Source organism: Loxodonta africana, chromosome 15 (assembly GCF_030014295.1).
Source record: "Loxodonta africana isolate mLoxAfr1 chromosome 15, mLoxAfr1.hap2, whole genome shotgun sequence".
NCBI classification, from domain to species: domain Eukaryota; kingdom Metazoa; phylum Chordata; class Mammalia; order Proboscidea; family Elephantidae; genus Loxodonta; species Loxodonta africana.
Genome location: NC_087356.1, coordinates 31,140,478 through 31,284,656, shown reverse-complemented (window position 1 = coordinate 31,284,656; position 144,179 = coordinate 31,140,478).

Here is a 144,179-nt window from a genome sequence, read left to right as displayed (position 1 = left end):
AGGAGCTGGTACTCTATGGAGAAATGACAGATTCTAGCACTGGGACCGGAAATATACAAGATTGGCCTGGAGCATCTTCTACTTCCAGGAAGTAAGAAGATGCTCAATTAACACACACATACACAGAGAGAGAGAGAGCAAAAGCTCATTTTCCCAAAGCTCAAACAGCCTATGCTACTCCTTGTTTTTTTGGAAACTCTACCCAAGGCCTGAGGCAAAGGACTACTGCTTTCCTCAGGAATGGTAATCTCAACTCTTGGTGCTAGTCCCAAAGGCTGCAGAGTTGGAAGTCCAACAGGTACAAGGTTCAAGGAGAGAAGTATATGGACACAAAGTTGCAATGAGAGCTGTTAGAGTTTGTCGGGTCGTCCTGAACCCAGGGTCCTGGACTCAGGACCCTGGAAGGGACCCTGTCTGCTTGCCCCTGTTTCCTGGGAAACAGAAATCTGGGACATGTTTCTTTCGAAGATCTCATTCACTTCTACATTCTCCATTTCTCTGCTGAACTTGATGGCTGGTGTTCCAAGTTAGACATACACACATACACAGACACACACACACACAATGATGGGCATACATCAAAGGGACACAGAAGTCAACTGAAATATCTCTCAATGGCCAAAGCTAGAACTATTTGAGGAGCAAATAAATAAAGTCATATTGGATTATAACGCAAACTATAAAATAAATATCCACAAGGCCGTACTGATGCAAATAAATGATTAAATAAATAAATGGGGAAGAACAGACAAATCTCCTGCATAGAAGAATTCCAAATTTTTTATGTATATCTTTCTCAGGAGAAGAAACACAACTCGCTACTCCCAAGTGACTTCTTTCCAAAGGGTACAGTATGAAAAGAAGGTGGAAAACTTTATAGTAGAAAAACCTGAAAAAAACTACCTCAGCCGGGTGATCAAGAGTGACATCAACAGTGATAAGTCATGGCAATAGCATATACTCTTCATGCAATGTGATGAAAATGGCACTTTACCTCCATAGCCTTCCTCCCAAAAACCCAAAACCCTAATCATGAAAAAAATCAGTCAAATTCCAACTGAGGGGCATTCTACAAATACCTGATCAGTACTACTCAATATTATCAAGCTCATCAAAACCAAGGAAAAGACTAAACTAGTATCACAGTCAGAGAAGTCTAAAGAGACATGATAACTAAATGTAATGTGTTTTCCTGTATGTGTTCCTAGAACAGAAAAAGGATATTACATAAAAACAAAGGCACACTCAATAAAATAAGGACTCTAGTAAATAATAAGGTAGCAATAAGGGGGTCATTAATTTTTTTTTTTAATTTTTATTTTGCTTTAAGTGAAAATTTACAAATCAAGTCAGTCTCTCATACAAAAATTTATATACACCTTGCTATATACTCCTAATTGCTCTCCCCATAATGAGACAGCACACTTCTCCCCTCCACTTTCTATTTTCATGTCCATTTGGCCAACTTCTAACCGCCTCTGCCCTCTCATCTCCCCTCTAGACAGGGGCTGCCCACATGGTCTCATGTGTCTACTTGATCCAAGAAGCTCACTCTTCACCAGTATCATTTTCTATCCCATAGTGCAGTCCAATCCATGTCTGAAGAGTTGGCTTTGGGAATGGTTCCCGTCTTGGGCTAACAGAAGGTTTGGGCACTAGGACCCCAGGGGTCCTTCTAGTCTTAGTCAGACCACTAAGTCTGGTCTTTTACTAGAATTTGAGTCTGCTCTCCTTCTCCCTCAGAGGTTCTCTGTTGTGTTCCCCGTCAGGGCAGTCATTGGTTGTAGCCGGACACCATCAGGGGGTCATTAATTTTAACGAGTACCGTACTAATGTAAGATATTAATAATGGAAACCAGATATGGGAAATTTCTGTGTTATCTCTGCAATTTTATGTAAATTTAAAACTGTTATAAAAAATAAACTGGATTAAAAAAAAAAAAATCATAACAGACCTGTTCTAGCAGAAGTAGAACTTAACGCCAGGATTTTGGGCAGTGCCTGAGAGTGGAAGGGTATCATAATATAAACCAAAAAACCCACTGCCATCAAGGCAATTCCGACTCATAGCAACCCTATAGGACAGAGTAGAACTGCCCTGTAGAGCTTCCAAGGAGCACCTGGCAGATTTGAACTGCCAACCGCTTGGATAACAGCCATAGCACTTAAACACTACGCCACCAGGGTTTCCATCATACTATAGGTTTGTCCTAAAAAGAAGGAAAGCCTTAAAACTCTCTGGAAAGGCGGAGCCAAGATGGCAGAATAGACAGATGCTTCCTGTGAGCCCTCTTTACAACAAAGACCTGAAAAAAACACAAGTATATTTATGACAAACTAGGACCCCTGAACATCAAAGGCAAGTTTAGAAAAAGAACTGAGAAGCAGGAGGAGGAAGAGACAGTTCAGAAGGGAAGAGGAGTTACCAGACCCGGATTGCGGGGAGCCCTCAGGCACCTCTTACAGAGCTGCAGCAGCAGGCTGATACTAGCGTTTGGACGTAGTTTCCTCAGGGGGATGTAGCCAGCCGCACAGCCTACTCACACCTCTGGAACCAGAGAAGAATGGCACTCTTGACAAAAGCTAAGTACTTGCATATATTTTACCTCGCTCCCCACCCCCAAGTCGGCTTCAGCGGCTGAATTCCCTGGGCCTAAAATAGGCACTGTTGAGCGCCTAGTCACATCCTCCCAGCCTTGGAGAAGGAAAAAATTTGCATTGGGGGAATAAATAATATGCTAGCTCCACTAACCGGGGGAACTCAGGACAGAAGTGGTGCCTGTTCAGGCATAAACAGGCTGTGGACTTTGAGTACCTTTCCCCTCTGCATGGACCTCTGTGGGCCTATTTCAGGAGAATAGGCCCTTGTTGGCAGACTCCAGCCATTTCAACTGTGTGGCAGAGAGTTGGGTGTTTGACATTGCTTTGTCTATTAAACAGGGTCCTCACCTACCCACATCTGGGGCCTAAGGACTGGTAGCTCCAATCAGGTCACCAAGCCACCCATGACAGGGGTCCAAGGATAACTGATACCTCCCAGTCCTCACAACCAAAAACACCAATTACCCCTGCCCATCTAAGACTGTAGGGCAGAGCTTATACCACACACTTGATGATGAACTACCTGGACACCTGAGCTGAATTCATACAAGAAAAGTGAATGGACTCCTAGATTGATATACCTGATAACAGCTCTAGTCATCTGGGGACAGGATGTCAGAGCTCCAAAGATGAAAATAATCAAGCTAGCTCACTCAAGCAACCCATTTGGGCATATCAAAACAAAACAAAGCAAGAAGCTATGACACAGTAAGCAAACATAGAATTAACTAATACAATAACCTATAGATGGCTCAGGGACAACATTCAATATGAAGTCACATAAAGAAACACCATGATCACCTCAACAAGCTCTCAAAACAAAGAATCAAGAGATCTTCTAGATGAAAGTGCATTCATGGAACTACCAGAGCCAGCATACAAAAGATTAATATAAAGAACCCTTCAACACATCAGGAAGGAAATGAGGCAATATGGAGAACAAGCCAAGGAACACACAGATAAAGCAATTGAAGAAATTAAAAAGATTATTCAGGAATATAATGAAAAATTCAATAGGCTGGAAAAATCCATAGACGGACAGCAATCAGAAATTCAGAAGATTAACAATAAAATTACAGAACTAGACAACTCAATAGAAAGTCAGAGGAGCAGAATTGAGCAAGTGGAAGGCAGAATTTCTGAACTTGAAGATAAATCACTTGGCACTAATATATTTGAAGAAAAATCAGGTAAAAGAATTTAAAAAACTGAAGAAACCTTAAGAATTATGTGGTACTCTATCAAAAGAAATAACCTATGAGTGATTGGAGTACCAGAACAGGGAGGGATAACAGAAAATACAGAGAAAATTGTTGCAGATTTGATGGCAGAAAGCTTCCCTGATATCGTGAAAGATGAGAAGATCTCTATCCAAGATGATCATCAGACTCCACATAAGGTAGATGTTAAAAGAAAGTCACAAAGACATATTATAATCAAACTTGCCAAAACCAAAGATAAAGAGAGAATTTTAAGAGCAGCTACGAAAAGTCACCTACAAAGGAGAACCAATAAAAATAAGCTCGGACTGCTCGGCAGAAACCATGCAGGCAAGAAGGCAATGGGATGACTTATTTAAAAAATTGAAGGAAAAAAAAAAAAACAGCCAGCCAAGAATCGTATATCCAGCAAAACAGTGTCTTAAATATGAAGATGAAATTAGGACATTTCCAGATAAACAGAAGTTTAGGGAATTCATAAAAACCAAACCAAAACTACAAGCAATACTAAAGGGAGTTCTCTGGTTAGAAAATCAATAATATCAGGTATCAAGCCAAGACTAGAACACTGGGCAGAGCAATCAGAAGTCAACCCAGACAGGGAAATAAAAAAAAAAAAAAGCAAGATAGAAAAAAAACAAGCTCAAAACAGGGTAACAACGATGTTATTATATAAAAGAAGACAACATTAAAACAATAAAGAGGGACTAAGAAATGTAGTCATAGATCTTCCATATGGAGAGGAAGATAAGGTGATACAGAGAAATAAAAGGTAGGTTTAAATTTAGAAACATAAGGGTAAGTAATAAGGTAACCACAAAGGAGACAAACAATCCTACTCATCAAAATAAAATACAAGGGAAAAATACAGACTCAACAGAAACAAAATCAATAACGAATATGAGGAAAGGACAATATATAAAGACAATCTACTCTGCATATAAAATTAAGTGGGAAAAAGAAACTGTCAACAACACACAAAAAAAGACAGTAAAATGATAGCACTAAATTTATACCTATCCATAATTATGCTGAATGTAAACGGACTAAATGCACCAATAAAGAGACAGAGAGTGGCAGAATGGGTTAAAAAAAAAACACGATCTGTCTATATAATGCCTAAAAGAGACACACCTTAGAGACACAAACTAAAACTTGAAGGATGGAAAAAATATATCAAGCAAACAACATTCAAAAAAGAGCAGGAGTAGCAATACTAATTTCTGCCAAAATAGACTTTAAAGTTAAATCCATCATAAAGGATAAGGAAGGACACTATATAATGATTAAAGGGACAATATACCAAGAAGATACTACCATATTAAATATTTATGCACTCAATGACAGGGCTGCAGGATACATAAAACAAACTCTATCAGCATTGAAAAATGAGATAGACAGCTCCACAATAATAGTAGAAGGCTTCAACACACAACTTTTGGTGAAGGACAGGACATCCAGAAAGAAGCTCAATAAAGACACACAAGATCTCAAAGTCACAATCAAACAACTTGACCTCATAGACATATACAGAACACTCCACCCAACAGCAACCAAGTATACTTTCTTTTCTAGTGCACATGGAACATTCTCTAGAATAGACTACATATCAGGTCATAAAGCAAGCCTTACCAGAATCCAAAACATTGAAATATTACAAAGCATCTTCTCTGATCATAAGGCCATAAAAGCGGAAATCAATAACAAAAAAGCAGGGAAAAGAAATCATACACTTGGAAACTACACAATACCCTGCTCAAAAAAGACTGGATTATAGAAGACATTAAGGATGGAATAAAGAAATTCATAGAATCCAATGAGAATGAAAACACTTCCTATCAGAACCTTTGGGACACAGCGAAAGCAGTGCTCAGAGGTCAATTTACATCAATAAATGCACACATCCAAAAAGAAGAAAGGGCCAAAATCAAAGAATTATCCCTACAACTTGAGCAAATAGAAACAGAGGAACAAAAGAAACCCTCAGGCCCTAGAAGAAAACAAATAATAAAAATTAGAACAGGGCTAAATGAAATAGAAAACAGAAAACAATTGAAAGAATTAACAAGACCAAAAGCTGGTTCTTTGAAAAAATCAACAAAATTGATAAGCCATTGGCCAAACTGACAAAAGAAAAACAGGAGAGGAAGCAAATAAACCAAATAAGAAATGAGATGGGCGATATTACAACAGACCCAACTGAAACTAAAAGAATCATATCAGATTACTATGAAAAATTGTGTTCTAACAAATTTGAAAACCTAGAAGAAATGGATGAATTCCTAGAAACACACTACCTTCCTAAGGTAACACAAACAGAGGTAGAACAATTAAAAAGACCCATAACAAAAGAAGAGATCGGAAAGATAATCAAAAAGCTCCCAACAAAAAAAAAGCCCTGGCCTGGACCGCTTCACCGCAGAGTTCTACCAAACTTTCAGAGAAGAGTTAACACCACTATTACTAAAGGTATTTCAGAGCATGGAAAAGGACGGAATACTCCCAAACTCATTCTATGAAGCCACCATAACCCTGATACCAACACCAGGTAAAGACTGCACTAAAAAAGGAAATTACAGACCTATATCCCTCATGAACTTAGGTGCAAAAATCCTCAACAAAATTCTAGCCAAGAGAATTCAACAACATATCAAAAAAATAATTCACCATGACCAAGTGAGATTTATACCAGGTTCAAATCATATGCATGTGAAAGCTGGACAATGAATAAGGAAGACCAAAGAAAAATTGACACCTTTGAATTGTGGTGTTGGTGAAGAATTTTGAATACACCATGGACTGCCAAAAGAAGGAACAAAGCTATCTTGGAAGAAGTACAACCAGTGTGCACCTTAGAAGCAAGGATGGCGAGATTGTCTTACATACTTTGGACATGTTGTCAGGAGGGATCAGTCCCTGGAGAAGGACATCATGCTTGGCAGAGTACAGAGCAGCGGAAAAGAGGGAGACCCTTAACGAGGTGGATTGACACTGTGGCTGCAAAAATGAGCTCAAGCATAACAGTGTTTCGTTCTGTTCTGCACAGGGTTGCTATGAGTCGGAACTGACTCAACGGTACCTAACAACAACAATGCAGGGATGGTTCAACATTAGAAAAACAATTAATGTAATCCATCATATAAATAAAAAAATAGACAAGAATCACATGATTTTATCAATTAATGCAGAACAGGCATTTGACAAAGTTCAACACCCATTCATGATAAAAACTCTCAGTAAAATAGGAATAGAAGGAAAATTCCTCAACATAATAAAGGGCATTTGTACAAAGCCAATAGCCAACATCATCCTAAATGGAAAGAGCCTGAAAGTATTCCCCTTGAGATCGGGAACCCTTTATCACCACTTTTATTCAACACCGAGCTAGAGGTCCTAGCCAGAGCAATTAGGCTGGATGAAGAAATAAAGGGCATCCAGATTGGCAAGGAAGGAGTGAAATTACCTATGTTTGCAGATTACATGACCTTGTACACAGAAAACCCTAAGGAATCCTCACAAAAACTACTGAAACTAATAGAAGAGTTCAGCAGAGTACCAGGATACAAGATAAACATACAAAAATCAGTTGAATTCCTCTACATCAACAAAAAGAACATCGAAGAGGAAATCACCAAATCAAGACCATTTACAGTAGCCCCCAAAAAGGTAAAATACTTAGGGATAAATCTTACCAGAGATGTAAAAGACTTGTACAAAGAAAACTACAAAACACTTCTGCAAGAAACCAAAAGAGACCTGCATAACCGGAAAAACATACATTGCTTATGGATTGGAAGACTGACCATTATAAAAATGTCTATTCTACCAAAAGTGATCTATAGTTTTAATGCAATTCCCATCCAAATTCCAACGACATTCTTTAATGAGATGGAGAAACAAATCACCAACTTCATATGGAAGGGAAAGAGGCCCCAGATAAGTGAAAAAAAAAAAAAAAGCATTACTGAAAAGAAGAACAAAGTGGGAGGTCTTACTCTACCTGATTTTAGAACTGATTATACCGCCACAGTAGTCAAAACAGCCTGGTACTGGTACAATAGATACATAGAACAATGGAACAGAATTGAGAATCCAGACATAAATCCATCTCCATATGAGCAATTGGTATTTGACAAAGGCCCCAAAACAGTTAAATGGGGAAAAGACAATCTTTTTAACAAATGGTGCTGGCATAACTGAATACCCATCTGCAAAAAAATGAAACAAGACCCATACCTCACTCCATGCACAAAAACTAACTCAAAATGAATCAAAGACCTCAATATAAAATCTAAAACCATAAAGATCATGGAAGAAAAAATAGGGACAATGTTAGGAGCCCCAATACATGGCATAAACAGTATACAAAACATCATTAAGATTGCAGAAGAAAAACTAGATAACTGGGAGCTCCTAAAATCAAACACCTATGCTCATCCAAAGACTTCACCAAAAGAGTAAAAAGATTACCTACAGACTGGGAAGAAGCTATTAGCTATGAGATTTCTGATCAGTGCCTGATCTCTATAATCTATATGATACTGCAAAAACTCAACTACAAAAAGGCAAATAACCCAATTAAAAAATGTGCAAAAGATATGAACAGACACTTCACTAAAGGAGACATTCAGGTAGCTAAGGATACTTGAGGAAATGCTCATGATCATTAGCCATTAGAGAAATGCAAATCAAAACTACAATGAGATTTCATCTCGCTCCAACAAGCCTGGCATTAATCCAAAAAACACAAGACAATAAATCTTGGGGAGGCTGTAGAGAGATGGAACACTTATACACTGCTGGTGGGAATATCAAATGGTACGACCACTTTGGAATTTGATTTGGCGCTTCCTTAAAAAGCTAGAAGTAGAACTACCATACGATCTAGCAATCCCACTCCTTGGAATATATCCTAGAGAAATAAGAGCCTTTACACAAACGGATATATGCACACCCATGTTCACTGGAGCACTGTTTACAAGCAAAAAGATGGAAGCAACCAAGGTGCCCATCAATGGATGAATGGATACATAACTTATGGTATATTCACACAATGGAAGACTACGCATCGATAAAGAACAGTGATGAATCTGTGAAACATTTCATAACATGGAGGAATCTGGAAGGCATTATGCTGAGTGAAACTAGTCAGATGAAAAAGACAAATATTGTACAAGACCACTAAAAATAGTTTAAACAGAGAAGAAAATATTCTTTGATGGTTTCCAGGTTGGGGGAGGGAGGGTGGGAGAAGGGCATTCACTAATTTGATAGTAGATAAGAACTACTTTAGGCGACGGGAAGACAACACACAACTCAGGCGAGGTCAGCACAACTGGACTAAACCAAAAGCAAAGAAGTTTTCTGAATAAACTGAATGCTTCAAAGGCCAGCATAGCAGGAGCAGAGTTTGGGGACCATGTCAATTGGCATAATAAAATCTATCAAGAAAACATTCTGTATCCCACTTTGTAGAGCGGCATCTGGGGTCTTAAACGCTAGCAAGCTGCCATCTGAGATGCATCAATTGGTCTCAACCCACCTGGATCAAAGGAGAATGAGGAACACCAAGGACACAAGGCAATTGCAAGCCCAAGAGACAGAAAGGGCCACATAAACCAGAGACTGCATCCTGAGACCAGAAGAACTAGATAGTGCCCAGCTACAACCGATGATTCCCCTGACAGGGAACACAACAGAGAACCCCTGAGGGAGCAGGAGAGCAGTGGGATGCAAACCCCCAATTCTCATAAAAAGATCAGACTTAATGGTCTGACTGAGTCTAAAAGGTCCCCGGTGGTCATGGACCCCAGACCTTCTGTTGGCCCAGGACAGGAACCATTCCCAAAGCCAACTCTTCAGACAGGGATTGGACTGGACAATGGGTTGGAGAGGGATGCTGGTGAGGAGTGAGCTTCTTAGATCAGGTGGACACTTGAGACTGTTGTCATCTCCTCCCTGGAGGGGAGATGAGAGGCTAGAGGGGGTTAGAAGCTAGCGAAATGGACAGAGAAGAGAAAGTGGAGGGAGGCAGCAGGCTCTCTCACTAGGGAGAGAGCAACTGGCAGTATGTAGCAAGGTGTATATAAGTTTTTGTGCGAGAGACTGACTTGATTTGTAAACTTTCACCTAAAGCATAATAAAAAAAAAAAAAAACTCTCTGGAGTGTCCTTTATTTGAGATGGAAACAGGCATCTAATCTGCCTCTTTACTCTTGTTTTGACCCCAGATCTTTCTAATGAAGAAAAGTGGGAGCAATGAGTCAGGGGAAAGAATGACTGTAGCTTAGCTGAGCCAGAAGGATTTAATATGTTTCTCTCTGCATCTTTTCTTTACCCCTCCATCTTAGAACTCTTTATGCTGCCTTTTTGTATGAATCCTACAAAAGAATGAAGTATGAAGTCAAGAGAGGCCATGTTCTTTACGTAAAGACTCTGCTTTTCAGTGTAGAAACTAGGCCTGAACAGCATCTGAACAAAGTAGCGCCATCTTGAAAGAGTATTTGGAGACCTGAAATGGTCACATTTGACAAAGATAGCTCCTATTCAATAATCTTTCCCTTTTTCTTCCTTTCTACAGAACCACTATTCCATTGAGGGTGGTCATGTGCCTAATTTAAAACAATTTCCCAGCCTGCCTGGCTGCTATTGTTGTTCTTAACTGCCATCAAGCCAGCCCCTGACTCATGGTGACCCTATGCACAGTAGAACAAAACACTGCTCAGCCCTGCACAATCCTCATGGTTGGTTACAGATTGAAACATTGTGATTCTTAGGGTTTTCATTGGTTGATTTTCAGAAGTAGATTGCCAGGCCTTTCTTCCTAGTCCATCTTAGTCTGGAAGCTCTGCTGAAACCTGTTCAGCATCAAAGCAGCACACACAAGGAAGGCTCCACTGCCAGACAGGCGGTGGCTGCATGAGGTGCACTGGCCAGTAATCAAACTTGGATCTCTCACATAGAAGTGGAGAACTCTACCTCTGAATCACCAACTGTGGGTTGTCGTCGGACACAGTTCTATCCAATGGGATGTAAACAACAGAAAAGTACTTTGAAAGGAGGTCTGACTGAGCTGGCATGGGCCATTTGTCCCTCATCCTTTCTCCTTTCTCCTGCCTAGAACATGCTTATGGAGCCTGAGGGCAGAAAGGCAAGAGTAGAAAAACGAGGATGTCTTGTGACTCTGAAGCAATAACTGCACGTACCATGGCTGAAGAGAAATAAAAGAAGTCTGAGTCCCTAACGACTCTGTGGAGCCACACACCAGGCCAGGACTGCTATTTCGGACTTCTCGCTACCTAGGAAAATAGAACTTTAAGTCTCCATTTTTAAGTCGCACTTATTCACAGCTGAATACAATTCCTAATGGATACACTGAGCAAGGTCTTTTGTTTGTTGTTTTTCCCCATGGTAGGTGGAAGTTTTGAACCTAGTGGTGTCTCCTGAATTAGTGTCCTAGGGCTAACGTAACAAATTACCACAGAATGAATGGGTGGCTTCAAACAACAGCATTTGTTCTCTCAGAGTTCATGTCAGCAGGGCCAGGCTCCCTTCTGGAGGAAGCTCCACCTTTTGCCTCTTTCAGCGTCTGCTAGTAGCCTCAAGCATTTCCTGGCTTGTGGCACCAGAACTCCAGTCTTGGCCTCCTTCCTCACGTGGCTGTTTTCCTGCTCTGTCCGTGTCTATGTTTTTTTTCTCTTATAGAGACACAGTCATGTTAGACTTAGCGGCCACCCTAAAAAAAAAGTTGCTGTCAGTTCATTTCTGACTCACCTTAAAAATCCAAACCCAACCCACTGACTTCAAGCCAATTCCGGCTCACAGCAGCCCTATAAAATAAGACAGAGTAAAACTGCCCCATTCAATTTCTAAGGAGCAGCCTGGTGGATTCGAACTGCTGATATTCTGGGTTGTAGCCATAGCACTTAACCATTACGCCACCAGAGTATCCAGAACAACTTGTTTCCTTAGCACTTAAGACCTCTTAATTTGATTACATCTGCAAAGATCCTATTTCCAAATAGATTGCATTCACAGGTGCCAGGGTTTAGGGCTTCAACATAACTTTTGGGAAAACACAGATCAACTCATCGCAGGTCCTCTGCTCTGTTTCTCTGCATGTGGTTAACACACCGTTCCTGGTGACTTTCAGCAAATCCACAGGGCACCGCCACGCATTTAGTGATGCTTTGGAGATGGGGTTTTGTTTTCCTTTAATCCACTTTCTTTCTGAATTGCTGGCAGAATGGGGGTGAATATCAATTACTGAGATAGTGCTAATGGCATCCTTTCTCCTCGGAATCAACCTTGCCAGATAGATAATCAGGCCTCTTTTCTTAATGAGCTTTCTAAGCTGCACCAATTTTTCCTCTTCTTGACTTCACCTCTCTTTATTTTGAGAAAAGAATATCTCATATAAGAACATCATAAACGCACACGTATTAGCCCTCAAGATTACACAAATTGACTAACAACAACCTTGTAGACAGGTTTTGGGTTTATCTCCCTCCCACACACACCAAATACCTGAGAGTGGTTTACCGTAATAGGTCTTGAGTATCCTAATTAATGATAAAATGAGCTAAAGAATTGAAAGTCACTCTTCCACCTTAGCTCTGACTTCCCCACTCTCTGATTTTCCACAATTGAATATCAAATCTGTGTTGTTTGAAAAGAAACAAAGTACTGCTGAAAGTGTGGGCAAAGAGGTGTTACAAGACTATAAAACCGCTTGCTGTCTAGATAACTCCAACACATGGTGATCTCATGTGTATCAGAGTATAACTGTACTCCACAGGATTCTCAAAGTCTGATGTTTTAGATCACCAGACCTTTCTTCCAAGGCGTCTTGAACCCCCGACTTTTCTATTAATAGCTGAGAACATTAACCTTTTGACCACCCAAGGACTCCCTATAGGAGTATAGGTTAGTGCTTATATTAAGGATCAACAAAGAGAGAAATGAGTATTAATGTATTCCACTGTGATTTTACCTATTGCAAGTTCAAGATAATGTAAATAATGTACTTATATAATCCCTAAAATATTAGAAAGATAAACTCTGGTTTGTTTATCATCTATTAAGATAGATAGCTAATATTACTAAAGTCTGACAAAATCTAAGAAGCTATGAGCCGTTCTGGTATTCACTCCACTCCTTTTCCCCCAAGGAAATGTTGTAGAATCTCATTCTTAAATGCTGGGATCAAGTTATATCTAGAGTCATATATTATGCAGTTCACTGCATCCACAAAGGGTATGATTTGACCCTTTGTATTACAGTATCTGAGGCATACAGGTTTTCCTGAATAATAACCACAATCCCTAGAACTTTCCTGTAATGCCTCTTTTTTTCAGAGCTATAAAAATGTTTCAAATTCATTATTCTGTTCTCTCAAAACAGTTAATACATTCTGAGCATTTTATTTTTCTATTTAGTTGACAGAGAATCAAAAGAGTAGACGAGCTAGATGGCCGACTGGAGGCTTTCAACGGTGTAAATGGGCCTTTAGTCTTCTTGTTACTCTGTTCGGTGATGAAGCTCATGAACTGACCTTTGCCTTTTGTTTTCATTTTATCATTACGTATATTGTCTGCTCTTCTGTCAGTTAGCATGACTTTGGCTATATTTCCGACTGATGACTTATGAATCTAGATCTTCTGTCATGATCTTGCATTCAAGTTACAATCCATTATTTCCAGCGTCTCATTAGACAACACTGGAATTAATCCGTCACCTCAAAATTGATATGTAAAAGACTGAGCTCCCCTAAACTGGCTTTTCTCTCCATTACCTCATGTATGCCAATGACGCCACAATTTTCTGAGTCACCCAGACTTGAAAACTCCAAGTTGCCTTGGAAGTAGATAGAGTGTGTCTTCCTTCCTTCAAACACTATACCCTATAAATCACAACGCATTTTGTGGGGGAGGGTGAGGGGTGGTTTGCAACTATTCTTCGCAATATCAATAGTTTTCCTCTTCAACCCCCCTGTCATCTCTTTTCTGTAAAGGGCCATATGAAAATACATTGATCTTTGCAGGCTATATGGTCTCTGTTACAACTGCTCAGTTCTGCATCGTAGCCCACAGCAGTCATAGACAATACGTAAACCAATGGACATGGCTGTGGTCCAGTAAAACATTATTCACAAAACAGGTGGCAGACAGGATTTAGCCCATGGTCATAGTTTGCTGACCCTAGATCCTTGTCACCACACATCTGGATCACTGGACGTCTTCTCATTGCCCTGCCTGACAAAATATCCACGTGCAAATCTGTCTACCAACAGCTACTTGATCGATATCATTTAAAGGCTATTTCTATTATGTCAGTCCTTTAGTAATTATTTCCCAGTGGTCCTCAAACACAGGCCTGCAGAACTCTGGGACAAGGAGGAGGAGTGGACATAATAATGTACCCAAGAAAGAATAATGCATGCTCCCGGAGAGATATAATTATTCATGGATTTGGAGAAAATTAATATTCTTACAACAAAAGAAGCACGAATATATCATGAGTTAGAATGTGAATAGGACATACAATTTTGAGGTAAAATAAATCCTGGGCTTACCATTATCCCTTCAGGTTATGTCCTGGGACTGCAGAAGCATTAGGAATGCATCATGGTTATAGTTGGAGAAACACTGTCAAGCACATTAAATACAAACATTTCAGGCCTTCCATTTCCTGTGATGGCCCCATCTCACCAATCAATCAATCAATCCCACTGCTGTCGAGTAGATTCCGACTCATAGCGACCCTATAGGACAGAGTAGAACTGCCCCATAGAGCTTCCAAGGAGCGCCTGGAGGATTTGAACTGCCAACATCTTGGTTAGCAGCTGTAGCACTTAACCACTATGCCACTAGGGTTTCCTACCCTATCTCACCGGCCACCACTATAAATACTTCTTATATCTGGGCACCCTCAGTGTTTCATCATCCTATGAAAGTATCACTGTTTTTTTTTTTTACACACTCACAATTCTGCACCTCTTTTAGAATGCTTTCTCTTTTATCTCCCCTGTTCCACCCCATTTTCTGCCGAGTTCAGTGCCCGTTTCATCCATGAACACATCTCACTTGGGTCCAATTTACAGAGAAAAAGACTTTTGTGTTGATGGTGGCCTGATAAATTACCTACTCTAAATCTCAAACTTGAAAAATGAGGAAACTGAGCAACACTGTCAAATTCATTTATGCTTTGGTTTGACAAACATTAGACTGATCATTAACTTTGTGCTAATTGCTGCACTATGGTTACGAAGAAAAACAAAAACAGAGTGATTCTGGCCCTAAAGTTCAGTGACTTGCCCAAGTATAAATATGAGCTTAGTGACAAAGTTAAAGGTCAATTTAAGGCTTCAAATCTACTTCCTGTCTTTCATGCCAATATTCTTTCAACTACAATGCATTGCCTAATCTACTTTTCCTTTAAATCTTCTAACTTTATGCTCTGTATTATAGATGATCATGTATGGCTATGCATATGTGTGCGAATACTTAATGTTCCAATCTATTTTCCTATATATTCATAAACATATCAGTTATTGTTTCATGGATTCATTATTTTTTTTATGTACATTAGTTGTCTCTCTAAATACACTGTATATTTTTCCTATACTATAAGGAACTAAATCATATACTTTCCTCTGAGAAGTAAGGCTGTCTAAATACACGTTGCTTAACTATTGGGACTTAGAACTGAGACCACCTGTGTCAACGTGACTTTTTTATTTATTCCAAGAGATTCCCACCTGGAAAAATAAGACTTTAAAATAACAAGTAATTTCACAGTTAGCGTCAGGAAATTCCTGAAGACCAATTTGTCAAAGTAAATGGTTTTCTTATCTAGGCTAACAGCCCTCTTCTTAAGACTATAGGTTGCTCACCTGGGCAATCAACTGGCTTACAAAGCAACAGTTAACTTATCAAGATTGGTTTCAAGATCCTTATCTCTCTGATCCCCCCAATATTAAACTATTATGTCATGACCTTTATCCAATCTCAATCAGTCCCTGCATTGATAGACTCGCCCTAAACCGTGTTTTGAATTGAATTATGCCCCCCCCAAAAAAAATTTGCTTTGAATTCCTGGCCCTGATACCTGTGTATGTAATCCCGTTTAGAAATAGAGGTTTCCTTTTGTTATGTTAATAAGGTCATTTATTCCAGCATAGGGTGGATTCTAAACCTAATCACTTCTGACTTGTAAAAATACCAGAATAGACACAGAGACACACACACACATAGGGCAAGACAGATGCCATATGAGGATTGTCTACAAGCCAATGAACACCAAGGAATCAAGGAATGCCCAGGCTACCAACTAGGAGGGAATCGAGACCCTGATTTAGCCTCCAGAACTGTGATAAATAACAAATGCTTCTTCTTTAAAGCCACCCACTTATTGTATTTGTGTTATAGCAGCACTAGGTAACTAAGACAAACCACATGAGCCCAGACCCCAATAACTGATGTTCTCTCCTGAATCTTCCATCTTATCTGAGACACTACTAACACTCTGTCAGTGGGGTGTGTTCTCCCTTACTTCAGTAGGTTTAATAAACTTGGCTTTGTTAGACCAACAGACTATTCCAATGGTTTTTTTTTAAAAATAAATAATAATAATATTTTATTGTGTATTAGGTGAAAGTTTAGGTTCCCCTTTAACAATTTTTATACAAATTGTTCCCTGCCATCCAAGTTTTCTGTGATTTGGCAGTCAACACCTCTCTCCTCCATCATGTGACCTAAAGCTGGAGACTCAGTTGATTGATGGTAGGTTGTACTGTCTCTCGGTTTCTTTATTCTCTATTCTCTCCTACAGGTGCAAATGTTTCCTCTGTAGAATATGCATACCCTGAATTTCTAAGCCACTTGATTCCTAATTAGCTTAACACAGGGTGCAAACCATTCACTACAAACCTAATTCTTTAGACAGTCTCCTCTTATTAGGTTTAGGATACTGTTAAGAGGTTCCATAAATTTAGAAATTTAAAACACAAGTAGCAAAACAATAACAATGTATTCCCCAAACCTGTAAATAAAGAAGGGGAGAGAAGACAAGCCTACCACGTACTGGGCTCTGTGCCAGGCATTTTCATCTGCATTATTGATTTAGCCCTAACTACAACCCAGAGACCCAGAGAATAGCTGTCTTCATAGCCAACATACAAGGAGCCCTGGTGACGCAATAGTTAAGTGCTTGGCTGTTGACCAGAGGGTTGGTACTTTGCACCCACCGGTGGCTCACAGGAGGAAAGACCTTGTCATATGCTCCCATAAAGATTACACCCTAGGAAACCGTATGGGGAAGTTCTACTCTGTCACATAAAGTTGCCGTAAGTTGAAATCGACTCAAGGGCACGCAACAGAAACAAAAACAACCTCCAAATGAGGATGATGGTCTCAGAAAAGAGTTTGTGGCTTCTTATTAGTCTGAACAAGTTTTAACTTGTCTGAGGAACCTTCATAACCCTTTCCTTTTATTTAAGTCCTGTTCTGTGCCACACTATGATCAGCACTTTACACAACAGTGCAAGATAGACGTCATTACCTTCCATTTACCGTGGAGGAAATAACTTGCCAGGTAGGTAAAGTGGGGGTTGAATGACAATCCAATGGATTCTAAAGCCTTTGCTTGGTCTGCTCCCCCTGCCATACCTGGAGTAACATTTAAAATCTCTCCTTTCAATCTCATGCTGACTGAATGGAAAAAGCAAAGCTTTGCATAGTGTATGAAAGTCTTCATTCCAAGCGCTCAGAAAATTGTTTCCCCAGCAGCCATTTTCCAAGTACAACTCAAAAGTTCTTTTTTGTTTTGGGTGAAAACCTTGCTTTTGCATTTATCCATTAAAGACCTAAATCTGTTTTTCTTTTCCAACGTTTAATTTCAAGCCCAAGCTCTATTTGTGCTTCAATTTCCCCATGTACCAAATGCGAAGTAATGATGATGCATTAACTTAGTAACACAGACAAATGATCTTACGTTTTCAAAGCTTAGTGTATTTTGGAATAACACATCTTGCTTATTAAGAGTAGCAACAATTAAGAGCAAAAAAGATACAAAACGAAAGCAAGTGACATCCGTTGCTTCACTGCCTTTAGTCACTGGTCATCTAAAACTCACCTTCATCTCTGATCATAATATAAGAAGAACACTGAATTGGCGACACCATCAGTAATTAAAATTCACCCATGTGTGATGATAATGCTTTCAGAAGATTTGGGAGTTCTTGTACAAATGTTGGATATGTTCCCATTAAAATGTGACTAATACTTACAAAGGAATGAGGTCATTTTTCAATACTGAGCAAGAAACATTGTTCAGGCAAAGGGGCCCATTTCCACACTTAGGGAACAATAAATACAAAAACATAAATCAATAAAACACACTGACATCTTCACATTAAAGAAAGGATAACATTTTCAGAAGCTTTCACATCAGAGAGCAGCTTCTCATTTTTAAACTAAGCATTGTTGATAAGTGACCCCTGTTGCTTCATGGCTACCACATACTGATAATTTTATAAATCCATTCAACTTGATTCATGAGGATGAGGCTCGAGATCACTTAATACATTTTAATTGAGCTTTTCCCAGACAATTCAGACCCCAGTAAACTTGTCCCTTCTCTAAACCTGTAGCTTTACTATCTGCGTGATTGATTTGGCTATCAACTATGCACTGGGATGTCTAGTGCCTCATTATCTTGTCTTTTTTTAATTTTCAAGGTGATTATTCTCTCACCTGTCGATGTGAAATTTTTGGTTTCCTTGAGGATAATTCAAGCACAGGAAAAAAAAAAAATTTGGCTTAAAAAAAATACTGAAATTCAATGCCATACAATAATCAATTTAAAAAGCATATGTTTTCCCATAACCTTTGAGGTACATCTTAAAAATATTATTATTCTTTTTATAAATCTACTAAATTTTGAAAATCACTTTTCAGAGGGCTTTTAAGTGTAGTTAAATAAACTCCTTTAAACATTTTACATTACATTAATTAATGTAATATATTCAGGCTTTTTTAGGTACTTTAGTTGTCTACCTACCAGAAAATCTCCTCGCAATACTTAAGCGGTTTTTGTAAATCTATACATTAAGTTTATAAATATACTTATTTGCTTCCCCTTAGCATTTTAACATTATTTACAAACTTAGTAAAAGTGTCTTATGTATTTCAATTTAAAATCACCAGTCTAAGTCAACTACTCAAGTATGTACTTTAAGATGGTGCCACAAAATTAGCCTGTTTAATATACCAAAAATTTCTCAATCATTACATTCTAGTCACTGAATATATTCTATATATATATATTTTAGCTAAAGTTAACAGAAAATATTAATACTGAGCCTTTTTATTATCTTCATCATTTTTGTCCTTGATGATAATGATCTCAAGATTAAAAAGCATTTACTCACAAATTCATCATACCCAGTAAGTTGAGGGGACTTTCTTGATGCTCGAAGGCAGCAGACCTCAAGGGCAATTTTTCCTGAGCTTCAGAGGGGACATATCAGCGCTTTACGTAGTTGTTTTGACCACAAAGACCCCAGGAAGCTCCACTTACTCATAGATGTCTGAAATTCCCACTAAGATTAAAAAAAAAATTGCAGCTAACTTATTTCAGTGCTTTAGTTTCATTTTACTTGTATTTTGTTTTCTTAAGAGATTTAATTGTCTTCCCCTCTGACTTCAAGTCCTTGAAATCAAACTCTAGAGATTACTCTGTGCCATTATGTAATTGTTTGGTAACACATTTGAACTTAATGAATCTTACAATAGTTTTTATATTCTTTTTTTTTTTTTTTGTCTGACAAAGATAATTATTACTCCAGTAAAAATCCAATTAACTTTTGCTTATCTCTCAAGTCCTTGTCACACTCTGGAATAACAACCCTGATGTCCAGTTAATGGCAACTCAGAGGAGATGGGAAGTCCATTGCAGGCAGGGTGCATAGGTTTGCTTCTTTGCTTTCCAGAGTGCTTTTTATGTAGAAAGCCCTCAGTAAGACTATGTTGATTAGACTAATAATTGTATTTTAGTACAAGGTTAGTGAAGTGTGATTAGGCTTAAATATTGCCAAACATCATTAGTCCAGGTGAATTGGTAAAAACATAATGGATCAAAAACAAATTGGGATGGTGGAGCCAATAGTGATATACACAGAGGCACCATGCCGTCCCTCTGAAGCAGAGACTGGAAAAAATAAGTAAAACAGGTACAAACAACAATCCTGGAAGCCTAAGTAACAAATGAAGGAATAAGGAAATTGATCAAGCACTGAATGGAGTAAGAAACTGACGGAGAGCAGAGAACGAAGAGAGCTACAGAGTGGAGGTCCCCTACCAGCTAACACAGTACAGATTCGCCATTTTGGACCTCAGCCACCAAGGGTCATGAACAAGGAGTAGGGGAAGTCAACTTCACAGAACTCCCAACAGGAGGCAGAGCACCCAGTAACCAGGGGTACATGCTTTCCCACACCCCACCCTTTCTTACTTCTACACAGCCTCTGCTGCTTTCCAACAGGCCAGTGATCACTCAGCCAGAGAGACATCAGCTCGCTGCTGCCAGGGTCCACCCCACTCCTATAGGCAAGCCCCTTCTGGGCCATTTTTTTTTTGTGGGGGGAGGGCTTGTTTGTTTTTTGTTATTTTGTTTTATTTTTTGTTTTTTTTTTTGTTGTTGCTTCTCTCTCTTTCCCTCCCTTTCTTTCTCCTGTCCACATGGCCCTGTGTGCCATCCTTGCGCCTTCTTAACAGGCCTTGTTGCACCACTTGGCTGGAAGGACACCAGTGCACGACCTCCCTGCGTCTGCACTGCATCCAGCAATCTGTCTCAGAGCCTGTTTTTTTGGTTTGTTTGCTTTGTTCTTTTTTTTTTTTTTTTCTGTTTCTTCTTTGTCTCCTTTCCTTCCTTTCTTCCACCCACCTAGCCCTGTGCACCACTCACACCCCTTCTCAAGGGGACATACTGTACCACTTGGCTGGAGAGTCACTGGTGCAAGGCCTCCCCAGGTCTGCACCACCTTTGGTAACCAGCCCCCTCAGTGCCATTTTACTTATTTATTTTTTGTCTGTTTTTGTTTTGCTTTTTTTGGCTGCTGTTTCTTCTCTCTATCTCACTTCCTTCCTTTACTTTTTCCCAACCACCTAGCCCCATGTGCTAACCCCGCCCCCTAGTGCGTTATTCTGTACTGCTCAGCTGGAGAGCCTCTGGTACACAGCATCACCAGCTCTGCACCACCTCCACAGGCTGGCTCTCTCAGCACTGTATTTTTTTATTTTTGTTTGTATTTCCCCTTCTCCCTTTTCATTCTCCATTCCGTCTAGACCCTGTGCTGCCTCTGCTCCTTCCTGATGGGGTGTACCATGCCACCTGGTGAGAGAGACATCAGCTTGCTGCCATCCCAATTCAACCCCTCTCCCAATGGCCAGCACCCCCACCACCATATTTATTTATTTTTGTTGTTGCTATTGTTTTTGTTTATTTAGTTTTGGGTGGTTTCTTCTCTCTCTTTCCCCTCTTTTCTTTCCTTTCTCCTACCCAAGTAGTCCTGTGTGATGGCCAGGTCCCTTCTCCACAGTCCAAGCCACACAGCTTGTCTAAAGAACCACAAGAACATGGCCTTGCTGGGTCTTCCGTGCCCCTGCCTGATGAATCCTACTACACCACCATTTTATTTACTTTTTTTCTTCACTTTTTCTTTTCCTGCTTTTATTTTTCTCTCTTCTTTCACTCACCCACTTAGCCCCACACACAACATCCACTCCCTTCCCTCCTGCCTATCTGCACCATGTGCTGAGGACTGTGTCCCCCTAGTGGAATTGATGAGGTCTGCACTGCCTTTGACCCCACTCCATCACCCCCAGTTTGTGCTGCAAATTACCCAAACACACCCCTCCACCTTCAATGGACCAGTCCTACTGCATCATAGCTGAGTGACAGGCCTTGCCCATGTAGACAAGGTGGTGAGAAGTATTAAGCCTGCAGGTGGGCAAGCAACAAAACACATCCAGTCTGCCTGCCCAGACATAACCAGATAAAACAAAAAGGCAGGATGAAACAAATAAATCTACAAGCAATAAGCAAAGAAAATAATTTCTGAATGTCATAGAGACAGCAAACAACATCAAAACACACACAAAAAAGCACAGGATACCTCCAGAAAATGACCAAAATAAAACACCAGATGACCTTCTGGTTAAGAAAAGGCATTGGAACTACTTGTTAGGGAATGCAAAACTGTCATATTCAGGGTTCTTTAAGAGATGAAGGAAAATGCAGAGAAATATAAGGAAAAATAGAGAAAATCATGGAAAATACAGACAATTCAGTGAAAAGTCAGAAAAAGCAAGGCAAGAATATGGGAAAATAATACAGGAACAAAATTTCAAAATAAATAAGCAATTAGAAATCATACAAAAGCAGCAATTAGAAATCCAAAAGATAAATAACAAGATTTCAGAAATGAACAGTGCAATAGAAGGTTTTAGGAGCAAATTTAAAACAGTGGAAGACAGTATTAGAGAAATTGAAGACAAATCCTTGGATACTGATTTGCTGAAGGAAAAATCAGGGAAAAGAATGAAAAAAAAATGAAGAAAATCTGAGAACGACATGGGATACAATCAAAAGCAAAAATCTATGTGTGCTTAGAGTTCCAAAACAGAAGGAGAAAATAGAAAACACAGAGAAGATTGTTGATGATTTGCTGACAGAAAACTTCACTAATTTCATGAAAGATGAAAAGCTGATCATCCAAGAAGCAAAATGATCCCCATACAGGATAGATCGCAAAATAAATTCACCAAGACATATCATAATTACACTCGCTAATAACAATGACAAAGAAAGAATCCTGAAAGCAGCTCAACAGAAATAAAAAGTCACAAAGGGGAAACAATAAGACTAAGGAAACCATGCAGGCAAGAAGGCAATGGATGACATATGTGAAACCTTGAAAGAAAAAAAAAAAAAACTACCAACCAAGAATAATATATCTTTTATTATATATTAAGATATATTAAATCCCAAATAAGAAATGAAATGAGGGACATTACAATGGACCCAACTGAAGTAAAAAGGATCATAGCAGAGTACTAGGAAAAACTAAACACCAACAAATTTGGAAACCTAGAGGAAATGGGTTACTTACCAAAACAAACAAAAACTGAGGTAAAAAATATGAACAGAACAATAACAAAAGAAGAGATTGAAAAGGAAATAAAAAAAAAGCTCCCAACAAAAAAAAACCCTGGTCTAGTTGGATTCACTGGAAAGTTCTACCACACATTCAGAGAAGAGCTTGCACCAGTACTGCTCAAACTATTTCAGAACATAGAAAAAAAAAGGAAGTGATATTTCCAAATTCATTCTATGAAGCCAGCCTAACCCTGATACCAAAACCAGGTAAAAGCACCACAAAAAAGAAAATTACAGACCAATATCTTTCATGAATATAGATGCAAAAATTCCCAACAAAATTCCAGCCAATGGAATTCAGCATCATATCAAAAAAATAATACACCATGACCCAGCAGGATTCATATCAAGTGTGCAAGAATGATTCAATACCAGAAATCAATCAACGTAATCCACCACATAAATAAAACAAAGGGAAAGAATCACATGGTCACTTCAATCAATTCAGAAAAGGCATTTGATAAAATTTGACACCCACTCCTGATAAAAACTCTCAATTGAATAGGAATATAGGGAAATTCCTCAAATAATAAAAGGCATCCATACATAACCAGCAGCCGAAATCATTTTCAGTGGAAAGAGGCTGAAAATATTCCCCCTGAGAACAGGGAAAAGATGAGGATGCCCTATATCACCACTTCTATTTAACATTGTGCTGGAAGATTTGGCTAGAGCAATAAGGCAAGAAAAAGAAATGAAGGGCACCCCAATTCTTAAGGAAGAAGTAAAACTGTCCCTATTTGTGGATTGTATGATATTATGAATAGACAACTCCCAGAACTCCACAAGAAAACTACTGAAACTAATAGAAAGATTCAGCAAAGTGGCAGGATACAAGGCAAACATACAAAAATCAGTTGGATTCCTACACACCAACAAAGAGAACAATGAAAAGGAAATTAGGAAAACAACACCATTTACAATAGCCCCTAAAACAATAAAATAATTACAAGTAAATCTAACCAGGGACGTAAAAGACCTATATATAAAAAGCTACAAAACCCTACTGCAAGAAACCAAACAAGATCCACGTAAATGGAAAAACATACCATGCTCATGGATAGGTACAATCAACATTGTGAAAATGTCTGTCCAAAGCAATCTACAAATACAATGCAATCCTGACCCAAATACCAACAGCATTCTTTAATGAGATGGAAAAACTAATCATTAACTTTATACAGAAAGGAAAGAGGTACAGGATAAGTAAAGCAGTATCGAAAAAGAATAAAGTAGAAGAACTCTCACTACCTGACCTCAGAACCTCCTATACAACTATCGTAGTCAAAACAGCCTGGTACTAGCACAATGACAGAGACATTAACCAATGGAATAGAATTGAGAACCCAGATGTAAATCCATCCACTATGGTCGCCTGATCTTCAACAAAGGCCCTAAGTCCATTAAATGGGGAAAAGGCAGTCTTTTAAACAAATGGTGCTGGGAAAACTGGATGTTCATCTGTAAAAAATTAAAAAGAACCCATACCGCATGCCATACACAAAAACTAATTCAAAATGGATCAAAGACCTAAATATAAAACCAAAAACCATAAAGATTATGGAAAAAAAAAATAGGATCAACACTTGGGACCCTCATACAGGGCATAAACAGGGTATAAACCATAAGTAAAAATACTCAAACACCAGAAGATAGGCTAGATAACTGGGATCTTCTAAAAATTAAACACTTGTGCTTATCAAAAGACTTCACCAAAAGAGTAAAAAGAGTGCCTACAGACTGGGAAAAAAAAATTGGCTATGACAAATCTGACAAAAGTCTACTCTCTACAATCTACAGGAAAATCCAACATCTCTACAACATGAAGACAAATAATCCAATTAAAAAATGGCAAAGGATATGAACAGACACTTTACCAAGATGGCTTTCAGGCAACTAACACACACATGAGAAAATGCTCGCAATCACTAGCCATTAGAGAAATACAAATAAAATATACAATGAGATACCATCTCACCCCAACATTACTGGCACAAATAAAAAAAAAAAAACAACAGAAAATAACAAATGTTGCAGAGGCTGCAGGAGATTGGAACTCTTAGGCACTGCTGGAGGGAATGTGAAACGATGCAACCATTTTGGAAAACAATATGGTGCTTCCTTAAAAAGCTAGAAATAGAAATACCGTACAATCCAGCAATCCCACTCCTAGGAATATACCTGAGAGAAATAAGAGCAGTCAAAAATAGACATACGCATACCCATGTTCATTGCAGCACTATTGACAATAGAAAAAACTTGGAAATAGCTTATGTGCCCATCAACAGAGGAATGGATAAACAAACTATGGTACATACACACAATGGAATACTATGCAACAAAAAAGAACAATAATGAGTCTATGAAATACCTCACAACAGGGATGGATCTGGAGGGCATTATGCTGAGTGAAATAAGTCAATCGCAAAAGGAGAAATTCTGTATGAGACCACTAGTATAAAAACTCATGAAAAAGTTTACAGACAGAAAGAAACAATCTTTGATGTTCACTGGGAAGGGAAGAGGTGAGGAGGGAAAAACACCAGTTAGACAATAGTTTAGCGATAACTTTGTTGAAAGGTAAAACAGTACACAATACTGGGAACTCGGTACAAGTTGACCAAGGCAAGGTCATGGAAGCTTCATAGACAAATCCAAACTCCCTGAGGGACCAAATTACTGAGCTTAGGGGGGGAGGCAGGACCATGGTCTAGGAGGATGTCTAACCCAATTAACATAGCATAGTTTATAAAGAAAATGTTCTACATCCTATTTTGGTGAGTAGCCTCTGGGGCCTTAAAAGCTGTGAGGGGCCATCTAACATATCCCACTGGTCTCACCCCATCTGTCGCAAGGGAGAGTGAAGAAAACCAAAGACACAAGGGAAAGATTAATCTAAAGGACTGATGGATCACATGTACCACAGCCTCCACCAGACTGAGTCCAGTATAACTAGACAGTGCCTGGCTACCACCACTGACTGCTCTGACAGGAATAACAATAGAGGGTTCTGGACAGAGTTGGAGAAAAATGTAGAAAAAAATTTTAACCCACAAAAAAGACCAGACTTACTAGTCTGACAGAGACTGGAGAAACCCCAAGAATGTGGCCCCTAGACACCATTTAAACTCAGGTTTACACTTCAGCCACAGAAAAGACAGGCCCATAAAACAAAATGAGATTTAATGGGCACACCAGCCCAGGGGCAAGGATGAGAAGGTAGGAAGGGAACAAGAAAACTGGTTACGGGGAACCCAAGGTCCAGAAGGGAGAGTATTGGCATGTTGTGGGGTTAGCTACCAATGTCACAAAAGAATATGTATATTGATTGTTTAATGGGAGAGTACTTTGCTCTGTAAACCTTCATCTAAAATACAATTTAAAAAAAATTGAGTTGAATGGCAGGCATACAGCTTCTATGTATTTAAAATGCTTTTTATCTGTTTGTCAAGAATTTGGTGGTGGAGTTGGAAACACATTCTCTCTTTTTTTTTTTTTTTCCTTTGGGTGATTTTGCAGATATTTTAGGAATTAAAGTTTTTTTTTTTTAATAGATTTTCTTAAGTATTTATTTCAAGAGGAGATAATTTTTATGAACCCTGATGACAGCATACTTTCGAAGCCTTTTGGCATTGCTGTTTATTTTTCAGAATTTTATTTTGATTTATTTTTAGCCAAATGGGCCTGCTCTGACTGTTTAACCATGTTTATGATTACAAAATATATACAACAATTTCTATGACTTGATGCAATTTTTCTGAGAGTACACAGACCAAAACTGAGTATTCCAAACCATTAACTTTTTATTGATAACATTTTTGGCAGCCTAGGTTGAGTTCTCAACTTACTAGATGCATCTTAAAGCAATTCTTCTCAACAAATTATTTTCCTTAGGAAAAAAAAATAATTTATTTTATTCTAGCGATATTTACTGTACTTTTACAAGGATAGAAATTAAAGTCCCAAAGTAAATGCTAAATGTTCCACTCCCCAGCTTCTTTAATGCTGCCTAACCGCTATGAGTCGGAATCAACTCAACGGCACTGGGTTAACAGCGGGTAGAAAGGGCCCCCTCAGTGGTCTACTTGGTAGTAACTTCCTTTTGAGGTTATCCCCTACCAGGAATATTTTTATTTCTTCAGAATTTCCAAAATTAAAATAGCTCAATTCAAATCTCTCTTGTGTGTCCTATTTTCAAAATTTCCAGGTCAACTGGACAAATGAGCATATCATAGCATCTTTCCTACATTTATAAAATCTTGGGGAAACACGATCATTTCCCAATATCAGAATGGAATGTCTGTCTCATCACTGGAAATGATTCTGCCTTTGCCTCTACCAATCCCTTGGTCACTTCACAAGAGGTGTTTCCAGCTAGACTTGTAGCTTCCTTTGTAACTTGAAGTTCTGGGTAAACTTGTCCTGGCCCTACAAATAAACCTGGACCCCCCATTAATATAGAATTCCATCTGATTCCAGCTGCTATAGCCGTAAGCACAACTTGGAAGTCTTGCCACCTCGCAGGATTTTGGAGCATATAAGCCAGATAAGAGGTTGCTGAGTGAGTTGGCTCTGTCTGCAGAAAGAAAAATCTAATTCCATTAATGCTCGTGGTTCCAAGCAGGACCTAGTTTAGCAGTCCTGCAGTTTCTCTTGCAGTTGTAAAAGAGCAAAACAAACAAACAAAACTCTAATGGCTTGTCCCACACTCTGAGCTCTACTCTCCTCATCATATATGTATATATATATATATATATATATACCCAAAAAGAAATATTGATGCATCTGAATCGTGGTGTTGGCAGAGAATATTGAATACGTTGTATGTAGACTACCAGAAGAATGAACAAGTTAGTCTTAGAAGAAATACAACCAGAAGGGTCCTTAGACGCGAGGATGGAAAGACTTCTACTTTAAACACATCATCAGGAAAGACCAATTTCTAGAAAAGGACATCATATTTGGTAAAATAGAGGGTCAGCAAAAACAAGCCAAGTTCTTAATTACAACAATGTATTCAAACATACCAACAATTATGAAAATGATTATGAAGATGGTGTGGGACTGAACTTTTAAAAAAAATTTTGCTGTAAGTCAAAGCTGACACTTTAGCACCTAACAAAACAACATATGCATATATATATGTACTTTATGTTTGTCTTTCCACTCGGGAAAAAGACAAATTCTGATGTATTTGGAGTGCCAAGATTTGTAGATACATCAAAATTTGTCTTTTTCTTAAGTGGAAGGAGATTGACACATGGCTGGAACCCAAGATCTCTAACACTTAAACCCCATTCTGCCACACCCATCCTTTTCCAGACTCTGAAGTTTATTCCAAGAAGGTATGTACAAGAGGACAGGGTTGACTAACGAACACTTCATTACAGCTCCCAATGCTAATATAACCTCCCAGTCAGGGTGATCATATATTTGTTTGTCTGGGGTTGCCCTATCCTGGTAAATTAAGAAATGTATGTCCCCTTTAGCACTCAGAAGTGTCCAGGTTTGGGTGACATATTACAAGGTCCCCCTACTTTTAGTAGGTTACATTGGTCCACGTTGAGATACAGCATCAACTTTGCCTGGGTACAGAAACTTATGTCTCAGAGCTAAATACTTTGAGCCTCACCAAGGTCACGTTCTCTCTAGGTCACACCCAAGTCCTTCTAAAGATGAGCAAAGATGATCCCAAAGAAAAGTGCTTCCTCTTTGGTAATTTAGTGATGGGTAAGGAAATTTGATGCTAAACTGAGGAGGTCTGGCCAAGATAAAATAGCAGTGAGGACTATCAAGGTATAGTAGTAACCGCCTTACTTAATATTTTATCAGCACATCAGCTAGTCAATCCACCAGATTTGTCAGGATAATTGGCAAAAAATGAGAGAATGAACAAACTCTTCATATAAAGGAGGTTTCTGGGTGGCACAGTTTGCACTTGACAACTAAAGGTTCACAGTTTGCACACAACCATGGTGCCATGGAAGAAAGACCTGGCAATCTGCTTCCATAAAGATTACAGCCAAGAAAAACCTATGGAGCAGTTAGTTCTACTCTGTAGCATATGGGGTTGCCGTGAGTCAAAATTGACTCGATGGCAAGGAGTTTGGGGTTTTCTTTGGTTTTGATTCATGTACAAATTTCCCTTCTAAAGTACTTTCTAACCTGTGACAACTTTTGTCTTTCTCCTAAGGTGATCACAATAGGACTTTTCTTAGAATAAATAACACTCTAAATAAAGGTATGCTGTTCTGCTGGTTTGTGCATATCCCATGGGATGTATGCATCATCCTGCCATTTCATACTTTCCTTATAACTAATGTCGTGGCTTGCTTAGGCAGCTATTGCCCTTTCCTGACAAGCAAGCTGTGTGTTTGATGGGTGAGCACTTGGCTTTGGCCCGAGGATTCTGTTGCCATTCCTCCCTTGACATCAAATGGAATGGCATCCAAAGTTCTGTAGATGAAAATGCTTATAAATCAGGACTAAATTCCAGACTAACCCTTTGGTAATGCCATATCACAGGTGCCAGCACTCAATTAGCAGCCAATCCCCCACCATCTAGCAAATCATTTGTATTTTTCTGTAATAAATACTCAATATGATTATTATATTTCACCTTGATTTAAGATGACAACTTTTGGATTCCCTAAATATTAATTAGGGTTGGATTTTCCTCTTCTCTGAGAGAGCAAATAGGTAATTAGATGACCAGTTTTAGCTTCCTGCCACTTATCTCATTGGAGACATTTAAAACAATTAGCTCATCTATTTGTTCCTTGTAAGGAATACCAAGCACGGATCCCTGGGTCTGTTTGGAGGAATTACCACTGAAAGTGCCAAATGTGGGAAATAAAGTGCAGTGTAGCACGTAATGGGGTACAATTCACAGCCAACAAAATGTTAGATTTCAGGGAATCCCCCAACTGGTTCCAAACGCTTCTGTCCAAAATTCCCCTCGCAGGTGCACAATTCAGGGAGACTGAGAAGATAAAGAATTATATCAAAAAAGTATTTATTAGTATTTTGCCACTGGATGGTCTTTATGTAGTACTTCAGGCTACTTTTTTTTTTTTCTTTTCTTTTTTGCTATAATGACTTGGCAAGATAATGAAACACATGAAAATGTCATTTTTTTTAATTACAAGATCTACCCCCATCCTAACCATATTTATTCCAAAAAAAAAAAAGAATTTGTAGATAATCCAGCCTTCCAGAAAGAAACCACTGATTAGGAGAAAAAATATCCTAGATGTAGATTTATATAATTTTGATTTTTGTTGTCACATCTTTATATAAACTGGACTGTGTGCAAAGATTTTAAGACTTGGTGATACAGCTGGAGAACAAATAACTTCCGTTTTAAAATTGGCTTTCTCTGACCATCCTTTAATTGCTATGGGACTGTCATAGATTGAATAGTGTCTCCCAAACACACGTGTTGTAAATTCTAACCTCTATGCATGTGGTTATAACCCCATTTAGGAATGGTTGTTGTGTAAACGAGGCAGGATGAGTGCAGGGTGTATTTTGAGTCAATTTCTTTTGAGATATTGTCTTAGGGTTCTCTAGAGAAGCAAAACGAGTAAAATGTATGAATATAAATATAGAAAGAGATTTATATCAAGGACACGAATGACTCACACAATTGTAGAGGCTGGAACATCTCAAGTCCATGGATCTGGATAGAGGCTTGTCCCAATTCTCATAGCCACAGGGGATGGCAAACCCAAGATTGGCAGGTCAGAGGGCAGGGTTTCTGCTCACAGGCTATGAAGATTGATGAATCCCAAGATAGGCAGATAAGCTGATAGTTCAAGCCTAAGAAGCAGAGGCCCGGCAAACAGAAGGTAACTGCAGAATCCAGAGCCAACAAAAAGCCAGAATGTCTGCTTATATTTGGATGCAGACCACACCCTCAAGGAAACTCCCCTTCAGCTGACTGGCTACTCACAGCAGATCCCGTCATGGAACTGATCACTAATAAACCCTGAGAACCATGGCCCAGCCAAGTAGACGCACAATCTTAACCATCACAGTTATAAAAGAGATTAAACAAGAAAGTGAGAGAAGCAGAGATGAGGGAAGAGAGATGCCAAGCCACATGAAGATAGCCCAAGATCAGAAACTAAAAGAGACAAGGACTTTCCCCCAGAACCTACAGAGAGAGAAGACCTTCCCCTAAAGCCAGCACCCTGAATTTGGACCTCTAGCCTCCTAAATTGTGAGAAAATAAGTTTCTGTTTGTTAAAGCCATCCACTCATGGCATTTCTGTTATAGCAGCACTAGATAACTAAGACAGAATTTGGTACCTGAAGGGCGTGATGGTGCTCTAACGGACACCTAAAATGTGGAAGTGGTTTTGGAATTGGGTAATTGGTAGAGGCTGGAAGAGTTTTAAGGTACACAATCATAAAAGCCTAGATTGCCTTGAAGAGACTGTTGGTAGAATTATGGATATCAAAGGCAATTCTGTTGAGGGCTCAGAAGGAAGTGAGGAGAGCTATAGAGACAGTCTCTATCATCTTAGAGAATATATATGGCACAAGCAACAGAATGTTGCTAAAAATGTAGATTTTAAATGTGCTTCTGGTGAGGCATTAAAAGGCAATGATGAATGTGTGACTGGACAATGGAGGGAGGGCAATGCTTTTTATGCAGTTGCAAAGAACTTGTCTGAATTATGTTCAAATATTTGGTGGAAGGTAGAACTTATAAGTGATAAACTCGGATATCTGGTTGAGGGGATTTCTAAGCAAGGTCTTAAAGAAGCTGCATGGTTTCTCCTTATCACTTATAGTAAAATGCAAGAGGAAAGAGATGGACTTAAAAATGAACTGTGCAAAACAAAACCAGAACTCAAAGATTTGGAAAATTCTGTTGCACAAACTGTCGTGAATTGAATTGTGTCCCCAAAAATGTGTGTACCAATTTGGCTGGGCCATGATTTCTGGTAGCGTGTGACCATTTTGTCATCCGATGTTATTTTCCTATGTGTTGTAAATCCTGCCTGTATGATATTAATGAGGGGGGATGGGTGGCAGTTGTGTTGATGAGGCAGAGCTCAATCTACAGGATTGGATTATGTCTTGAGATAGTTTCTTTTGGGATATAAAAGGAGAAGTGAGCAGAGAGAGGGGGGTATCTCATACCACAAAGAAAGCTGCGCCAGGAGCAGAGCCTGTCCTTTCAACCCAGGGTTTCTGCACAGAGTCATCTAGTCCAGGGGAAGATTGATGGAGAATAAACTTCTGTTTGTTAAAGCCATCCATTTGTGGTATTTCTGTTATAGCAGCACTAGATAGCTAAGACACAAACTAAGGACATGTGCCCTAAAATATTCACCAAGGACTTGTAACTGATGGATCTAACCAACTGCCACAGCAGAAAGCCCCTCAGCTTAGACTGGACTCCTTCAAGAACAGGAAAAAAGGAAAGAAATTGTTTCCCTCTTGGAATTCTACAGGCAGGAAATAGGCCAAAGGAGCTTTATCTGTTGTCCTTCAAGAAAAGAAAAGGAACGTCCTTGGAGCATCTTGGAGATCAGCAGCACTGTTGGAAGGAGCACGTGAAGCAGGGCCATCTCAGTTTCAAAGGGTGGGATCATAGTCTCCTAGATCACAAAGGGTGGGGCCACAGCCTGTTAGGTTTGACAAAGTCAGAACGAAAATTCATGTCTTTGCCATTAAGGTGTGCTAGGGGGATGAGGCCTGTCTTAGTTATTTAGTGCTGCTATAACAGAAATACCACAAGTGGGTGGCTTTAACAAAGGAAATTTCTTCTCTCACAGTCTAGGAGGCTAAAAGTCTGAATGCAGGGTGCTAGTTCAAGGGGAAGAATTTCTCTCTGTGTCAGCTCTGGGGGAAGATCCTTCTCATCACTCTTCCCCGGTCTAGGAGCTTCTCAGATGAGGGACCCTGGGGTCCAAAGGATGCTCTGTTCTCCTGGCTCTGATTTCTTGGCAGAAATTAACTTAAAACAAAACCTAATCTTGTAGATTGAGCCCTGCCTCATTAACGTAACTGTCCCTAATCCTACCTCATTAACATCATAGAGGTAGGATTTACAACACATAGGAATCATATCAAATGGCAAAATGGTGGACAAACACACAATACTGGGAATCATGGCCTAGCCAAAATGACACATATTCTTGGGGGACAAAATTCAATCCATGACAGGGCCATCTCCCAAAGCTGAGGGGGTGGGGCTGCCATGCCCAACAGGCAGAAGGACGGGCCATCACCAAGAGGGTGGGGTCTCCATTCTGACGGACTAGGAGAATGGGGCCACACAGAGTCAAGGGAGCAGAGTTGCTATTCCAGTGGGCCTGGAGAGCAGAGCTGAAGCCTCGGGCTAAGAGGTCTCCACCCAGAATTCAGAGAGCTGGCCAGCACCCAGGGTCTGGAGGGCAGAGTCGTTGCCCAGATGGTCTTAGAGAACAGAGGATTATTTTCAAGCCTTGAGAGCTAACGAAATGTGTTCTCCTGGGTTTTGGACTTGGTTGGTTCCCGGTGTCCCTTTTCTTCCTCCAATTTCTCCTGTTTTGAAAATGTCTAACTTGTACCTGTTTCACAATTGTACTTTGGAAACAGACAACTCGTAATCTAGATTTTACAGGTTCACAAATGAAAAGGAATTTTGCACTGGGATGAAATACATCTAAAGTCTCATCCATATAGGATTTAGATGATTCAGAAGATGAGAATTTGGACTTGGAGTTGATTTAAAATTTTGGAACAAAGTGGTGGAGTGAATGTGCTTTGCATATGGCAAAGACATGAATTTTGGGGGGCCAAAGGGTGAAATGTTATGGGTTGAATTGTCCCCCGAAAAGATGTGTTGTAAATCCTAACTTCTATACCTGTGGTTATAATCCCCTTTGGGAAAGGGTTGCCTTTGTTATGTTAAGGAGGCAGATCAGTGTAGGGTGTATCTTGAGTCAATCTTTTTGGAGGTACACCCAAAAAAACCAAACCCAGTGCCCTTGAGTTGATTCTGACTCATAGCGACCCTATAGGACAGAGCAGAACTGCCCCATAGAGTTTCCAAGGAGTGCCTGGCGGATTCGAACTGCCAATCCTTTGGTTAGCAGCCATAGCACTTGACCACTACGCCACCAGAGGTATAAAGCAGATTAAAGAAGCAAGGAGAATAGCAGAGATGAGGGAAGAGAAATGCCAAGCCACATGAAGATTACCCAGGAGCAGAAACTAAAAGAGACAAGGACCTTCCTTTAGAGCCGACATAGAGAGAAAGCCTTCCCCTAGAACCAGCACCCTGAATTTGGACTTCTGACATCCTAAACGGTAAGAAAATAGGTGTTGGTTTGTTAAAGCCATCCACTTGTATTTCCATTATAGCTGCACTAGATAACTAAGTCAGGGGCCTATATATAGAAACTGTCCTGCTCAAAAACCTTTTGTTTTCCTTCTTTCATTGATGTAGAAGTTAAAAGCTTCTGCCTCCTCTCCTGGGTTAGTACATCCACTGGAAATACTTTTAAAGAGGACATAAAACCAAACCAAACCAAAAACCAAACCCAGTGCCATCGAGTCGATTCCGACTCATAGCGACCCTATAGGACAGGATAGAACTGCCCCGTAGAGTTTCCAAGGAGCACCTGATAGATTCAAACTGCTGACTGTTTGGTTAGCAGCGGTAGCACTTAACCACTACGCCACCAGGGTTTCCAAAGAGGACACAGGCACACAGAAATTCATTTTTTTAATTTCTGTGAAGAGAATGCTCTCTGGGAAAAACACAGGCTTACAGTTTTCATAAGGTTTTCAAGGGCGGGAAAAAAGATGCCTTGCGCCCAGCCTAAGCACCAGGTCAGTGTTGAGTTTACTCTGCCAGTGACTTCCATGGTGGAGTGTAAGGAGTTCTGGGGAGATCCACCCTCCCGCAAAATACTATTTCCAAGAAGGCCGGATGGGCCTTTACTCTCAGGCTTCTCTTTTGGAGTTTGAGTGGTTTAGAACTTCAGAAATCTTGTAAAGTAAAACATATTCGGTGACTAACAATGCCCAAATTGTTGATTACTTTCTGGTTTGGCAGCTAATCAAGAGTGCAAGTCCCCTTGGGGGACCAGAAGTTTAGGATTGGAATGAGGAAATAAAACCCTGGGGAGGGAAATTAAGAACCTAAAATAAACCAGGGTCACTTCACCGTCTTGCTTTAGGCTTCTAAAGACAAGAACGCTTAAGCCCATCAAAGTACAAATTTGATTTGTTTCAGTCTTTCCCCATGTATTTATTCTTTCTACCTACTACTCTTACCAAGGGGCCCTGGTGGTGCAGTGGCTAAGCACTGGTTGCTAACCGAAAGTTCAGCAGTGTGAACCCACCAGTCACTCCCCATGAGGATGATGTGACAGTGTGCTTCCATAAAGATCACAGCCTTGGAAACCCTATGTGGCAGTTCTACTCTGTCCTCTAGGGTTGCTATGAGTTGGAATCTACTTGATGGCAATGGGTTTTGGGTTTGGGAGTTGTTTTACACATGTCGACCAGTTTTTCAGTAAGCAAATAAGTCCCTATAGTCATAAAATAAAAATCTTGAAATTCCCTAGAACCATAAACTCCAAGTTTGGAAGACAATATGCAAAAGTTTCTAAGAATGTTTTGAGAACTGGTGTTCAAATCAACTCTTCTAAGAAACCCATAGTCAATGTGACTATATTTATGATTTTGATTCTGAGCTAAATGAAGAATTTAAGTACTTAAATTAATTCCAGATAATCCTCACTGGAGTCTCACTAAGAACAATGTCGAATTAGTCATTTGGAGATTGGTCTTATTTTGAGCAGAAAAAAAGCAGAAGTGAGTTGGATAGAGCTGAGTCATTAGCCAGAGCTTGGAACTGTCAGCCCACGTCCACTTTCAACCATGACTAAACACAGAGTGTGACTGAAAGAAGGGCCATTTCTTTAATTACGCTTCAAATAGGAGATTCTCTAACCTGAGCTCTAAAACAACTCATTCTATTTTATCGGTTTCAATATTAAATTCGCAAAGTGCCCTTAAGAAACAGACTTGCAAGTATCATATCATTTCAGTTTCATCTTCTATAGGACAATCTCCTTCTAGGCAAACTCAGTTTGAAATAACTAATTTTAAAATGTACGCTTTTATTGTAGAATCATACTCTTGGGAAGATCCTTGGATTTTATCTATTTAGCCCCCTTATTTTTCACAAGAAGGCAAAGAGTCTTGAAGAGCATAAGCGATATTTTTTCACAGTCATAAATCTAATTAATGATGGATTTGTGGCTAGAAACCTGGCTTTCTGACCACATATGCAACGCAGACTCTATATCCCCCTCATGTCTCAAAATGGAAATGCCTGCCTTTCTTCTGCTATTATTTTAAATGGTCTCTGTTGACACTGGATGGACCACTAACTAGTTATTTAAAAGGAATATTTCAAAATGTTGTAGATTTCAGTTCTTACAGTTTTGTCATAAATGTTGACACTGAATATATTTAAATTATCGTTTTCCATGCGTGATTCAGAGTCCCTGGATGATATAAATGAGCTCAGTGGAAGGTTGGAAGTTCAAGCCCATCCAGAGGCACCTCAGACGAAAGGCCAGGCTATTTAACTTCAAAAAATCAGCCACTGAAAACCCGCTGGAGTACAGTTCTACTCTGACACACGTGATGTTGCCATGAGTTGGAGTCGACTTGCCAGCAACTGGTATTGGATGCAGGATTTAGGTACGTCATGCAGTACTAAGCTCTGACCTCTCTAGAGACAGCACAAATGTTTTTTCTGCAGCACTATGTGTTTTTTTTTTTTTTTATGTGTGTATTTTTGCCAGTGATTTCCAACCAGTGATTGGAACATTCGAAAGCTCAGGAAACAGTGCTATTCTTTTTATTTGGCTAATTACAACTCCACTCTCCCTTGGCTTCTCATCATCATATACATAATGAGGTACCACTTACACCAGTCTGAGTGTAATATACTGATGCCAGTCAAGCTGCTTGGAAACACGCTGGGATGCTGCTCCCTCATCACCCATTACAGTACATCTTTCCAGAACTCCTTTGAAGCTCAAGTATTTCCATAGTCATAAAGAAATGGTCTTAATAAGAGTGAAACATTTCAATAAGTGCCTGTCCACCAAGTCCCAACTCAGAGATTAAATTGTTTAGACATCTTCCATTTCGGCAACTTATTTTTAGAAGTGTACTTTTTCAATGTGTTATTGGCCACAAGTCTGAGAACAGCAGGGTTAATACAGCACATGGTAGAGTTAGCCCATCTGTTCAGGTTTCCATCCAACCATGTCATTTTATGAGCTCTCTCTAGGAGATTTTTGGTTATCCAATTTGTAGTACTCTCTAATATAAACAGCCTCGTATCACTTGAGAAGCTCAGTGAGCCAAGCCAAATGATGTGAAATTGCTAGCAGCAAGTGAAGTTAAATTAGAAATGCTTTAAAATTATCTGCATTAAATATAATTTTCTCTTTTACATTTTCGACAACAGGTAATGCATGTTTATTATAGAAAAATTTGGAAATACAAATAAACAGAAAGAAGAAAAGTTTAAAAATCACCCACAATGTCATCCCCCCAGAGAAAAGCATTTCCACTTGTTGGTATTTATTGTCCCAGTTCCCTATCAATTCATACGCAGGAATGTATAAAAATGGGCTCACAAAAATACTCTCCATATACTTTTAAAGCTGTTTTTATTTCCTTTTTTTTTTTTTATTTTATACCCAGATGATATTTTTTTTTAATTGTTAAACATTTAAATTCCTGGGTACTGTAATTAATTTGTGCAGGCTACTGCCACCCATTTTAGATGATTTTCAGTCTAAAAACAATAAAATATAAATGGCTTGAAAATTTTTAAATATAAAAAGCTCCTAAATCCTCTGTAACAGGAGGACTAAAGTACGTTGGGATCTGTGATCCCACCTGAATTTAAAGATGTATGAATGGATTGATCTCTCAATGGCTTGGCATGGTTGGTTAGAGCAGTAATTCCACACCTTTCTTAACATCAAATGTCTTGGCACACTGTAGAGAGTGCAAACGTACCTATCATGACAGTAGTACGTTTTGAGTATGGGAATGCTGAAAGGAGCCCATGTTGAATAAAACAGATTGTGTGGGGGAGGTGAAAACACACGAGTCATGGTGGATTGATTATAAGTACATAAGACAGGTTCTGTCCTTTAAATTAAGTTTTATTAAAGTCAAGGCCTCTTTACTTACAGTAACAAGATCCTAACTAAAAGAGCAACGTGACCTCACAGAATCATATTTCGTACTTGTTCTCCAGCACACCTCTTATGTTCAGGCCACACAGTCATGAAATTAGTTTTAAAAAGTAATAAAAGCTTTCTGCTCTGACAAGAAACATTTAATCAGAGCAGCAGAGACAAAATGCCTCCAGCAATCCTAACTCTAATCTCAGCAGTGGTTCCAATTTTTTTATGGAAAATTTGTGCTGATTTCATGGTGACTTTCTGAAAAAAAATTGACATACTTCATGGTCATTTCACAGACTGGAAAAAATGCTCCCAACAGTGATTTAATTGTTATTTCGTAATAAAATATCAGTTTCCAAAAATCTATCCCTGTGTGTCAAGACTGAGGTAGCAGCATTTGTTATATCACTGTAATTTCCATTTCCAGCAAACAGTCTCCATTACAAATGCTGAAAATTGCTGTCATTCACTCTTCAGAGATACCACACACCAAATTCAAAAGACTTAGAGACAATTCTGGGGACAACCATGGTGGAGGAATAGGTACGGTATATGTTACTTTTCTATGCTACGCGCTGCCATTCAGTTGATTCTGACTCTTGGCGACTTCATATGTTACAGAGCAGTACTGCTCCTTAAGACTCTCTTGGCTATAATTTTTACTGAAGCAGATCAGCCTGCAGCATTTCTGGGTGTGTTCAAAATGCCAACCTTTAAGTAAGTAGCCAAGGGACAACTGTACCACCCAGGGACCCAAGTTAACCTAAACCCAAACCCCTCAAAAAAAGCACAGTGTAAAAGAAGAAAAAAGGAAAAGTCTGGAGGTAGAAAGTCCTGAGCCCTGAAACAAGGTCCCAGACTCAAACCTCACACAGAGGGACTGCTGTCATGCGTAGTACAAATGGGCTGAAATTGAAGGAAGTTGCTACATACCAAATCTTACTTCTCTCCTTTTGGAGAAAGTAGTACCATGTTTCAGAAAGAAAAAAAAAAAAAATTAAAGGAAGCCTATTTTACCCTGACCAAGTCCTCATATTGAGGCTGACTCCAAAGATAGCCTATCGGAGAGACAGTACCAGTCCACCTGGAGTAGTTTGCCTGCTGTAGGTTAAAAGAATTTGTGAATTCTTCTGCCAGGGCTGGGAATCCAAGAACAGGGATACCCAAAGGAAAGTCTGCAAGTAGCAGGAGTATTCCATGTCCCAGTGTCTCTCTAACACATTCGCCTGAAATGTTGACTTGAAATGCTGACCAGAAGTATGTTGCACAAACATTAAGGGACGTTCCTCTAATGAGGCAGGACACTTTTCTTCCATAGCAGGCAGGAATGTCAGGGAAGAAATCAGGGTAGAACATTAATGTCAGAGTAAAGCCTAGGTCAAACAACAAACCAGATATGGAAAAATTAGATATGTTTTAAAAGTATTTTTTCTTCAAAGGTGGAAGAAAAGAACAAAACTAAAAAGACGACAGTCAAAAATAAATACATAAAGAGAATTTTTAGCACAGAAAGACAGTAAATCCAACATACAAATAATTGGCCAAAAGAAACAATATTTAAAGCTATAATCAAAGCAAATTTCCTAGCATTTACCGGTGATGAAGAAAGATCTGAATCTACAGATCTGAATCTACCGATCAAAAACCTGTGCCATGTACAAAGCAAACTATGTGAAATTGCTGGTAGTCAACAATTTTGGACCCATAAAATGTGAACTTCGTTGAGTCTAACCTAAAAAAAAAAAAAAGAAAAAAGATCAACACGTAGGCGTAGCCTAGAAAGCTTTGAATTCTTAAGATTAAAAACCTCCATATGCACCAATTTAAAAACTCACTTATTACAGAAGAAAATCAGGACACCCTTGTAATTCTCCTTGTAACACTGGTTAGAATAAAAAAAGAAAAATGTCAAAAGAATGATTGGAAAAAATGCATCTTAAAGATTCTGTATAACAGAAAATTGCCATTTATGTATAAAACAAAAGAAATGCATCCCTGTGCATTTTATACCCTCAAAACTTAGTAGTCAAAGATATTTCTGTAACTTGAAGATATTCACCAGTAAACTGAGAAGGAAATCAAATGAAAGAATTAATTCATGTAAAAGGTATAGTATAAAAGAACTATGAGGATGATGGACACCATTTAAATTTACAAGTAAATCCAAATAGCTGTTGCATATCCAGATACAAAGAGAATACAAATGTCAGAAATGATATTTTACTAAAAAGATCCATAACGTACTTGATAAATAATAAACTGTAACAAATGCCCTACATCATATGCGCAAATGGGAAATAAGCAGAAGGGAAGTAACGAGGGTGCACAGTTTTCTGCACCTTTTGCAGAGGATCTTCAAGAGTTGCCTTTTCTTCCTTGTTCTTGATGAGTAGAGATATACAGATAAAAGCATTTGTTAAAAAGTACGTCAAACTCTAGCAAATGGCCATCTAAGATGCATCAGTGGGTCTCAACCCATCTGGAGCAAAGGAGAATGAAGAACACCAAAGACACAGGTAATTATGAGCCCAAGAAACAGAAAGGGCCACATGAACCAGAAACTACATCAGCCTAAGACCAGAACTAGATGGTGCCCAGCTACACCCGATGACTGCCCTGATGGAGCAACAGAGAACCCTGATGGAGCAGGAGAGCAGTGAGATGCAGACCTCAAATTCTCATAAAAAGACCAGACTTAATGGTCTGACTGAGACTAGAAGGACCCCAGAGGTCATGGTCCCCAGACCTTCTGTTAGCCCAAGAGAGGAACCATTTCCAAAGCCAGCTCTTCAGACAGGGATTGGATTGGACAATGGGATAGAAAATGATACTGGTGAAGAGTGAGCTTCTTGGATCAAGTAGACACATGAGGCTATGTTGGCGTCTCCTATCTGGAGGGGAGCTGAGAGGGCAGAGGGGGTCAGAAGCTGGGGGAATGGACATGAAAAGAGAGTCTGGAGGGAGGGGATGTGCTGTCTCATTAGGGGGAGAGCAGTTAGGGGTGTATAGAGGGGTGTATATAAGTTTTTGTATGAGAGACTGGCTTGGTTTGTGAACTTTCACTTAAGGCACAATAAATAAATAAGTTAAAGAAATCACCTTTGAATTTAAAGCAGACTGTATAATGAGTCTGAATCGACTGGACAGCAGTGGGTTTAGTTTTGGTTTGGTATACGGTTCAAATTAGAGGGAAAATATTTAAGAGCCAATCCATATTGCCAACGACAGAAAGCATGTTTAAGAAATCAGGCAAGCAAAAGAGCTGCGACTATGTTTGTTTGGCTAAAAAAAGTCAATGGCATAAGCTCTTTCAAAAAAAAAAAAAAGACTCTAAAAGGACATTGATTAATGCGTGTGAATAAAGTACAGCACAGTGCCTAAAGAGCTCAGCTGCTAACCAGAAGGTCAGAAGTTTGAATCCACCAGCCACTCCTTGGAAGCCCTATGGGGCAGTTCTACTCTGTAGAACTTTTAGGGTCGTTAAGAGTTGAAATTGACTCAACGGCAAGAGGTTTGGGTTATTTTTGGTTTGATTTTCTAAAGTGATTCAGAAACGTTAAAATCAAAAAAAGAGCAAAGATATGCCAAAAGGAAAAAAAAATGAATATAATAGTAAAATCAAATTATGAAAATCCAAAATGAAATGCATGCTATGAGCAAAAGCAAGTTGTCGCATTGATGCCATACCAGATGATATGGCATCAAAATATCTAAAGTAAAAATAGTTAAAAACATAACAAGAAATTGAGCAGAAGATGTTAAAACATCTTTGTGGAGCTGTCCCAAGAGTAACGGTGCTTTATTTCAAGACAGCAACTGACACAAGCGAAGGAACGAAGCTTCTGTAATGCCAGTGTAGGATGCAGGAAACCTTTATGTACAAAGATAGACACTGTACAGACTGAGCGACTTACTAACAAATCCTTGGGAGTCATTCTTCTCCAGTTATATTCCCAGGGCAGGACTGTCCTGTGTACTCCGAAAGAAGCTCACTGCTACACTGATTCTGGAGTCTCTGAGTGGTGCAGACGGTTAAGAACTAGATTACTAATTGAAAAGTTGGCCGCGCAAACCCACTCAGAGTCACTTCAGAATTAAGGCCTGGAAACCTGTTTCCAAAAGGTCACATAGACTTGAGAACCCCATGGAGCGTTTCTACTCTGCACACACAGAGTTACCATGAGTTGGAATTGACTCGAAGGCAGCTAACATCAACAACACTGTTTCTGATAAAATTTGTACACGTCATAAAGATAATGGATATATGAAATTTGGAATATTTATAGGGAGGACATTTTATATCAGGTAAAATAGATAAATTCATTCTATATAGATCCAACTGGTTGGAACTTAAAAGCATAATGTTGAGTAAAAAAAGGTAAAACAGTATATAATGTATAATACCGATTTATGATCATTTTAAAATAAAATGCACAATAATATATATTACTGATGGATATTTATATGAATGTTAAAATAAAAAAGTAAACAGACAAGAAAAATGCACATCACATTTATGGTAATATTTATTTTGGGGAAAGGACATTGGCCTGCAGGGCTGGCCAAAGGGGACAATCAAAAAACGAAACCAAGCTAGTTACCATCAAGCTGATTCTGACTCATGGTGACCTCATATGCGTTAGAGTAGAACTGTGCTCCCTAGGGTTTGCAATGGCTGCGATCCTTTGGAAGCAGATTTCCAGGCTTTTCTTCCTAGGTGCCTCTGGCTGGATTTAAACTACCAACCTTTTGGCTAGTAGCCAAGCGCTTAACCGTTTGTGCCACCAGGACTCCTTTGGCAGTGCTACGTCATCTTTTCCCATTGTCTATTTTTCTGCTTTCTCAATCTTGAATAAAATCCTAGGTTTCATGAATGAGTTATAATATTTTAATGTTTTAATAAGCAACCCCTCAATATATATTATCAGGACTCCCTGAGTGCTATAATGAAATTTTTTTCATAAAATGACATAAGTTTCTAAAGGCAAAAACTTTGTATAGCTAAAATAGTGTCAAGAAATGTCCTAGAAAATGAGCTAGTATTATCTTTTAGTAAATCCAGTGTGGGCAGATTTTCTTCCAGGGATGGGAATGTTTATTTCTCTAGGTGAGTACGATTTCTAAGCCATGTTGTAGGACATATGTTTGTTGGATGAGTAGAATCACCTGCACTAATTTTATTCTCCCTCATTTTGTCTTTCCTTGTTTTCCTGAAGCAATTATAACTGAATCTGTGTAAATGAAATGGATGTAGTGTAATTCTCCTTTAACATATTATAAAAACCAAAGAAAAGCCATTGCCATTGAGTCAATTTCAACTTGTAGCATTCCTAGAGGACAGAGTTGAACTGCCCCATAGGGTTTCCAAGGAGCAGCTGGTGAATTCAAACTGCCAAACTTTTGGTTAGCAGCGAAACTCTCAACCAGTGTGCCACCAAGGCTCCTTATACATTATAGAGGTACTTATACGTTTATTTTGAAATCAACAAAATTAAGGTGGGGTTTTGGTTAAACATAGAGGATTGAACACTGGCATTTATCTGTTCATATACAAAAAAAAAAAAAAACTCACAAATGGCATAAAATAATAATAATAAAATAAAAATGTTAAAGCCTAAATGTACAAGGACAAAGACAATGGGAGAGATGAGAGTAGATGAATCAATGAAATTTGAAAGCACATGCAAAAATGCGAGACTGACTCCATAGGGAGTTGAAAACAAAAGCTCAGCATTGTGGAGGACCAACAACAACAACAAAAAAAACCCACTGCCATCAAGTCAATTCTGACTCATAGGGACCCTATAGGACAGAGTAGAACTGCCCCATAGGAGCACCTGGGGGATTCAAACTGCCAACCTTTTGGTTAGCAGCCGTAGCTCTTAACAACTATGCCACCAGGGTTTCCTCGTGGTGGACAGGGGCTGGCAAAACAACAGGGAGCCATCTGAGAAACAGCAAATAAAATAGTAGAGAATTTGGCAGAGGACCGAAAATAGGAGGGCTATTGGAAAACTTACATAAGGAGCAGTTACAACTTCAGGTCCCTTATCCCTTGCAACCTAGTGACTTTATTTACTTTTCCACCTACCTGTCACAGAAGGTGGTGGGGATGGGTGTACTTACTGGAGCATATTGCCATACTGAGGAGGCACACAAGAAAACACACCACTCAACAAGCCCTACGTGTGCACACAACCTGAGCAGGCTTTTAAGTTGCCTCAGTTATCTACGTGAATGGATAGCCAACAATCACCAGACGCTTACAGAAATCTTCTACCACGAAAGACAGAGATTAAAAAACATTAAAAAAAAAAAAAAGATGCCCTAGAAAAAAGAGACAGTGATGAAACCAGAAGAAAATCTGTAATTAACGCAATATGCTTACCTTATTATAAAACTTACAATTAATAACTTCAAAGAGAAGAAAGAAAATAAATAAAAGGTGCCATAAAGAAGAAAGCTATGGCAAAAAGAAAAAAAAAATGAGATCAACGGAAGCGCTGAAAGAAAAAGAAGAGGAAATCTCACAAAAAGTAGAAAATTAGAACAAAGAGATGAAAAGCAATAGAACATCTATCCAGGAGATCCAATATCAAAATAATAAGAGTTACAGAAAGTGAGACAATAAGAAAAATTGAGGAAAAAATGTTTTAAAGCTAAAGTAAGTTTTTCCTGTTGTTAACAATTAGGAGTCTCCAAACTGAAAGAGTCCACTGAATACCCAGAGAAACGAATTAAAATAACAATAATAATAACTGTGCAATCTGAAAACTCACGGGATAAACAATTGATCCTAAAAGGATTCTGAATCCTAATGCCATAAAATGTCTCCAGAACAACAACAGATGTTGGAAAACAATAGAGCAACGACTTCAAAATTCTGAGTACAAATTTCATCCAATCTAAAATTCTACGTCCCGTCAAATCATCACTCAGTTGTGATGATGAAATAAAGTTATTTTCAGATAAACAAATTCTCCCAAATAAAATCTATTCCTCATGCATCCATTCTCAGGAAGCTACTAGAAGCATGTGCTCCAATAGCAATATAAACGCGAGGGTAGAGATACGTAGTTAAATCCGAGGAGACATCTGATAAATTAAAAGTACTTATGTCTCAGTGTTGTATGTCTAAGGAGATGAACTTGAAGATGAGAAAGCATTAGGCAGGAGAGTACTGTCACTATAATATTTGCTCTTTTTTATTTTTATGCTGTACTTATGTATTGTCATAATAAAAAAATTAAAATTAAAAAGTAAGAATTAATCTGATTTTTTTTAGTTGTAACCAGCTGTTCTCTTTACCCCAGGAGAGTTTGCATGTAGTGAATAGTTAATCTTGAGATAATCAGGATTAGGATACCAGAAGAAGGAGCTCAGTTAAATGAGCTGATCCCAAACCCTTCATTAGACCTAATCCTGAGGTGGCAAAATCAGGCCCGCTGAGTCACCTAGCAAAAGCTACTGAAGCATACCAAGGCAAGAGTCAATCATATTTTCCCTCTTCTCTTTTCTGTCTCCTTTCTGTAACCCTATGACCTACCCCACCACCCTCATGCCGCCTCTACCCTTTTCTCTTGAAGGCACATACCCTTGTGTCTCTGCCTGCATTTTGAGACAATCCTTTTCCTGGACTCATTTTCAGCGCCATTCATGTTGGCATCGCTTAGGATCTTCCCTGATCTTCTTGTCCTGCACTAGCTAATTCAAAATATCTCTTTTCTTATTCTCTATAATCAAAATAACCCTCTTATTTTCAATTTTTTTATTTCCCTTTTTCCTTAGCAGCTAAGTTTATCTGTCTGTCATAGTCACATTCTTGAGCTGCAAACACTTTTCTAAGAAAGACCAACCTTGAAATCTAGTTTGAATTCACTGCATAGAGCTAAGGTCCCATCCTCAGTTCTATGTGTGTAATCTCCGCATCAAACAATGGAAACACTGCTTAAAGAGAAGGTTGAGGTTGAGTCAATTCCTGAATCAATCATGGTGGGATAGCATGAGCAGAAAAGGTAAGAAATAACATGAAAAAGTGATGATTACGGTGTAATTCATCACTGGGGTCCCTGAGTGACACAACGGATAAGGCACTCCACTGCTAACCAGAAGGCTAGAGGTTTGTCTCCATTCAAAGGTGCCTTGGAAGAAAGGCCTAACAATCTCTGTCCAGAAAAATCAGCCATTGAAAACCCTAAGGACCACAGCTCTGACCATGAGTCAGAATCAGTTTGGCAGCAAACAATCATTCATATATATATGAGTTGCTATTAACAACTGTTTTTTTTTTTTTAATTTTGTACATTACTACTTTAATTTTTAACATTTTTAAAAACTACAAAATAAAAAGTAGTATATAACCAGGTCTGATATTCAGTTAGTATTGCCATTTTGTTTTATTTTGTTTTGTATTTCTAAACAACAAACATGCATTCTGATTAGTTACTGTCCCTAATATACTGGTTGTTCAATGATTTGAGTATCATCCTTCATATTTCTATAAATGTCCCAGTACTAAGCACCATACAGATTAAGCTAGAAAAGCTGAAGACTTTGAAAACCAAGATCAACTTATTAAAGTCTTCTTTAACTATTCTCAGTGAACTCTATTTTTCAAAGAGAGTTCACCCTACACTAGAGTTTCTTGGCCTTGGCTATCCAGTACATGGGAGGATGTTTACCAGCACCCCTGCCTTCTGTCCAACAGACACCAGTAGCACCTCCCAGCTGTGACAAACAAAAATGTCTCCAAATATTGCCAGATGTCCCCTGGGGAGCAAAATCATTCTGGGTTGGGAACTATTGCTCTACAGGTATACATTGGTGCCAAGCAAGAGACACCTGTCACTGCCTCCAAGAAAGGAGTCTCATCATATGCAAGGTAGTAACCCATTCTATAATTTGCAGGTGTCAGGGTCACCAAGGAAAGACACAACTCACACACAGGCATTGGCTGGAACAATGCTTTACTTACATAGAGAAGAGAGGAGAGCAAGGTCAGCTCCAATAGCGGGTGTCAGTTCCCCATGGCCAGCAGGTTTGTCTCTGCAGCTGATGCAGGGAGATGATCAGCATACACCTCTCTTTTGCTGCAGGATGAGGACCTTGTTCCTTCCCTGCCAGGGGCAGATATAGCAGTAGAGTTGAACAGGTGCCATCTAACAGTTCCTGGGGATGTCGATATGTATTAAGGCAAGGCGGGAGGGACATGCCGCTGATAGACCACCAGCTGCCCTGGGATGCCCTGGGAAAAGGAATCAACCCACACTCTGATCCTGTCCAAGAAGCCAGGCTGACACATCTGGTCCTAAGCATAAGCTTCATGTGTGGGTCACAGAAAAGGCAGCAGGCTCACTTGGACTGCTCCTTCCACAGTTGGCCTCAAAGCTTTCAGCTAAATATTACTGTAGTTGACCCCTTCCTTCAGAAGCAGATCTTTTGAAGTCTTCGATTCAATCATTTTACATATATTTACTAAGCACCTACTATTATGTTAAAAATCATTGCCTTTGAGTAAACGCCAACTCATAGGAGTCCTGATGGGGCAGTGGTTAAGAGACTGGCTGCTAACCAAAAGCTCAACAGTTTGAATCCACCAGTCGATCCTTGGAAGCCTTATGGGGCAGTTCTACTCTGTCCTTTAGGGTTGCTATGAGTTTGAATCAACTCCACGGCAATGGGTTTGGGCTTCTTTTTTTTTTTTTTTTTTTTTTTGGCTTACTATTATGTTATAGGCATTTCTGGGCTCCAGAGATACAATGATGGACAAACAGAAATGTTCTGTCTTCTCATGGAGCTTACAATCTCATAGCAGAGAGAGGCAATAATCAAATATATAAATACATAAATATATATTTACAAACTGTGGTAGGTGTTATAGGAAAAAATGTTTTGAAGGAACACAAGCAGAGCATCCTAGAGTCTGGGGATCAAGGAAAGGTTTAAATGGCATTTAGACTGATAAGCGAAGAACGTGAGACAGAGCGGGAAGGAAGGAAAGGCATAGCAAGAAAAGGAAATGGGTGTGCCAAGGTCCTGAGACTGAAGGAAACAGGGTAGGTTTGGGAAAGTTCTATGTAACTGAAATGAAGAATGCAAGGATGAACATGAAGACAGAGGAAGCTGAAGAGATCACCAGCATCAAGTCACTCACAACCTTACAGGCAACATTAAAGATCATTTTCTTTCTTTTAAGGGCAGCGAGATATCATTAAAGTGCTTTAATTAAGCAGATGGATGACACAATCAGACTTACACTTTTAAAATATCACTTTAGCTTCAGGAAAGGAGCCCTGGTGGTGCAATGGTTAAAGTCCTCGGCTGCTAATTGAAAGGTAGCTCCATGGGAGAAATATGTGGCAGTCTGCTTCCGTAAAGATTTACAGCCTTGGAAACCCTATGGGGCAGTTCTAGTTCGTCCTATAGGGTCACTAGGAGTCAGAATCGACTCAATGGCAATTTTTTCCTTTTTTTTCTTAGCTTCAGGATTGCAAACCTATTCGAGAGGGCAAAAGTGTATTCAGAATGAATTATAAGACCCAGTGCAGTGATATAGGCAAGAGAAAGTGGTAGCTTAAATGCATGCTACTGGGAAGATGGAGGGAGAGCGTCAAAAAATGTTTAGGCAGTAAAAGTGACAAAATTATTAATAATAACACCTAATGCTGTGTGCTGCTGAGCTACGCACATTCAGTTCCAATGTGATGTGCTCAGTGAAGCAAGCCCGTTACTCTATTATCCCAGGCACAACTATACCCGAGGGGCGACCCAACGTTGGCTCGAATTTCTGCAGAGAATAACACCGATGCTTTTTATGATTTAACAGGAACGTGCAGCAGTGAAAATCAGGACAATAATTAAGTTCATGTCAATTGGTTGTTATGTTTTGTCTTGTTTTCAAAATGACTACTGATCGTCTTAGAGATGTTCATAAAATGTATGCTTTAGCAAGTGAAATCCCTGAAAGTGCTCACAAAACAGTACCAGGAGCACCACCGGGGAGGGAGAAAATGATACACTTCCTGCATACTAGTGGCAATTTGATCATATGTATCAAAAATTTACAATTTTTATATCTTTGAGCCATTAAACTGCCCTCTATGTGTTTAATTTAACAAATGCCAGTAAGTGTGTCTTTCAGATTATAAATAATAGCAAATTTGTGGAAGTTATCACTGTGAGTAAGGGCTGGTCCCAGGCTGCATCAACAATCCTCAGGTTCTGGAAACCTCAGGCCTTTCTCCCTGGAACCAGGAGTAAATTGGACCTTCTCTCGGTGGCCTATCTATCTTTCTGATCTCCATTTTTAAATTAAATAGCTTTTAAGGTGCTTGGAAGTGATTTAACCAAAATCTACCAAAATGTTTAACCCATAAATAAACGGCAATATCAGAAATAGGAGTTCTTTCTAACATCTCAAATATTGTTCCAACTTTGTGTGTGTGTGTGTGTGAAGAAAACCCCAACTGGTTTTTCCAATTTCTCACTCCATTGGCAATGTTTCCAATCTTGGGCAGAATTTCACAGCCTTTCATTTGTACACAGAGGCTGTCAGAAACCCATAACTATTGTTGTTCAAAAATAGAAGAGTACATAGGTTTTATCTTTGATCTCCGGTATCTTTGTTTTTAACTCTTTCCTTCGCAATCTCCAGTGCTTCAGGATCTCTCCTTCCACCCTTATCAACTGAAAGCAGTAAAATACCTCAAACATTTTTACTTACACTATAATATTTATAATATATCAATTTTCCCAATATGTATATTCATATTTTTACAAGGATCAAAGCCATAAGTTTAAGTGCTTAAAATAAAATTTTAAACATCAGTGAACTTGTAGTTGGGAAAAGATTGTTACTGGGATTATTATGACCCAGAGTGACTGCCTGTTAGAAATAACAACCAATTTTTATCTAATGCTTATTTTATATAGCTTCGTGCATCAATTCCTTTTTCTCAATGGCCTTGCACTGTTCTTGAGGTGGAATTTAAGGTAAATGTGGAAGACAGTAACATTTTATTGGATGCCTGACAATATTCAAAATTGGAATTCAACAAGTTAGGATGAAACCCTCCATATTCATTTTCCCATAGCAGTACTTCTGTTGCCCACTTACATCCAAAAAAAACCCAAAAAACAAAAAACAAACCTGTGGCTGTCGAGTAGATTCTGACTCATAGCTACCCTATAGGACAGAGTAGAGCTGCCCCATTGAATTTCCAAGGAAAGCCTGGTGGATTTGAACTGTCTGCTTTTGGTTAGCAACCATAGCACTTAACTCTTATATCCAAAAAAACCTACATAAATTTATTTATTTATCTTGTCCTCATGTAAGCTTCACAAAAGTTGAGGTTTAGGAAACAACTTTAGACATATTAGAATATCAGATAAATATATATTCCTATTTTCACCTTTCCTTGGGGATTATTATTAATAAAGGGAATAATCAAAGGTAATTTGAAAATCCTATTTTTAGATAACCATCTAAATAACCTTATTGATGAGTCATAGGTAAAACACTGTGTTTGACTATAGAACGGCATCGACATGAAAGCATGTCTTTGAATTTCCAAGGAAGATCTGGACAGACTAAAAATTAATTGGCAAGAAGAAATATCATACATGTTATGGAAACATGGTGCCTACAGTACAGTCAGATTTTTGAAAACTAAATAATGTATAAAAGCAAGAACAAGTGAACTTTTTAAACAGCTAACACAGGCATCATAAAGTTCATTCACTTTATCCTGTAAGAAATGTTAGAAAGTGTTTGATGTCAAGTGGCAGAAAACCTGATTCAGATCTGCTTAGATAATAACCATGGCAACATGTAAATTTGTACGACTATACAGCTATCATTTTGGTTCTATCTCTTTGGCATTCTTTAGAACATCCCCTACTTCACTGAGGTTCCAGGCTCCGGATCTACTCCCTACCACCATGACATCTGGAGGAAAAGAAGTTTGACTCCAAATGTCACTCCAAATGTCCTTTAGTTTTCTCTTAAGATGAAGAAAATTTCTATCTCAAAAGCTCTCAGCAAGCCTTCCCTTGTATATCTCTGACCTCAAATGAATCAGAAATAAAAGTAATGAAAAAAATGAAGTTTTAGTGTATGGATAAAGAGCCTTGCCCTTCTTCCATAATCATGAGGGCCTTGTCATTGTTAGTTGATGTTGAGTCGGCTCCCACTCATAGGAACTGTATGTATAACAGAATGAAATGCCACCTGGTCTTTATGAGTGCCTTACATCATTAAAATATTTAAATTTTATAACAAAGAACTGCAATCATGAAGAAAATATTGAAGCCTATAAAATATACTCAAAGACAGGGTAACGTGAATTAAGCTTTGGAAATGTTTCCCACAAAATTACCAAACAATTGAAATTTAAAGGGAAAGTTTTGTGTATTTGGAAAATTCATCACATGGAACACTTCAGTTTCTAATCATGACAATAAATAATGCAATAGAGATTAAAATAAGTATAAATATTACATTAAAAATGTATAAATATTACATACATTCTCCAAAATGAATGGCTATGGAAAATCTCAAATTACTGTTAGTTCTAATCACATTGGCAAAAATGTATTAGTAAAATATTTCACAAATGAGATTAAGATGGAGGCTTTTTTAATTAAGAAATGACAGACTAGAGAGTTAACTACAAATTACTGTTTTTGTAGAAAGAGTGAAAACCAGACAAAAATCAAGGACCCTTTGATAGTAGGTGAACTGGTCCAGGCTGAGGGAGAACCTTGATGTGTTTGATGCTTTGCTTTCTTGAGTTTATTTGGAACCTCCTCAAAACTGACAGAAATGATGTTTGTATGAGAAAGGAAAAAGAGAGACAGAGAGAGAGAAAAGTGAACCTGGCAAATGAGGTATTTGTAGGAGAAAGGAATGATAATGAACCCAAAATAAGAGATAGGAAAGGTTTTATCTGAGAAGTATAGACATGGCAGGAAGGAGTGGTAAAACACTTACTAACCACATCTTTTAGATAAAATACTATAGCTGCCGTTTGTTATTGTGTGCTGTTGAGTCAATTTTGACTCATAGCTATAGTTTACTAAGTCCTAAATATGTGCCTGGAGTAGTGCTCAATATTTTTTTTTTTTTAATTTACTTGTGACAGGTTTATTTATTATTTTTTTTTATTAACTTTTATTAAGCTTCAAGTGAACGTTTACAAATCCAATCAGTCTGTCACATATAAGTTTACATACGTCTTTCTCCGTACTCCCACTTGCTCTTCCCCTCTTGAGTCAGCCCTTTCAGTCTCTCCTTTCTTGACAATTTTGCCAGCTTCTCTCTCTCTCTATTCTCCCATCCCCCCTCCAGACAAGAGTTGCCAACACACTCTCAAGTGTCCACCTGATATAATTAGCTCACTCTTCATCAGCATCTCTCTCCCACCCGCTGACCAGTCCCTTTCATGTCTGATGAGTTATCTTCGGGGATGGTTCCTGTCCTGTGCCGACAGAAGGTCTGGGGAGGATGGCCACCGGGATTCCTCTAGTCTCAATCAGACCATTAAGTATGGTCTTTTTATGAGAATTTGGGGTCTGCATCCCACTGATCTCCTGTTCCCTCAGGAGTTCTCTGTTGTGCTCCCTGTCAGGGCAGTCATCGATTGTGGCCGGGCACCAACTAGTTCTTCTGGTCTCAGGATGATGTAGGTCTCTGGTTCATGTGGCCCTTTCTGTCTCTTGGGCTCTTAGTTGTCGTGTGACCTTGGTGTTCTTCATTCTCCTTTGCTCCAGGTGGGTTGAGACCAATTGATGCATCTTAGATGGCCACTGGTTAGCATTTAAGACCCCAGACGCCACATTTCAAAGTGGGATGCAGAACGTTTTCATAATAGAATTATTTTGCCAATTGACTTAGAAGTCCCCTCAAACCATGTTCCCCAGACCCCCGCCCCTGCTCCGCTGACCTTTGAAGCATTCATTTTATCCCGGAAACTTCTTTGCTTTTGGTCCAGTCCAATTGAGCTGACCTTCCATGTATTGAGTGTTGTCTTTCCCTTCACCCAAAGCAGTTCTTATCTACTGATTAATCAGTAAAAAACCCTCTCCCTCCCTCCCTCCCTCCCCCCTTCGTAACCACAAAAGTATGTGTTCTTCTCAGTTTTTACTATTTCTCAAGATCTTATAATAGTGGTCTTATACAATATTTGTCCTTTTGCCTCTGACTAATTTCACTCAGCATAATACCTTCCAGGTTCCTCCATGTTATGAAATGTTTCACAGATTCCTCACTGTTCTTTATTGATGCGTAGTATTCCATTGTGTGAATACACCACAATTTATTTACCCATTCATCCATCGATGGACACCTTGGTTGCTTCCAGCTTTTTGCTATTGTAAACGGAGCTGCAATAAACATGGGTGTGCATATATCTGTTTGTGTGAAGGCTCTTGTATCTCTAGGGTATATTCCTAGGAGTGGGATTTCTGGATTGTATGGTAGTTCTATTTCTAACTTTTTAAGAAAACGCCAGATAGATTTCCAAAGTGGGTGTACCATTTTACGTTCCCACCAGCAGTGTATAAGAGTTCCAATCTCTCCGCAGCCTCTCCAACATTTATTATTTTGTGTTTTTTGGATTAATGCCAGCCTTGTTGGTGTGAGATGGAATCTCATCGTAGTTTTAATTTGCATTTCTCTAATGGCTAATGATCGAGAGCATTTTCTCATGTATCTGTTGGCTGCCTGAATATCTTCTTTAGTGAAGTGTGTGTTCATACCCTTTGCCCACTTCTTGATTGGGTTGTTTGTCTTTTTGTGGTTGGTGCTTAATATTTTTAAACGCGTTATCTCTTTTAATTCTTACAATTATTCTAGCCTGTGGTATTGCCATTTTCCCATTTTACAGATAAATCTACAGTCCAAACAAGTTAATGAATGTAGCAATTTTGCAAAGCTAACAAGCCAGGAGAGCATCAAGAGCGGCCTTACTCCACGGCCTGTTCTCATTTGCCTTGTTACACTACAGGAGCATTCCCAAGAAGTGGTTTTAGGATGAACACTTACTTTCTTAGTGTTGTTTGGAGTCCTGGGTGGTGTGAATGTTTAATGTGCTTGGCTGCTAACTGAAAGGTTGGAGGTTTAAGTCCAGCCAGAGGCGCCTTGGAAGAAAAGGCTGGTGATCCACTTGTGAAAAATCAGCCATTGAAAACCTTACGGAGCTCAGTTCTACTCTGCCATACGTGGGGAGGCCATGAGTCAGAGCTAACTAGACAGCAGTTGTGTGGCTGGTTTCATCAGTAATGCCCCTAAGGTCTCAGTCATATAGAAAGTTGATTGAGTTATCACAGCAGAGAAGTGTCATAGGTAGAAAATCCCTAACAATATCTAGTCTTTAGGACAAATATGTCATTCAAAATATAGAAACTTAAAGAATTTACCATACAGAGGTCTCTTGGCTCTCCTGAAAGAAGATCTGGAGATAATCCTTTTCCTGATTATAGAGTGAGCACAGACAGTCATGTCCTCACCCTGCAGAAACTGTGCCTGGACAATGTAGTTAAATTCCACATCGTCCCAGAATTTATTCATGTGGGCACGCTGATTTTCATTTATATGATTCTTGTGAGAAGCAGAAGAGTCTCTGAGTGATGTAAACAATTAACAGACTCGGCTGGGAGATTTGAGTCCACCCAGAGGTGCCACAGGGTCACCATGAATTGGAGTTGATTCAGTGGTAACTGTTTTTTTTTTTTTTTTTGCTTTTTACTAAGTGAAAAGCAGAACTGTCATTTATTCCTTATAAAGGGGTCATCTACATAAAACTATCACTGCTAATTAAAAGAAAAAATATATATTCTATGATAAAACTCAGAACCTGGTACCCATTGCCATTGATTTCAACTCAAAGGAACCCTGTAGGATAAAGCAGAACTACCCCATAGGGTTTCCAAAGCTGTAAGTCTTTATGGAAGCAGACTGCCACATCTTTATCCTGCAGAGCCAATGGCAGATGTAAACCACCGAACATTCGGTTAGCAGCTGAACCCTTAACTACTACACCAGCATGGGTCCTTAAAACTCAGAAAGGAGCTTCTAAGTAAAATGGTTACTTGAGTGGAAATGTCTAAAGCCCCCAGATCTTCATTCCCTTGTGAAGGCTCTAGGGAAGAATCCTTTTCCTTGTCTTTCCCATCTTCTAGAGGCTGCCTGCCTTCCTTAGCTCATGATCCCCTTCCTTCACCTTCACAGACAGCAATAACAGAGTGAATCCTTCTCATATACCATCACTCTTCTGCCCCCTTTTCCATTGTAATAACATTGGGTTCATCTGGAAAGTTCAGGATAATCTCCGTATTTTAAAGTCAACTGATAAGCAACTTTAATTCCACTGCAACCTTAATTCCCCCTTCTGCCATGTAACCTAACATATTCACAGGTATCAGGGATTAGCACATGCACATATCTGAGGAGCCTTTATTCTGCCTACCATAGGGGAGAAATCAAAATAAAGAAGTTACAAAAACATTAAATACTCATATTGTGACTGCCTGTAGCCATAGATTCTACCAACACCTCCAAATGAATAATGGAAATTACATCTAATATTAATTGCTGCTGTTGCTAGTTGTCAGTGAGTTGGCTCTTACTCATGGCGACTCCATACACAACAGAACAAAAGATAGCCCAGTCCTGTGTCATCTTCACCATTGCCGGTATGCTCAAGTTCATTGTTGTGGCCACTATGCATTTGGAGTGCCTTCCAACCTAGCAGGTTCATCTTCTAGCACTGTATCAGACAATATTCAGTTGTGATCCACAGGGTTTTTACTGGCTAATTTTCAGAAATAGACTGCCAGACTTTCTTCCTAGTTTGCCTTCATCTGAATCTCTGCAGAAACCTGTCTACCATGAGTGACCCTGCTGGTATTTGAAATACTGACGGCATAGCTTCTAGCATTACGGCAACGTGCAAGCCACTGGAGTAACACAAACTGAAAGACAGTTGGCTGTAAATCTAACAGTAAATCTAATGTAACCTGCTTAAAACTGAAGAGAAGAAATCTAGCTGTAACTAGGTGGATAATGAAAAGATTCCAGGAAAATACCCATCACCCATTATATTGAGTAAAAATTAGACCAAGAGAGATGAGAAGCAGATAAAAATCAAAATTATGGCTCTGAAAAAATTAAGGAGTTATGTATATAGAATAAAGAACAGTTCTGGAGGGAAGTGGGGAGACATTTCCTACAGAAAACAAAGGAAAATTTTAAACAGGGCTTGGTTTTGCTTTTTCTCTTGTCCTTAACAAAATTTAAAGTAGAAAATAAGAGATAATAGATATGACACCAAACTGAGATAAAAGGGAGCTTGGTGTAATGCCCTCATTGCCATCAAGTCGATTCTGACTCATAGCGACCCTATAGCACAGGCTAGAACTGTTCCATAGGGTTTCCAAAGAGCAGCTGGTGGATTTGAACTGCTGACCTTTTGGTTAAGAGCCTGAGCTCTTAACCACTGTGCCACCAGGGCTCCAGGTGTAATGTAGACAGAAATAAATAAATAGAAATAAGATGGTTACGCCATAAAATGTTTTAAATAAAAACATTACCTTAACATTGTAAACAGTCCTAGAAACAGTACTGAAATACATTTCTGCTTTTTGCAAGATGCTAGAACTTCTTCTATAATGCAGAAGAGTAGGATGAAATACCCATTTTAGAGTCTAATGAAAAGCATAAACCCAAGAAAGACCACAAGCACTTAAAATTTTGCATAAAATTTCTAAATTCATGGACTTCCCCCCTCCTCCGCGCAAAATCTTATTTATAGACCTCAATGAAGAGTCTCTAATGGAAGAAAATAAGCCACCATTCAGGTCCTAAATTAGAGAGGGTCTCCTTGTACTAAAAATATTTTATGAAGAAAGAATAAAAATATTTAGATATATCTTAATAAAGTTTTGAATTTTGCTGTTAAAGAAGGAATCTTATAAGCAAGCTTTCAGGGGTTGGGGGGGAGTTATTTCCAATAGAACAAAGATCAGCCTGGCTTCTGATATTCTGTCTGCAATATTGGAACCTAGTGGGAAAATAAGAAAGAAGGGCCATACCAGTTTGACCACTGAGGGCCAGTAATTAAGCTAAGCTTCAGCCCTTCCTCAGCGTGACCACACTCTCCAAAGAGTTTCATTAGACTTCCACTGGGTTTGAACCAGGTCAGCCTGAGTAGCTGCCTTGTGAAGTAAGGTGTCCCTCAGCCTATCTGACCCACCACAATATGGAGAGAAGTGATTTGGTTTCATCCCTGTCTCTCCAAGTCTTTTTATTTATACTGTTTACCATTTGCCCATCATCATGACTCTGGCTCATGGCAATCCCATGTGTGTCAGAGCAGAACTGTGCTTCATAGGGTTTTCAATGGCTGATTTTTGGGAAGTAGATCTCCAGGCCTTTCTTCTAAAACACCTCTGGGTGAACTTGAACCTCCAATCTTTTGAGTGCATTAGCTGTTTGCACCACTACCAGTCCTAAAAAAGCAGGGTTACCTACTCCCCCTCTTCCTTTACTCAAATTAAAATTCTATCTTCTAACTTATTGGAAACTAAGAAAACAAAAGAAAAATCAAATCTGATGTGATCAGGTCAATTCCGACTCATGGTGACCCTAAAGGACAGAGTAGAACTGCCCCATACGGTTTCCAAGAGTGGCTGGTGGATTTGTACTGCCAATCTTTTGGGTAGCAGCCAAGCTCTTAACCACTATGCCACCAGGGCTCCACTGGGAACAAAAAGCACTTACAAAATCTTGGTGGTGATTAGATTTTAAGACTACTATCTTCTTGTAGACACACGTATCCAATTTGATAGAGCTGAGCCAGAACCGTTTTTGTGAGTAGGTATACTCCACTCCCCTGAAAGACTGAAACCCAATGCTTCAATGGAAATACACTTGGAAAGATTTCAGATATATCAAACTCATTATACTATACTTGAATCTGCATATTAAAGCGACAGACCAAAAATATTTAATGAAAAAAAAATTGCTAATGCGATATCTCCTGGTGAAACTTTTTCATTTGGCTGATAAAGAGAGAATTTTACAAGCATCTAAGCAAAATATATAAGGGTATACAAATATAAAATAATATTATTCATCTTTAAAAAAAGATAAATCTGGTCTCAACATCTTCTCTATAAAATTAGAAGTTGTAGTACAACGGAAAAATATGTTTAGTGCTTCAAATCAGTGTATTACACTTAAACTCATTCTTGGCAGCCTGTAACTGGTCAAGTAGCCAAAAATTATTAAAGATGTTGGCCATGTGAATAATATGCTTATAAATGTTAATATGTATCATATATAATAGAAGCATCAAACTCTGTCATTGAAAACAGAGAATACATATTTTTTGCAAGTATTCATGGAACTTTTATAAAAATGAACATTTATAGGTCCACAAATAAAATGCAATATATTACCAAAAGTAAAGGTAGTATAGACCATATTCTCTAATTATAACCTGAGAAAAGTGATAAAAAGAAACAAAAAAGCCTGAAAATTCCAAAAATAAAAAAACTCTATGGTTGGTGTTGTTAGTTGACCTTGAGTCAGCTCTGAGTCATGCCCCCATGTACAACAGAATGTTATGTTGCACGGTACTGTACCATCTTCACAACCACTAGTATACTCAAGTCCCTTGTTTCAGCCACTGTATACTTTGAGTGCCTTCACCTTCCAACCTAGGAGACTCACTGGACAATTAACATTGTAATCTACAGGGTTTTCTTGGATAATTTTTGGAAGTAAATGGCCAGCCCTTTTTTCCTACTCTGTCTTAATCTGGAAGCTCTTCTGAAACCTGTCCACCATGAGTGATTCTGCTGATATATGAAATACTAGCGGCATAACTTCCAGCATCGTAGCAATGCTCAAGCCACCACAGTATGACAAACTGACGGAGAGGTGGTGATAAAAGTTCTAAACCCAAACCCATTGCAGTCCTGTTGATTCTGACTTATAGCCTCCCTATAGGACAGAGTAGAACTGCCCCATATTGTTTCCAATGAACCTAGTGGATTTGAACTGCCAACCTTTTGATTAGCAGCGATAGTTCTTAACCACTACACCACCAAGGGTTTCCGATAAAAGCTCTACTACAGTCAAAATTTAAAATATCTAGAAAATATTGATAACAAAACACCCCATATGAAAAAATTGTGGTATAAACACTTCTCAGATGAAAATTCTCAACTTAAACACTTGTATACCTAAACAAAAAACAATAAAAATCAGCAAAGAAACCCAGGGTACCACCTCAGAATAGATGACTCCAACCTCAGGAGATACATGCTGGGAAAAGGGAATTGGTCTAGAGAGTGAGACTGCCCGAAGGGATTCCCCAAGAGGTGTTGGTTGGGATTTTGAAGAAAAATATGTTTGTGATAGAAGTAAACCCAAGGGCAAGCGAAGTGAGATGGGGAACTACTGGAAAGCACCAGGGCTTCCTTCTTGAAAGGCATCAGCCCTTAGGAGCTTTCCTTCTGGGACTTGGGAAATTCTACAGTTATTAATGACTTTAACTGTCCTACTTATTTTCATTTTTTTAATTGTCCTGTTTCTTAATAAAGAAACTATGTGTCTCTGTGTCTGTCTGAACACACACACATGGCCTGGCAAAGCACCAGGAGACAGAATGAACAAATAGGGTACCAAAATGCAAGGAAAGGCTTACTTCATCCAGATTCCATTCTCGCTAGTTCCAGGGATGAAGAAACATCATTTTCTTAGGTGTATTTGGCCTGAATACCCCTAAAATTCAGAAGCTGAATTTGACCTGCCACATGGCTCAAAGGAGCAACAGGGAGAAAACTTGAGTGAGGCAGAATATATAAAAGTAGATGTTAAGACAGAGTTTTGCAACCATGATATGTTGGGTTTGAGGAGATAGACATGTATTTACTCCCTCCTGTTGCTTAACACCTAATTAACTGTAAGCTAAAAAAAAAAAAAAACCCACTGCCATTGAGTCGATTCCGACTCATAGCGACCCTATAGGACAGAGTAGAACTAACTACCCCATTAGGGTTTCCAAGGAGAGGCTGATGGATTTGAACTGCTGACTTTTTCATTAACAGTCATAGCTCTTAACCACTGTACCACCAGGGCTTCAACTGTAAGCTAAAGAAGTAAGAAATTATGTCCATCTTGTCCTTTGTTGAATCCCCAGGACTCAACACAAAGCATAGATCATAACCCATTGCCATTGAGTAGATTTTAACTCATAGTAACCCTATAGGACAGAGTAGAACTGCCCCACAGGGTTTCCAAGGAGCAGCTGGTGGATTCGAACTGCTGACCTTTTGGTTAGCAGCAGAACACTTAACCACAAGGGCTCCTAAATATAATCCAGAAGGGGTGGGAGTTCCTTCCCCCTCTGGTGACAAAATCAGGGATTGTTTTCATCTCTGTGCAAGACAGAAATTTTCAACCCTTGTCTGAGAAGTCAAAATAGAACCTTAAGTGTGAAGCCAGAGCTAGCTAATTGAGCTACTCCTATGATACATCCAGAAAAATTCGGAAGAAAATTGAGACCTGATTCTACTCCCTAGTCTCTCTTGAAATGAATGACGGAGCTAAAGGGGACTGAGTGTGGCCAGGCAGTAGTAGAGAGGACCAGCTCCCAGCATGCCCACCACTGCAGCGTCCAAGCCTTTGTGATCCAGGGCTAGAAAAAGGAAGACAGTACCGCTTTGAGCACAGGCCACCAGTGACGAGGCTTCTTCTTGAATAGCCTGTGCAGGAAAAACAAAACAAAAAACTGAATTCAATCAACTCACCTGGGAAAGGGAGCACAAGTTATATGCTGGCTCTTAATCCCTTGGGAGCCTTAACTTGAGTTGAAAACAGAGTACACACTTCCTAGTTTGCTTGGGACAGTCTTAGTTTACAATTGTTTCACTGTAATTATCAATTGAGCCTCCTTTGACTCTCAAAAGTGCCTCAATTTAGAAAATAAATCATATGGCCACCTTATCTAGAAAACTCCAAGAAAGTCAAAACTGCAAAGCTACAATGCAAGGGAGCTTAGAGGTATCCAGAGGCCCCTGTATTTGTTTTTCAGGCTGTATTCACTGCCTGCATTTAAAATTGGGATAAAGAAAGATTTCCTTCTGAGTTAGGGAAGCATAGTGGCTGTCTTCCTTAAGAGCTGTTCTGCTATTTATTTCTGCATTAATTATCTTGCCCCTAAAACAAGGATCTCCTCTGTGTGTTCTCTAGTTAAGTACCCCAAAGTCATCTGAAGCAGGAGTGAAATTGCCTTAATCTCTTTATCCCTCTATCCTTTGGAATTATTTTCTGGTCGATGCTCTCTCAGGTAATAACGGTGAGATAGCAAAGTAGGGGAATTACTCCCATCACAGAAATCAACAGCTTTGGACCTAAGCAGGATTTGATTCTAGGTGAAGCTTAGTATAGTGGATATTTGTTGTCAGTGTCCATCCAGGAGCTCTGTTTACTTTTGAAGACCTGAGTCCCTCCCCTTTTTTTATGTTGTTCTTGGTGTAACTGCCAATCATAGTGACTTTCTCTATCCTAGTCTCAGGGATTGACATGTAACCTCAGTCGGACCAACCATAACACACACTAGGAATGAAATTGATTCAAAAGTAGTCGGGTGACTGAGACCGGTTGACCAGAGTCCTATGTATCTTTGAATATGTTGGAGACAGAAGTTCATTTTCCTGATAGTGCAAAGGTGGAAAAACACGAATCTTAGGCAGATACCATACATATTGCTATATGGAGAGTGTATGCTTACAAATATATCCAAGGAAATATAAAGGAAGCCAGAAAATAGAGAAATTCCTAATGTTACTGGAGCCCCTTGATATAGTATGCCTAAATAAAAATCCACCACTTGAATTGCTGCTCATGTAGGCCAATCCTTTCTTTTTCGTATGTTACTCTAAGTCGGTTCCTGTCACAAATAATTAAGTCTTGCCTTATATAGCTGGGTAGATTGTTCTTAATTCAGTTCAATTCATTATGCAGGTAATAAAAATTCCTCTCAGATTCTATATTTAGTTTGGCTGTTGGCTTCAGTGTTCTTTTGGCTATTTGTATTTGTTTTCTTTTCTGTCTTCCCAACTATGCTAGTGGAAACCCTGGTGGCGTAGTAGTTAAGAGCTATGCTGCTAACCAAAAGGTCGGCAGTTCAAATCCACCAGGCTCTCCTTGGAAACCCTATGGGGCAGTTCTATTCTGTCCTACAGGGTTGCTATGAGTCAGAATTGACTCGAGGGCAACCATTTTTAATTATGCTAGTAGGTGACCAGCAGAAATTGAAAGGGAGAGGGCACTGGCCTGGTGACTTTTTGAACTGGAAATACTCTATTTCCTATAGCATTTTCTGTGTCTTTACAGGCATTTGCAGCCCTGGTGGTACAGTGGTTAAGTGCTTGGCTGTTAGCCTCTTTGTGGGAGAAGGATGTGGCAGTATGCTTCCATAAAGATTTACAGCCTTGGAAACCCTACAGGCAATTCTACTTGCCCTATAGGGTTGTTGTGAGTCAGAATTGACTTACAGCAATGGATTTGGTTTTTTACTCTGTTCTTTTGTTTGTTGTGGTGCAGTGCAGCATGAAGCGTGTATTACTGATGAGATAGTTTTGACCTAAATATCTAAGTGAATTTAACCAAGCTTCTGTAACTTCCAGTGGAATTTAAACCTCACAGAGAAAAAGAAATCAGACAAACCCTGTACACTGCACATTCTACAAGGCAACTGGCCTGCACTTATCAAAAAGTCAACATCAAAAATAAATTAATTAAAAAAAGGAAGAAGAGGCGAGTTACTGATAGGTCCAGGGATAGTACCAGATGCATCTCCTGGCTTCCATTATATCTGGCAGCAAAGCCTTGGTTACCTGGCTAAGCAGTTCAAACTTGACCTGGTAAGAAATGAAATGCCAACTGATATTTTAAGCAAGTGAGAGACATTTTATAATTGGCTATTTATATGACTTGGCTTTACCAGTGACTGTTACCCTCCTGGAGGCTCAGGGTCTTCAGCCATCAACAAGAAACAGCCTACACTTGTCAGTTATTGACAGGAGCAAACACATAACTCACAGAAGTTCCAAAGACAGTGTCTGACACTTGGCAAGAGCTTTCCTTCTTTCTGGATTGCTACAACACACGGAGTTGCCAACATAAAATTCGGAGCTATTTCCTAGTTCCTTCATGCAGATAAACCTTATCTTCCTAACAAGGCAATAACATGGATCATGCATTTTTGGCGATAGCACTAAACAAGTAGTTAATGACCATTTATTGACTAGCTTCTATCACTAGTAGTTTTTAATCATCTATTTTATTCTGATCAACTCTGTTCCTGTCATATAAGGCATCTTACCCTGATTTTCCAGCTTATTGGTGGGTTTCCTCCATATCTATTTACTCAAAAAGTACAGACGAGGCAAATGATAATATCTTGTAAAAAATAATGCATCAACTTTGTGTTCATCTTATTAGAGCTCAACACGATCTTCTTCTATTTCTTTTCTCATAGTCTCGTTAATGCAAAGTCACCGAACAATATTCCCCAAATCTTTGTGTTCCCTCAATCAACTGCTGAATGAATAATTTCACATGAGCCTTCTTGATTCCCTTCCAGTTTGTCCTACCTTCCAACAATTCCCCCGTTCAGATCTAAGCAGAAAGTGAGTATGTTCTGAGAGTCCAGTCTGAGTTATTCTGTGTTATTAAAGGTTGCCACCTATGTCCCCAAAGGAATATCTTCTCTTCCTACTTTGCACAGCTTTTTCTCAACCTACCTTCTTAAGAAAGCAATTAGTTCAATTTGACAAACATGTATTATAAACTTAAGTATAATCCTCAATTCAGGAAGTCCAGGGATAAAGATCAAGTCTCTTCGCTCAAGATCAGACAGTCTAAGAGTAGACTCCATGACACAGATAATTCTAAAACACTACAATAAGGACTAAAATAGAGGTACGTCTAAGTTAACCCAAAGGAGGTCAGCTCTGCTCAGGAAAGGCAGGTGGTAGAGGGACTTCAATGTGCTTAAGAAAATAAGAAGTTTGGAGATGGATTCCAAGGTTGTGTGGACGCCTTATGCAAATGGTGAGGTTGGAATACAAAAAAATGGTTCAGGAAGGAGCAATGGGTAGACTTGGAGGGAATGTGTATATGTGGAGAGGTGAAATGGCAAAGGGTGGAAGGTCATAGGACTGTGATTTCCACATATACATGCCTCATAGAGTGATTATGAGGATCAGCATCAAAACATTGCTATATCAATGCCTAGTACTTGGTAAACAAGCAATAAATGTTAACAACAACAACAACAATGAAAAAAAACCTGCTACCATCAAGTCAATTCCAACTCATAGCAACCATAGGGTTTCCAAGGAGCAGCTGATAGATTCAAACCGTCAACCTTTTGGTTAGGAGCTGAGCTCTTGACTACTGTGCCACCTAAGTATAAAATATTTCATTATCAGTTCATTCTTAAAACCTCAAGCAGTCAAATAATGACATTCCATTACCATATTTAGTTAGTGGCATTAAAATTATCTTTTCTTTAACAACAGCATGATATGCCAAAAAAAAAAGACAGATATTTCTTAATATTTGCCTATGTACGTGACCTGTAAGCAACAAATAGTAATTTGTTTCACATATTTTGACTATATATATATATACCCAGTGCCATCGAGTTGATTTTGACTCATAGCGACCCTATGGGACAGTGTGGAGCTGCCCCATAGAGTTTCCAAGAAGTGCATGGTGGATATACATATAAATATATAATATATACACATAATATACTATATAGAGAGTTAATTACTGGTGATCAGAATGTGAAAGTTGGAGACAAAGAAGGAAGAGTAGTTGGAAAATATGGCCTTGGTGATAGAAACGATGCAGAGATCACCTGATATAATTTTGCAAGACCCACAATTTCTTCATTGTAAATATCTTTTTTCAACAACATAAACATTGACTATACATGTGGCCCTCACCAGGTGAAATACACAGGCATCAAATTTGTATAAAGAGGCGGTGGAAAAACTCAATATCATCAGCCAGAACAAGGCCAGGGACCGACTTCAGAACAGGCCATCAGTTGTTCATATGCAAGTTCGAACTGAAGCTGAAGGAAATTAGAACAAGTTGAAGAGAGCCAAAGTATGGCCTTCCAAGTATCCCACCTGAATTTAAAGACAATCTCAAGAATATATTGAACACTAATGACCAAAGATCAGATGAGTTGTGGAATGACATCAAGGGCATCATACATGAAGAAACCAAGAGGTCATTAAAAAGACAGGAAAGAAAGAAAAGACCAAAATAGATGTCAAAAGAGATTCTGAAACTTGCTCTTGAACATATAGTAGCTAAAGCAAATGGAAGAAATGATGAAGTAAAAGAGCTGAACAGGAGATTTCAAAAGGCAGCTCCAGAAGACAAAGTATTATAATGACATGTGTGAAGACCTCGAGTTAGAAAACCAAAAGGGAAGAACACGCTCAGCATTTCTCAAGCTGAAAGAACTGAAGAAAAATTTCAAGCCTCAAGTTGCAATATTGAAGGATTCTACAGGGAAAATAGTAAACAACACAAGAAGCATCAAAAGGAGATTGAAGAAATACACAGTCACTGTACCAAAAAGAATTAGTCAACAGTCAACCATTTCAGGGAGTAGCATATGATCAAGAACCAATGGTATTGAAGGCAAAAGTCCAAGCTGAGCCGAAGGCACTGGTAAAAAAACAAGGTTCCAGGAATTGATGGATACCAGTTAAGATGTTTCAATAAACAGATGCAGTGCTGGAAGTGCTTACTTGTCTATGCAAAGAAATTTGGAAGACAGCTACCTTGTCAACTGACTGGAAGAGATTCATAATTGTGCCCATTCAAAGAAAAGTGATCCAACAGAATGTGGAAATTATTGTACAATATAATTAATATAACACATAAGTAAAATTTTGCTGAAGGTAATTCAAAAAAGATTGCAGCAGTGCATCAAAAAACAAGGAACTGCCAGAAATTCAAGCAGAATTCAAATGTGAAATGAGGAATATTGCTGTTGATGACAGACGGATCTTGACCAAAAGCAAAAAGTACAAGAAAGATGTCTACCTGTGTATTGACTATGCAAAGCATTTGACTGTGTGAATCATAATAAATTATGGATAACATTGCAGAGAACAGAAATTCCAGAGCACTTAATTGTGCTCATGAGGAACCTGTAATAGATCAAGAGGCAGTTGTTCAAGCAGAATGAGGGGATACAGCATGGTTTAAAGTCAGGAAATGCGTGTGTCAGGCTTGGGCCCTTTCACCATTCTTAATCTATATGCTGAGCAAATAATCTGAGAAGCTGGACTATATGAAGAAGAACAGGGCATCAGAATTGGAAGAAGATTCATTAACAATCTGTGATATGACTATGACACAACCTTGCTTGGTGAAAGTGAGGAGGACTTGAAGCACTTACTGATGAAGACCAAAGACTACAGCCTTCAGTATAGATTGCACCTCAACATAAAGAAAACGAAAAATTCTCACAACTGGACCAATAAGCAACATCATGATAAATAAAGAAAATACTGAAGTTGTCAAGGATTTCATTTTACTTGGATCCACAATCAACATCTATGGAAGCAGCAGTCAAGAAATCAAATGATGCATTGCATTGGGCAAATCTGCTGCAAAAGACCTTTTCAAAGTATTAAAAAGTGAAGATGTGACTTTTAGAACTAAGGTGCTTCTGACCCAAGCTGTGGTGTTTTCAATTGTTCCATATGCATGAAAAAGCTGGACAATGAATAAGGAAGGCTGAAGAATATTGACGTCTTTGAGTTATGGTGTTGTCAAAGGATTTTGAATATACCATAGAATTCCGGAAGAACAAACAAATCTGTCTTGGAAGAAGTACAGTGAGAATGATCCTTAGAAGCAAGGATGGGGAGACTCTGTCTCACATATTTTGGACGTGTTATCAGGTGGGACCAGTCCCTGGAGAAGGACATCATTCTTGGTAAAGTAGACAGAGAAAAAGAGGGAAATCCTCAAGGAGATGGACTGACACAGTGATTGTAGTGATGGGCTCAAGCATAACAATTGTGAGGATGGCACAGGACTGGGCAATTTTTCATTCTGTTGTACATAGGGTCACTATTAGTAGAAACCAACTCAACGACACAGAACAACCACAACAACTGATATATATATTATAATGTATGGCAGTCCTACTCTAGCCTACAGGGTCACTACGAGTCAGACTAGACTTGATGGTGCACAACAACAATAGCTAGATGGATAGAATGTATTTGTATAAACCACCACCTGTCTGTCTGTTTGCCATACTGTGGTAATTTGCACAGAAAAAAAAAAAAAAAATTATTTATTTATTTATTTTTTTTTTTTAATGATGCTGGAAGCTACATCATCAGTATTTCAAATACCATCAGGGTCATCCATGGTAGACAGGTTTCAGAGGAGCTTCCAGGCTAAGAAAGAATAGAAAGGTCTGGTAAACTACTTCTGAAAATTAGCTAATGAAAACCTTACAGATCACAGCAGAACACTGTTTGACATACTTACTTTGGACACACCACCAGCAGGGATCAACCTATTTTCAAGGACATTGTGTTTGGTGAAATAGAGCGCTAGAGAGGATGAGGGAAACCGTTGGTGAGAAGAATTGGCATGATAGCCACCACAATGGGCTTTAACATGCCAGCAATTGTGAGAATGACTCAGGATTCAGCAATGTTTTGTTCTGTTGTAAATAAGGTCACCAGGAGTCAGAGTTGACTCAATGACAGTTGTCTATCTGTTGGTGTAAAATATGCATATGTAATGTATATGTATAACGTATAACGTCTTAATGAATATTTTATTGTATAATATATGGTATGATGTTATATATATAATATTTATTTTATATATTATAGTAGGAGGCTATACATATATGATATCAGACCGTATTCTTCTGCAAGTTGATATTTTTTGAATTCAACATTTTGTTTTTAAGATTCCTTCTTGTAGATATATATCCTCTAACTCATTTACTTAAATGATGTTTACTATTCCACTATATAGGGATACCTCATAGGGGCTCCCACTAAATTGTTAATGTTTTTTCTTATCATACTGTGCAGTGTGTACACAGGTATTAATTGTATTATTCACTATACCTTTGTTTAAGTGGCAAATATTTCCTAATAAAGCTAAAAGAAAAAAAAAATATTGGTTATCCAACATTTGATTTCATTCTGTCTTCCAGGGAGACAAAATCATATACTGTGCAACATTTTATTAGAGTCCACCTCGGCCCACTCTGGTGTATGTCGGGAAATGTTCCTTTAAAACACTGCCATATGCTGCTGACATCCTTAGAGCTGAGTCAATAGCGTGGCACTTGATCTCAGACAGAAGAGGCAGGGAAGAGGGAGGCAAAGTAAACAAAGCTGCAAATAAAGCAGGTACATTGAATCATACAATAAAACATTTTTTCCTCAAACTGATTAGAGTCTATTTTTCCTTTTTCGATTGAGGTGACCTTTTGGTTCACATAAGGAAGATGTTTAATTTTCTTAATTTGACATTTATTAGCGATTTCTTGAAAAATCTCTAAAGAAGAAAACAAAGGCAGTACTGTAATACCGAAATTTAAGCATGTTCATAAGATTACAAAGCACCACTTGTGTATAGAAAGACTGTTTGTAAGATTAGACTCATCAGATCCAATAAATACATTCACGGTTTTTCAAGCCAAATAATTTTAATAACAGGATAGAGGGAAAGAAACGGGGGTGATAAAGATGAGTGAGAGAGGATTTAGCAACGTTCCCAGGGAATTTGGCTCTGTCTCGCTGATGTATTTATCTGTTTATCTCCTGTTGAGGATATAATACAGTGCATATAATTTTACTCATTATTTGCCCTATTATTGCTTTCTTTTGCTTTGCTTTCCCAATTTGTTCCAAAATTAAACAGTTGCCATCTCAATTTCATTGACATAGAGATCTGTATCTTTCTGGAAGATTCCTGATCCTTATCTTTTGCTTTCACCTATGTTTGCTGCTAGTGGCATATCAAAAAACCTTCTTCCACCAAGAGGAACAATTTTCCCTCTTGCCCCGGATGCCTAGGCAAAACTAATTTCCAAGAGGAGGAAAGGAGTAATTCTTCTCTTTGGATTCCATCTTAATAGAATTTCATATCAGAGTTACATCTTGGTGTGATGAAATTTTCTATAAACTCTTACAGGCCACATTTTCAAAATGCCCCTCTGAGAATGTTTTATGGGTATTGAACTGCACCTACAAGCCAAATGGCTCCCTGTGCATGTCTGTGTGTGTATCTCTGTGTGTGTGTGTAAGAGCTAAATATTTATGTTTATGCTTTTAACATAAGTCCCTGTGTGTCACAGAATTAACTCCTAAAAATTATAAGAAATTTATTTTAGTAGTTGTGAGAAACAACCTCCTCCTCTCCTCCAGTGGTGACTGAGTGCATTCCATGGAGCACTAACAATTTCCCAGCTTATCTGCAGCCTTGCTTACGTCCCAAGCTAATGTACACAGCAGTGCGGATGTCTTTTCCTTATAGGATTTAATAATTTACTCATCATGTTTAATCAAAACTAGACACTACCTCAATGGGATATCATCACAAACTATGCCGGTCTTCCCATTAACTTTGACAAGCATTTCTTTAATGGCCAGAGGAAATAGATGCAGTAGAGAAAATTTGAGAAACACCATCTTAAATCATGGTGTTTTGTCCAAAATTACAAGTCAGGAAATGATAAACACACAAAGATGGGAAGCCTGATTTTTGGCAATACCCATCAAAAAGTCTTAAATGATGCATATCCTTTCACCTAGCAATTCCACTCCTAGAAATTTATTCTAAGGCTATAATCCAAGATATACAGAAATACAACTATGAGGATGTTCATTATAGCCCTTTTCAGAGAAGTGAAGAATTTGAAACAAACTAATGCCCAAAATAAGGGCCTTAGTAAAATGACAGCGTTCATATAATGGCATAATATACCCCCCCAAAAAATGAGATTGTATAAAAATAGTTAAGGGTAAATGGAAAAAGACATAAAGACGGCTAATTCTCAGTATCCAGGATCCTTTATTCTCCTGTAATAGAATCTTGATTTTATTGGGATGGAAAAAAGACTACCTAAAAACTAAAAGGGCTTACCAAGGAAATGTAAGTAAACATTGGTTGGTAAGCTTCCAGGAGAGGTTTTTTTAAAGAAAACTCATCAAATGAAGTTTGTTTCAATCCTTGCTTATCCTCTAATTTGGGCCTGGAAAGCAGACATCATGGCAGCAGTTGCAGCAGCTCTCTTGCGATCTAAAGAACAGAGACCAGAGAGTGAACAAAAAGACAGGGGATGCCTGGGTCCCTGAGAGTCTGTGGAGCTGTCATTCAAGGCACGAATTATCCATTTCTGGAATTCTTAATGAGAGAGAAAACTTCTCTTAATGTAAGAGACTATTACTACGTCTCTGTTAATAGCAGTTCAATGCAAGTATGCTGATACAATAGACTACCACCCCCCCGCCAAAAAAGAATACACACACACACACACACACACACGCCTCAACTAAATATCCTGCTAGATATGGGGTAGGATTTTTATGAAAATGTTCACAGTGGTTAATGAGACTGCACATAGTTTTTATTTTATAGTTTTTGAATATTTGGAAAACACCCTGAATGGAAAGCTATTATATTTATGATGGTAAAAAAAATATGACTATAAATTTAAAACAAAAGAACTTCTTCACAAGCTCTTGTTTAGATTACCAAAGAAGTCAGGAAAAAAAAAAATAGGAGAAAACTTTATCACTACCGGTGATTCAAAAGTCTGATTAGCTTGCATTGGCATGGATGTAAATCTTTGCCTTAAGATTAATATAAAACCCCAGAAGAGCTCTCAACATCACACTCCATGACTCAGAGAAACAAAAAACTGAAATAGAGAATCTGCACCAGGTAGACTGTGGGTAGGAGCTCTGGTGGGCAATGGTTTAAGCAAACGGCTGCTAACTAAAAGTTCTGCAGTCCAAACCCACCAGCCACTCCACTGGAGAAAAGATTTGGCGATCTGCTTCCATAAAGACTTCAGCCTAGGAAACATTATGGGGCAGTTCTATTCGGTCATATAGGGTCACTATGAGTCAGAATCAGCTCAAGGGCACCTAGCAACAACAGGCTGTGAGTTGGACAGCAGACCATGATCCTGCTAACTTCTGTGGTAAGTACTCAGGCTATGTGAGACACTATGGAACAAGGGTCCTTGGGTCCTTGGGCAGCACTGGTGACTGTATTTGATGTGAGTAATGGGTTAAGTGACCTTCTCAAAACAGCTCCACAGAACATTCCAACCGTGAAGGGTCACTGTCATGGCTGACTTGGCACTGACAACAAAAAATGAAGAAAAACATTTTGGTAGGCTAAAAAATGTTTCCCTGTGAGGCGGCCTCCCCTTTCAGCTCTTTCAGCTGCTGAACACTACTGAATTTAAGTGTCTATAATCAAACTTTGCAACTTCTCACTTTCTTGGTGTGAATGATTTAAACAAGGGCACCACATGATCTGACTGAAGCCCTATCTACTACTAAAAATATGCTAATATAGACTTACTTTTATTTATAAGTAAAAGAAAAATGTAAAACATACTGTACATATGAAATACTTGTAAGTTTCAAAAGTAGAGACCCAGTCTAAAAAATAAGACAACTCCTTCTCCTTTTAAGAGTCCCTGAATGAGATAACAGGATTATTTTATCTAATATTCTCAATAACAATTATAAAATAATATCAGAAAACAATATAAATTGGGTAGATTTTTTCCATAGTTTCCACCCAGTCCATAAGCCCGGAAAAAGAAATATAATGAGATCTGTAAACTTTGGATGTAGAGCCTAAACCAAAAAAAAAAACCATTGCCTTCGGGTCAATTCTGACTCATAGTGACCCTATAGCCTAGGTGGCACAATTACTTTACACCCCACTGGTAAGCTAAAGGTTGGCAGTTCAAACCCAACTAGTGGTACTTTAGAAAAGCCTGGTAAACTGCTTCCATAAAGATTACAGCCAAGAAAACCCTGTAGAGCAGTTCTACTCTATAACAACACGTGTAGTCACCGTGAGTCAGAATTGACTCAACATCAATTGATTTTTTTTTTTTAAATACTGGAAAGAAAAGTATGATTTCAAATAATTTACAGAACACATGATCGTCTACTAGGAGATGCAATAAAATTAACTTATAAAGCTTATAGAAGATTTCAATAAAACATCCAGTTATGCAATCAATATATAGACAAAAGTCATTTGTTTTTCCACAAACCAAATATATTGAAATAGGAAAGAATGAGGGGAAATATTCCATTTATAATAGCCACACAATATAAAATAATGAAGCATGAACATAAATCAAACAAGACTTCTATGATGAAAACTATGAATCTTCACTCTCATCTTCTTTACATAAAATTTAAAAAAAACAGGTAAATTAAAAAGCTTACTTGACCTTGGAAAGTAGACTCAATAATAAAATATGTCAATATTGGTTAGGAGCTATGGCTGCTAACCAAAAGGTCAGCAGTTTGAATCCACCAGGCACTCCTTGGAAACCCTATGGGGCAGTTCTACTCTGTCCTCTAGGATTGCTATGAGTTCGAATCGACACAAGGACAACATTTTTTTTTTCTTTAGTGCATAAGTATAATGTAACTCCAATCAAAATCATAAGAATATTTCTTGGATATTGAAAAACAATTTAAGATTTCATATGTAAAAAGAATGAGAGAAGCCAAGAAGTTTTTTAAAAAGCTGATTAAAGAAAGGGAACCTATCCTGCCAGCTAGTAAAACATATCATAATATTAAAATGCAGCACTACATATGTCATAATAAATCGACACGTTCCCACTAATTATAAAAATTTCAGGAACAGGCCCAAGCAAATGTCATTATTTAACACACAAATTTTTTGTGTTTTTTTAAAGATGGCTTATTAAATCTACAAAAAATTAATTGATTCCTTGTTAAATTGTGCTTGGGAAAAGCAAAGTTAGATGCCTATCATCCTCTTTACATGAAAAGAGTTTCAGGCAAATTAAATATTTAAATGAAAACTTAAATTATGGTCAACTTAAAAATATAGGTAAATATTTTCCACTGGAATAGAGGAAGCCATTTTGTTGACACTAAAGCAGAAATGACAAATGATATGAGCAATACATTTTCTGCATGGAATTGTATAAACAATGTAAATATGTATTGGCACCCTGGTGGTGAAGTGGTTAAGAGCTACAGCTGGTAACCAAAAGGTCAGCAGTTCAAATCCACCAGTTGGTCCTTGGAAACCCTATGGGGCAGTTCTACTCTATCCTATAGGGTCACAATGAGTCGAAATTGACTCAATGGCAACAAGTTTATTTACTTTGTATTTTGGGGTTTTTTTTATAAGCAATGTTAAAATATAGATAAATGGGGGAAAGAATTGCAACTCATATGAGGTTTAAAAAATTTAAAACTCAGTACATAAAATAAATTAAAATTTCATTCAAAAATCGGCAAAAGTCAGGAACAGGTAAGAAATGACTAATAAAAGGGAAATAAATGGAAGAAAAATGTTCAGCCTCACTATTAATCAAAGAAATCCATATTAAATTAAAAGAAATACATCTCATTTCAAATTATGAAAATTAAGGAGAACGATAATTGTTGAAGTTAGTGAAGAAACTGAAGACTAGATACTTGCCAACACTGGGAGTGGAGGTTTAAATTAACACAGGCATTATAGAGGACAATTTGGCATTAATGACAAAAACCACAATAGAATACAAGTCCTTTAACCCAGCAATCCCAATATCATTTCTTATATACTTTCTTATATACTACCCTAAAGAAATACTTTCATATAATTTCTGGCATTTTGCTATGGGGTTAAAATGTATATTTAAATTCTAAAGTAATTTTAGTATGTCAGAAATTGAAAACCACCTAAAATACAATAGCAAGTTAACTTTAAAATGAATACTATGTGATGATTTTAAGTGACTATATAAAAAAAAAAATTTAAGAAGCTAGAAAAATACCTGAGTTATAAAGCAGTATATCATATTTCAATCCCATTTAGAATTTTAAAATAATTCAAATAGCTAACCATGGTTATCTGGGATGGCGAGATTATAAATGATTTTAATTTTCTTTTGGTTCTCTGGTTTTCAATATTTTATCATTAAAATACATTGCCCTGACAGTAACTTCTAAATAAAATAATATAGCAAAGAAAAGAAATCTTAAGTAGAAACCAAAAGATTGCATCTTATTTCCCCACTTGTTTATGGCAGTTAATAGTGTAATTTCCCAAGTCGACATTAATGAATTTGCACTAAAAGTTACTGTGATTTTTTTCCTTCAATTTTGATGGATGTCACCTTTTATCCCCAGTAATAAAAACAACAAACAATCAACAGTTATGTTGCCAAGCTGCTGGTATAATAACCAGAGAGATATGTATCTACTTTACTTTGAAAAATTTCGCTTCACTCCTTTGAGTCCTCAGGTATAAATCAGTGCTTTTCTCAAGTATAACTCAAAGGGAAAGAGATCATCTCTTGGTGGAATATAATTTTACCCAGATACAGACTCGATTTTAGTCCTCATCTTTGCTTCATTTCATTGCAAACTGTGTGCAGATTTTTTTTCATGTATGTCATTACAGAGACATATAGGTTCCTTTCACCTTCCATAATTTGGCTAGCATTTTAATTACCCGTTGCCATCTGCCCACATGTTCAGAACTGGTTTAAGACTAGAATGTATTGAAAGAGGAGCTAAGTATAAGTCATATTTCCTCCATGCCTTTCCTCTCACTTTTGACAAATCTATGAAGTTCTGTAGATATTGTGGTTTGCTTACTTTTGACTGATTTACACACATGAAACCAGGCATTTTACTTGATCATGCTCTAAAAGCGTCTTCTATTCAAAAGGGAGGTGATGCTGCAAACTTGCCCTTAAAGCGGTGCACAGCTGAGTAATCCAGCCTGCATTTCAATGTCTTGAAGATAATGAATTCTCGTTTTATTCATCAGTTCAAGGGATGTGATATAGCATCTTAGCAGGGGGCAGCTTTTCTAACACTCCCAAGCTACGTTCACCAAATGATGGGGGAAAATATATTGTAGACAGCCAGGCACCATTGCAGGGATTTGGGGTCAGGGGTAGGTATTGGCACAGAGAAAAGAAAGGATCCGAGAAGTCAAGCAACATTTTCCAAATATAGATGACATATCCACGTCTCTGTTTCTCATTCATTTATCTTCCTTGCTCCCATCCCTCCAAGGAAAACATGTTAAGATCCTCTAACCTATAAATCTCTTAATAACTTGCCCAGGAAGCTGCCAAATTAGAGTTTGTTTGCAATGATTAGTGGTTCTCTCCATAAACTCTAGAGGGAATGAATTGGACAATGAAGGTAATGTCTTTTTATTTCTTCTGATCTAAGCCAGAGGTGGCTGTCCCAGGACCACACTGGATGTGTTTGTTTTACCCACACTGTGTTTTATCTAATATTTAAATATTTCCTAAAATATAAACGTTTGAGCATTCACATAGCTATTGACATTTCTGGCTGTGTTAAACTATTGAAAAACCCAGACATATGGGCATGGCAACAATGGGCAGGGTTTGATTGGCAGCTGTCACCTTTCAAAAGGACAGTTTACCACGATCTCCACCAGGCTCCTGTCATTTCTCTGCTATCTCTCTGGTTGCATTATGTACTGGACTTTGCAACCCCTGATATAGGTCTTCAGATATTCTCTGAAAATGGTGCCCTGAACATGATTATAATGATGTAATTGGCCTGGCTGCTTACCTGCAGAAGAGTCACTTGATCTGTTCAAAAAATTTTAGTACTGGTTGAAAAAAAAAGGAGACAGAAGAATAGAAAACATGTGGCTAGGCACATTGCCCAAATCGTTGTTGTTTTTAGCTGCCATTGCATCAGCCCCTAACTCATGGCCACCCCAAGCACAATGGGGCCAGAATGTTGTAATCCATAGGGTTTTCATTGGCTGATTTTTTTAGAAGCCGATCACCAGGCCTTTCTTCTGAGTCTCTCTTAGTCTGGAAGCACCACTGAAACCTACCTGTTCAGAATCATAACCACACACAAGGTTCCACTGACGGATGAATAGAGACTTCACATGAGGTGCGTTGGCCTGGAATCGAACCTGGGGTCTTTTGCATTGTACATTTATGCTCAAATTATACCACAGAAAATATTTTATGACTTTCAAAACCCTGACAGAACTATCATAAAATCGTTAATGCAGTTGAGATATAAAAGGACAAAGTTCTATAAAAATAGGAGAATTTTTTTCAACATAAATAATAAAAATAACAAAAAGTCATGCATGATTTCTTAGAAGTGAATTGATGATAACATCTTATTAATGCTTTTCCTTGGCAGCTGATTTTCTTCTTGTCTACTGTAAAAAAAGTTCTTCCTTCTCATGACCACTCTCACATAGAGTATTTGATGTGCACATTTCTCTACTTCTTTCTTGGTACCAGAATTACTTGAAAACCAAATTAGAGCAAAAATCTCTTAATTTCTCCAGCCAGTAGTTCATATAGTCTCTCTCCCTTCCTACTTCTTATTTTCCCTCCTTCCCTCTCTTATTTCCTTATTTAATTCAGAATTCCTGAGAGAGCATGAAGAACCATCTATGCCCCTAGGAAACTGGGCCCCCAACAGTGTGTGGCCAGTGACATTTTCAGCATTGCCTGTTAAAAAACACATCTCTAGGCTCCAGAATCAGAATCTCTGAGCACAGGATTGGGAACTGCCTGCAATGACTCTGATGCTCATTACCAATTCTGGTGCCCAAAGCCCTGGAGCACAATGATGATTACAGACCATGGTCAGAGGTATGTGCCTTTCCCCCAAATAATTCAGTCACTACATCAACGATAGGGTGTGTTTCTGGTAACCATAAACGGCAGGAGTCAGAACACGAAAAGGATTCGGGTAAAGGCACTTGACCCTACTTCTCAAATTATGTATTTATCCTCCTTTCCAATGCTTTGTCCACACAAGCTGATAACCATATAGTACAACAAATTACATGAATTCTGTGTATTTTTCAGGTTAGCCTCAGGCACACAGATGATCTCAAGGTTTCAATTTATTTTTCTCCTTTATATACACTGGAATTCTTCTGATTATAAAAGAGGCAAGCTTGCATGAAAATTTGAAAACTCAGAAAAATGAAGAGGTAATTAAAAGTCATCCTTAATCATGTTTTTTAAAAATATATATATAATGTATTTCATCAGTCTTTTATTTATTTTTTTAATCCATAGAAAGAGGACTTTTTCTGTTTGTTATTGTTGCTGTTTTTGACCCAACAGAATGGGATAATTATACAGGCAATTTCATAACATGATTTTCTCAATATATCATTGATTCATTTCTTGTCAATAAAAATAAATATATAAAATCAACACATGAATGTTTCAAAATCCATTTTAACAATTACTAATCTTTTATACAAATTTTCAAATTTCTTTATTGTAAATATTGCTACAGTTAACATTATTTACAAATATATTTTTGTTTATTTATTTGGCTGTTTCCTAAAATTCAAAATATGGAATTGTTGAGGTTATGTTTTTTAATTGTGCTACATGTTTCCAAGTTGCCTTCTGGAGTTATAATAACCTTCCCTCTCAAAGACTTATTTCCATGTTTCCCCTTCTTCACCAACACTGAATGTATTAATATTTTAGAATCTTTCCTAATATATGAAAATAACTCATTATTTAAATTTGCTATCTTCTTACTTCCAATGATTTTAAACATTTTTCTATGCTGTTTATATTTTAATTTCTTTATTTTGAATTAAATTCTTATGTCCTTTGCCCTTTTTTGCCTATTGTAGTATGTTTTTCCTGCTGATTTTTTAAATTTTATAAATTAATTCTTTACTAGGATCACCCATTATATGTTTAACATAATTTGGTTTCTGAACATTTTTTTGAAATACAGAATTTTTATTTGTACAAAAGTCTAATCAATCTTGTTCTTTATGGCTTCTGTTTAGCATCAGAATAGATCTTCTCAAATGTTACGGATCTGTTAATAATTTCATCACTTCTGGAGTCATTTTGGGCAACATGTTTTTTTCTAAGAAATAATTTATTTCATCCAGTGGTAGGGTTTCAGGGAAACATGATTTGGGACTCAATTGACATATACTACCAGTAGGCTCCCAGATAAGTATTGAGCTATAAGATTTTTCTTGGGTATCTAGGCATAGTTTGATGACACAATGAGCTTTCTAAATAATTCACTAGATTTAAAATTAATGTCGGTGTTCAGAATAGGCAATCTGTGAAGACAGAAAGTAGATTAGTGTTTGCCTAGGGCTGGGAGCAATGGGGGAATTGGTGGGTGATAGCCAAAGGGCATGAATTTCTTTTTGGTTTGATGAAAATATTCTAAAATTAGATAGAGGTGTCTGTTGTCCAACATGTGACTATACTAAAAACTGCTAAAATGTACATTTTAAAAAGGATGGATTTTATGGTGTATGGATTACACCTCAGTAAATCTGTTATTTAAAAAATTAATTTTTCTGCCCTAGGCATAGCTGAAAGAGGTAGAACATGTACTACTAGAATGAAGACTGCCCAGAAAACACCCTCTCTGTAAGCAGGTTGAAGGAAAACAGAGAATAATCTCGGGGTGGGGGTTGCTGAGAGCAGCATGTGTACTTCTTTCTCCAAAGCTCCCAATCAAAAAAGGCATTCCCAGGGGCAGAGCCAACATAGTGCCCTAGATAGACACATCAACCATGACGTCCCTCTGCAGCAAAGACACAAAAAAATAAGTAAAACAGATACGAAGGTCAATCCTGAGAAACCTGAGCATCAAATGAAGGGATAAAGAACTGGATCAAACACCAAATGGAAGAAGAAACTAACAGAAAACAGAATTAGAAGGAATACGGAATGGAGGTTCCCTGCCAGCTAACAGTGCAGCATGGCCATCTTGAAACACACCCAGAAATGACCCCAGACAGGAGTATAGGAAGGCAACTTCATGGAGCTCCTAACAGGAGACAGAGTGCCCAGTAACTAGAGAAACACACTTACCCAACCCTCACTATTCTGGTGAGAAGAAACAAGAAGCCCTCCCATCACAACACCCCCACCAGCAGGGACCACGATATGAGCCTCGCCTAGGCCCACCCCACCCCTTTTCCTGACTCTTTTTTCTTTTTCTTTCTTCCTTCCCCCTAGCCCCACATGCCACCTCACCCCCACCTACAAGATCCTGCCACAACACCTTTTTTTTTTTCTTTTTTTGCCTTCTTTTTCCCACATAGCCTTGTACACCACCTACCCCACTTCCTGCTAGCCTCTGGATCTGCTCCACATCCACCCAATAGCTCCTACCATGCTGCCTTTTTTTCCCTTCTCTCTCTTTTCTTTTCTTTCTCCCTCCCACCCAGCTCTGTATACCACCTTTCCCCTTCCAAAGGGTACCCTCAGTGTCACTGCAGCTAGAGCACCCCCAGTGCTTAGACCCGCTGCTGCACTGAGCCAGCACTGGCCTTCCCCTCCCACCACTCAACTAGCTGCTGGATAGTGGGAAGTAAGCCCATATCACTTCCCATTTGGCAAGGGGTATGAATCTGGCAATGGGTGTGAATGCTCCTGCACCACTAGACCAACATCAGGAAGCAGACAACAGCCACTGTGTGCTATCTCTCCAAATCAATGTACAGTGAAGTGAGCTCACCTTGCCTGCTGCTACCTTGCCCACTGGGAAAAGTTGGTGAGAGCTATTGTGTCCAGAGACTAGCAAACATCAAAGCACACCTGGTCTACCCATCCTATCAAAAGAAAACAAAAAAGTAGGACAAAACAAATGAACATACAATTAACAAAGAAAATAATACCTTAATGTCTCAGAGACAGCAGATAATATCAAAACATAAAAAAGCAGAACAACATGGCTCCAGCAAAAGAACAAAATAAACAATCAGATGACCTTCTGGTAGAAGAAAAGAAAGTGGAACTACCTGATATGAAATTCAAAAGACAAACATTTAGGGCTTCCCAAAAGATTGGGAAAGAGATCTAGGACAATGCTGGCAAAACCAAGATAAAATCATGAAAAACACAATGCAATAGAAGAATTCAGGAAGACAATACCAGAACAAAACATCAAAATTAACAATTAGAAATCATACAAAAGCAGCAACTAGAAATCCAAAAGATAAACAATAAAATTTCAGAAATGGACAAGTCAATAGAAGGTTTTAGGAGCAAATTTGAAAAATGAAAGGCAGAATCAGCAAGATTCAAAACAAATCCATGGATGCTACTTTGTTTGAGGAAAATCAGAGCAAAGAATGAAGAAAACCTAAGAATTATGTGTGACACAATCAAGAGCAAAACTTTGCATATGATTGGAGTCCCAGAACAGACAGAGAAAACAGAAAACACAGAAGATTGTTGAAGTTTGTCAGCAGAAAACTTCCCAAATATCAAGAAAGGCAAAGGCTGACAATCCAAGAAGCTCAACAAACACCATATAGGATAGACCCCCAGATAAAGTCACTAAGACATATCATAATCACTCTTGCCAAAACCAAAGATAAAGAAAGAACCCTGAGAGCAGCTTAAGAAAAATAAAAAGTCACTTACAAAGGGAAAACAATGAGACTAAGCTCTCTAATTACTCAGCAGAAACTATGCAGGCAAGAAGGTAATGGGATGACACATAGAAAACTTGAAAGAAAAAAAAAAACTGCCAGCTGACAATAACATATACTGCTAAACTGTCTCTCAAATACGATGGCAAAATTAGAACATTTCCAGATAAACAGAAATTAAGACAATTTTTAAAAACCAAACCAAACATACAAGAAATATTATAGGGAGTCTTCAGTTAGAGAATCAACAACATGAGACAACGACCGAGGTCTAGAACACATCAGTCAGATACCAGCTAGGTAAAGAATTCTCAATAATAAAACAAAGCTAAAAAACTTAAAACAAGGAACCAGAGATGTCACTCTGTAAATGACGACAACATCAAAACAATAAAAGGGGAAATAAACAGTGCAGGTTTAGAACTTTCAGATGGAGAGGAAGTCAGATGATATCAAGTAATAAAAAAACTCGTTCAGACTTAGTAAGATAAGTATGAATTTCAAGGTAACCACAAAGAATGTTAACAAATTTATCAGAATACAAAAAGAATAAAGACATAAAGACCCAGTAAACACAAAATCTGTAACGAAAGAAATGAAAAGAAAATCCACAAACAAAAAGAACTCTGCAAAGGAAAATAAGAGGAACAAAGAAAACATCAGCAGTACAAAAATAAACACAAAAATATGACAGCAATAAACTCATGCCTATTGATAGTCACACTGAATGAAATTGCTTAAAAGTACCCATAAAGAGACAGAAACTAGCAAAATGGATTTAAAAAAAAAAAAAACATCGATATGCTGTCTATAAGAGATTCTCCCTAGATACAAAAACATAAATACATTAAAAATCAAAGGATGGAAAAAATATACCAAGCAAACTAACCAAAAAAGATCAGGAGTGGCAATGCTAATCTTATACAAAATAGACTTTAAAGTAAAATCAACCATTAAAAAAAAAAAAAAAGGAAAGACATAATAAAATGATTAAAGGGAAAATCCCTCAATAAGATATAACCTTAATAAATATCTACACACCCAGGGCCAGGGCTCCAAAATACATAAAACAAACTCTAACAGCACTGAAAAGAGAAATAGACGGTTCCACAGTAACAGTAGGAGACTTCAGCGCATGGCTCTCAGTAGAGGACAGAACATCTAGAAAGAAACTCAGCGAAGATACAGGAGATCTAAAGGCCCCAATCAACCAACTTGGTAGCACTGACATATACAGAACACTCTACCCAACAGCAGCAAACTATACATTCTTTTCCAATGAACAGGGAACTTTCTCCAGATTGGATCATATTTTAGGCCACAGTGCAAACCTCAATAAAATCCAAAATATCAAAATAATGCAAATTATTCGCTCTGATCACAATGCCATAAAAGTAGAAATCAGTAACAGGAAAAAAGGAAAAAAAAAAAAATACATGAAAACTGAGTAACGCTCTTGCTTAAAAAATAATGTGGTAATAGTAGAAATCAAAGAGGGAATAAAAAAATTCCTATAATCAAATAAGAATGAAAACACCTCATACCAAAGCCTTTGGGACACAAAAAAGGCAGCACTCAGAGGTCAATTAATAGCAATAACCACCATTAAAAAGGGGAGAGGGGCAAAATCAAAACATTAGCCCTACAATTAGAATAAATAGAAAGAGAACAGCAAAAGAAGTCCATGAGCACCAGAATGGGGACATAATAGAGATTAGAGCAGAAATACATACAACAAAAAAAACAATAGAAGAGTCAACAAAACCAAAAGCTGTTTCTTTGAAAAGATCAACAAAATCGACAAAGCACTGACCAAACTGACAAAAGAAAACAAGAGAGGAAATTACCCAAATAAGAAATGAGATGAGGAACACTTCAACAGAGCAAAAGAAAAGGATCACATGTTCACCTCAATGGATGCAGAAAAGGCATTTGATAAAGTCTAACACCCATTCTCGGTAAAAAAAACTTTCAATAAAATAGGAATAGAAGGGAAATTCCTTAACATAATAAAGGGCATGTTGTTTATACAAAACCGGGAAACCCTGGTGGCATAGTGGTTAAGAGCTACAGCTGCTAACCAAAAGGTCAGCAGTTTGAATCCACTAGGCATTCCTTGTATACCCTATGGGGCAGTTCTACCCTGTTCTTTAGGGTGGCTGTGAGTCGGCATTGACTCTACAGAAAGAGATGTTTTTGTTTGTGTGTTTTTTAAAATACAAAACCAACATCATTCTCAACAGAGAGGCTGAAAGCATTCACCCTGAGAACAGAAACAAGACAAGGATGCCCTTTATCACCACTCTTATTTAACATTGAGCTGGAAGTCCTAGCTAGAGCAATGAGGCAAGAAAACGAAATAAAGGCCATCCAAATTGGAAAGGAAGAAGTAAAACTATTCCTATTCACAGATGATATGATCCTACAACTAAAGAACCCCAAAGATTCCACAAGAAAACTACTGGAGCTAATAAAAAGTTTCAGCATAGTAACAGAATACAAGATCAACATAAAAAGATCAGTTAGATTTCTATATGCCAATTAGGAGAACTTTGAAAGGAAATCAGGAAAACGTATCATTATAATAGCCCCTAAAAAAGATAAAATACTTAGGAATAAATCTAACCAGGGATGTAAAAGACCTATACAAAGAAAACTACAAAACACTATGGCAAGAAACCAAAACAGACTATCATGCTCATTGATAGGAAGACTCAATATTGTGAAAATGTCAATCTTACCTAATCCATCTACAGATACAATGCAATCCTGATCCAAATACCAACAGCATTCTTTAATGATATTGAAAAACTAATCATCAACTTTATATGGAAAGGAAAGAGACCCTGGATAAGAAAACCATTACTGAAGAAAAAGAGCAAAGTAGGAGGCTTCACATTACCTGATCTCGGAACCTACTCTATAGCCACAGTAGTCAAAACAGCCTGGTACTTGTTCAACGACAGACACATAGACCGGTAGAACAGAATTGAGAACCCAGACGTAAATCCATCCACCTCTGTTAAGCTGATCTTTGACAAAAGACCAAAGCCCATTAAAAAAAAAATTTGAAAAAACAGTCTTTTTAACAAATGGTGCTAGCAAAACTGGATGTTCATCTGTTAAAAAAATCAATCAGGACCCATACCTCACACCATGCACAAAAACACACTGCGAATGGATCAAAGCCCCACGTATAAAACCTGAAACGATAAAGATCATGGAAGAAAAAATAGGAACAACACTAGAGGCCCTATTATACGGCATAAATACAATACAAACCATACCTAACAATGATGATGATAAACTACATAACTGGGAGGCCATAAAATTAAACACACATCAGGATTTTTTGAAAGGCCCTACTGTGTTTCTAAAGGGCAGTTAGAGTTGAGAACCACTGAATTAATGTCTCCATTTTCACTGTTTCTGTGGTTATTTGCCTAATCAAATTTTGTTTATGTCTTTGTATTTTTTCTCCTTTTCTTTTTTCCTTCATTTATGCTAGCACTGGGTTTTTTGGTTTTTTTGTTTTTTTTGTAGTGACTTCTCTACCTCATCACTTCTCTAAGTGTACACCTAGGCTTGGCATTACCAGTTTCGTCTGGAAAATCATTAGAAATGCGTTCCTTAGGCCCCACCCCCAAGTTGCCTTCCAGTCAATTCTGACTCCTGACAACCCCCTGTGAGTCAGAGTAGAACTGTACTCCGCAGTGTTTCCAATGACTTATTTTTCAGATGTACATCTTCAGGCCTTTTTTCTGAGGCACCTCTGGGTGGACTCAAACCTTCAGCCTTTCAGTTAGCAGCCAAGAGCCTTAACCATTTGTACCACCCAGAGGCTCCTGGCTCCACCCCAAATCAAAATCAGACCCATTGCCGAGAAGCCGATTCTGACTCATAGCGACCCCATAGCACAGGGTAGAGCTGCCGCCATAGGATTTCTAAGGAGCAGCTGGTAGGTTCCAACTGCCATCCTTTTGGTTAGCAGCCAAGCTCTTAACCACTGAGCCACCAGGGCTCCAGCTCCAGCCCAGATCTGCCAAATCAGAAACTCTGGGGATGGGGCCCAACCATCAACGGTATCAACAAGCCTTCCAGTAGATTCTGATGAATATTTGATGTTGAGAAACACTGTTCTATTTTTTTGTGTGTGCTTGAGTTGTTGTTTCTCCCTCCTCCTCCCTCCAAAAAAATCTTGAGATCTCTTCAAAATTCAGGTATTTTTCCTGTTTTCTTTGTCATTGTTTTCTTTTCCTTTTTATTGATTCCTTCCTTCTGCTTTGCTGATTCTTTCACTTTTTGAGTTGAGAGCTTAATTTGTTGATTTCACTCTTTAGTAATGTAAATATTTAATGTTATAAATTTTCCTCAGATCTTTGTCTTAACTAATATCCCATGTGTATAGGTACATCTGTTTTCATTGTTGCTTTTTTTTTTTTTTTTCCTTAAGATATTCTGCAATTACAGCTCTCTTTAATACGGAGGTTTTGCCCATCCAGGTGGTTGTGTTATTTTGATATTTTATTTTAGTTTACTTTTATTGAATTGTGTTCAGAAAGTATGTAGCTTAATATATAAACAATGTTAACTTTTTGTTTCATAGGTACTTAAGAAGAAGGCAAATCTCTGGTGTGTGTGTGTATATACATATATATACATTTATGGAGAGAAAGAGAGACCTGGCAATCTGCTCTCATAAAAATTACAACCTAGGAAACCCTACGGGACAGTTCTACTCTGCCCATAGGGTTGCTATGAGTCAGAATTGACCGGACAGTACACAACGACAGTTTAATAAAGGCCTTTGTGATGGTGAGTGTTTTAGGGATTTCTCTCTCTCACTTTCTTCTGTCCCATGAGCAATTAATTTTTTTTTTTAGCTATTATTAAATCCTTTTTAATAATTTATTTTATTTTTTGTTGTTGAGAATATATACAGCAGAACATACATCAATTCAAGTTTCTACATGTACAATTCAGTGACACGGAATACATTCTTGGAGCTGTACGATTCTCAACCTCTTTTTCTGAATTGTTCCTCCCCCGTTAACATAAACTCCCTGCCCCCTAAGTTTCTAATCTTTTAAGTTGTTATTGCCAATTTGATTCCATACCTTCAAGTCCCTGGGTTGTGCAAATGTTTAATGCACTCAACCGCTAACCGAAAGGTTGGAGGTGGGAGTCCACCCAGAGGCACCTCAGAAGAAAAGCCTGGCAATATAGTTCTAAAAGATGAGCTATTGAAAACCATATAGAGCATAGTTCTACTCTAACACACGTGGGTTGATATGAGTCAAAATCAACTCAATAGCAACTGGTTTGGGTACTGGACCTTGGAGGAAAACATCTTTTCCTTGATGCACTTTATCGATAGGTTATGTTTTCATTCAATTAAAAAAGTGTGATAAAAAAAATAGTGTACAGGGAAAGTACCCAAGGCGGAGGAATGGAGTGGCAAAGAGGACATGGCCTGTTTCTGGTTTAGGTCTCAAAATCATCCGCAACTTTGGAAATGTCTCTTTTCTCTCTGTGTGGTCTAGCTCAGCTCAGCAAAAGATTACATTGGAACTCAGAGCCCAAATCCCTTTTAGAAGAAAAATGACTTTTCCCTTTGCAAACCTGTCTTATAGACCTGGCATGTTGGTAGGTGACTGATCAAGCATTACTTGAATTCGTCTTTTTTCCTAGTGTGTCTAGTTCTCTTGGGAATTCATGTTCAGGAGAGATAACTGGCTGGGCAGGATTGAGCATTTCCTGAGTTCTCTAGCAATTACTGTCAAAACCCATCAAATGTTTATTCTAACCTTACCACACTTCTAATAAAGTACCACCCTAAATAATTATTAGTTTACGTCTGCCCTTCAAGTTTAATGGCATTTTGAATTTTGGAATGCTGTATTGCACCCTCTTTCTTAGCATTACACAAGCCAGAATAGCATTCTAAAGACATTTTGTTAAGAGATTTTAGATCGAGCTATTTTTTTCACTATGAGTCAGAATCAACTTGATGGCACTGGGTATATCAAAACCTATAATTTACCCACATAATTTTGTGTTTAAATCAAATAACTTAAAATACATTTATGTATTTTAATATCCCCAAAAGAAATTTTATTTTCAGAGGAAGCTTTTCTAAATCTCACTTTACCTGGATTTAATGTGAGGAAGAAGATGGGGACATAATTAATTTAATATAGTTTCTCTACAATACTGTTCTGTCTGCTTCCTCTTCCTAAGTGTGTTTGGGGAGCGTTGGAAGTGTGGAAAAGGTGAGCTCAAATTGAATATGATTACTCCAACATATCATCAGCTCTTCAATACAACAAAGACACAGGGATGCCGAACATGAGTCCTAGAGACAGACTTCTTGGTTTCAAATCTCAGTTTCATCTCTTGCCATACATGTGCACAGATACTGAAGGACAGGGACCATATCTATGTGGAAAGATCACTCTGGCTGAAATGAGAAGAGGAGAAGAGTATCAAGCAAGAGAGGTGTGAGAAGACCCATTGGAAGACAAAGTCCAAGTGAGGATTATGGTACCTTGAACAGGTTGATGGCATATAGAAGGAAAACATTGAAAGTTTTCAGAGATGTCTAGTATAGAAATTGGCAATATTTGGTGATGAATTGAATCTAGGTTGAAAGAGAAGTAAGTTTCAATGATAATTTCTGGTTACTGGTTTATACAATAATGGTTTTACTTTTTTTTTTTTTCTTTTTAAACAAAAAGGCTAGTCTTGAAAAAGTAGACTTCAATTTAGGCTTCAGAGAATCCAGTGGGGATATTAAGTATTAGTGAAACATCCAGATCCGGAGCTCAGAGAAAAAGATAAGCCTAGCCCAAGAGGTTGGAGGGTCCAAGGGCAGAGTGGCCAGCAGCATGAAATGCTGCTGAGAGTCCACCTTAGATTCATTTCCCTTGGATTTAGTCACATGAAAGTCATTGGTGATAAGTGGAAGCCATTTGAGAAGATTAATGCTACAAAAGTCAGATCACAAAAGTTGAGAAGAAAATTGGAAGAAAAATTAAATAAGAATGTAAACAACTCTGTCGAGAATTTTGGAGGTGAAGTTACTATCAGAGAGGCAGGGACACAGGATATTTAGTTTTCATTTCTTTCATGATAAATTTAGACATTGTATTAAGAGATTAAATGTTTTATGCAATTTGGTCCATATAAAGACAAATTATCTGCAATTTATTAAGATCATAAATGTATTATTAACTGTTTTTAATGAGGCGTCAAACTTTGAACAAATTCCTTTTAAATATTTATGTCTAATATTGATTGAGGGATATCACATAAGAAAGGAAAACAGAGTTCCAAAAATTTTTTTATTATTGGTATAAAGACATCGGGTCATTATATTGAAAAGCCTATAGATAACTCTACAAAAACTCTGAGATGCTTAAACATGATCCTTAATGCTGGCATGGGCGTTCTGTGTGCTCTGGACTTTGATGGTGTTTATCTGGGTGACACTGAAAAGCTCCAGTGCTCTGATATTATTATTCAAGTAAAATTTCATCTAATTTAACATTTTGATACATTACATTAACTTACATTATTTATAAACAGAAGCTGGCTTGCCTAGCTCCAGCAGACATGCATAATATACATACTGAAGTTAACAGCCCACTGCACAAGAAACATGAGCTGTCCCAATACCCAAGCAAGTCCTCTACAGACTAAATAGTATGAGAATTTTCGCAAGAGTTTTATTTTCCCTCAGAAAATGACAGAGCTAAACTCACACATGGCTGTGTGCCATACTATTTTTTCAGTCCAAATATTTAATTTTCTTTTGTTTTGTCAGCCTTCACTTAGCTTTTTTTCTCTAGTGCTTGTGTGTACGTGTGTGTGTGTATATACACTGGCACATAAATCCTTAATCCGTTTTTTATACTCACCACATCAGGTCTGTTCTGTACAGAATGGAGAAAGCTATATCTGCCCAGTAACTTCCAGAGTGTTTAGTAATATGTTTTCACAATCGTGTCAATTGAGTACTAACAGACTTCGACTCATAGCGACCCTATATGGCAGGCTAGAACAGTCCAATAGGGTTTCCAAGGCTGAAATCTTTATGGAAGCAGACTGCCATATCTTTCTCCTGCCAAGTGGCTTCGAACTTCTGATCTTTCGTTTAGCAGCAGAGCCCTTAACCACTGGGCCACTAGCTCTCCCTCAATTGAGTACTAACAGATTTTATTGTTCATAATGAGGTAGGGAGCAAAGTGCTTACAGCAATCTTCAACAGACTCTGATAGAAAAGTAAATTCATGGTCCTGGAAAAAATGTGTTTCTTAAGAAGTAGGGAGTGAAGCAGAGAATGTGTCTTTGCTCTTAGATTTCACAGGAATGAGTCCAAAGAAATATGATTGCTGATGATACCATCCACTGGATAAAGTTAATCAATTATTTTTAATCAATTTTTCTACTTTCCATCAAAATCCCATTGCTTTTCTGAAATGTATCCAGTGATGTCAAAAAATGAAGCAAAATCCATCAGAATTATCAGTTGATCTAAGACGGTAAGATGACTGGGACCACAAGCTTCCTTCTAATATCATACAATTATTTTTTTTAAATATTTCACAAGGTTTTTTTGAGTATGTTAATTTCTTTAATGGTTTTGACTTCCACTATGTAAAATGCTATGGAACTCTCAGGATGACTGCTTATCATCTGATTGTTAATGGCCCTCTTTATAAAAAAAAAAAAAAAAAAACCACACCCCACCTCTTTATATGAGAGGCCCAAAATGAGCAGCTTCTCAATGATTTGCTCTTCGTGGGATTACAGTGACTGGGTTTCGATTTCTATTGCTAAGGAATTTCCTTTAAGCTTTAAAGCTTGTCCAACCTGATTTGCTCTGAATTACAGAAGATTTGTACTATAGAAAATATTGAAAGTAGAAGTCTAATTAAAAAATCAGAGACTTTGGATTTTCATATTTAATTTCACAAGAAGTACATGAACCCAGAAAGGAAAGCTCCCCTCATCTTCCCCTCTTTAAACTCCTCTCCACAGAATCATCTAATGTTAATGACCTTTTGTTATATTCTGTCAGTTCTATAGCTATTCATTTACATATTCTTATGCGTTGCTTAAATAAATGGGATGAATCCATTGGACTATTCCGTAACGTTTTTTTACTTAGCAATTTATTTTAGAAAACTTGGAGATGTTTTTGGTTGTTGTGTAGTGTTCATAGCATAGATTAACTTCCATTTAATTAATCAATATATCATTGCTAAACTTCCAGGCTACTTTTAAGGTTGTTTTTAGTTATTCAGAGAACCTTGGTGGCAGAATGGTTAAGTGCTATGGCTGCTAACCCAAAGGTCAGTAGTTCAAATACACCAGGAGCTCCTTGGAAACTCTATGGGACAATTCTACTCTGTAGGGTCACTATGAGTCGGAATCAACTCAACAGCAATGGTTTTTTGTTTGTTTGTTTATTCAGTATTAAAAATGATGGTGCAAAAAACATATCTGTGCCTACATCTTTTCATGTGTGAGTCTTTCAGTAGTTTAGAATTGCAGATGTGCAACAGTGAGATCAATGAATATATGAATTTTACATTGTAGGAGTCTTTTTTTTTTTTTCAAATTTCTCTCCAAAAAAGTCTAGATGATATCTTTGGCCTAATACCTAGTCAGCCTCATCAGAGGCTCCATAGGTGTTTGAAATGATCCTATTTTTTCTGATTGGTTGAAAGATTCTCTCTATCCACAATATTAAACTTATTACTGTTCCCCAATGATTACAGATGAATTCCTAAATATTATTCTATATTTTATTCATTTCTTAAATTTCTTAATTGGATTTTTACTGTGTATTTAATAGAGGGATTTAACTCATTGGCTCTTACTATGATTAATAATTTAATTGAATTTATTCTTCCATTTAATTTTAGATTTTCTTTAACTGTGAATTTTTTTATCCATTTATTTCTGCCTTTTATTGAATTGATTTGAGTATTCTTTGCTGTATATATTTTCACTCTACTGGTATGAAAATTACACACCTTCTATCTATTCTTTAAGAACATTTATTGAACAACTGGAGTTCTGGGTGGCTTAGTGGGTAAGTGCTAGGGCTGCTAACCAAAAGGTTGGCAATTCAAATCCACCAGGAGCTCCTTGAAAACTCTATGGGGCAGTTCTACTCTGTCCTATAGGGTCGCTATGAGTTGAAAATGACTCAACGGCAATGGGTACGGAGTTCTGGGGTGGCACAAACAAATGGTAGTTCAACTCCACCCAGTGGCACCTCAGAAGAAAGACCTGGCTATCTACTTCTGAAAAAACAGCCATTAAAAACCCTATGGAGCACAGTTCTACACTGACATGCACAGAGTCATCATGAGTTGGAATTGACCCCAAAGCAACTGCTTTGTTTGTTTGTGTTTATTCAACAATTATTTTGGGGTTTCAACTATGTGCCAGACACTGTTCTTGCTTTCAGGAGTACATCAGTTAGCATACCTAATAAAATCCTTAACCTCAGGAAGTCTATACTCTAAAAAAAACAGCAATACATGTATGTAAGTCGTGTATTACATTAGATGGTAATAGATGCTATGAAGAGAAGTAATGCAGGGGAGAGGTGTGGAAGGAATGAGGACAGGAGCAAGTCTAAGTAGGATTCTCATAAAAGACTCTGCGCAGCTATCTAGGGAACAACTTTCCAAGAAGCAAAAACAACTGCAAAATCCCAAAGGTGGGAGCTGGCCTGGCATATTTAAGGAACAGCAAGATAAGGCCAGGTAGGTCACAGGATGCCAAAATGGTTAGGACTTTCTACTTTAATGAATTTGAATTTAAATTTAAGAACTGAAGCAATGTAAAATATTATGCATTGAACATAAATTATGGTTTTTAGGACTACACTTCACTTTAAGCATTGCATTGTGTCATGTGCTATTGTATATTATTGTACATGTCAAGTACAGGCATAAGCACACCACCAGTCAAGTCAGTGTCAACAAACTGGTCCAGAGTGAATGATTTTGTCTACTCACCAAGGCAACATTGAACCCTATGGGGCAGTTCTACTCTCTCCTATAGAGTTGCTATGAGTTGGAATTCACTCAATGGCAGCGAGGCTCCAGATGTAACACTGAATGTTTTTATTTGAGTATTTTATGCAGACAGCATTACTTACAGTGAAATTTATGTAAAATAGAATTGGCAATTAAATTGAAACATGTATTACTTTGTAAGTAAATTACTGGTTTTAAAAAATAAGTAAGGACAATTATTATTATTATTTTTTGATTTAAAATAAAGGCCTAATACTGATTCATAATCCAATGGAGATGAAAAAACTAGTACTCGAACCAAAAGAGCAAAGAAAACAGTGAAACTGGAAAAAAAGTATGTCACAAATTTCACATTGAATCAAAATTGCAATTTGCTCTGGCAGAGCAAAATAAAAAAAAGTTTTTTTTCTGAAAAACTTTTAAGTCTGTTTGGAACATCTTTGGCATGTGAATCTACTTTTTTCAACTATGAATTTTAGAAAATATAAATACAGTTGATCAAGTCATTCCACTGAAAATTTAGCATCCAGTTTGAGACATGTTTCAAGTGTAAAATACACACTGGATTTTAAAGACTTAGTTCAAATAAAAAATACTTCAAAATTATATTTTTGTATTGATTACATGCTAAAATTATAACATTCTGGGTATATATTTGATTATATAAAATGTATTATTAGAATTAATTTCACTTGTTTCCTTTTACTTTTTGAATGTGATGGAACATTTAAAATTGCATGTATGGCTTGTATCACGTCAGAGAGTGCTGGTCTTAATCCTAGATCATTTGAGAAAAGATCATACTTCTTTGCTGAGTGCTATTCTGTGCACTGCAGGATACTTAGTATTCCTGCCATCTGGTTATCAAACGGCAAGAGGAGCCCCCAGTCATTGCAACAACCAAAAATCTCTCCACCTACAATTGAAAACTACTGTTTACTTGAAATGCATGAGAATTCCCACAGCTAGAACCCTCAGGCAGAGCATTTAGTTGGTTGAGAATAGAGTCAGGAGTTTTAACCTAGAGGAAGATCCATCTGTTGTTAGACACCGAGAATATGAAGAGAGGAACAGCTTTGGTTGATCCGGTTTCTTAATCAGCTCCACCAACTATTTCCCCACGGCCCCCAGCTTGTGAATATTGACTTCAAGCATGAATATTTTCTAAGATCTTGGGGGCCAAGAGCTGCTGGTACTTCTCCTGTAGCTTTCTCTTATATGTTGCATCAATTGCTTCAGCTAGTTTTTTTATTTTTAGTTTTTTTCCTCCTTCAATCCAATTCTATCCACTTTTTCTCATCATAACTTATCTCTAAAGAATTTCTCAAAACTGGTCCATTAGGTTACATTATTATGCATTACCATGGCATTGCTCTTTTAATAGCTTCTTTGTTATAGGGAAGGTGGATGATCATGCTCAGTGCGCTATCTTAATTACTATGTCTGCTAACTGGTCATTTTGGACACGCAGTAAAGTTGGAGAATTTTTAACACTGTTTTATAGGAGCTGTCCTGCTAAATCTTACTAATGCTTCTAGAATGTCAGCTGATTGCTCTAGACTTTCTTGAGAGATAATCATACCAATTACAAACAAAAATGATTTTTCTCCCTATTCCTATTTCTTCCCCATTTGTTACACTGGATAAACTTCCAAAAGAGTAGTTATTAATAAAAACGACAGAGGACAATATTGCCTTCTCCTGGGTTTAAGTTGTTGTTAGATAGGTGCCTTTGAGTCAATTCCGACTCACGGTGACCCCATGTGACAGAGTAGATCTGCCCCATTGCATTTCCGAGGCTGAAATCTATGGGAGTAGATCACTAATGGAACGCAGGGTGGGTTAGAACTGTCAACCTTTCAGTTAAGCAGTTAATGCTTAACCATTGCCCTTCCAGAGCTTCTCCAGTTTAAGGAGCTCTAATGGCACAGTGGTTTAGCACTCAGCTGCTAACAGAAAAGCTCAAGGGCTCAAACCTACCAGACTTTCTGTGGGAGAAAGATGTTGCAGTCTGCTCATACAAAGATTACAGCTTCGAGAGCCCTATGCGGAAGTTCTGCTTTGTTCTGTAGGGTCACTATGAGTCAGAGTCAACTCGACGACAATGAGTTTTCTCCAGTTTCCACAGTGCTCACCATACCCTATTGCTTTGTTGTTGTTGTTAGGAGCTGTCGAGTTGGTTCTGACTCATAGTGACCTTATGTACCACAGAACGAAATGCTGCCCGGTCCTGTGCCACCCTCACAATCGTTTTTATGCTTGAGTCCATTGTTGCACCCACTGTGTCAATTCATCTCATTGAGGGTCTTCTTTTTCACTGACCCTCTACTTTACCAAGCATGATGTCCTTCTCCAGGGACTCATTCTTCCTGACAACTTGTCCAAAGTATGTAAGATGCAGTCTCTCCATCCTTGCTCTAAGGAGCATTCTGGTTGTGCTTCTTCCAAGACGGATTTGTTCATTCTTTTGGCAGTCTGTGGTACATTCAGTATTCTTGAGCAACATCACAATTCAAAGGTATCAGTCCTTCGGGCTTGCTTATTCATTGTCCAGCTTTCACATGCATATGAGGCAATTGAAAATACCATGGCTTGGGTCAGGCACAGCTTAGTCTTCAAGGAAACATCTTTACTTTTTGACACTTTAAAGAGGTCTTTTGCGGCCCATTTGCCCAATGCAATGTGTCTTTTGATTTCTTGACTGCTGCTTCCATGGGTGTTGTCAGTAATTCAAAACCACCAGGGGACCTGAGGGAGAAAGGTTGGCTGTCAGCTTTCATAAAGATTTACAGCCTTGGAAGCCCTATGGAGTAGCTCTACTCTGTGCTATAGGGTCTCTGTGAGTCAGAATCAACTCGACAGCAGTGGGTTGGGTTTGGATTTTTATTCCCTGAAGGAAGACGCTGCAGTTTTTTCTGAATTATTTTTTTTATTTATTTTGTGTTAAATACAAAGAATGATTTTGAGATTTATTTTGTTTTCAATATAGTTTTGTTGCTGTTTTTATTATAAAGGTTAAAGATGTTTATAAGATGTAAAAAGTAAAAGATGTCATCAAGTCTGCCAAAATTTTAAAAATATAGACAACCAAAATCAAGAAAACTAAATCTGTAAACTCAGTTCCCGGTGATAATTACCCTTAACATCTTGGTATATATGGTCTAAAATCAAGCAATCTCTCCTCCTTTCTTTGTTTGTCTCTCCCCATCTCTCATATCTCTTTCCCCATCTCTAAGTATATAAATTGTTGTTGTGAGCCGTCAAGTCGATTTTGAATCAAGTCAACTCTACAGAGTAGAACTACCCCATAGAGTTTCTGAGGTTGTAAACCTTTACGGAAGCAGACCGCCACATCTTTCTGCAGCAGAGCAGCCGGTGAACTCAACCCACCGAACTTTTGGTTAGCAACAAGTGTTTAACCACTGTGCTACCAAGGCTCCTTAAAAATATATATATAAACAAATATTCCTGTAAGTATTCCTGCTCCAAAGTAAATGGCTCAAACACCAATATGTCACTCTCTGATCAAAACTCACTTCTAGTCTAGTGATCTCATGTCAAGCCCTATATTCTTAATTCTACCATGTAAGATTGCTCCGTCAATAATCTCAATTACCGAATCTCCATTTTTTCTTAATCATTTCACCCCCTTCCTGCTTTCATACTCCACATTCCATCCTCTAGTCTACAGGCCATGATCCATCACTTATTGGTATACTTGCTTCCAGAAGCTAAAATTATATAAAATATGTGATATAATGATGCTATCATATAAAATAAATGAATTATTGGATTATAAATCAATTTTTCCCCTCAAAATTACATAAAACACCCTTTTAAACTGGAACTGAAGCCACTCCTAGAAGTCACCTTTTAGACAAATAATAGATTGGCCTATGAAAGAAAAATAACAACTGTGCTCCTTAGAACAATTAACTATATGAGACCAAATGGTCAACATTTACCCAAAACCAAAGATGAGAAGACAAAGAGGGGCAGGGAAACTGAAGAGATGGAATAGGGGAAAGCAGAATGGAAATGGGGAGAGTGCTGACACATCGCAGGGATAGCAACAACCAATGTCAATTCGTGTTATGAATTGTTGAACGCGAAACTAATTTTCTGTGTAAACTTTCGCCTAGAACACAATAAAACATTAAAAAAATCTGTAAATATTGCTGCTCTGACATTCTGCCTTTGATATTGCAGAATTGAAGACTGAAGAAGCTTTATTTTATTTTTTGGAAGAATCTTTTATGCTTAAATTCTTGTAAGAGAGCTTTTCTTTATCTTTAAAATCTAAATATATTTGCTATAAAATATCTCTGCATGGGTTCCTTTTCGCTGACTGACTGGAATATATCAAGCTTTTCCAATCTGTGTATACCAGTCTTTGTAAAAGTCATTAAATTTTTCTTTCATTTGAATTTATTGAATTATTTTTTTCAGTTCTCTCCTTCAGGGATACCTATTATTTATAGTTCATGCCATCAATGTCTACTTTTTTGGCTTATCATTTCCCTCTTTATCTTTTTCCCTTTAAATTCTTCATGCTATTCTCGAGTTGCCTTCCACATCCCTGACTGATTTTTCTGCAGCATAAATTCTCTTTTTTTTTATTGCTGAAAGTATGGATTTCAATACTTTCATTGGGTTTTTATTTTCTTTGAGGCCCTTCTTTGTTTAACCATAGCACTTCCTTCTTATTCTACTGCTTTTTCATCTCCCTTTCTTTTCTGCTAATGAATGCCTGCTTCTTTTTTTTATAGGGATTATACTTTCTTGCACTCTGAAGATGCTAAGGACTTGCCTGAAGAAAAAAATTCTAGACCTTTCAGTAGATCATTTTCAGAAATAAGTTCTTCCTTTGAGGCTTCTAGATGTTATTCCCTTTCCTCTGTTTTGTGGTTATTTTCCTCACATATGTGGGAAAGTTTTCATTTACAAATCTCCTTGAATGAAGCAAAGCTCTATTCAGTGTAAGGAAAATACCTGTCTCCACTTCCTGTGGACGCATTTTAATTATTTGTAGTATCCTTCTCAGGGCAAGAAGTTCCTGGGTAGTGCAAAGGCTGACATACTCGGCTGCTAACAGAAGGGTTGAAAGTTCAAGTCCACCCAGAAGCACCTCAGAAGAAAGGCCTAGAAATCTACTTCTGCAAAATAACCCATTGAAAACCATATGGAGCACAGTTTTGCTCTGACAACATAGGGCTGCCATGAGTCAGAATTGACTCAATGGCAACTAGTTAGGCCCTCACACCACAGACGACTAGAAATTTGGTGTGTTTCGCTCTCTACTCAATTCACAATGTCCAGCAAGCTTTGACCCAGTCAAACTCTACTGGAGATTCCATTGCCTAGAACTTTGACAAGAGGAACTTACAGAATATTTCAAAAAAGGAAAACCTCTGTTCCCAGCATACACTGTGAACATACCTCCTCCATCTCTGCTCCTGCTCCCCTATACAGAGCATTCTTATTTGGGGTGGGGGGAGGTGGGAGAGGAGAAGACTACACCTTCCAAGATGAAACGCATGCTTTCACCATCTCCTCTGACTTCCCAATCTGCAGTTTGCTTGCCGTTACTATCCCTGAGTAGACTTTGAAAGCTGTAAATTAAAGATTTCCAGAAATAGACGTTGAGCAAAAAATCAGAAGTTTCCTTAAGGCTATGCATTTTATGCCCATTTTCACGCACATCAAGGCCTCCGAAATTGTAGAGAAACTCTGTACTCTAAACGGCACCTCAGTCAACCTTTTAAGATGACTTTTCTAATATTTTAAGAGCCATCAATTTTCTGCCTAGAAAGAAGCAGGCTCTTCTTTCTTTCTTTGAAAACAGGCTGTAGCCTGCACTACAAGAGGGAAAAAATGAAGTAGTTCCATCCAGTTTCAGGAACATTTCCTTAGGTCTAAAACAATATTAGACGTGGGCTTATTGCTCCTTCCCTATAAATTTCAGGCAAAAAGTTTAGGGAAAATTCTAGAATTTTGAACATGAACAGTAGCTTCCAGATCATCTGGCCCAAGGCACTAATTTTTCAGATGGGTAAACTGTGAAATAGAAAAAAAAAAAAAAACTCTACAAACTTAGACATTGGCAGAACTGATAGAAACCCATTTTTCAGAGTCCCAGTTCAGGTTATTATTTTTAGTGACACCATACTGTCTGGTGTTGCCAGGCAGTGTGGTGTTTTGACTCATAGGAACTTCATGTGACACAGTAGAGCTGCTCTATAGGGTTTTCTAGGCTGTAATCTTTATGGGAGGAGATCGCCAGGTCTTTCCAAGAGCTGCTGGATGGGTCCAAACCAACAAATGTTCAGTTAGCAGCCCAGTGCTTAACCGTTGCACCACCAGGCCTCCTTCATTCTGCCTGCTGTCTGCCTATTACTAAATGCACAGGGTTCTCTCACTGGTAGGGGAGAGACTCGGCAGAGCTCAACCCTGGATACACGGTGCAGCTGTCTTCAAGTCTGCCAATTCTACTGCCTCAGGTTGTTACTGAATACATTGCCACATGAAGGTCTCTGTTCATGCCTACCAGCCCCATAGAGTTTCCAAGGAGTGTCTGGTGCATTCAAACTGCCGACCTTTTGTTTAGCAGCCTTAGCTCTTAACCACTACACCACTAGGGTTTCCCCCAAAGACAGGAGAAAAGTTAAATTGCTCTAAGGATTATGCCAAGGAAGGTATTTTTTCCCCATTTTTTATCCCAGCTCTATATTGACCAACACTTGAAATGTGTGATATCTGAGAGATATCAGCTTCTTATTGTGTGTCATTGGTCAAAGGTATAAAGTAACAGTATTTATGAATTGATAAGCATTGTATATGAATGTGAGTATTGTTGAATTGAGTAAAGTTCTTAATTTGAAAGGTCAGGCGTAAGTTTGATATTTAACAATCACAGACAGGGTTACACACAATGACTCAGGCTATTCTGAGGATAAAGAGGGATGGCTTAACCCTTTATATGTTCCAAGGGTATTATGTAAGGAGAGTCTGGAATGCCTGCACAAAATAATTAAGCTGAGTAGAGAATGTTACACATCTCATTCATTTTCTACATCCTCTCCTTACCCACAATAGAGTGGAAAAAGCAAGGTTTTAGAGCCAAAATGAAATGATTTCAAAACCATATTCCACAGCTGTTGTGCATTGAGTAAGTTACTTAAACACTCCAGTTTATGCTTTTCATCTATAAATGGAAGAAACATAATACTCTGAAGGTATTATGATTTTTGTACATGTGAATTCAAAACATATTGTATGTTAAGCTCCTAGGTTCACGCCTGTAACCTGAGTATTCAACAAATGTTACTGCTTATCTCCTGTGTAGAGAAGAATTCACAAAAGCCAGATACAAGCAATGTTAAACAAATATCATATCCCTACAACCAGAAACCACTACTACCTGGAAAACAGACTGGACAAGATCAATATTTGTGCCCATTCCAAAAAAAGATGACCCAATGAAATGAGGAAATTATTGAACAATATTTATCATTAATATCACATGCAAGCAAAATTTTGCCAATGATAATTCGATAGGGAACTGCCAGGAATTCAAGGCAGATTCAAAAGAGGATGTAGAACAAGGGATGCCATTGTCAATGTCACATGGATCTTGGCTGAAAGCAGTGACTACCAAAAAGATGCTTACTTGTGTTTTACTGGCTATGCAAAGGCATCCGACTGTGAGGATCATAACAAATTACGAATAGCATTGCGAAGAATAGGAATTCTAGAACACTTAATTATGCTCATGTGGAACCTGTGCATAGACCAAGAGGTAGTCATTTGAACAAAACAAAGGGATACTGTGTGGTTCAAAATCAGGAAAGGTCTGTGAAAGGGCTGTATCATTTCACTATGCTTACTTAAACTGTATAATGAGGGAATAATCTGAGAATCTGCATCAGAATTGGAGGAAGATTCATTAACAACCTATGATATGCAAATGACACAACCTTGCCTGCTGAAAGAGAAGAGGACTTGAAGCACTTACTGATGAAGATCAACAACTACAGCCTTCAATATGGTTTGCACCTTGTTATGGATTGAATTGTATAAACTTGGCTAGGCCAGGATTCCCAGTATTGTGTGATTGTCCACCATTTTGTCATCTGATGTGATTTTCCTACATGTTGTAAATCCTGTCTCCATGCTATTAATAAACTGGGATTAGTAGCAGTTGTGTTAATGAGGCAGGACTCAATCTACAAAATTAGGTTGTGTCTTAAGTCAATCTCTTCTGAGACATAAAAGAGAGAAGTGAGTAGAGAGACAAGGGACCTCCTACCACCAAGAAGGCAGTGTTGAGAGCCGAGTATATCCTTTGGACCAGAGGTTCCTATGCTAAGAAATTCCTAGACAGGAGTAAGCTTGATGACAAGGATATTCCCCCAGAACCGACAGAGAGAAAAAGCCTTCCCCTAGAGCTGGCACACTGAATTCAGACTTCTAGCCTCCTAGATTGTGACAGAATAAGTTTCTCTTTGTTAAAGCCATCCACTTGTGGCATTTCTGTTATAGAAGCACTAGATGACTAAGACACACCCTCAACACAAAGAAAACAAAAATTCTCACAACTGGATCATGAAAAAAGGAGAAAGATCGAAGTTGTCAGGGATTTCATTTTACTTGGATCCACCATCAACAACCATGGAAGCAGTAGTCAAGAAATCAAATGATGCATTGCACTGGGCAAATCTGCTGCAAAAGACCTCTTCAAAGTGTTCAAAGGCAAAGATGTCACTTTGAGAACCAAGGTATGCCTGATCCAAACCACGATATTTTCAATAGTCTCATATGCATGAAAAAGCTGGAAAATGAACAAGAAAGACCAAAGAAGAATTGCTGTATTTTAATAATGGTGTTAGTAAAGAACTTTGAATGTACCATGAACTATCAGAAGAAAGAACAAATCTGTCTTGGAATAAGTACAGCTGGAACACTTCTTAGAAGTGAGGATGGTGAGACTCCATCTCTTATATTTTGGATATGTTATCAGGAGGGACTAGTCCCTGGAGAAGGACACAATCCTTGGTGAAGTGGATGGTCAGTGAAAAGGAAGAAGATCTTCACCTAGATGGATTGGCACAGTGGCTGCAACAATGAGCTGAACCATGGCAACAATTGTTAGATGGTACAGCACCAGGCAGTGTTTCATTCTGTTGTACATAGCACCTCTATGAGTCAGGACAGAGTCGATGTCAGTTAGCAACGACAACAACCAGAAAGCTCCTTAGAAGCAAAGATAGCGAGACTTCAGCTTGCTTACTTCAGACACATCATCAAAAAAAAGACCAATCATCAGAAAAGGACATCAGGGTTGGTAAAGTTGAGGGTAATCTAAAAGAGAGATTGGTACAATAGCCACAACAATGGACTCAAACATACCAATGACCATGAAGATAGTGCCGAACTGGGCAAGGTATTGTTCTGTTATGCGTAAGGTCTCCATGAATTGTAGCCAACTCAATGGCACCTAACAATAACAAGTCTTTGAATTCAATAAGCTCTTTTGCTTTAAATTACATATGTATTTATTTTATATCATCTGCTGGTGTATTTATTTATTCAACAAATATTTCTGAATCCCTACTGATTCAAATCCCAACAAATACTGTGAATCCTTGCATGCCAGGACTGTTCTAAGGATGTGGGATATATCAATGAACAAAATGGACTAGAACCTCTAATCTTCTGGAGGCTACATTCTGGGAAAGAGAGAGATAAATAATAAACATAATAAGCACAATCAACTGTTAAACCAAACCCATTTCAGTGGAGTCGTTTCCAACTAATAATGACCCTATAGGACAGAGAAGAAATGTCCCATAGGGTTTCCAAGGCTGTAATCTTTACAGAAGCAGACTGCCACATCTTTTTCCTGTGGAGCACCTGGTGGGTTCAAATCACAGACCTTTTGCCATCAACACTTGTAATAAGGATGTTAGAAACTGGCAAATGCTATGAGAGAAAACCAGCACAGGCAAGAGACATGCAGAGTACATGGAGGAAAAGTCTTTTCATATTAAATGCCAAGGTCAAGTTAGGCCTCATTGAGAAATCAACATTAGAGCAAGAATTTGAAGGAGGTAAGGGAATGAATGAGCTGTGCAGATACCTCAATCTTGAAAAATACTCCAACAATTGCAAAGGCAGTAGAAGGAAATGTGTTGTATCATATTCTAACTCTCAAAGGTTCCCTTTGGAAATAGCACACATCAAGTCTACTCACATTTCAGTAGCCAAAAGTTGTGTGGCCACACCTAACTTCGACAAACCCATTGTCTTCGAGTTGATTCCAACACATAGTGACCCTATAGGACAGAGTAGAACTGCTCCATGGGGTTTTCAAGGAACACTGGTGGATTCGAACTGCTGGCCTTTTGATTAACAGCTGTAGCTCTTAACCACTACATCACCAGGGTTTCCCCTAACTTCAAATAGGATGGGAAAGTGCAATCTTATCAGGCATCCAAAAGGAAGAGAGAGAGAAGAAACAGCCAGTGCAAATACACTGTGGTGGGAACAAGAACAAAAGGGAACAAGAGCAAATAAGCAAGAAGTAGTTTTATTTTTTTTTTAGAGTAATAGGAGAAGAGGACAAGAGAAAAGGGAATGGCAAGTTGAATGGTCAGCTTATATAAAGTATTTATATTTCTTCTGTTGTGAAATGTGAAACACTAAATCAAAGATAGATTGGCATATCATGGTATAATAGGAAGAAAATATGGACTTAGCATCTGGTTTTCTCATCACTATATATGTGAGCTAAGCCAAACCACCTGTATCTGTAATTCAGCTCCTTTGTCCCTCAGATGAGAGTATCTTAGATTAGTGGACCAATAAACCTAAATCAGCCCAATCTTTTCCGTAAAGAAGAACTTTCAAATCTCTAAAGAAGTGAAACAGAAAATGAGTGAATATTCTCATGTAGGTGGCATGAAGCACTAAGCCAAAATCTTTCTAAATTTCTGTCTTTTTTCCCTTTATCAGTCTTGTTTTACCACTCAAAAGTGTGAGTAAGAGATGCCAGGGCTGTACTGATTTTAATTTAAAGGCCACATCTTTTTTGGAAAAGGCAATGTAATTGACACTTTTGGTGTTTTCGTTACATTTATCACAACTTAAAGGTGTTAGAAAAGTTGTGAAGAAAAGAAGCATGTGATTTTAGTCATAATCTTTAAAATCTTGTGTCAATTAAAAGTGAAGAGAGAGAAAGAAACCATTACTAGTGATTTTTTTTTTTCTTGATTTTATCTTAAGTATGCTAGATTGCCCAACAATGAATAAGGAAGACTGAAGAAGAATTGATGCCTTTGAATTGTGGTGCTGGTGAAGAACATTGAATACACCATGGACTTCCAGAAGAACAAATAGATCTGTCTTGGAAGAAGTAAAGCCAGAATACTCCTTGGAAGCGAGGATGGCGAGACTTTGTCTCATTGACTTTGGACATGTTATCAGGAGGGACCCAATACTTAGAGAAGGACATCATGCTTGGTAAAGTAGAGGGTGATCAAAAAAGAGGAAGACGCTCAATGAGGTGGATGGACAGTGGCTGCAACAATGGACTTCAACATAGCAACAATTGTGAGGCTGGTACAGGACTGGGCGATGTTTTGTTCTGTTATACGTTAAGGTTGCTATGAGTCAGAATTGACTTGATGGCACCTAACAACAAAAACAACAAACTGCCCAAGAAAGAAGAGTAAGATACTTTTCACATTACCTTTGAAAACACAACTCTGAGACACCCCATAGCCTCTGCCCACGGCAGTGCCAGTCACATAACTCAAGGGGTTTAAAAATATTTCACCTTCAAGGTTTTGCTTCCTACTAGAAGTAATAAGAGAAATTATTTTGGGTTATTTTGTTGCTGTTTTACATATATCTTACCACTTCCAGAGAAAATACTGGTTTTAATCTTGTATCAGTCAGAACGGGGCTTGGTTATGTTCTAGCAACAAACAACCCCAAATCTTGGTGGTTTAACATAGTGGTCAGTAAACTTTTTCCATAGTTTTCAGACCCCTTGTTTAACACAACAAAAGTTTATTTCTCTTTCATGCCAAATGTCCATTAGAGATCAGCAGAGGGCTCATTTCATAGTGGTCACCTGGCTATTGAGTTCTCACTCTTCAACAAATAGCCCAACAATTACAAGAGGAGTAGAAGGGAGATCTGAAGAATGACTGAGAACACATATGGAGCCCCTGTAGCCTATGAATCCCTAAATCTAATCCAGTATTGGACATTTCTGTTGTATTTATCAAAACATTTTCCTTTTTGTTTAGGCCAATTTTGTCTGGGTTTTTGTCATTTGAAACCAAAATTTTCTTATCCATGGCATTATCACACAATAAGAATCAGCAAATAAAAGAATGATCTGGCTAGTCCAAGCAGACATATTGATGGGTGCATGAAGCTTAACTGAAAGCTTAGCTAGCAAAGAAGGAAAACATAGAAAACCTGGCCCCAAGGAGTCCTTAGTTAGAGTTGCAGACCTTGATGAGAGCTGGGTTTCCTTGCATCCATGAATTTAGCTTTACAGTCTTCAGCATCTTAATCTGTGAAGGAAAGAAATCGTATTTAATAATTTCTTAGGTCATGCACAACTTCTAATTATATGTTTTTATTAATAACATAAACAAGCACAATAACTCAAAGGAGCCATTTGGAGTAAGGGCAAAATAGATTCTGAGAGCCTGACTATTTACCCGTTTGCCTGCAGTGCAAAAATCAATATCCATAATCATCATGTCAGGTCATCAAGTAAAGTTCAAATATCCAATAGCCTGTTTACAATGGTAACATATTTTAGGAAGTCTTGAAAATAAATTATTAAAATAAAAAATATAACCAGCAATTCCATTTTAGGAATCCTCCCTAAAGAAATACTCACATCTGTGCCCTGTGAGATTCTTACAACGCCATTGTAACATTATTTGAAATAATTAAAAATGGGGAAAACATAAAATGTGAACAAAAGTGTTCAAATAAACTATATCACGTCCTCACTATGAAAGAAAACATAGCAAGGTGTTAATTGGTGACATCTGGGAAAGAACACGAAGAGGGATAAGGAAGGAGTTTTAACTGTAAGATCACAGTATGTCTTGGTTTGTCTGGGAGAGTCTTAATTTATGCCAGCGTAATTACTAAAAGCACTTGTGGACTGCATGGAGGAGGAGCCTTTTATTTTAAATGCCATGGTCAAGTTTGCCTTCATTGAGAAATCAATATTTGAGCAAGGGTTGAAGGAGGTAAGGAAGTGAGCCATACAGATACCTCAATCTTGAAAAATGCCCCAACAATTACCAAGGCAGTAGAAGGAAATGTGTTGGATCATATTCTGACTCTTAGAGCTTCCCCTTGGAAATAGTACATACTGTGTCTACTTTTCATTGGAGCCCTGGTGGCACAGTGGTTAAGTGCTTAGCTGCTAACCAGAAGTTCAGTGAACCCAGCAGCCGCTCCTCAGGAGGAAGATGTGGCCATCTGCTTCCATAAAGATTTATAGCCTTGGTGGAGAAAAATGTAGAAAAAAACTGTGACTCAAAAAAAAAAAAAAAACAGACTTACTGGCCTGACAGAGACTGGAGAAACCCAGAGACTATGGCCCCTGGACACCCTTTAGCTCAGTAATGAAGTCACTCCAGGCCCATAAAACAAAATGAGACTAATGGGGTATATCAGCCCAGGGGCAAGGGCTAGAAGGCAGGAGGGGACAGGAAAGCTGGTAGTAGGGAACCCAAGGTCAAGAAGGGAGAATGTTGACATGTGGAGTTGTTAGCCAATGTCATAAAACAATATGTGTACTAACTGTTTAATGAGAAGCTAGTTTGTTCTGTAACTCTTCATCTGAAGTATGATAAAAATATATATAATAGTTTTTTTTTTTTATGAATAAAAAGATTTACAGCCTTGGAAACACTATGGGGCAGTTGTACTCTGTCCTACGGGGCCTCTATGAGTCAGAACTGACTTGATGGCACACAACAACAACACATCTCTACTTTTCACTCTAAAGGTCTCCTGGTTAGATGATATTTTATATTATCACCCTAAGAAAATGGAAGCTTTCTTTAATCCATTGTCTAAATACATTGCTTGAATTATCTTACAGTGGAAATATGTTCCTACATTACTTTTTCAATAAAAAAAGAAACCATGAAAATTCATGAGAAACATCTAGATCTGTGGTTTCCAAACATTTGTAGGATTATGGAACCTGTGATTCAAACAAGAGCTTACTGAAAAAAGCTGTTATGTGGCACTGTTTGGTCTAAAGTGGAAGGAATGGGATGGTTCAAGGACTCCCATGCTCTCTCCCTCACCTTTTCTCACTGTGACATGCCCTGACAGGATGTCTCAGAGCAACTCTGAAAGTCATTGCTCCTCAGATTATTTCATTTAACAGGGAAATGCATACAAGTAGATAGATAATTAGAGTCATTTTACAGAACTTTCTAAACATGAGGCAGAAACTGAAGTTTATATATATATACATATATATGCATATAAGTTTATATATGTTTATGTGTGTGCATATATGTATACATATAGAGAGAGAAAAGAGAGAGAGAACATTCCTGGATGTTACAAATGGTTAACCTTGTGTTCAGTTGTTAATTGAAAGGTTGGAGGTTTGAGTCTACCCAGAGGTACCTTGGTAGAAAGGCTTGGCAGTCTACTTTAGAAAAATCATCTATTTAAAACCTTATTGAGTATAGCTCTTTTCTGACACTCATGGAGGTTCTGCATCCACAAATTCAACCAACCATGTATTGTATCCTTTTACCATACCTATTCAATCTGTATGCTGAGCAAATAATCCAAGAAGCTGGACTATATGAAGAAGAATGGGGCATCAAGATTGGAGGAAAATTCATTAACAACCTGCGTTATGCAGATGACACAGCCTTGCTTGCTGAAAGTGAAGAGGACTTGGAGCACCTACTGATGAAGATCAAAGACCACAGTACGGATTACACCTCAAGATAAAGAAAACAAAAATCCTCACAACCGAACCAATAAGCAACGTCATGTTGAATGGAGAAAAAGTTGAGATTGTCCAGGATTTCACTTTACTTGGATCCACAGTCAACATCCATGGAAGTAGCAGTCAAGAAATCAAAAGACGCATTGCGTTGGACAAATCTGCTACAAAAGACCTCTTTAAACTCCTGGAAAGCAAAGATGTCGCCTTGAGGACTAAAGTGTGCCTGACCTAAGCCATGGTGTTTCCAATCGCTTCATGTGCATGTGAAAGCTGGACAATAAATAAGGAAGACCAAAGAAGAACTGATGGCTTTGAACTGCAGTGTTGGTGAAGAATATTGAATATACCATGAGCTGCCAAAAGAATGAATCAATCTGTCCTGGAAGAAGTACAACCAAAATGCTCCTTAGAAGCAAAGATGGTGAGACTTTGTCTCACATACTTTGGACATGTTATCAGGAAGGATCAGTCCCTGGAGAAGGACATTATGCTTAAAGTAGAGGGTCAGCGAAAAAGAGGAAGACCCTCAAAGAGATGATTGACACTTTGGCTGTGGCACAAGCATAGTAATGATTGTGAGGATGGTGCAGGATTGGGCAGTGTCTCGTTCTGTTGTGCATAGGGTCACTATGAGTCAGAATCAACTCAATGGCACCTAACAACAACAAAAATGTATTGAAGATACTAAAAACAGAGTTCCAAAAAGCAAAAGTTGAACTTGCCACATGCCAAACACTATGCTGAATGCACTCATATGAAATACTGTGATGTATAGGCATCTCCCTCTCTAGCCTACTGCCACCTCACAGATCCTCAGCCTCTCCAGCACTTGGTGCTTGAGCATTGTTCGTGTCAAGTCTCGTTTGTTCTCGACTGGTGTACACCCTTTGTTTCTGTGAAAAAAATGGCTCCTACCAAGCAATGAAGTGGTCAAAGCAACCCCTCAAAGGCTAAGAGAGAGTATAAAGTGCTATCTCTTGACAAGAAAATAAAAATCTTTAGATTTTTAAAAGTGTCATGTTGCTTGCCATCAGGTCAGTGTCATGGATTCAATTGTATCCCCCCACCTTGACGACTCAACTCAGCTAGGTCATGATTTCTTGTTTTGTGTGGTTGTCCACCATTTTGTAATCTGATGTGAGCACACTTTGTGCTGTAAATCCTAACTTTTATGATGTTAATGAGGCAGGATTAGAAGCAGTTATGTTAATGAGACAGCACTCAATCTACAAGATTAAGTTGTACCTTGAGCCAATCTCTTCTGAGATATAAAAGAGAGAAGGGAGCAGAGAGGAAAGGGACCTCATACCACTAGAAAAGAAGACCCAGACCTTCTCCCAGAACCCATAGAGAGAGAAAGGCTTCCACCAGAGCTGGAGCCCTGAATTCAGACTTCTTGCCTCCTAGACTGTGAAAGAATAAATTTCTGTCTGTTAAAGCCATCCACTTGTGGTATTTCTGTTGTAGCAGCACTAGATGACTTACACAGACGGTAAGAACAAACTGAGGATTCACACAGTAAAGCAGAAAAAAGCTGAAATTCATGGAAGTATTAGTGCTCGGCCCATTGCTGTTAAGTTAGTGACCCTATAGGACAGAGTAGAACTGCCCCTACAACTGTGAAACGGGTCTCTCTCGTCAGCGATGAAGTGTTGCAGAGACTGAGAAAACAGGAAAAGTTAAGTGTAAGCATTAACAACTATTTACATAGCATTTACATTGTATTAGGTATTACAAATCATCTGGAGATGATTTAAAGTATACAGGAGGATGTGCTTAGGTTAAGTGCAAATACTACACCATTTTATATAAAGGACTTGTGCGTCCTCAGATTTTGGTACCCGTGGGGACCCTGGAACCAATCCCCCGTGGATACCGAGGGATGACTGTAAATATATATGAAAAAGGCAAACTGTAGACCAAGCCACAAGTAAAAGAGAGAGAGGGTGATTGATTCGATGAACTTTCCTCAGGAAATTCTCTTCTCCGTCAACTCTTGATAACTTTCCACAATCAGATATTCTTATTCAACATGCACATATGCAATAATCAACATCCACAACACAGCCCAAATAAACATATGTTGCTGATAACTCGCATCTCATTTCCCTGGGATGCTGATTACAAGTACAGTGTGCTGGTCCTCACCCAAGAGTGAAGAAATTAGAACCTTTGGGAATGGGACCCTAGAATTTGCATTGTTAACGAGTTCCCTGGGTGAATCCACTAGCAGAGGCTTTCTTCTCCAGGAATGTGCACTCTAGCAGCAAAGGAGACTGTTTTGGAAAGCATCATCTCATTGGACTTTGCAACCAACAATGCATGGACTGAATAAAATGGAGGAGGTCTGCACTACCTATTGGCGACACTAACTGGGTTTTAAAGATGAGTTTGTTTTCCCAGAGAAATAACCCCTTGTAGCACAGCTTAGAAATACTACCAGTCAAATCATGTTTCCTAACACATAAAATCCTGTTCTGATAACGTTTAACCTAACACAAAGGCATAAATACCAGACATGACTGTTTTAAGTGAATTACACTGTATTTAATAGCTGAGCTAGGCCATTTGTCATTTTTTTTAAGGTGTGCATCAATCTTACACTATTCCAAAAAGCCAGACATTTTCTGCTACCTGGATCTACTTTAAATCTAACAAGTATTTATTGACTGTCTTTTTCATGCTTGGTACTCCGCTGAGAGATATAGAAGTGAAGGTGGCCGGGACTCACATTTATTGGATATCTGCTCTGCATTTATGAGGGCAGTGGTGGTTTAGGGGTAGAATTCTTACCTTCCATGTAGGAGACCTGAGTTTGATTCTCAGCCAACGCACCTCATGTGCAGACATCACCCATCTATCAATGAAGATTCCAGACTAAACGGACGAGGATAAAAGGCTTGGCAATCTACTTCCGAAAATCAGTCAATGAAAACCCTATGAATCACAAAAGTCATAGGTGCAGATCCATGCAGTATTTTGTTCCATTGTACAAGGGGTCACTATGAGTCTGGGGGCTGATCAACAGTAGTAAAACCATAATGCTTCACATTGGGTGACACGAATGGTTAAGTGTTTGACTACTAGCCAGAAAGATTGGTGGGTAGAACCCACCCAGAGTCACCTTAGGAGACTGTCCTGGTGATCTACTTCCCAAAGGTCACAGCCATCTACTCGGCGTATATGGGGTCACCAGGAGTCAGAATTGACTTGATAGCAACTAGCTACAACAACTGGCTCCTTACTCTAAATTGGGTTATGATGCTTTTAGGGCACTTTTATTTGTTTAAAGGACCTCATATTAACATTAGAAATGTAAAATGATGTTTACAAAGAGTTTATAATAACAGAGGAAAATGCTTATGCTGTGCAGATTTTGGAAACCTAGTGGTGCAGTGGTTAAGAGCTAAGGTTGCTAACCTAAAGGTCAGCAATTCAAATCCACCAGCTGCTCCTTGGAAACCCTATGGGGTGGTTCTACTCTGTCCCATAGGGACGCTATGAGTCGGAATCCACTCGACGGCAACAAGTTTGGGTTTTTTGCTTGTTTTTATACAGATTTTATGGGAGAGAAAAATTATCTTAATTTAGAATTACATATGTTTACATAAAAAAAAATACTGGAAGAAAACACATCAAATATTCACTGCAATTGCCTCTTGCTTGGGGGATTATGAGTATGGTTAATCTTTTCCTTCATACTTTTTTTGTAGTATCAAAATTTTGAATAATAAATTTTTTAAACTTTAAATAAAAAACATGCAAAATACTAATATGAAGCACTATTAGCCTTAGGCAATCAACTGATAATGAAATTTTATTTCTGACTTTCGTTCCTCCAAAATTTTTGTGCTTGGATTCCCTGTCATATTTTTCCTTTTATGATATCTTTCGCTCATCTTTTTATACTTTTTTATTCTGTTGCTACACATGAACTATGAAAATCAAATCAATAGATTTCAAAATGTTTGTTTTTCTCAGCATTTATTTAACCAGCCCTATCTTTTCCCTCTAAACTTGATCCTTTAGGCTCTCAGGATAATATACAAAAGTTAGAAGCTGTCTAATTTACAGAATGTAGACTTTACTAATCTCTTAATTTCTCCTAGTATTATGGGAGCAAAGTATTATTTGCCTCAAGTCCTCGCTCAAAAAAGCCAACTTTCATATGGAATTTCCACATGAGATTTGTTTGACGGAATCTTCAGGAACATTCTCCCACAAGGCATGAAATTTAATCTGGTACCTGACACGTTGGCTTTCCCCCTTTATGGATAATAAGGAGCCCTTGTGGTGCACTAGTTAAGGGTTGCACTGCTAACCAAAAGATCGCCGTTCGAATCCACCAGCCCCTCCTTGTAAAACCTATGGGGCAGTTCTACTCTGTCCTGAAGGGTCGCTATAAGTCAGAATCAACTGTTTTTTTTTTTTTTTTGGTTTTATCGCTATGACTTTGATTCACTTACTTTGGACACACCATCAGGAAAGACCAATAACTAGAAAAAGACATCATGATTGGTAAAGTAGAGGGTCAGTGAAAATTAGGGAAACCCTCTACGAGATGATTTGATACTATAGCCCCAACAATGGACACAGGCATACCAATAATCACAAAGATGGTGCAGGAGCAGGTAACATTTAATTTTTTTCATGTGTATGTTTGCCATGAGTTGGAGGTGACTTCACAGTAACTAACAACAAGAACAATTACATTTGTGATCTTTGTTCCTGAGTGTGGTATACCATAGGTAGCTATAACTTATCCTCTAATTATATCTACCTGTTTGTGCAAGAAGAATAAATAGCACGTGCCAATTCCATACTTTAATTTAGGGATCCTGCTGTCTGCTTCTGTGAAATTTATATCTTCCTCATCTATGGAGGGAGAAACTTGTTTTCCTGTTTAAGATTTAGTTCAGAATGCTGGGCAAGAACCTTATACCCCAACCCACCCTCACCCCCCTTGTATAATGAGACTAAGCCCTGGAAGAATGGCAAGAGTTATTTCATCGTCACTCTGCTGTCTCTGCCCTTTCAGACTCTACCTCCCAGAGCCTGCAGATCATGTACCCTTATCCTCCTTCACCCCCAGTTACCCAGGGAGAAACATCAGATAGAACACAGGACTTTTTAACAGAGTCAAGCCAGGTCTGAAAAGTAGTGACAGTAAAATAGACTTCCGGTAGCGTCTGTAGTGATCGCCAATGGTTTGGGTATTGCATTGATTAGAGAATCAAAAGGGCAGGTGAGAACCTTGGACCACTTCCAATTCTCTTGAGATCCTAAAACTTCTATCTAGATTCAATGAAATAATAAAAATATAGCCTCATCTGGAAAGAGTACTCACCCCCGATTTAAGGCAATTGCTATAATAAACTCTACTCAACACTACAATATATTCTCCAATCTCCTCCTATCGTGGCCCCTTTTATCTCAAGACTTTTGAGGGTCATAAAAATATATTTCATGGTTGACAACACCACCAATCAGGTCAACTTACAATTTCTTCAACCACATAAGGATAAGAGTTCTTTTCTTTTACTCCCACTGCCCAGTAATGTAAAAAATCCTGAAGTACATAGATTTTTATATAACAAATAAACAAGCATTCTCTGCCCTCCTATCTATCTCAGTAGTTGGAACCAGCCATGAGCAAAACTTTACTGCATGAAGACTTTCTCCTGGTGATACGGACAAGTGTAGAGCCATTATCAAAGAAAAGCCTTTTGACTAATGAAACCAGGAAAGTCATAATGCACACAAAGCTATTCAGCCACAGAGAAAGGGTAACTCTTTATACTAATTCCTGATTAAGACACAAGGAAGAGGAAGTGGGAAAAGATTCTAAAGCCTTCTAGCTCTTGGCCTGCTGGCTTTGATTCTATTTGAATTAGGTCACTACAGCAGTGGTTATCTGCCACACTAATACTTATTAGCAGTTAACAGGGAGTTATTTTTAACTATCGCTCCCCTCATAAACTTATCATTCTCACCAGGTTTTGCAAAATGCAATTTCTAGGAAAGAATAGAGATGCTGAAGGAAGGGCAAATGTTAGCTAAATGAATAAAGCTGATGTTAAATTATCTCGGCGCTATTGCTTTGCTTCTCCTTTCAGAAGAGCTCAAGCAATTCCTGCTGCAGCAGAATTCAACCACAAATATAAAAATAATTTATTAGGAGCCACCAGTTTTTTGTTTTGTTTTTATTTTTTGTTTTTTACTTCCTCTTTGAAGTATACTAATTAATCAGTAAGAAAGGTTTGTTTAAGTGACAACAAAAGATGTCATTGCAATAGCTAAGTTATCAGTAATAGTAGAGTGAAGCATAAATTAGCTAGTCTTGTAATGCCTGAAATTCTAAACTTAAAATCAGTTCAACTGGTTCCTGTCCAGAACATTTCAGGGGGAATATGATAAAATCAGTCAATGAGTATGTTTCCAACACCTAAGGTGTACACGGTAATGTCCTTGATACAGTTAAGCAAAGAATATCAGATAGGTAGATATAAGTGCGAAATTGGATGGAAAACTCTAGAGGTTCAATAGAATTTCGTAAATGTGTGAGTAAGCAGCAGACAAAATTGACAAAGCCATCATCATACAAGGAGACATTGACATATAGTTCTCAGCCTTTGGCAAATTAAGAACGACAAAAAGAATTAGATGCCTGGAATAGCAGGAGTGATGAACTAAATCCAATAGCTATGTCTACATCAAATTATATACCCTCTAAACGTCACTTTTACTTTCTATTCAAATGTCAATGGAATATTTACAAAAATAGTTCCTATGCTTAGCCATAAAAAAAACTTCAATACAGTCCAAAGTGTACCAATTTTACAGTTCATATTTGCTAACCTCAAGGCAATAAAACATAAACTATGACAAAGAAATCAAAAATAAAAATAGCAGATAAAATGCAGCATTCTATTAAAGAACAACACTCTGTGGCCAAAGGGGTTTTGTTACAGAAGTGTGAATGGTTCAATATTATTAATACTATCAATATAATTCATTACTTTAATAAGCCAAAAAGAAAACTTCAACATTCCCTCTTGATTTTTTCAGCTTTAGATAATAATAAGTCAAAGGAATAGGTTTGTGAATTGCTAAATAATATCTTCATCAATAAAACAACTAACATTATACTTAAATGTGAAACTCATGATTTTTCCCATTAAAGTCAAAGAGACACAAAGAAGTTGGCTTAAATGCAGTATTATGCAAGGTTGTTCTTGATTTAAAGATGAAAAATAATATGCACATATACTGGCAAGAAGATTAAAGTATCCTTGTTTGCAAATCTGTCTACCTTGAATATCAGGGAGTCATTGGACAATTACTGAGACCAATAAGTGTTTTCAAGACGATGTCGTTATAAAAAAAGAAACATAAAAAATATCAATAATAATAACATTGTTAGGTGCCATCGAGTTGGCTCTGACTCACGGCAGTCCTGCGTACAACAGAACGAAACACTGCCCGGTCCTGCGCCATCTTCACAATCGTTGTAATGCTTGGGCCATTGTTGCAGCCACTGTCTTAAATGTATATGTACATATCATTGCAGAATCTTTTAGTATCTAACCAGTACGACCCCAATAAAATCGCCACCAAACCAACTCAACCTCCTGGAGAGAAAAAATACCCATTGTCTATGACTCCCAAGTGTTTGCTGGTGTGGAAAAAAAGTGTGGAAGATGAGAAAGAAGTACTTACACGTCTTTGTGGTGTACAACAAGTGGATCAAAATGTAGACACCTTGTCTGCAATATATATTTTAAATAACATGCTATCTTATTTTTTCTAACTGATCTCATCTTGCTCTTGGGATCCCATTCCTGATGATGATGGAGGAAATAACTTAAATCTGGTAATTTAAAGAAATTTGGCCTCTTCTACTCTACCACATCCTCCTACTCTAGCTATCAAAATCAAAATTTAATCTTCTTACAGGGCTATTTCTTTCTTTAAGAGAATTTCTTTCTCCTTCCCAAGAGAGAAGAATAAATGGGTAAGTTTACAGAGCCTCATGGTGTAGGGAGGAGCTTTGTTCACCTGTGCAACTTGGCTGGGCTATGTACAACTATGGTTTGGTCTGGTCCTTGAGAGTCTAGCACCAGTGCCTGTTAAGTGCAACCAGTCCCTCCTGGTTTTCTCTCTCTGCCTCCCTTATCTTTCCATTCCCTCAGCCATCATGGTTCTTTCTCTCCCTTCCCATAGAGAATTTTCTTTATAATGTTATAAACTGATATGCCGGAGATACCAGAAAGACTTCTAAAGCTGGACCTTGCTGGATATTGCCACTGTAGGGAAAAATAAGTGCTTCAGTGGAAAACTAGGAATTGTCTAGACTCCAGAGACCTCTTCTCTAGAATACCTGCTTCTGATCTTACAGCAAATAGTTGAAATCTACTTTACAACTCTGTAGATTATAGACAAATGATACGATGTAAAATAAATTTTATCTGTATATAAGAAAATTCTGTTCTGTCTGGTAGAGGTTCAATTGATATGGCTTAGACAGGCATCCTTTTTTGATTCCAAATCTTTTCCATTGCCTGTTTCCCTACTTTTGTTCATCCTTACATCCCCAATGGCAAACCCAAGCTTGCCTCTACCAGCACATTCATTTCAATATTCCCGATCTATAAAATTGCCTGTTATTTAGATTCTCTTTTGAACCACTTCTAACATCTGTCTGATTCTCTGTTTTCAGTTAAATAAAATCTACTTTTGTTCATTTTCTGTACTTATAAAAGAGTCAGGATTTTACTCTTTGTTGAACACTATCTTTTTAAAAATATTTTATTGTGTTTTGGGTGAAATTTTTACACAGTACATTCAGTTCTCATTTAACAATTTCTCCACATAGAATTCAGTAACATTGGTTACATTCTTCACAATAATCAGCTTTCCTTCTTATTTTCTGTCTAGGGTAAATGTTAAACGTTTGGTTTCATCTACACCACTGTTTTGAGAAGTACAGTACTCATGGGTGATATTATTTATTTTATGGGCCAATCTGTCATTTGGTTGAAAGATGACTCCCAAAGGGGAGTGGTTTGAGTTCCAAATTAAAACAGAATCTCAGGGTGATAGACTCCTGGATTCATCTAGTCTCTACTGGTCCAGCACGTCTGGCCTCTTTTTAGGAGTTTGAATTTTGTTCTACATTGTTCTCCCAACCTATCTGGGACCATCTATTGAGCCCCTGGTTGGAACAGTCAGTAGTGGTAGCTGGGCACCATCAAGTTCTTCTGGTCTCAAGATAGGTGATGTCCTTGTTCATGTAGACTGTTGGTTCTGTAGGGTAGTTCCTTCTTTGAGTTTTTGGTTTCCTTCTTTCTCTTTAGCTCCAGATGAGTAGAGACCAATAGTTGTATCTTAGATGGCATCTTGCAAGCTTTTAAGACCCCAGACACCACTCACCAAACTAGGATGTAGAACATTGTCTTTATGCACTATATTATGCCAGTTGATTGGGTTGCCCCATAAGACTATGGCCCTGAGCCCTCAAACCCAGTAGACTAATCCCATGAGGTGTTTGGTATGTCTAGGAAGTATTCATAACTGTGCTTCTGTGTGCTTTATTTTATAGTTGAAAATATTTGCAGCACACATGACCATGTTATACATATGCCTATAATTATTCATATATGCCTTTCCGTATATATTTATGCACACTTATATATCTATGTAACCAAAACATACTTTTTTAGTTATTACTGTACTGTTGTTGCTAAATTGTATTTCCCCTAAAGAATTTTTTTTTTACAAATTTTCACATAAATTATTAATTGACATTAGTTAATTTATCACAATTTGTCAGCACTCTGTTTGTCTTTATACCCTTCAATTTGTGCTCAAACACTCGTCTTTAATATGGTTGTACTGTGCTCAGTCCTTTCTCATTCAGAGCACAGTTCCCATCACCAAAAGAAACAAGACTTTAAATTCTAAAGCATACTTACCTCTCCTCCTCTCTTTTCCTTGGTAACCACCAATGAATATTGTCCTCTCTATATTTATCTGTTCTCATCTTCTTATCAAAGAGGGATGATACAATATTTGTCCTTATATGCTTGACTTATTTCACTTAGTGTATGCCTTCCATGTTATAATATGTTTTGGAGACTCATCGTTGTTCTTTATGGTTGCATAATATTCCATTGTGTGTATGTACCACAATTTGCTTATCCATTCATTCATTGATGAGCACTTTGGTTGTTTCCATTGTTCTGCTATTGTGAATAAAGTTGCAATGAACATAGCAATGCATATATCTGGACCTGTCAGTAGTTTCACATTTCTAGGGCATATTTCTAGAAATTGGGTTGCTGGATAATAATGTAGCTCTATTTCTAGTTTTTTGAGGAAGCACCGAAAAATTTTCCATAGTGGTGGTATCATTTTACAGGTGCACCAGAAATGAATAAGGGTTCTAATCTCCCAACATCCTTGCTGACATTTGTTGTTTGTTTATTTTTAAATCAATGTCATTTTAGCAGAGTGAGACGGTATCTCATTGTAGTTTTGATTTGCATCTCTCTATTTAATGGCTATTAGGTTGCAATGAGTCGGAATCAACCCAATGGCAACGTTTTTTTTTTTTTTTTAATGGCTAATGATCATGAGCATCTTTTCATGTGTTTGTTGGCTACTTGGTTGTCTTCTTCAGTGAAGGTTCTGTGTATGTCTTTTGCCCATTTTATAATTCGGTCATTTGTCTTTTTATTATTGAGTTGCTAAAGCTTTCTATAAATTTTGGAGATTAGACCCTTACCTGATATGTCTGATTTGAAAATTTTTTCCCGGTCTGTAGGTTTTCTTTTTATTCTTTTGCTAATGTCTTTTGATGAGCAGAAGTTTATGATTTTATGAGGTCACACTTATCTATTTTGTCTTCTATTCGTGCATTCGTCATAATGCTTGTTGTCCTATTTCTTATAAGAGATTAGATTCCATAGTTTTCTCCCTGTTTTCTTCCAGGAATTTTCTAGTTTTAGGTTTGACATTTAGGTCTTTGATCCATTTTGAGTTACTCTTTGTGTATGGTGTGAGGTATGGGTCCTGTTTCAGTTTTCTGCAGGTGAACATCCAGTTTTACCAGCACAATTTATTAAAGAGACTGTTTCTGCCCCACTGGATGAACTTTGACCTCTTGCCAAAAATCAGTTGTCTATAGATCTTTGGGAAAACCTGGTGGCATAGTGGTTAAGAGTTTGGCTGCTAACCAAAAGGTCAGCAGTTCAAATCTACCTGATGCTCCTTGGAAACTCTATGGGGCAGTTCCACTCTGTCCTATAGGGTCGCTATAAGTCAGAATCAACTCGACAGCAAAGGGTTTTTTTTTTTTTTTTTAATAGATGTTTGCATTTAGTCCTGAGTTCTTAATTCTATTCTACCGGTCTATGTGTCTGTCATTGAACCAGTATCAGGCTGCTTTGATTACAGTGGCTATAGAGTATGTTTTAATATCAGGGAATGTGAGGTTTCCTACTTTGTTCTTTTTCTTCAATATTGCTTTGGTTATTTGGCATTTCTTTCATTTCCATATGAAGTTGGTCAATAGTTTTTCCATTTCAGTAAATAATGTTGTTAGTGTTTGTATCAGAACTGCATCGAATCTGTAGCTTGCTTTGAGTAGTATGGACATTTTCATTCTATTAAGCCTTCCTATTCATGACGACTGAGCCCTGGTAGTGTAGTGGTTAAAAGCTCCGCTGCTAATCAAAAAGTCAGCAGTTCAAATCCATCAGCTGTTTGTCAGAAATACTATTGGCAGTTTTACTCTGTCTTATAGAGTCAACATGAGTCAGAATCGACTCAATGGCAATGGGTTTGGTTTGATTTTTATCCATGAGCATGAGATGTCTTTCCATTTTTGTAGGTCTCTTTTAGTCTCTTGTAGCAGCGTTTTATAACTCTCATTGTATAAGCTTTTTACATTCCTAGTTAGGTTAATCCCTAGAGATTTTATTGATTTGGGGGTTATAGTAAGTGGTATTGTTTTCTTGATTTCTTTTTGAGGGTAGTCCTTGCTAGTGTAGAGGAACACAACTGATTTTTATGTGTTGATTTTGTATTCTGAAATGTTGCCAAATCTCCTATTAGTTCCAGCAGTTTTCTGGTAGAATATTTAGGGTCTTCTATACAGAGACAGAGAATCCTAGGATCAGAGCTCTGGTGCCTCAATGTTTAAAAGCTCAGCTGTTAACCAAAAGGTTGACAGTTCAAATCCACCAGCTGTTCCATGGAAACCCTATGGGCCAGTTCTACTCTGTCCTATAGGATTGATATGATTCAGAATCAACTCAATGGCAATGGATTTATATATAGGATCATGTCATCTGCAAAGAGTAGTAATTTCCAGTTTGTTGTTGTTATTAGGTGCTGCCAAGTTGGTTTGAACTAATAGCAACCGTATGTACAACAGTATGAAACACTGTCTGATACTGCACCATCCTCTCAATAGTTGCTATGATTAAGCCCATCGTTGTACCCACTGTCGTTCCATCTCATTGAGGGACTTCCTCTCTTTTGCTGACCCTCTACTTTACCAAACATTATGTCCTTGAACAGGGACTTATTCCTCATGATAACGTATCCAAAGTACTTGAGACAAGGTTTTGCAGCCCTCACTTCTAAGGAGTATTCTGGAAGTACGTCATTCAAGACAGATTTGTTAGTTCTTCTGGCAGTCCATACTATATTTAATATTCTTCACCAACAACATAATTCAAAAACAATCAGTTCTTCTTTGGTCTTCCTTATTCATTGTCCAGTTTTCGCATGCATATGAGGCAACTGAAAATACTAAGGCTTGAGTCAGGCACACCTTAGTCCACAAAGTGACGTTTTTGCTTTTTAACACTAAAGAAGTCTTTTGCAGCAGATTTGCCCAATTCAACACATTGCTTGATTTCTTGATTGCTTTTTTTTTTTCTTTATGTCTATGGGTGTTGATTATGAATCCAGGTAAAATGAAATCTTGACAACTTCAATATTTTCTCCATTTATCATGATGTTACTTATTGGTCCAGGTGTGAGAATTTTTGTTTTCTTTATGTTGAGGTGTAATCCCTACTGAAGGCTGACATCTGAGATCTTCATCACTAAGTGGTTCAAGTCCTCTTCACTTTCAGCAAGGAAGGTTGTGTCATGTGCATATCACAGGTTGTTAGTGAGTCTTTCATCAATCCTGATGTCATGCTCTTCTTCATATAGTCCAGCTTCTTGGATTATTTGCTCAGGAGACAGATTGAATAAGTATGATGAAAGGATACAGGCTTGACTCATACCTTTCCTGACTTGAACCCAAGCAGTATCCCCTTAGTCTGCTCGAACAGCTACCTCTTGGTCTATGTACAGGTTCCTCATGAGCACACTTAAGTGTTGTGGAATTCCCATTCTTTGCAATGTTATTTATAATTTGTTACGATCTACAGAGTTGAATGTCTTTGCATGGCCAATAAAACACAGGTAAGTGTCTTCCTGGTATTCTCTGCTTTCAGCCAAAATCCATCTGACATCAGCAATGATATCTCTTGCTCCACAACCTCTTCTGAATTTGGCTTGAATTTCTGGTAATTCCATGTAGACACACTCCTGCAATCGATTCTGAATTATCTTCGGCAAAATTTTACCTGCTTGTGATATTAATTAATTTATTCAATAATTTCCCCATTCTATTGGATCAGCTTTCTTTGGAATAGACACAAATATGGATCACTCCAGTCAGTTGGCCAGGTAGCTGTCTTCCATATTTGTGGACATAGATAAGTGAGCACCTCCAGCACTGCATACATTTGTTGAAACTCCTCAATTTGTATTCCATCAATTCCTGGAGACTTGTTTTAATAATTGGAACTTAAGATGTACAAAGTGTGAATCTAGGAAAATTGGAAGTCATCAAAAATGAAATGGAACATATAAAGATCACTATCTTAGGCATCATTTAGCTGAAATGGACTGGTATTGGCCATTTTGAATCAGACAATCATATGGTCTACTATGCTGGGAATGAAAATTTGGAGAGGAATGGCATGACAACTCATTATCAAAAAGAATTTTCAAGATTTATCCTGAAGTACAACACCGTCGATGACAGGACAATATCCATATGCCTACAAAGAAACCCCCCCAAAAAAAAACCAAACCGAGTGCCGTCGAGTAGATTCCAACTCATAGTTCAGGTCTGGGAAAGTCTCTATAATTACCTCTTGGAAAATTGTTTCTATGTCTTTACTATTATTATGGTGCTCTGGGATTCCAATAAATTCTAGTGTTAGATTTTTTAATGGAATCCCACATGTCTTTTTGGGTTTGTTTGCTTTTCTTTGTTCTTTTCTCTTGAGACTTGATAAGTTCAGATGTTCTGTCTTCTAATTCAGGTATTCTATCCTCTGCTTGACTGACTCCATTGTTGAGTGTTTCTCTTGCCTTTTCTAATTCAGATGTTTTTTTCTTCAGTTGAGTAGTTTTTTGTTTTTTTTTTTGGCGTGTGTGTTTTCAAATTCCTTGTTTACCTCTCATTTTGTTCCTCCATTTGCTTCCTGAACTCCATTAGTTTCCTGTGTGATTTTTGCTTTCTTTAAACTTATTTAGCACCATAGTCTGATAATTATCAATTCTTTGCATTATTCTGGCCTCATTAGGAAAGATTTCCTAGTCTTCATGTTTTACTTTTGAGTGTTCCTTCTTCTCTTGTGCTTTTGTGTTTTTTTACTAGTTTTTATTGAACTCGAGCTATTTTGTTACATTTTCTTTAAATTTTTTATTCTGTTTATTGTGGGAAAATTCAAGAGATCTGAATGCTTGGTTTTGGAATTCAATTCAATGTGTGAAAGGGGGTGTTTTGCTAGACACCTCCACTGTTGTGCCTGGGGGGATCGACTTTGCTGCTGTGACAGCAAGGATTTGCTTTTTTTGTTGTTGTTTTGTTTTAGCCTTTTCCTTACCAGCAGCCCTGCACTCACACACCCACTACCCATGGTTTCCCACTGGGGACTGCCTCCTGCTTGCCTGTCAGTTTGGACCATTCCTCTCACCCTATTGCCTTGCAGCTCTTCCTGTTCCTATGGCCCATTAGTGAAGTTCAAGAGTACTCTCACACAGCATTAAGGTCTTCCTTTACCCCCTCCCATTTTTGCTTCCCACACACTTCCACAGCCAATTCTTACTGCCTTAAAAAAATCTGGCTAGAGCTTCCTCAGATAAGCACCCTTTCTGCATTCCCTGCTTGGGATATTACTCAGTCTTGTCCTAAAATGGCTGTGATGGGCTTGCACTCCCAGTGCTAGTGTGTAAGACCTTTCAGTTTCTGTGCTGAACCCATTCCCCCTCTCTCTTGCTTCTGGACTCACCCTGATTCTCCAATTCCCCAACTGCTGTCTGGAGTTCTGAGATCTCAGTCTGTGCTTGTTTTTATTCATTGTTCGTTCTTTTAGTTGCTGGGGTAGTAGATGGAAGCATCCACTCACTTTGCCATCTTACTCTGCCCTGAAAGTTATCTTCTAACATCACACTTTTGTCATTCTCCATCTCTTCTCAGAGACTGATAGCACTAGAACTTTGGGGAACTGCACCTATAGGAATTTTAGACAACTAAAATTATCCTGCAGAGGGGACCTATAAGACGGGGGATACTATCAAGTCCCATCAAGACAGTAGGAGGCTAGGAAGGAAGAATTACCACCAAATTTGGACTTAGCACTGACTATGAGAGGCCAGCAGATAAAATTGTAAAGCTTAGCTTATTTTAATAGAATTCATTCCTCAGCAGGTAAAGGAATTTGTGGTGAGCAGTGACTGTGTGAGGTAGGCCTCAAAACAAAAATATTGCCCAACTGAAGCCAAGTGACAGGAACCTCATTGCAATGACGGTATGATGGACTGATATAATGCAACCTAATGGTACACTGGTTTCTCTATCCTGGAAATAGCTGATAAGAGTGCAACACAGAAAAAAAAAAAAAAGCTAAGTTTTCATTGCCCAGAGGAAAGTGATCCTAATTAATGTCCAGCAACATATGAGGAGAGGTTCTAAGGTTGAAGCAACCTCTGGCATCTTCTGACCCATAGCTATTGACATGGAGACCATTAGCTAAAGAATAAATTCTGTTTAATCAATTCTGCAAAACAACTCTAGTGAGTCTATTGGAGAAATGGATATTAAAATACATGATAGTCTGCTGTCAAACACTTATCCTTTACCTTCAGAGGGAATTTTCTGTCTAAAGTGTTGAAAAGAGGTGGGTCCCAGAGGATATGACTAGTAATGGGTTGAGAAGAGAGTCAAGAATAAATTATAATGCATATCATGGAAAACAGAGTGACCACTACACTTAGACTTTTATCCTCAAGCCATTGGTGGCCCAAACAGTGGCAACATTGAGATTCATAAAAGACAAAAGTAGAAAAAAAGTCATGTGACAATGTAGACAGAGATTACAGTCATGCAGCTATAAACCAAAGATTGCCAAGAATTGCCAGAAGCTAAGAAGAGCCATGGAACAGATTATCTTTCAGAGATTCCAGAAGGAACCAATCCTTTTGACACCTTGATTTTGGATTTCTAGCCTCCAGAACTATGAGAAAATAAATTTCCATTTTATTTGGGGTAATAACTATGAACAAGTCAAAATAAATTTAACTAGTGTATAGTTACTACCCAAAACACTGGGAGTAGGTCTTTACTAAAACAATTTATTAGATGGTTTGGTAGTACATAGAACCCTGCAATGCTGAGAGAGTTTGGGGACGATTTTCAATGACGTGACTTAGAAATGTTTTGTGATTGGATGTGTTTAGGGCATACTTTGGAATAATAAGTATCTTCCGAGACCTTGCAGAAGAGAAGCTGGAGATCAAGGAGATGCCTGTGAGATGACTACCAGATATTTGGTGCCACTGCTACTTTTGTGACATGAATATAATGTGGATACTTTCCAAGGGGACTTGAGTCAGGCCCTTCTACTCAGCATCTGTGCCTGGGACACCAGTGGTGCCGGAAATGAACTTGATGTGTTACTCCCATTTTGGAAATGAAAGTTCTTCTTTGCAATGAGTGGGAAGAGGAATTACAGTAAATCTAGGAAGGAATGAAGAAAGTGGTTTCCTCAGCAAATGCAATGAATTGCCATTTATGTGACTCATCCTGGAGAGACATTATCATTATGGCTTACCTGAAGGGGAATGACCTCATCCTAAGAATAATTTGTGCTGTCCAACCTGTCTTTCTGGATTTCTCCTCATTTTTCCTGACAGCTTTCCTTCACAGATGCTAAGTTCTCTCAATACTCACTAGCAACACAAATTGAACATTTTCCATCGTTGTACTGCATTTATTATACAAACTTCATTTCGTAGGCAGGCAGGGCTCACAGGGCATCCTTTTTTAAACTGCTAAATCTTCTCCAGTTTCTGTTTTCCTCCATTTGTTCATATTTCATAAGACTTTTTTGTTCCATGTTGGGGATAGAAAGGAGTTCAGTCAGAGTTCATCTGAGTTCGTATTAAATCCTTCAGGCCCACTCAGATGAAAAGGAACCCTGGTGGTGCAGTGGTTAAGAATTTAACTGCTAACCATGGGAGAAAGATCTGGTGATCTGCTCCCATAAAAATTACAGCCTAGGAAAACCTTTGGAGCAGTTCTACTTTGTCACATGGGGCCGCTATGAGTTGAGATTGATTTGACAGCACTTAACAACAACAACAGGCCTAGATGAAGGGAGGAGAGAAAAGTTTCCTTTAGTGTTATTTTACTTGGCCTGGGAAAAAATCTGGTAGCTGATGAGCACTGGAGAGGGAGCTACAGACAGAGGAAGCTGAGGGGAACTCCTGCCTCTCTGTTGACAATTCCCCCCTCACTGGTTGCAAGAGCACTCAAATTAGCAGGGACAGTGTCTTCATCTCTATCCAGTGAGTGGCATACCCTCACAGCAGTGCTGGGGTTCCTTTCACTTCCTGTCATTCCCAATAAACTATAAAAAAGTACAGTAGCAAGATGCCTGTCCCACATGCTATCTTTCATTTGCTCAGCTGAATATTTCGCAGAGTGAACTGTGGCAAGCATGCGTCACAGGGGTTCCTGGAGGCCGAAAATGTCACCAGTGTCACGTGTGCTAAAAAAGACTAAATACCGTCGATGTGTCCAACTGTACAACCAATGCAACCAGGTGACAAAGTGAGGGCAAAGTGAGGGAAGCTGCACTGCTGGAAATGGAAGCGTTTGGCAGTATTTGGTGTTGAATCTTCTCAACAGTGAGAAATCTCCTCTTCCCCATCCCATTCAGACAATATCTGCTGTGAAAGATTAAAAAGATTCACGATGAGGACCAATAAGAAAGAAAAAAAAAGTTATAGCAGCAAAAGCTCGTGTGATAAAAATCACTTCATTGTGTTAAACCAACCCCTGCACCATAAAATTGGGTGTCTGGTGAAAGTGCTTGAGGAAAATGTGGGTGAAGATATTAAACTGTGCCATTAAAACAGAGATAAAATTGTCAGAGCCTTAATTTCTGTCTATTAAATGAAAGGGAAATGTCTCTTTAAAAGCTTTAGCAAAGTTTACAAGAGGATAAAAATTCTGAAGAAATGAGAACATAAAGAAATGGAGCCACAAATACATCCTAACTCCTGTGCCAGGGAATGGTATATATTAGTGTGATGAATAAATGCAGACCTTGTTTTCATGGAGCTTGTAGTCTAGCGGGGTAAATAGACACTGAACGTGCATTTCATCAAAGGCAGAGTTATAAACTAGGCTATGTGGTGTAAACGTAATAATGATGATGACAACAATAACGTCTAACTCGAAAAGTAATTACACGTGCCATGCATTATTTTAAGAGATATATACACATACATATTCATTTAGTAGTCACAGCCACCTTGGGAAATAGGTATTGTTTTTATCCCTATTTTATAGATAGGGAAACTGAAACACAGAGAGGTTTTAGTAGCTTGATCAGGGTCACAAGACTAGCAAAGGATAGATTCGGCATTCTGTTCATGTTATGATTTTATTATTATTCAAATTTTATTACTATTAAAATTAACATTATTATGCAAATTTGTGGGAGAAAGATGTGGCTGGATGCTTCCATTAAGATTTACAGCCTTGAAAATCCTAGGGGGCAGTTCTACTCTGTCCTATAGCGTTGCTGTGAGTCAGAATCAACTTGACGACAATGGGTTTGGTTTTTCATGTAAATTTACTCCTCATTAGTGTTACATGGACAGAAGTTTAACACAATCTTCATTCAGAGTTCCTGAGAGTAACCAGAGCTTATCAGAGGGTATGGAGTCCCTGGGTGGAGTAAATGGTCAACACACTCTGTTGTCAAAAGTTTGGAAGATCAAGCCCATCAGAGGTGCTTTGGAAGAAAGACCTGGAGATCTGCTTCCAAAAAATCAGCCACAGAAAACCCTATGGAGCACAGTTCTACTCTGACAAACACAGGGTGGCCATGAGTCAAAATCAACTCAACAACAACTTTTTTTTTTTTTCGTTGGGTCTGAGGGGACTCAGGGAAGCCTCCTGAGGTAGTAACATTTTATAAGCAGAGACCTGAAGGATGGTAGGACTTTGCGACATGTAGCAGAGAGCGAAAAGTGTCCTACGCAGAGTTTAGAGGCTGGGCTAAGGCTATAAGGCCCACTGGAGCTTCTGGAACAGAGGATCACAAGAATCATCTGTGTGGCCAGAGCAAGGTGAGACCCGGAGAACACATGGAGGCTGAGACGGAGGAAGGCTGGAGTCGAGTTAAGCAGAACCCTCTCGTGGGAAGAATTTTTTTTTTTTTTTTTAATCCTAAGTGCAATGGGAAGCATTTTGGGAGAAAATGAGCAGGGGAATTACATGTTTCTCCTTTAGTTGTGAGCTGATAACTGGCTGATGCAAAGTCATTAGCTAGGCGAGGACAGGATTGGAATGTTCTGCTGCCTAGGTTCTGAAAAACAGGACAAAGTCCATAAGTATACACAAAGGAACTTCCATCTATAAGTGGATTCTATTGAAACAAAGTAACTCCAAATATTGAAATAGATAGGTGTAACACAAAAAGACACTAGTTCCATTTTCTAATTTCACATAAAATTTACATGAATTGAATTGCATTTCTATTTTAGTAACAGAAAAGAAACCATATTTTCCTGATCACTGGAATATCACTGAAATAGTTTGCGACGTATATAGAATAAGTTAAAGTCAGTAAAACATAGATTAACTTATAATTTAAAAAAAATAACAATACATAATTACTCATCAGAAAAAAAAAATCAAAAATCATGGAATAGAAAACTTGTAAAAAAATAAAACATTCATGATGGATAGATTTATATAATAATGTTAATTTTAATAATAATCAATAAAAAACAATAAAATAATACTTAAACCTTAACATGAACAGAATGCTGAGATCTTTTGGTGTTGGTGGGAGTGTAGAAAACTGTTCCCACTTTTTGTGGAATGTAAAATGGACCTGCCTTTCTGGAAGCAGTTTACTAAAAGCCTCAAGCTTTAAAAACCCTTTAATCTATATGAAAGGAGGTAGCTACAAAAACGTTTACCTAAAATAGGAAATTACACAGAGAGCCTAAATTAATGGTGATGAAGCAATAGGGATGGAGACAGAACGGTGACATGATGTGAAATAGGTAACCAATATGATTGAGCTGAACATGTAGAGATTGTGAACGGATGGATGTTTGGCTGCGTATATTGCCACCAAAAATCAACAAAATATTACGTTAAAAATAATAATAAATAGGAAATTGCAAAGCTATTGAAAATGTTAGAGGAGAATATTTGATGACATGGGGAAATGATTAAACTTTTTTAATCATGCTTTTGAAAACATGAAAATGTATGTGCAAAACTGCATGAATTCATTTTGGTGTGTATGTATCATACATTAATACAGAGAAAAAGCTAAAGTATGCTCAAAAATACAAAGAGTAGTTCCTTTGGATGATGTCTTTCCTTCTTTTTGCTCTTTTGTAGTTTCTAATTTCAATGGACATGTATTATTTTTATAATAAAGGGAAACACATAAAATTCAGCAACGCATGTTATATCCCAATACTTACCTCACAAATTAAAAGAGTGGTAATTGTTGGACTCTCCTTGAAAAATTGTGGTTAGTGTTGATTTATGTTATAGCCTTAACTGAGAGTTAAATTTTTAAACAGTAGTTAAAAAAAAAAAAAAAGTCAGAGTCCCTCCTTTCATCCCCTCTCTCTTTCTTTTCCCCCGTGTCTGTATGTGTGTGTGTGTGTCTTTACAGGTGCTTGCTAATAATCTTAGTTTCACCACGTAAATTTACCTTTATATGGCTCTGTTGTTGAGTGGCTGGTGGATTTGAACTGCTGACCTTTTGGTTAGCAGCCTGAGCTCTTAACCACTTCACCACCAGGGCAAAGTAGTCCTAGGAGATGTTAACTACTTTACTGCTTAATTCACTGCCTGTCAAAAGCTAAACTTTCAACCACAATACTTTGGGATTTTTTTGACAAAGTTCAGTGTTTTTAAGTTTTCCTTATCTACTTACTAGGCAGCTCAATTGAATATGCTTTGTCCAGAAATAGAATTTGTCTAAGGAAAGCTTGCATAGAAATGAAGTAAAAACTAATGTGTCTGCTCTGGCATTTTCTGGAAATTTTCCTGATACCATAATAAGAGGCCCCTGAATATAAGTTTGATTACACACATTTTGCTTGCTGAATTGTCATGGCAAGTGCTTATGGCTAGCCTCCCTTTTGCATTCCCATAAAGAAATGCAATTCCGAAACCTCATATTCCCGTCTTGACACTGAAGGCCCTCAGGCAGCGGTTGACAGAGCTAGGCGTATCCTTTATGTTGAGATGAATAATGCATGGCAGTAAAACACCAGTCAGCCAGCACTAACGTTGAAGGTGGATGACTGATCAGCTTTCACTGATGGGAGGCATGTGAATACAGTACCTGTGGAGAGATCTCTCATCAGGGTGGCCCACTGGCTCCTGGCACCAGGCTCTTATACTTCCAAAGTACAGGCCTGCAGTACTCTTACTGTCTTTTTTACCCACTGTGTCCTCATGCTTAAATGCTACGTCCAACACTCATTTACTATGGAGAGCCAAAAAGTTGATTAGCTCACTTTTATCTTTTTTTTATCTATTTTTTCTAGTATTAGAAAAGTTTGAGTAAGTAGAATAGCCCCAAGTAGCCATGTATTAGTGACATCTTATCCACAATAATTGTCAGCTTTTTCTAATTGTTTTAATTTCTTAAAGTCAAGCTTATTTCAGTTTCTGCTAACTCTGTTTTCTCTAACTCACACTCCACTCCCACCTTTTAAAACAAAGGTATGCACGTAGGCTAATCTAGGAGTCCCTGGGTGATGCAAACAGTTAAGTGCTCAGCTACAAACTGAAAGGTTGGTGGTTCACATTCAACCAGAGGCACTTCAGGAGACAGGCTTGGAGATCTGCTTCTGGGAAGTCACAGCCTACTGTGACCGGAGCACCGTTCTGCTCTGCACATATAAGGTCACCACGAATTGGAGTCCACTCGGCAGCAACTGGTTAGTGATCGTCTCTTCCAACTGATTCATTTTTAAAAAGTATTCAAAATCTTACAGCAAAATCTCTATTCTGCTCATTCATCAGACAGGATTAGATTTTTTCGTGACCCCTGGGTTCTATTTGATACACTCTTAATTGCCTTGCTGTCTTAGTTGTCTAGTGCTGCTGTAACAGTTATTAATAATTATTAAAGTGTTGAAAAGCAAAGATGTCACCTTGAAGACTAAGGTGTGCTTGACCCAAACCATGGTATTTTCAATCACATCATATGCATGTGAAAGCTGGGCAATGAATAAGGAAGACCGAGGAAGAATTGAGGCCTTTGAATTGTGGCATTGGAGAAAAATATTGAATATACCATGGACTGCCAAAAGAACGAATAAATCTGTCTTGGAAGAAGTACAACCAGAAACCTCCTTGGAAGCAAGGATGGCTAGACTGTGTCTTACATACTTTGGACATGTTGTCAGGAGGGATCAGTCCCTGGAGAAGGACATCATGCTTGGCAGAGTACAGGGTCAGCGGAAAGAGGAAGACCCTCAACAAGGTGGATTGACACAGTGGCTGCAACAATGAGCTCAAGCATAACAACAATTGTAAGGATGGTACAGGACAGGGCAGTATTTCATTCTCTTGTGCGTAGACTCGATGGCACCTAACAACAACAACAGCTATAACAAAAATACCACAGGTGGATGGCTTTAACAAAGAGAAATTTATTTCTTCATAGTAAAGTAGGCTAAAAGTCCAAATTCAAGGCATCACCTCCAGGGGAATGCTTTCTCTCTCTGTCGGCCTTCTCATCAATGTTCCACCAGACTAGGAGCTTCTCCATGCAGGGATCCTGGGTCCAAAGGACATGTTCTGCTCCCAGCACTGCTTTCATGGTGGTATGAGGTCTCCCTGACTCTCTGCTCACTTCTCTCTTTTATGTCTCAAGAGATTGCCTCAAGATACAATCTAATCTTGTAGTCCTGCCTCACTAACACAACTACAGCCCATCCTTCCTCATTAACATCATAGAGGCAGGATTTACAACATATAGGAAAATCATACAATACTGGGAATCATGGCCCAGCCGAACTGATACATATATGTTGGGGAGGACATAATTCAATCCATGACACCTGTCTTCCTCTTTCTGTTCCTTTCTAATTTTTGCATGATATATGCCCTAAGACACCATAGTTTCGTCATCACTCTCTTAATTAAATCCCAATACAAGAAGCATGCTTTAATTAAAATGACAGAAAATACCCATGAAATTCCTGTGTCATACACATTATGCTTTTAAAAAAAAAAGCCCTCGAGTCAATTCCAGCTCATAGTGACACTACAGGACAAAGTAGAACTACCCCATAGGATTCCAAGGGCTGGCAGGTCAATTGGAACTGCTGCCCTTTTGGATAGCAGCCGTAGGTAGCGCTTAAGTCCACCAGGGCTCTAAGCACTTCTTGTATTTCATTTTATTTAACTGTCAAATAATCTCATGTGGTGGAGACGAGTTCTATCCACATTTTAGAGATGAGAAAACTGAGTTTTATGCAAGTCAAGTAACTTGTCTGGGATTACAAAGTTAGGCAAGGCAGAACCAAGATCTCTATCCAGGGCTGACTGAATCCAAAACCCACTTCTTTGTGTGATATGTATTATTGTCACCTATTGACTCAACTAGGGCAGAAGATGGCAATCTGGACCCACTGACTCATTTCTAACAAATAGAAAATGGCAAAAGTGATGGAATGTCACTTCAAAAATGAGGTTATAAAAAAGCCTAGTGTCTGTCTCATTTTCTGTCTTGCTCCCTCACTGTCTGGCTCTGAGGCAAGCCAGCTGCCATGTTTTGAGCACTCTACCTATAGATCTATATAACAAGAAACTGAAGATGACCTCCAACCCACAGCCAGCAAGAAATGAGACACTAATTTCAATAGACCATAAAGAACCAAATCCCACTAACAACTACATACGTGAGCTTGGAAGCCGAGCCTTCAGATGAGACTACAGCACAGCTGACAGATTAACTGCAACCTAATTGCCGGCCTTGAGCCAGAGGCACCCAGCTAATCCACGCTCAGGCTCCTGACCCACAGAAACTGTGAGGTAATGTTAATTGTCAAAATTATCAAAGTTTTGGGGCTAACTTATATGCAAAAGAGATAAACAATACATTAAATTTTAGAAAAGCTACAAAAAAAAAAAAAAAAAAACCATTGCCATTGAGTCGATCCTGACTCATAGTGACCCTAATAGGACAGAGTAGAACTGCCCAATAGAGTTTCCAAGGAGCACCTGCTGGATTTGAACTGCCAACCTTTTGGTTAGCAACTGTAACACTTAACCACTGCACCACCAGCGTTTCCAGAAAAGATACAGGGAAATGGAAATCTTCCAGTACAGTGGACATATAAATTTGTAAATCATTCCAAAGGATAATCTGGCAATATTTAGTAAATGAATAAAAGTTACATCATATGATCCAGTGATTCCACTCCTCGCATATGCCCTGAGAAAATGTCACAGAAATTAAAAAAAAAAAAAAAAAAAAAGGGTTATGTGTAAGGATGCTTATCATAGTGTTGTTTACAGTAGCAAGAAGTTGGAAGCCGTCTAGGTGATAATCATTCAAGGAATGGATAAGTAAAATGTGATGGGTTAATACTACAGATTACTATAAAGGATTCTAAGCAATGATGCAGCAATGTGAATAGATTTTTAAAACAAGAGTGTTGAGTGAAAATAGTAAGAAATGGCATTAAATAGTAACATAAGACTATTTAGGCAAAATAAAAATTCTCACTAAAGGACACGATGTATTTTCCAAGGATTCATAAATATCCTAGTGCTTGCACCAAACACATTAGATTATGCCTTTTTATAGGGATGGAACTGTGGATAAATAAAATAAAACAAGAGAGAGACTTTGAGAGGAAAAATTGTAGCAGTGTGCTATTCAATACGGGAAATGGCTACTTCAGCTCTGTTCTTAAAACATCAATAGACAAGCAAAGAAATGGTGCATGCCCCCCTCTCGTTCACTTTTTATTTAAAATTCAGTTCAGGAGTCCTTTCCAGGATACCACATCATCACTCCCCTTCCAGTAAACAGCTGCAGAAATGGAGATCATTTAAGGCACAGAGCCACCTTTTCTTTAGGAGAAGCCTCTTCCTTTATTCTAAAGTTTCATTTTAGGAAAGTGAAATTTTCCCTATGGTAGGCCACCCAAAGTACCAGATCTAAACCAAGAGAGCTTTGAGTGACCGCTGAGGAAAAGATATTAAGTGGGAGTAAATTATGGTGAATTTGGGAAATTATCGTGAGATTGTTCACTTTCCAACATGTGGCAGCTTAGAGAATGGCCAATTTATCAGGTGCACACATATTCCAAATTGGCCAGTCCAATTGGTATTTATTAAATAACTATCAATTTGTGCAGTGATTTCTCTCTCTGACACTTGAGTAAATACAACTGAAGTGTGTGATAAATATCATCCTGACCTAAAGTAACTTATTTCAATTTCTATGGCGAGACTGCATCTCACATACTTTGAACAGGTTATCAGGAGGGACCAGTCCCTGAAGAAGATATTATGCTTGATAAAGTGGAAAGTCAGGGAAGGAGAGAAAGACCCTCAACAAGATGGATTGACACAGTGGCTGCAACAATGGGCTCAAGCATAACAATAATTGTGAGAATGGCACAGGACCAGGCAGTGTTTTGGTCTGTTGTACATGGAGTCACCATGAGTTGGAACCAGCTCAATGGCACCGAACAACATTGTTGGAAAACCAAGACATATTGACATAAATACAAAGACAGTATAAAAGAACTAAATAGGTAATGAATTGCAAAAACCCCATCAAATGTAGAGACAAATTACTATCCCTATGCAAAAAGTCCCTTCTAGGGATTAAAAAAAAAGGAAATCACTCATAATAAGAAGATCAGTAATCCTATTTCATAGCTTGGTCATATGTTACAGATTTGATAACTAAACGGAGAAGTGCAAGAAATATATAAAGTTTCTCTATCATCAACTTACACCAGGAAATTCTAACTTAATTCCCAGCTTTAACTGTTAGACAGAACTTCTTTTATCAACTGTACTTTCTCTAGAGCTTATTCCATCAAAAGATAAGAAGTTCTTTGGCCGATGGGTAGTTTTGAATAGAGCAGAAGGGAATAAATCTGTGCAATTGGATCAGAAAGGACTGTCATTGTGTTGAGTAATAATAACCTGTTGGGAGATTTAGCCTTTTCAGGCAAAAGGTTTTAAAGACTCATCATGTATGTGTTTCTTATTATTTCTTCTCCATCCACTAGCTTAGAAAGGAAGTTATTCCTGACAAATAGCAATTACTGGGTATCCTAACAGTCCTGGAAATCTTTTCCTAAAAAATAAATAAGTAAAAGAGTCAGAAAGAAAAGTGAGCAGCATTATTTAAAAACATTAAATTAAAACCTTTAAAAAAAGATCTGCTTCTGAGGGAAAGAACTTAGGGAGAAGGTAAAATATGGTTTTCTTCCAGATAAATGGGAAGAAACAATAAAATATGGATTTTATCCCACCTTGCTGCACCAAACACAGGATTGTCTCGGACAGATGTCTTGTCTTGGCTAAAGGTAGATATGATATGGCTTAAGGATTGAGGGTTTTAGGTTTTTTTTTTTCCCCCCTTCTCCCTTTCTCTATTATTATTAGTATATTAATAATATTAAAACTTGGTTTAGTAAGATTTTCTCTTCTACTCTTAAGGTGTCAGAACTATTTCAGCATGCCCAGAGACTGGCCCCTGGGGCTGGGCTATAAGACAGGTGAGACCAAGGAGATCGGAGAGCACTATAGATTTATAAAATAGACGTTACGTATGACTGAAACACAGCATTTTCAAAGGTAATACAAATCAAATCTGGGGATAATAGCAAATAGCATTGGATTAGCAAAGTTCCCAAATATCTAATTTTGCCTATATTGAGAAATGAACTGACTTGTTTAATAAATCTGATTTAAACTATATGACTGGTTATACCATTCGACATTTCAGAAGACATTAAAAAAAAAAAAAAAAAAGCCTATCAATGACGAGTCAATTCTGTCTCATAGTGACCCTATAGGTCAGAGTAGAACTGCCCCGCAGGGTTTCCAAGGAGAAGCTGGTGGATTTCAGCTGCCAACCTTTTGGTTACCAGCCCAGCTCTTAACCACTGCACCACCAGGGCTCCTTATAGCCCTCTTCAAAGAAGATACTAGAATTATATTCACTGTGAACAGAACAATTTCAAACATGCTGGTCCCAGTTGAATGTGGCGTTTAAGTCTGCTTGTCTCTTCAAGGTGGCATGAACGGTTTGTGCTAGGCTGCTGTCTGAAATGTTGGAGGTTCAGATCTGCCCAGAAGCACCGTAGAAGAAAGGCCCAGAGGTCTGCTCCTGTAAAGACGACAGCCAAGAAAACCCTACAGAGCACAGTTCTACTCTGTAACACATGGGGTCGCCATGAGTGGGAAATGACTCAATGGCAATGGGTTTAAGTTTTTTTTTTTTTGGTTTGGACTCCTCTGCACCAGGGAGTATCATCCTTTGACCACCAACCATGCTAATAACAGAGAGGTATTTGTAGTTTAAACATGTATTTTTCACAACTGTTGTTCTTAGGTGCTGTTGAGTTGATTTTGACTCACAGAGACTATAGAGTGGTAAACCAGAGTCAGTATTGGTGTGTGTGTGTGTGTGTGTATGTATATACACACACATGTATGTATGTATCTGGAATAACTTATACTGTTCCATTAACTACTAATTTTTCTTATAAATTTGCATTTTCCTAAAGTGGATGCATGCCCCATCAAATCTTCGGTAACATAATAGAGTGATCAACTGAAAAACACCAGCAACCACTCCTTCTACTCTGTGTGTGTTTATGTGTGTCTGTGTGTGTGTGTGTGTGCATGTCGTTTGTTCACACACAACCGAGACAATACTTTTTAATCAAGCCATTTGTCTAAATTCAGTGCCTATATTTTCCTACCAAAGGATATATTTATTGCAGTGATTGGGTCTTTTTATGTTTGAGAGAGCAAACTTGCAATTTACAAGAACACTCCCAGAGCTTGAGAGCACAGAAACTATCTTGAACACCTACTTAATAATTTACTCTTAAATAAATAGCTATGACTTCAGCTGTGATCTTTTCATTTCTACTGGGTTGCTAATTACTGTGGTAGATTATTAATTCTAAGCTGAATGCTTCAGGGTGTCATGGCCTGCTGGGACAAAATAGGCCAATCTAATGGGGGCATTAAGGTCATTAAATGGTGTGTGCTGGCAACAAGAATGAACATGTAAATTAGTTCAGGAAATGACACGTATGAATAAGTGGGTCTGATAATTATATTGGGACTTATTTACATTTCCAGGCTACAGGTGGGCTATGTTCCAAAAGTTTATAGGCAGGTTGGTCTGTGGTTGAGGATTCGAAAGCATACCAACAATGCAATTTAAGAGGGAGTGAAGTCTTGGCAGGTAAGTCCACAGGTAAGCCACTAGCTCAAGTCCCAAGAACTGGAGGTCAGATGAACAGAACCCAGCTGCAGGATCCAAGCCAGGCAAAAGCCAGAACGTCCACTTATATTCGGACACAGGCCACACGCCCAAGAAAACTCCCTTTCAACTGATTGGCTTCTCACAGCAGATCCCATCATGGAGTGATCACACATCAAATCTCAACAGGTAAGCAATCATAACATTACACAACTTTGAAACACTAAGAATCATGGCCCAGCCAAGGTGACACAAAATCTTCACCATCACAGTCCCCAACATTCTTGCCATCTAACACCCTGTTAGAGCTCTGTTCCTCTCCTCCTTGACCTAGGAGAGAATCTGTGGCAGGAGGCCCAAACCAGCATCTCTTCTAGAACCTAGAGGGAGGGAGAGATTAGGGGAGAAAGAGTGTACGCATGTGTGTTAGTTTGGGAGGGAACTATCCATCACTGTGACCTCAACCACATCTCTTTCCTTTTAAAGAGATTTGTTTTAAGAGATATCATTTGCTGTCTTTCAAACAGTTTACATCTAGTAATAGGGAAAGAAAGGAGCCCTTGCGGTGCAATGGTTAAGCACTAGGCTGCTAACCAAAAGGTAGGCAATTCGATCCCACCAGCTGCCTTGTGGGAGGAAAGACCTGGTGATCTGTTCCCATAAAGATTACACCTAGAAAACCCTATGGGGCAGTTCTACTTTGGCACATGGAGTTACTATGAGTCAGAACTGTCTTGATGATAACTAACAACAACAACAGAGAAAGACTAAGGCCATGTCAAGGCGTTTACTGCCCCTACTCTTCCTTTGCCCCATCACTTTCCCTCCCCAAGTCCCCAGAGTGATGACTTAGGACACAGAAGACACCGTGATCACCAACTGCTCCATTTTGCCCTATCTACACAGCTCTGGTAGGAAAGCAGACCACAAGCATCTACTCCATCTGATACTTGAAATCTATACTATCAAAAAATCCGTTACGCAATTCTATAAATCCATTATACAACACAGTTAATCCCAGATTTTTCTTGATCACAGATATCAAGGCTTTGTACAATATCATAACGTTAACATCTGGTACGGAAAATGCAGGCTTCTTAAAAGGAGCTCTACCTAATCTGTTGTGTTCTAAAAGCCCTTCTAAAATCCTTTGTCTTCTTAAGCCCTTTTCCTATTTTGGATATGTCAATAATAATAGTTACCATGTTGTTGTCATTGTTGTTTTTAGTTCCTGTGGAACTCAAGATGACTCCATGTACAACAAACAGAGTGATATGTTTGTCTGGTCCTGCACCATCTTCACCATTATTGGTGTGCTTGAGTTCATTGTTGCATTTTGAGTGCCTTCCAATCTAGGGGCCTCTTAGCACTATATCTGGCAATATCCTGTTGTGATCAGCAGAGTTTTCATTGGCTAATTTTCAGAAGTAGATTGTCAGGCCTTTCTCCCTAGTCTGTCTTAGTCTGGAAGCTCTGCTGAAACCTGTCCACCATGGGCGGTCCTCTGGTATATTAAATATTAGTGGCATGGCTTCTAGCATTACGTCAACGTGCAAACCACCACAGTACAACAAACTGACAAACAGGTGGTGGAACAATTACCATACTTACTATAAATTATCAAGTAGAAGGAAGGAGTTAAAATCTCTGGCCTATGATCTACTCATTGTCTTTACTGGAGGGATGCTTCAAGGGGAAAGAAAAAGATAGTTGACCCTACATAATCTCCTTACCAGCTGTACCTTTGCATAATTAGACAAATGATATTTCCTAGGAGAAAGAAACCTTATCTCTAGAATGCCCTTAGCAGGATGTTCATTGACTGGAGAATTACTTATAATTAATAAACCTATTTACTTACATAGGGAGCCTTGGTGGCCAAATGGTGAAGCACTCAGCTGCTAACCAAAAGGTGGGCAGTTCAAACCCACCAGCAGCTCCAATAGCTCTACAGAAGAAAAACTTAGTGATCTGCCTCCCTAAAGATTACAGCCCAGAAAGCCCTGTGGGGCAGTTCTACTCTTGTTGTACAGGGTCATTATGAGTCAGAATCGACTGGATGCACACAGTGACAACATTTCCTTACATGACTCCCTGAAGAAGGTTACATTAGCTATACAGGTGTGTGTCGCTTAACATCTACAATAGTTCTGGGAAACAGGACGTTATGTAATTTGGGCGTTGTGCAAACACCACACAAGAGAGAGGAGTGCAGGATGATCACAAGGTGGGTCTGGACCCAAGCAGCCACCGCATAACTTCAGCTCCATTAATGCCAGTCCTGTGTGCCTGTTGCCTGGTCATATGTCGCCAGGTCTCAGAGAGCCACATCCGATCCCCTAGAGCCATGCCCAACCCCCCACCATGGTGCACACTTGTCATCCATCCTGTGCCTCAGGCGCCTCCGGCTCCCTCCCCTTTCTGCCTGCCTTCCCCGCTCCCCCAGTAGACACTAAACTCTTCCAGACTGTCTGCGCCTCCTCCACCTCCTTCCACCACCACCCCCCTTGGCCTCCAGCTGAGCTTGATGAGCAAGGCTCCCTGGCCAAGTGGGACGTCCCACTCTGCAGCTCCAGGTGGCATCTACAGGATCTCTGCCTGAGGCCAGCGTGGTGGCACAGGCAGCCACGGATGGGAGCAGGGACCCTGCCCTCTTGCCTTCCTATTGCCAGGGAAGACACCAGACTGGAGAACTAGTGAGAGGCACATAGGATCATTACATTAGGCTGTAAACTCTGCTGTACAAGAATATAACTTCCTTAATTTTCTTTTATTCGACAAGTAATTTGAGTCTCCATCTCACTTGTTTGGCTAGAAAATTTGGTCTTTAACTGCAGTCTTTTCCTTCCCTTCATGCCTTCTCTAGGATTAGGTGAGTTTCTGAGACATTTACAAAAATATCAAGATGTTGGAGGAAAAAAGTAAAAGGCAAGAAATTATCATCACCTCTGTGACATTACTTGTTCCTTGCAGCAAGGCTCCTCTAAGTCTGGTGGCTTTCTGCTGTGACCATACCATTCTTCAGGCCCATCCTTAATTTCATACATCTAGGATCATGGTGGAGTCCTGGTGGTGCAGTGGTTAAAGTGCTCAGCTGCAAACCAAAAGCTATTCAGTGGGAAAAAGATGTGGCAGTCTGCTTCTGTAAAGATTTACAGCCTTGGAAACCCTATGGATCAGCTCTACTCTGTCCTATAGGATCACTATGAGTCGGGATCCCCTCGACAACCGTGGGTTTTGGTTTTAGAATCATGGTGCAGCCATTTCCTCTCAGGGTCTTGCCATCTTCTCTCAGATGCATAGTGTCTTTGTTCTTATAATCTCCATGTCTTCTCCAAACTCAGGAACTGTTTTTCAAGTCTAGGGGAAATCTCTCTCTCTCTGTTTCTCTCTCTCTATTTCTTCTAACTAGGAACTGTATTAGTTTCCTATTGCTGCTGCTGTAAGATATTACCACAAACTTAGTGGCTTAAAATGACACAATTTATTATTAGGTCAGAATAATAGGTAGGTAAGTAAGAAGTTCAAAGTGGGTCTCACTAGGGCTGAAATCAAGATATTGGCAGGGGAGTCTTCACTTGTGGGAGGCTCTAGGGAAGAATCTATTTCCTTGTTTTTCCCAGTTTCTAGAAGCTGCCCACATTCCTTGGCTCATGGTCTGCTCAGCCCGTATTGAAAGCCAGCAATGTCTCATATTTCTCTAACTACAGCAGGGAAATTTTCTGAAATTTTAAGGATCCTTGTAATTATATTAAGGAGTCCTGGTGGGTCAGTAGCTCAGCACTCTGCTGCTAACCAAAATGTCAGTGGTTCAAGCCCACCAGCTGCTTCACAGGAGAAAGATGTGGCAGTTGCTTTCCTTATTAAAGATCAAACCAAATACAAACAAACAAACAAACAAAAAACACTGCCGTAGAGTTCATTACAACTCATAGTGACCCTACAGGACAGAGTAGAACTGCCCCAAGGGTTTCCAAGGGTGTAACCCTTATGGAAGCTGACTGTCACATCTTTCTCTCTCAGAGTGACTAGTAGGTTTGAACCTCCAACCTTTCGGTTAGCAGCTGAGCACTTTAACCACTGCACCACCTGGGCTACTTCCTTAAAGATTGCAGCCTTGGTAACCTAACAAGGCAGTTCTACTCAGTTCTATAGGGTCAGGGTAGACTGGATGACAATGGGTTTATTTTTCTGTTTGTTTGTAATTACCTTAGGCCAGCCCAGATAATCCAGGATAATCTCTCCATTTAAGGACCTTAATCACATCTACAGTTTCTTCTCACCATGAAAAGTAAAGCATTCACAGGTTTCCAAGGTTAAGAAGTGGGTATCTTTGGAGGGACATTATTCTGTCTGCTAGAAAAACCTAGCAGAATATCCTAAACAGGCTTAAGTTTTTGTGAAACAGATCCAAGAAGATTAACAGTACCCCTGTATTCTAAAAAAATTCTTGGGGTGTGGGATTTTAAGTGACTTCATGGATCGTGCCATAACTTAAGTAGCAATGCACTCTTATTAGACTTGCAGGAAATGTCCCATTTTTCCTCATAAATCCTGGAGGGATATGGCTTCTTACACATAAATCATTCTGTGCATTTTTTAAATCAGTGGATTCAAGTAAGTTCCTAGAAGTAAAATTACTGAATCGTTGGTCACAAGCATTTTGAAGACCCTTGGTGCTGTTGGTGGTTCTCCCTAACTCATAGAGCCTCCAGGCTGTGCCTTTCACACCTGCCCTGAGGAGCAGCAGTGCTGGAACAGATAAAGTTTATTCCTGGAGGTGAGTCACTTGGGAAAACTCACCTGGACCTTGGAGGAAATGGCTTCCTTTTCTATGATAAAATTGTCCTTGGGTTTCTCTTTTCACTGCTTACCTTTTCTGAAAGTAACATTGACAGTTACTTATGTAATATTTACTCTTTTTTAAAAATGTGAATTTAAAAATCACCCATAACCCCACCAAACACTATTTAAAATTTTAATATATATTCTTCTACATACTGTCTGTATGCATGGGTGGTGTGTGTACCTTTATAACATAAAATGTATTACTTGTGTTATTGTATACAAGTGAGACCAATTTTTCACAAACATAAACAATGCTTCAAAGAAGAGTTTTATAGTGAAATCACTGCATTTAAACTTAATTCTTTTCTTAAGACAAATATCCGGAAGTAGAATTGCTAGAATATGTATACTTTAAGAAATAATAATTATTACCTAATTGTACCAATTAACCCTCTTCGCAGCAGACGACTCGACAGCACTGGGTTTGGACACCAGATAAAGGAGTCTTCCTTTCTCTACTGATAACCACACTGAGTACTGCTTTTAAACGCTACCAATTTTATAATTAAATATAATAGCTTATTAAATTTGGACTTCCTAGCTCTCTAACTAGGGTAAAACTGTTTTTATGTGTTTCCTTTCATATTTCTTTTATGCTATTTATTTATTTACATCATTAGACTGTATTTTTGAAGTGGGTTGTTAAATTTTGCATTGTAAAAATATTGTAGGATGACTACCTAAGTGACACATCAAAAAAAAAGAAAGAAAGAAAGAAACCCATTGCTGTGGAGTTGATTCTGACTCATAGCGACCCTACAGGACAGAGTAGAACTGCCCCATAGGACTTCCAAGGAAAGGCTGGTGAATTCGAACTGCCAGCATTTTGGTTAGCAGCCAAGCTCTTAACCACTGCATCACCAGGGCTTCAAAATTTTTCATTTGCCTTTTAATTGTGTTACCAGTATTTTTACTGGCACAGAAATTTTTATAGACAAATTTAATAATCTTTGAGGTCTACAGATGGCACAATGGCTAAGTCTAGACTATTTATTTCTATTTTTTGTTTCTATGTTTGTGGCTGTGTTATGGGCATCCAAGCAAGATACTTTCAAATTACTTTATGATTTTTTCTGGGAAGCCTGGGAACTCCTGTATACCACACTTCCTCTCTGAAAGGATGCTTAAAAACTGTTCACCACTCTCACTAAAATAAGACCAACCGTCTAATGTACAGGAGCCCTGATGGTGCAGTGGTTAAGACTCTTGACTGCTAACCAAAAGGTTAATGGTTCAAAACCACCAGTGGTTCTGTGAGAGAAAGATGTGGCAGTCTGCTTCCATAGAGATTTACAACCTTGAAAACCTTATAGGGTTTCTATGAGTCGGAATCAACTCTATGGCAGTAGTTCGGTTTTTTGGTATCTAACGTGCAGGGATCAGCACAAAATAAAAATTGAGCAAAAGCCCCTTGTTCAAAACTTGTTGTTGAAGAATTTCCTTGTTCAAGGAGTTCCAGATGGCAACAGCAGGGCATTAAGCCAAGCACTGGTTCCTGTGTTATTGTCAGGTCAAATACCCCTTACACTGGCCCTACCCCAGCTGTGTAAGGAGATCCTGGGTGGTGGACAGGGTTAAATGCTTGGCTATTAGCCAATTGATTGGCAGTTGAAATCCACCCTGAAGTGTCTCAGAAGAAAGGCCTGGCTATCTACTTCTGAAAGACCATTGCCATTGACAACCCTATGGAAAACAGTTCTACTGTGAAACACACGAGACGGTTATGAGTTGGAATTGACTTGATGACAAGTGCTTTGGTTTTTTTTAGTTTGTCCCAGCTACAACTAAAAGATCAGAGATATTTGACCCCAAGGCCACAGATGTACGCTGGCCCATGCCTACAAAGCTGTCTTCTATGAAAGCTCTACTCAGTGAGTTGCCCTATAACAACTGGTGGGAACGATCAGATACACAGGTTGGGGGCGGTGGGTGCTTAAACTTCGGAGGAAGGCGAAGAAAGAGACAGAGACAGAGACAGAGAGGTAGAGAATCTATGTTTCTCCCTGCACATTTATGAAAGAGAGTTTTTATATGAATGCAGAGTATTGATAAAAATGAGTAATATCATTTTTTAAAAGTATAATGTCATTTTCAAAAAGAACTTATAGGTTCTACATTGCATTTCCTTCCCACCAACCAGATGCAAGCCTGCATTAAAACCCCACGTAGGCTTAAGCCAGCTAACAAATTCTAGAGTTGCATAAATGATACACTGGCAATTTAAATGTATGGACTTTTAAAAGAAATTCATGTTACTTTAGCAAGCCAAATGATGAACGTAATTCTTCCATGTTTAGCAACGACATGCTGACATCAGCTCTCATGTCAGAGCTTTTCCAGGCATCCATGTGTCCCTCCTAACCACAGCTGTGATTTAACGGACTTATCACTGCTACCCGTTAATATACTATTGACCCATAGATATTTATGGTGATAGGACCAGCCATTATACCACAATTAAAAGCTTCTTTCAAACGGGAAAAGAAAAATCACCCCAAATATAAATTTTAAAACTCAACATTAAATATTTATGAGAAATGCCCCCCAGATGCTGAGTTTAGCAGCTGCATAAAGAAAGTGTCACTTATTTTAGAAAAGAGTTATTCCCCACTGCTGCACAATCAAGGATTTCTTAAGAGACCTATGAGTAAAAGAAGAAAAAAAAAAAAAGGAGTGGGGGAGAGGGTGATTACAAATTAATAAAGCATGTAGTACCATTTGATTACCAGCCACAGCAGTGTGAAATGAGTTGGTTTTAGTCCAGCTGTGCAGACTGATGGTTATCATCAACTTCCCTTCACAAACGCCTGATGAGTTGGCCCCAGCAGAAGAGGTCTGAGGAAGGGGTGGAAGAGTGGGTGAGGATGAAGCTGAGCTGAGCTCTGTGTGGGAGCAAAGCAGTGAGCTTCCCCAAGGCCATATTCAGCCTGTTTGTGTCCCTGAAAGTCAGAGCCACTGTGGAGACTAGCTAGCAAATTAGACAAACTTTCTGAGAACAAAGTGTACTTTAAAAAATAAAAACTCTTTATTTCATAGAACCCGATAAATGGAGTTGAAAGTGGCCTCAGAAA